The 142,264-nt window shown below is 41.1% G+C and overlaps 8 protein-coding genes and 1 long non-coding RNA gene across 12 annotated transcripts in view; 8 read left to right on the top strand and 1 right to left on the bottom strand.

Annotated features, from left to right (window-relative positions):
- LOC137183262 (netrin-4-like) overlaps positions 1-9,277 on the top strand; it is a 10,718-nt gene extending 1,441 nt beyond the window's left edge. The window contains exons 3-10 of the mRNA XM_067590180.1: positions 3,113-3,385; positions 4,328-4,454; positions 4,688-4,876; positions 5,698-5,905; positions 6,052-6,164; positions 6,298-6,366; positions 7,210-7,383; positions 7,812-9,277. Of these exons, the coding sequence (XP_067446281.1) occupies positions 3,113-3,385; positions 4,328-4,454; positions 4,688-4,876; positions 5,698-5,905; positions 6,052-6,164; positions 6,298-6,366; positions 7,210-7,383; positions 7,812-7,954 (1,296 nt within the window). The 3' untranslated portion in view covers positions 7,955-9,277. The remainder of the gene's footprint in view (positions 1-3,112; positions 3,386-4,327; positions 4,455-4,687; positions 4,877-5,697; positions 5,906-6,051; positions 6,165-6,297; positions 6,367-7,209; positions 7,384-7,811) is intronic.
- Positions 9,278-9,748: 471 nt separating this feature from the next.
- LOC137183264 (methionine aminopeptidase 2-like) lies at positions 9,749-17,574 on the bottom strand. The gene is made up of 11 exons (XM_067590181.1): positions 17,257-17,574; positions 16,372-16,485; positions 16,110-16,172; positions 15,287-15,389; positions 14,829-14,990; positions 14,386-14,567; positions 13,822-13,916; positions 12,043-12,139; positions 11,848-11,951; positions 10,583-10,698; positions 9,749-10,372 (listed from the first exon to the last, which is right to left on the bottom strand). Exons 1-11 carry the CDS (start codon positions 17,429-17,431, stop codon positions 10,120-10,122), a joined length of 1,464 nt encoding a protein of 487 aa, XP_067446282.1. The 5' UTR covers positions 17,432-17,574; the 3' UTR covers positions 9,749-10,119.
- A 131-nt stretch (positions 17,575-17,705) lies between these two features.
- Positions 17,706-27,218, top strand: LOC137183261 (uncharacterized protein C3orf20-like). Of its 2 annotated transcripts, XM_067590179.1 has the most exons (18): positions 17,706-18,258; positions 18,338-18,432; positions 18,519-18,997; positions 19,989-20,045; positions 20,123-20,222; positions 21,116-21,322; positions 21,451-21,600; positions 21,711-21,831; positions 22,429-22,554; positions 22,633-22,752; positions 22,988-23,159; positions 23,445-23,664; positions 24,527-24,607; positions 24,722-25,082; positions 25,448-25,564; positions 26,107-26,249; positions 26,457-26,573; positions 26,718-27,218. In XM_067590179.1, exons 1-18 carry the CDS (start codon positions 18,199-18,201, stop codon positions 26,821-26,823), a joined length of 2,832 nt encoding a protein of 943 aa, XP_067446280.1. In that variant the 5' UTR covers positions 17,706-18,198; the 3' UTR covers positions 26,824-27,218. The 2 variants fall into 2 exon arrangements, 1 of the variants encoding a protein (XP_067446280.1); XR_010928435.1 differs by lacking the exons at positions 26,457-26,573; positions 26,718-27,218 and having other exon boundaries at positions 24,722-25,084; positions 26,107-26,196.
- A 448-nt stretch (positions 27,219-27,666) lies between these two features.
- On the top strand, positions 27,667-43,088 carry LOC137183260 (FYVE, RhoGEF and PH domain-containing protein 6-like). The gene is made up of 21 exons (XM_067590178.1): positions 27,667-28,007; positions 29,054-31,085; positions 33,263-33,404; positions 33,705-33,772; positions 34,287-34,317; positions 37,004-37,155; positions 37,760-37,916; positions 38,059-38,146; positions 38,704-38,754; positions 38,854-38,912; positions 38,998-39,069; positions 39,841-39,909; positions 40,300-40,383; positions 40,490-40,569; positions 40,705-40,807; positions 40,936-41,082; positions 41,310-41,415; positions 41,596-41,690; positions 41,774-41,902; positions 42,001-42,140; positions 42,230-43,088. Exons 1-21 carry the CDS (start codon positions 27,998-28,000, stop codon positions 42,264-42,266), a joined length of 3,852 nt encoding a protein of 1,283 aa, XP_067446279.1. The 5' UTR covers positions 27,667-27,997; the 3' UTR covers positions 42,267-43,088.
- A 1,724-nt stretch (positions 43,089-44,812) lies between these two features.
- On the top strand, positions 44,813-51,724 carry nr2c1 (nuclear receptor subfamily 2, group C, member 1). 2 transcript variants are annotated; one of them, XM_067590175.1, is made up of 14 exons: positions 44,813-44,928; positions 46,424-46,558; positions 47,055-47,288; positions 47,447-47,525; positions 47,624-47,803; positions 47,921-48,071; positions 48,457-48,553; positions 48,847-49,034; positions 49,398-49,551; positions 49,683-49,804; positions 49,945-50,087; positions 50,360-50,497; positions 50,647-50,752; positions 50,846-51,724. In XM_067590175.1, exons 2-14 carry the CDS (start codon positions 46,487-46,489, stop codon positions 51,015-51,017), a joined length of 1,836 nt encoding a protein of 611 aa, XP_067446276.1. In that variant the 5' UTR covers positions 44,813-44,928; positions 46,424-46,486; the 3' UTR covers positions 51,018-51,724. The 2 variants fall into 2 exon arrangements, with proteins under 2 accessions (XP_067446276.1, XP_067446277.1); XM_067590176.1 differs by having other exon boundaries at positions 44,813-45,116.
- Positions 51,725-55,824: 4,100 nt separating this feature from the next.
- On the top strand, positions 55,825-69,776 carry LOC137183258 (transmembrane and coiled-coil domain protein 3-like). Its single transcript, XM_067590174.1, has 4 exons — positions 55,825-56,091; positions 65,534-66,507; positions 66,768-66,903; positions 67,392-69,776. Exons 1-4 carry the CDS (start codon positions 56,026-56,028, stop codon positions 67,695-67,697), a joined length of 1,482 nt encoding a protein of 493 aa, XP_067446275.1. The 5' UTR covers positions 55,825-56,025; the 3' UTR covers positions 67,698-69,776.
- A 6,636-nt stretch (positions 69,777-76,412) lies between these two features.
- Positions 76,413-97,828, top strand: LOC137183256 (coiled-coil domain-containing protein 136-like). Its single transcript, XM_067590173.1, has 10 exons — positions 76,413-76,573; positions 76,830-76,893; positions 84,192-84,509; positions 87,598-87,672; positions 88,903-89,205; positions 90,045-90,162; positions 91,366-91,642; positions 91,780-91,911; positions 93,560-93,672; positions 95,434-97,828. Exons 2-10 carry the CDS (start codon positions 76,842-76,844, stop codon positions 95,444-95,446), a joined length of 1,401 nt encoding a protein of 466 aa, XP_067446274.1. The 5' UTR covers positions 76,413-76,573; positions 76,830-76,841; the 3' UTR covers positions 95,447-97,828.
- A 2,294-nt stretch (positions 97,829-100,122) lies between these two features.
- Positions 100,123-123,221, top strand: LOC137183255 (filamin-C-like). Of its 2 annotated transcripts, XM_067590171.1 has the most exons (47): positions 100,123-100,937; positions 103,292-103,540; positions 105,098-105,195; positions 106,397-106,547; positions 106,821-106,939; positions 107,068-107,145; positions 107,256-107,418; positions 107,597-107,797; positions 107,962-108,078; positions 108,701-108,838; positions 109,012-109,138; positions 109,243-109,379; positions 109,478-109,671; positions 109,779-109,892; positions 110,002-110,145; positions 110,321-110,444; positions 110,744-110,904; positions 111,021-111,111; positions 111,254-111,423; positions 111,533-111,650; positions 111,795-112,057; positions 112,160-112,757; positions 113,145-113,318; positions 114,125-114,287; positions 114,367-114,695; positions 114,790-114,913; positions 115,101-115,257; positions 115,344-115,533; positions 115,652-115,675; positions 115,794-116,035; positions 116,138-116,237; positions 116,355-116,495; positions 116,715-116,843; positions 116,956-117,129; positions 117,222-117,386; positions 117,531-117,734; positions 117,832-117,984; positions 118,068-118,190; positions 118,320-118,568; positions 118,720-118,989; positions 119,110-119,247; positions 119,389-119,504; positions 120,336-120,468; positions 120,573-120,749; positions 120,872-121,090; positions 121,591-121,815; positions 122,497-123,221. In XM_067590171.1, exons 1-47 carry the CDS (start codon positions 100,562-100,564, stop codon positions 122,682-122,684), a joined length of 8,238 nt encoding a protein of 2,745 aa, XP_067446272.1. In that variant the 5' UTR covers positions 100,123-100,561; the 3' UTR covers positions 122,685-123,221. The 2 variants fall into 2 exon arrangements, with proteins under 2 accessions (XP_067446272.1, XP_067446273.1); XM_067590172.1 differs by lacking the exon at positions 107,962-108,078.
- A 6,541-nt stretch (positions 123,222-129,762) lies between these two features.
- On the top strand, positions 129,763-138,653 carry LOC137183254 (uncharacterized). The gene is made up of 2 exons (XR_010928434.1): positions 129,763-130,288; positions 130,964-138,653. It is a non-coding gene; the product is annotated as an uncharacterized lncRNA (long non-coding RNA).
- The last annotated feature ends 3,611 nt before the right edge of the window (positions 138,654-142,264 follow it).

Here is a 142,264-nt window from a genome sequence, read left to right as displayed (position 1 = left end):
TAAAAGAATAAACACCTTCTAACTTTGGAAAATTGACTGCAAAAATTGTGCAAACAGAAAATCTATAGACACTGCACCTGATATGAACCTTTTAAAGGTGCACTCCATCACTTTCCACACATCAAAATTGGTTTACTCATCACACAGTCATACTCAGCCTGTGAAATAAAGCGACAACAGTATTTTCATGTATTTCCAGCCTTGTTTTAAAAATTTGTCTCTCACAAGTGCTGCCACTCTATGAAAGTGAGATACAAAATCACTGGATTACTCCTTTAAACGCATCAGCAAAAAGGAATGAGGAGGATGCTGTAGCCAAGAGAAAGCTTTGAAGGACAGAGGCATATTTTCAATATTGGAGTGTTATTTTATTTCAGAGATCTGAGAGTGACCACATCAAAACATCCTGCCAGACATCCCCCAGCACTTCACAGCAATAACACACGCCATCTGCTTCTCTCTTGTTGTCTATTTATTGGCACGAGTATGCTGTCACTAAGCTGATATCACAGAAACCACTGAACAAACAGTTGACCAAGCTTTGTAAACTGATCTGTTCTGATGGGCTGTGGCAGACCTTTTTTGTTAGGCCAACCTTCTAAGCCACAAACTGCTTTGACACATACATATGGGTAGAATATCAATGTTCACTTTTCCCTCTGATAATCAGCTATGGTTTATTCATGAGCGGGTCGTTCATTCACACATATGGAGAGAGAGAGAGAGAGAGACTCTCACTGGCCAGTTAAGGTTTGTTTTTCCTCCAAAGTGCCTCAGCCCACATTGGGAGGTTCTGGTTGAATGTTTGGATGAATATATGGCTTTGACTGATCTCATAATTGCAGTGTATCTGCAACAAGTATGTGTCTTCAGTGTGTCGGCTCTCTTGTGTAAGCCCCTCACTCTTCATAATCAGTGTCTCTGTTGCACAACAGTCAAAGAAGTCCCCTAAATGTGTGAAATTGTAGGAGGTTTCAGTGATAATGTTACAGACATTATATACTTGTTTAAACCTTGCGCTTTCTGTAATGAGCTAAAGTATGTATATATTCACCACAGCTCAACTTTTTCTTATTGTAAAAGAGAATCATTATATGTGTCAATTATACAGTAAATCTTCTTGTTGTTGACATCTGTACAATACTTACTAAACACATGGTGCCACAGTACATGACGCATTAATATGACACAGTAACAATTCTCACTTATGTAGACTAAAACAGACAACGTAAGACATACTGAGCGTGGATTGTAGACCATAAAGTTAAAATGTAAGGTAAAAACCTTTTTTTGCTTCACAAAAGGTTAAATGTTCTTTTGGCTCTTAAATAAATATCGTGGCAGTATAGTTGTTCACAAATCCATAAATAAAACACTTTACATTACGGCCTGCAATTTACAGCCTAATTACTCTCAATTTGCAGTGTAACTTTCTGCACCAGTACAGTACGTACTAAAGTTGGGGAATAAGGGGGTCAAAATCTGGGAACTTACAAAGAATTTATACTGTAGGTACTTTTTGAATAATGGGTTCCTTTTCTAGAGAACTTATATGATTGTTCCCTTGTACCTACATGTATGTATCAGTACATACTTTACTGGTACACCATAAAAAATTACACTGCAAATAGGGAAAAATTAGGCTGTATGTTGTGGCCTGTAATCTAAAGCGTTATAGGTGTAAAAAATATCAAAAATTTGCTCCAAGCAGAAACTGCAGGAGCTACTTAAGATATGGTGATGCATGTTACTCCTCTTGATGGTATTCCTTGGTAGCAGGGTGGTCAGAACATTCCCATTGTTGGGAACCCTTCTACATCTTCAGCAGGAATCTCAGGGTCACAAGCGTTTCCCCCCTTTAGCCTGTATGCCTTGCCTGAGTGGTTCAGCGAAGACTAAATTAACTTTCACCTGCAGAAGGGTTCCAACTGCAGGCTGTCATCAACCACAACCATCTTGAGCTGGTCTCAGCTGCCATGGCTGTCTCCCCAGTGGCTTTCTTTAGTTGTTGGGTTCCAAACCGATCTTCTGTAAGAAATAGCGCACTGATGTTGCTGGGAAACTGCCGTAGACAACTTCAATGGGGAATAAGGCTGCGTACCATCCTTTGACAAGAGCCTCATTGATCAAATCCTCGTACTTTCTTCAGTTGGTGAGAGACAGCTAGCCTGTCGGTGTGAGGTAACTTCCATCTCTTCTGGAAAGACAAGTCTCTTCATCAGGTCCATTTGCTTCTCCCAGTCAGAAGCCTAATGCAAAATAGAAAGCGGGTTTTTGACAGTTGTTCTTGCCCCAGGAGCCTTATCTCCTTCCGTTTGGAAATTGACAACTGTGTTTGATGGCTTTGACCCTCTGCAGGTCTGTCCTTTTGGCAATTTCTATAAGTACCTTGTTATGCATCCACCATGTGATTCAGGGTGCAAAGGATTTAAGAAAAGGTTTACCCTTATATCTGCAACATTATAATGTTTTAAACCATTTATGAAATGTTATAATACTGCTTACAAATGCTAAATAGGGGCCCTTAAAGTAAAGTGTTACCAGCAGTAAGACACAGAACTGCTATAAGATTTTGATTGAAAATAAAGATAAAATGGTTTGGAATAATGTTTTGTCAAGTTTTTTTTTTGGTATCTAGAATTTATTAACTTCCTGCTTTCAATGGTATTTCCATAAAAATCCTTTCACATGCTTACTGTGTGTCCAACACTTTTTATTTCTGATGTTATGATAAAGAGTAATGAGCATTTTTTTTAACACCTGTGTACAGTTTCATAGACAGACTGAGATTTTATCTGAAAGATCAACATTCAACTAAACTGCACAGTTGAAGAAAGTGAGAGCAAGAACCATTTGTCCACGTTTACATTGGAATGGTTCTAATTTTCCCAGAATAGCAGCTATTTGAAGAGCATGAAAGTCGAAACACATTGATGCCTGTCTTTTATTTGGCAGGCCAAGAAAAAAGAGAAACTGACATAATTTGTGTTTTCGTCATGCTGTCAGTGTCTCTAAAGATCACTTTTTTTTCACCTATTACAGAAACTCTCAAGTGAAACTACACAGGTTTTGAGAGATTTTCTTATATGTTTCCTCTCCTTCAATCTTAAAGGTGATCTATCGAGCCTTATCGCCCTGGCACTCTGTGGATCCCTATGGACCGGCTGCTCAGGACCAGCTCATGATCACCAACTTGAGAGTCCGTCTGCTGCAGCGCCAGCCGTGTCCCTGCCAGGCCAAACATCCAGGTGCTGATGTTCTGCCCACAGACCACTATGCCATCTATGATTTTATTGTCAAAGGCAGTTGCCTTTGCAATGGACATGCTGACCACTGTGTACCAGCAAAGGGCTACAATCCCAGCCAGCAGAGGACCAGTAACATGGTGAGTGATTTGTATTTCGTGAGTGTACAGCTTGCAGATGCACGAAGGAAAACTGCTTGAACAATTTGTACTGTTCTAAAAATTTGTTTTGTCACACTAGATCAATACCTTCTGTTTGTCTCCAGTCTTTTCATGTGCATGTGTTGAGATTGAGAGCAGAGGGTTTGGGTTTGTGTTCCCACCACTCCCTTGTTACTCAGCTGTTTGCTGGTATGTGCTGCTGAAACTGAGGGCTGCAGTGAAGACTGGATATTAGGCCACAGCTTTACCTACCATTACAAGGATTTAAGGATGTGGAAACCTTAATTATGGTATTCAGCCTAATGCTTTAACAACCCATAGTCTCTGTCATGTTATTCTCTTTACTGTAAATGGAGAATAGAAGCACTGGTTTTATTCCAACATGGCCTCAGGGTGGTGTAGACGTGTTACACATGCTATAATACTGTAAGCTGCACAGTGTGTAACCACTGTGATTGTGCATATAGATGTTAGTATGTTGCAATACGTGGAGCACAGTTACACACACATCACATGTAGTAGGTGCAAGGCTCCTGGAAATCAGCTTTGATGAAAAACGTCTGCATACTGACTTCAAACCACAAAATTATTTAAATAGACAAATTATTTGATCCCAGTTTTATCTTTGTCAAGTAACATTGGTTACCACAGTCATATATGTACCACTAGGCTTATGGGCTCTATGATGACAGGTGTTGTAACCATCCAACCCACCCAGGGTGATGTATATCTCAGAACAATTCAAGTCAGTACAGTACAGCACAATACAATATACAATATGTTGCAGTGCTTGCTAACACTTTCTCACTTTTCTCTAAGCAATGTTCCTGAAAAAAATCAGTCAACAATTAAAAGATGCTTACAGATGCAATAAAATGCCAAATAAAGGCCCTTTGTCTTCCTGTTATATTTGCCTGGCAGGTCCATGGCAAGTGTGTTTGCAGACACAACACAGCTGGTGACCACTGCGAGCGCTGTGCACCACTCTACAACGACCAACCCTGGCAGGCTGCCAATGGCATCATAGGGACACCGCATGAGTGCCAGAGTGAGTGATGGGGCAGGAGAGTCAAATGCAGAGTAGGACACACAGCATGTAGCCCTTTCTCTAAAATGAATTTAGTGTCATAAATCACATGTAACCTTTGAGATGCTGATATGTGATGAATAACAGAGCAGTTCCTTTTTTTGTGTGTCAGCTACTAAAAGCTATCATCAGAGCTTTGAATATTCAGATGAGCTGAGGAATACATTTCAACATTTCTTACAATGTCCAAACAGAGTGCAAGTGTAACGGTCATGCCAAGAGCTGTCACTTCAATCGTGGATTGTGGCTCGCATCAGGACGGCGGAGTGGAGGTGTGTGTGACGACTGCCGCCACAACACAGAGGGCCGTTACTGCCAGAACTGTAAGAAGGGCTTCTTCAGAGATCCCAGTCGTCCAAAAACTGCACCCGACTCCTGTAAACGTAAGGCCCTAGATACTGTATTTCCTTTAGAGTGTAGCTTTTACCGTAAACCATAACACTGTCTGGATGAGAGCCAACTGAGAAGTCCAATTAATTCAATTCAATTCAAACTGTAGTTTGGATTCACAAGCATATAACAAGAGAAAAAAAGAGCTGCAGCCTTTGATATTTGAAGGGCAGTAATGCAGACTTTAGTTTGCTTTTGACCCTCCCTATTATGTAAATCAGATTGATCTCTTTGATAAGGGTATTTCCTCTGCACCTCTCTTAGTCACTTTTCTCCCTGTGATGAGATACTTAGATGACTCCTTAGCAGGAATGACGAAGACCTTACTGTGTTGGAATGTGACTGTAATTGCAAACAATGGAGGAATTTCCCATGGTCCATGCGAGCACATTTTTCCCATTCTTGCCCTTTCCCCCCACCAGGCACACTGCAGCATTTTTAAGAACAAACATGCCGTTTTTGGAAACAGATGAAACAAATCTGTAACAAAAATCAATCTGTCATCACAAGGGACCATCCGGCAGTGAGTCTGACAGCGTAGAGAGGGAGTGATTTACTGTTTGTTGTTGCTGCAGCTGCTAAAAACATGTTGAGTACATACTCCTGGCTTGTTTAACTTTCATGCTGCCATGGAAGTTCACTGTGTACACTCCAAATATATTTGTTTGTGCCTCTACAAGTGTATTTGTCCTTTGCGCACATGAATGCTCATAATGTATACTGAGTGCTTGTAGGTCTGTGCCAGGAAAGAAGACGTGTCTTTTGACCTACAGACATGTTAACGCTCTTGTTGTGTCACTCCTCTCCTCCGCAGCCTGTTCTTGCCACCCTGTAGGCTCCGTCCTCTCAAGTGGTAGCTCTCTCTGTAACCCTAGCAGTGGGGAGTGCACTTGTAAGCCTGGTGTAGGAGGCCCCCGCTGTGACGGCTGCATGATGGGATACTGGGGACTTGGTGAATACGGCTGCCGTCCATGTGACTGTACAGGGGACTGTGACCCTTACACCGGTGACTGCATTTCTGGGTGAGAGCCAAGATTTATTACTATATCCATATGTAACTGTACCAGTGATCACCACAGTGATGTATGGTGTAAAGGTAGAGTGCATTCTGGATTGTTAACACTGAGTGGAGCCCTGCCTCTGACTGGTTTTTACCTCTGCGGCACAGCTCAGATGTGGAGGTCTTCTATACAGCCACTGGCCACATGGGACACAGCAGCAATAATAGTGAGACGGCACTCTTTAGGGCAGAGGAGCTTTTCTCTGCACTGCACCACTCTGGTGAGTCACAAGTCATATCACACTTTAATTCACAGCACACTCATCAACCCACATAGATAAAGTGTAGCTGTTTTAATCTAGAAATGTATACATCATGATTGTGTGATTTTTATAAATCTCATTATTTTCCCAGAGAAATGTGAATGTGTGGAAGGGACCCTTGGCAGCCCTAAACTCTTTTGTGCTGCAGAGTATGACTATGGTAAGTGCTATTTCTCATAGGGAATTAAATAGCAGTTAAAAGACAAATAGAACAGAACAAACAGAAAGATAAAAATGGTCACATCGATACAGCAGAGAGTGTCTTTCAAAGTCCACATGCTGAGTCTAATACACAGGCTTTCTGTTAAAAATCTAAAGTCTCAGGCCAAATCAGAAAGAAAGTTTATATGTGACACAGCTTTTGTCAGATCACGGAACAGTGTCTGGAACCCCCTCCTCCCACAGTTTCCTGCAAGGATGTGTGTGACATTTTTATAACTTTACGAAGCTGACAATCCGACTAGCACACCCACTTCACACAGCGATTGGCCGTCTGTGCGGAGGTACAAATATAGGAAGGATTTAAACTTCTTTCTCAATCTCTCTATTTTCATTCTTCACACAACTGCATCCGTCAGAGAGCGCCTGAAAGTGTACACCATTATTCCAATCTCGCATCTCCCTCGGCCTTCAAATGTGGCCGTTCGTAATAGCTATAAAGACTTTTGCCCTCAGATGTGGTATGAACATACGAACTTGCTCACTTCAAACATAACCAAGCCTTAACCCAGATGACATCATTGGGTTTATTTTCTCAAACTTCAGAAAGCTCCCCTTCAGAACCACAGAAGGCATTATAAAATTGTTTCACAGGCTTGGTAGTCATCCTCATGATTAAACTGATTTTAACTTGTAAAATTGGTTCCCATTTAACCTTAAAAATGCATTTAAAAAGGGTCTGTGGTGCAAAATATCAAAAGTCTGAGAAGTGGAAAATCAGCACTGTATTTTGTAGTTGAATTGTAACTGATTTGTTTAATCACTGTTTGTTTTGCTCTCTCAGTGCTGGTAGTGAGGGTGATGTCAGCTCATGATAAAGGCTCCCATGCAGAGGTGGAGGTCAAGGTCAAGAAGGTCTTGCACCAGAACCCTCAGATGAAGATCCATAGAGGAAGTGTCACCCTTTACCCCGAGTCCTGGACCATCAAAGGCTGTACCTGTCCCATCCTCAACCCAGGTCAGCTGCTGCCAGCTCCAATGAGAAACTTTATTGCTCACAATGCAGAAGCTTATAATTAGTCAACTCTTGAGTGGACAATCTGCCAGCTTTGTGCTGAATAGAAGATCTTTGTCGCTGCTCATGGAGGTTTTGAGTGGGCGCCAACATCCTAGCATCACTCATTTAGATTGGACTTTTACAGTATAAAGATTATAACCGCTGCTCTTTTATGAGACCATTTCACTTCTAACATTTCACAATAATAATTTCTGGCAACATTCATCCAAACCAGTCATAGCAGCACAGTAAGAGAGTTATATAATAGTGTCTTTTTACATAAGGTGCTTCCCACAGTGATTTTTCTCCTGTTCTGTGCATTTTAGTAAAATTCCCTTAAAGTTTAAATGCAGTAAAGCTTATACTTTGCTCTCTCTTCTCCTCTCCAGGATCTGAATATATAGTGGCTGGACATGAGGACTGGAAGACTGGCCGACTAATGGTGAACACCAAAAGCCTTGTTAAACCATGGAAGTCGAGCCTGGGACGCAAAATCCTCCACATCCTCAGGAAAGAATGTGGCCACTGGTAGGGCAACGAACTGCAGAAGACAGAGGGATGGAAAGATGGATGATCATCTGTGACATACAGATGATTTGTTGGATGAACAGAGGGGACACTGAATTAGGGATTGCTCGGACACTAAAGTGAATGCAAAACCAGTGCCTACTACACGGATTTCACTGTTTCTTCTGTTTCCACAGTGGAGTCCTCGGCCCCAAAAACTACAAGGCTGTCGTTGTTGTTAACTTGTGGTAGAAATAAGCAGATACTGTAAGCAGATACCCTGCTAGACTACAGTCATTTAAGGATCAAAGAGAGCAAAGCATGCCATAAAGACTTTCATCCAGACAAAGACAAAGTTGATGATTCATTCCTGTGTTACGATACGCCTCACATCATAATTCTTTCCCGGTTATTTATAAGACAATAAGGTATGCAGGTAAATACTCCATTATACTTTATTCCCTGGCCAAAGTTGCTGTCAGTTGATGAGCCAAAACACAGACATGTCCTACTGTATCTATTTCATTGTAAGCTGTTTACTTTGAAGTCTTACAAAGACACAGCCCGAATCATCCTTTTTGTCTCACAGATATTGGTGATAAATCATGAATGAGTCAACATCAGAATGTGTCTGAATGTGTGTGTGTGTGCATATGCTTGATGTCCTTGGCAAGGGAGTCTGGGACTGTGCAGGTCAGAACAAGTAACTCCTCGATGAGGGAAGAGGATGAAAAAAACATTAAAGGAGGCGGCTTAATCTGAACAGCTCTGCTCTGCTCCTGCACACTCGCCCGCCTGCTGTCTGACAAGAGCAGAACTCACTCTGCTCCACCCTCTTTGGTCTGCAGTACACGCAACTGGCTAAAACAGTCGTGATTGAGTTTGCTCTTACAGCTGGTTCAGTTACATGAGTGGATCTTTGTCAGGATCCTTAAGTCAGACTTGATTCTGTGAGGATTTTCTGCTGTCCCGGTAAGACCTTCTGCAGCTCCATATGAGGATGCACTTGATAAGGCCTCTCCGACCCTGTGGGAGCCAGTGTGTGTGTGTGTATGTGTGTGAGAGAAAGCAAGCACACACACTCCTAACACATGTCTCTTTTTGGCCTGTGACTCCTGCTGCCCTAAAATAAATATGTATTAAAAGCCTGGGTATTCATTGACATCACAGTATAGTCCACAGGCTGTTTTTGAGCCAGGTCCAGTTAAGAATAGGCCTGGTCTGCTGTCTCCAAGGAAAAGGATAAACTCTGCGAGGAGACATGATGCATTCCTCAGCCATGACATCACCGCCCATGTCCTTGTCACAAAGACTTTACCAAAATAAGAAAAAATGGGCTGGATTTTTTCTCATGAAGGACAAAATGGTGATTTAAGGTACATTAATGTACTTCTGCCATCAATGTGATATTTGTAATGCTATTTCTGTGTACGATATGTTTTTCTTTTTTTGCATCTAAGCTGTATAAACCACGCGTCAGTGTGCTTATTCTTCATGTTTCTGGGAAAAGTCTTATTTCATTCCATGGTCACATTATGCTGAAACACAAGGCTATGAATAGCCTGTCTCACTGTCTTCACTAGTAGAGCTGGCTGATAGATGTTTGACCCATGTTTTAGTGTCGCCCTCCTTTGGTGAAAACAGAGAAATACACTTTTACATTAGAGTATGCTGAACTGTTAGACCTGTATAAATATGGACACAGCCATCAATGCGAGATTTATAACAATTTATTTATTATAAAACTGCCTAAAATCAAAATAGAGCAAAGAAATATAGAAATATAAATATTTCATAGCAGTTGTTTTTCCTCACAAGGTCTTAACAAGGCAACAAAGCATAGCATTTTTAGGCGAGGTGTTCGCCAAAACCTTTTTTGCATATTCTTTTGCATATATTTCCTTTGCATATTTTCTAAAAGCAGCACATCAAAATATAACTAAAATGACAACACTACATTTCTTAAAGATATGCCCTTTATCTATTGGCTTGACCCTTTGGAAAATAAATAACTAGTAAGCTACTGCCATGACACAAGTCTCTTGCTCTTGCTAAAACGATTACCTAAAGGTACTCAAGCAGTGGAAATTTAGGTTGGAGAAATATTGCATAATTGCTATCAGTCTTAAGAGGTTTGTTGTCTCTGAGCTGTCATGCTCCTGCTGGTTCGACTTGAGTTTTCACGCATGCTTAGTAGTCGTCTCCACGGCTCACTACTTCCTTGTAGGTGGGCCTGAGTAGGATGGTGTGCTCGTACTGGGCGGTGTAGCTGCCCTTGATGTCGCAGAGAGGTGGGTACGGGTCCATGATGCCAAGGTCACACAGATTCTTCAATGCCATCAGGTACTTGCTCTCACCCAAGCGGTCCAGCCAGCGGCGGCAGAATGCCAAGGTGCCAAAGTTTTCATTGATCACATTGAGCAGATGTTTAGCCCTTGGAAGTCTGCGGCATAGTAACAACATACAGTCAAAAGTGAGACAAATTTGACAAACTGAATATGAATCTATGGATGTAAACTAATATGCAGATGCTTTGGTTAGGATGACGGATTGGAAGACAGACAATAAGGAGCAGAACAACCTATAAATAGATTTTTGGAATCAGTATTTTGTATTTTGAACACAGGGATAAGATGATAACAGAAGAGCAGACCTTATTGGCACGTGTCCAACATTGAAGTTTTTCATGTAATGTGAGCACTCCATGTCATCGTGCACTGCACCTCTTCCTGTGCTGCCAAATGTCTCAATGGCATAAGCTTCACCTTCCTGAGAAGCAGTGGAAGAAAAGACAGATTTCAATTTATTTGTTTGCTGGGAAAAAATTACCCTGAAAGTCTTTTATAGATTAGAAAAAGTCTAAATTTATCTCACTGTATCTATGCACATTTATGGAAATGTGAGAAGGGCTGAGTGGGTGTGATGTTACGGAAAAGGACAAAATCACTTCAGGGAAACAGACCGTAAATTTAACAAAAACCTCAAGATGTCAGCGGCTGACATATGCATAAGTGGTCTATTAAAGACAGTGGTGTCGTCTCTGGAGCTGTGCCTCGTGCAGGTTGATTGGCTGAATTTCATTGGCATTTTGTGTCTCTATCAGTGCGTGACTGTTGTCGGAGTCCCTGTGGTATTAGCTGATAACACTGCGACACCCTCTCTCACTGCACCGATAATCAGTCAAAGTGCTAGCGGCCCCGTGGCACGCCCAGCTGCCACTCCACCCGTGCACTCTCTGATCACAAAGAGGGTAATGGCCCTGTTACACCAACACACTTCAGCTAAAAATACAACACGCAAAGCTGCCACATCAGCAGCAGATCCCCAACCCCTCCACACTCCCCATCTGAAGCCATCAGGTAAAAAGCTTGACGCAGCAACTTGCCAATTAAAATGCTCAGTTCTGTCCAAATCCAGTCATGTACTGCAGCTGTGCGGGTGTGAGGCAAGCATGGACCTCAGTGTGGTTTCAGGAAATGGAAGATAGTGCAAAACCATGTTCCTCCTTGGTGAAGCACCAGCCTGTTAATGAACTGTGGATGCCCACAATTCATTGCTCTTACAGTGAAACGAGGGGCTGGAGTTTTAACACGTGTTGCTACTCGATGCGGCTGGTAATTCCATTAAAGTTGTAATTAAAGTGCTGACGAGGGTGACTAAGAAGCTGTTAGAGCAGTGAATTGGAACACTTCTCCACACCCCGTCGTAACCCTAACCAGCCTCATGTTCTTCCAATTACACTTAAGAATTAAAAAGGGTTTATTTATACGCAAGGTCAAGCAGCTAAGAACGGTTTTTATTTCAGACGCTCCAGTAAAAAGAGCTGCAGTGTTGTCTTCTGCTCCAGAATCTAGTAATATTTGGTTCATTTGAAATAACAATTTGAATCAGGTAAGCTGTGTACACTGCTGTACAAACCTCCATCCTCGTGGCCTCTCCGCCTTTTACAATAGGAACTGTCTTTCCTGAGTGTATCCTGTATTGTCCAATAGAGTGGCCATTGAGATTCCTGATTGGCTTCACTATAAAGAGAACAGCACATGGAGCTTTAATAAAAAGGAGGCATTACAGAGCCTGCGCATGAAGAGGAGGTGATAAACTACCTCATATTACCTTGATATGTTTTCCCATCTATCTCCACTTCATAGGACTCCATGACCTCCTGAATGGTCTCGCCAACATCACACAGGCGCACATCAATTCCTGCAAACTGGGACAGAAGACGTGTTTGCATTCCTAGCACACAGACATCCTGGATAGTAAGAAATATTTGGCACTCCCGTTTTGTGCAGCAGTGAAGAAACACGTCACAGTAAGATGCACAAACTCCAGAGTAGTTACCGAGGAATGAACAAGGTATAAATCAGGAGACAACTGCTGATAAATAGTTCCTGAATAGCAATAAATCAATGCCTATATAATAGATGTTGACAGGTTATTTGACAGGTTGATAAGGTAAGATATTTAATGGTTAGTTCCTATACGTAAATCTGTATACCGACCACCTTAATGAATCATTCCTGAACTCAGAATCAGCTGCTAAGAGGCACAAAACCAATAAATAATCAAGTGCAATTTTAGTTTTTTCATTATTTATTGCATTTCCTGTATCTCCTCACAATATTTGTCATTATTGGTTTCACTTCATAGTTACTATGTACATATGCTGTACTATATATAGTACTATATTACTATTATATTTGTTTTTCATGCTCCATATTGTAAACAGTAGATGCTCATAATGTGTATTAGTATGTATATTATTTTTGTTTTTTAAGGTCACTTATCAGTACTTGGGGATCCACTGATATGTAAAGCATATAAACTATCTATGCATCTGTCCCTGTACTTCCTTTTACTGATGAGACACTTCAATAAAGCATATCTTATCTTAATCATTACTTCCTCATTATGCACATATTGTTATGATATGATTTATTTATGGATTACAGACATAAAACTAAATTCATGGGATAAAATGATCAATTTAAAACACTTAGACATTACACCCAAGATGTTATAAGACAAAAAACACAGAAAAAAATCACACATAAAATTAAAAAATACATTTAAATCCAAAAACACATCACTACAATTTAAATAAAAAATAATAAAAACATACAGTTCCAGTAAAACGAGAATGATAAAGTTTGTCCAAACTGACTGGTACTGTACATCAAAACACCTAAGTACAACAAGGACAACTTTAATGGCTGAAGTAAAAATGTCATTGCAAATTTCATTACATGTCTGTGACCCTATTCTATAAATAAATTTCATAAATAAGTCCTAACTTTACTTCTATAAGCCCGTTTCGTTTCCTAACAACTGGATGTGTGACAGAAGGCTGCTCCACAACATGGCAGCAGTGTAAAAAATGAGTTTCTGGCTCCATTTTTTACACAAGGCACTTAATATGAACACATACTGGCCCTGATATTATAGTTACACTGAGTTTGTACCATTGTTATATGTGAACGCAAGTATTGAGGAGCATACTCATTGATAATATTGTACATACAATAAGATGCATGTGCAATATTAGTTACTATATGTGTGTCTCCTCATGTAAAGAAGTACATCATGTTATCATTACTTTCATTTTCGTGTCACATAAAGTGAAGAAAAAAATATCATCCTACATAAGTGACACGTAATACTAAGTTTTGTCTGGGAATCTTTCATTAGTTATTGAATGACACAAGCCAGAGAGAGCTCAAAAACTTTTTAGTCACCATAATATGATTTTAGAGGTTATAGATATAAATATAAATATCATTGTAAATGTGCTCTGAATATGATCATTCTCGTTCCTTGGTAGCTACTCTGGATTTGTGTATCTTAATTTAAAGTACTACCAAATACAAAACATTGGTAGAAGAGCAGTGTTACCTTGATGCCAGTGTTAGTTGCATCTCTCACAGCCTCCAGCAGCCTGTCATACTTTGGATTGAAAGTGACGGTGAAGGCACAGTCGATTATCCGACCTGGAAGACCAAACATCTTAGTTATTCATAACAGGTGTTACAAGGTGATGAAGAAAACTGTCTAAAGTCGGCCTCCATTGCCTTAAAAATGTATTTTATTCTACTTGATCAAGGAGAAAGACATTGGTGACACTTTATGCCTTGTCTTATGGAATTGAGACATCTAATTTTGTGCATTAATACAAAAATCAAAAAGGCTACAAGACCCCAAGTTTTAGAGCAAATGATTCAGTACTTTATCATGTAAATTTCAGCAAATCCCACCACATTAGATGATCATTTTTCAGCCCTATTCAGCATACATTCATTCCAAAAAAGAGGAAGTTTATCAATTTATGAGAACAGTTTATTTATCAGGCATTGAGAATTATAATCTAATAATCATTTTACTGTGTCATAATAAATGCCAAGTGAGAAACAGCACAACACAAATCCAAAAGTACTTAAAAAGTTATTAGTGTGCTCTCACCGTTGATGTGTGTTCCAAAGTCAATTTTGCAGACGTCGTCATAGCGCAGCACGGTGGGGTCTCCTGCGTTTGGGGTGTAGTGAGCAGCGCAGTGGTTGATGGAGCAGCCGGTGGGGAAGGCCAGGCCTGCTTTTAGCCCGTTTTCTTTGATGAGCCTCCTGGAGCAGTCTTCCAGCTTCTCACTGTCAGAAACAGAAAGCACAAAGGGACAATGGATGACAGGAACAATGAGGCTGTTGTCAGGGCAGACAAAGCATCCAGAAAAGGGTGAAACCCCAAAGCGATTCTCCTGCTTTCCCTGATCATTTTGAAAGTTTCTTGGATACTAGGACAAAGATGTGCTGAAACCATATTAATATAAGTCTCCAGACTGAGTATGAGAGGGCATGATTAAAGTCCCATAAAAAAGGGGCTCAAAAACAATCCATCTGTGTATGTCTCACCAAATGTCAATCATAGTCATCCCTGGTTTGATCCAGCTCCTGACGTAGGAGCGGACCTGCCGGTGCGCCTCAGCCGCCTGCCTGAAATCGCTCCACATCTCCTCGTTGGCCATGTCCAACGCCCGCTTCTCCTCGCTGGTGGTCCGCCACGCTGCGCTGCGCCTGGTGGGAGGTAGACCAGGTAGGCATACCACTGAGAAGAGGCACTCATTATTTTTTCATTATAAAAATATTTGCAGAGAAGGTATGTTATCCAGCCACGCTCTTGCAGAAACTCTGCACAAGTGCAGGCGGTGTTGATACATAAACTGAGGTGAAATCTGACACAATTAATCCATCTACTCCTGAAACATTAATATATAAATAAGTACAAAGCAGAGAGACCTAAATAAAAACTAGGCATGTCACACAGTGGAAGACTACTGCTGAGTGTGAGGGACGATGTGGAGGTCACACACCCGTCTTTTGATGGGGGATATTCACACTCCTCTCCCTTTGGAAAGTCTCCGTTGGGATACAGCTCACAAATAGGGACTGAGGGAGGGTCAGTCTGTCCCTTCACTATGGCCCAGATAGAGAGAAGGAGAAGCAGAGGAAAGCAGCAGGAGAGAGCAAAGAAAACACAAGTTATCCTTACCTACATGTTATGACATTGATACTTTATCTTAGCTATAGAATAATTGTACAGTCCCTGGTTTACAGACCAATTAAGCCACCTTTGAGTAAAAGAAAACATGTTGAATTATATTGCAAGAAAGATCTGTGTCAATATGAAAACACTATCAAATAGTGGGTTATATTGATATATATGTAGGATTTTTTAGTGTCACTTACTTTCAGGTCAATGACACCTCTTGCTGCTGTAACACTGACATTAATCGGCTTTCACTGGATTTGTGTAGCATCTTTATGTAGAAAGTGCTGTCATTAATTTTGTCCCGTCTGCTCGACATGTAAAGTCACATTTTGTCCTACACCTCCCGTGTCAGCTCTGCACTGTGTGTAAATCTCTTGACACCAATTAACCAAGTCACATTGTTTTTGTGCACTTGTTGTATTTATCTAATGATTTCAACTCATTCTGGGGCAGTCAATTCAGGATGTAGACAAGGAAAATATTTCGCTGTAACAAGGTTCTTACAGAGTTATTGAAACGCTGTGATGTGAACTGCAGTTTCAATTTAAATTCTGAATCGACCAAATGTAAATTTAATTTTAAGAGCCTTTGACAAAACAGCATCTGTAGAAAGGCCTTTTGCTATGCTGAGAAAAACTGCTTACATCCTTTCTTCTTTTTCTTCTTCTTCTTCTTCTTTCCAGCTGAGTTCTCTCCCTCTTCTCCATCTGTTGAAAGCATCATTAGTTTCAATACAGTTTGTAAAGTGAGAAATATTGACAGGGGCTTGGGCACAACTCCCATTGTGCTACTGAAAATCAGATATCACATTGCAGATATGACCAGCTGGATTTCACTGTGTGCACTGAAAGTTCAGCACAATCACCACTGCAGATGATGATGATGATGATGGTAGTGAGGAGTTACCTTCTTCTCCATCCTCCTCCCTCTCCTTGTCCTCCAGTGTTTGCTGCTCCAACTGTTTTGTCACATCACCAACACCTCCGGCATCTCCATCCCCCTCAGCCTCATTTGTCCCTGCTGCAAAGTCACACACCCTCGTGCATGCATGTGCAGGTGAACACGCACGTGTACACCAGTCAGTGGCGTGCATGCACATGCATGGACACACAGAGACACACACACATACACACACAGAGTGAGTAAATTATTTGTGGTTCAGAGTCGTTTCAAGAAAGTGCATCCACTATGTTCTGAACTTGGCAGGGACTGTGCATAATTTCTTTCTATACCTTGGGAGTCAATATCCTCAAGGGCATATGTACCTTGCAGCATTATGACATTTAGCCCTTCAAAGACAGTGCTGTGTGGACCACTTGACTTAGGCAAGGTTCAACAACTGGGGCATTTTGGGATTTTATATTTTCACAACATGAGGCAGTAAGGCTGCAATTATCAGCATGGGTTTTTTGCATAAGAGTGGTTGTCATCTTATTGCACTAAAACTGTGGATACTTCTATTGCATAATTTCATGCAGCTTAGAGGGATTTATAGGATAGAACATATTTAATCTGGAGTAAAATCAAATTTTATTCCACGCATATTTTCAAATGTCAGCTTTCAATCAGTTTTGATGTTAGATTCTGATATTCAGAGAATGTCCCGTTTCCAGATGAGCGCCCTCAGCTCCAGCAGGAGCCGCTCAGAGTTGGGACAGCTGGACAGGAATACCCTCTGACAGGTTGGCAAGTCTCCTGTCCCGCATATTTGATGCTCTTGCTCCATATCGAGCGGCACTAGAAGAGACAATTTAGCGCAACGATTTCTAACTGCAAAGTGATGCCTCTTACCTGGTGCGGATGCCTTATTCCTCTTCTTCTTTCTTCTCCTTTTCTTTAATGATTCTGAGGTGTCTGCATCTTCTCTTTCCTCGTTCAAGTCGTCCCCATTGAGAAGTTGAGGCTCCACTTCATGCTGTAGCTGTAGCTCCGCCATGATCAGCGACTGAGAGATGAAGTGACGCATAAGCTGCTGGGAGCCTCCAGCGGTCAAAGCAGAAAAGTGTGCTGGGGGCAGCTGAGCCAATAATGAGCTATTAGACTATCTCTGTGCAACAACTTGACCCGAATAGAGGAAGACGATCCTCCCCTGTTCACAGCCTCCGAGCAGAAACAAAAACTTTCATTTATCATCGTTTTTTTTTCTGTGGGGAAATTGCATATTGGGACAAACTGTAATAGGACAGCAACACTATCCCTGTGTATTCTGTATGGAGGTTAAATGCTTGCTTATGTGACCATCGTGTCCTGCTACTGTAGTAAATGTTGCACTGCATGCCAGAAGCATCACTTTCTCTGACCATTCAATCGCTGAATCAAATGTTACCTGGCTGTGCGCACCTGTGACTGCAGCTCCTCAGTAGCCACTTGAGTGTCACTTCTGTATGTCCACATTGGCAAACGTTAGACACCTTATCTGTAATTGTGAGTGATGTTTTGTTGTTTGTATTGTCACTGACAGGCTTTGAATTTGATGCCCGGAGTCGATCATTAATGGTGCGTAACGCGAGTATATGGAGCGGGCGTAGAACAGACAGTGTATCCAAGCAACAAGCCAGCACACTGAGTGGACAGAGGTACATTTACACTAGTGAAAGGTGGATGATTTTAAGGCACTTCAGTTGGGTTGTGTTGCTATTATTTTGCTGCAAGGACGTATAGCCTGCTGTGTTTTTTTTTTGAAAGTGGGGAACCTTTAACAAATTCCTGTGAATTTTTTTTGGGGGGGAAACAATGACTTCATTTGGTGCGCCGACAGAATGCAGCACCGGTCCTTTGTATTTCTTTGACCAGGTGGGCTAATGATTCATTTTGCTGACTGTGGGTTAAAAGCACCTGCAATACATTAACCATTTAATTTACCTCTCCCCAGCCAACAAGACGAAACCGAATTAAAGGGACAAGGAGCAACATTTTGCATTTTAATGTTGCAAATGAGGAAGCGCAGTTGGAACAAACAATACAAAGGTAATTCACCTGCAACACATTCTTTTACACTTTTGTCTCTGATCCATCTGTCAATTCATCTTTCTATTGTTTTTTTTCTAATTTAGTAATCCAGAGAATGACAACAAAGAAGGTAAAAGTGATGAGCTTACACAGGGGCTGCCAGGTGAAACATGTGGGGATGGTAAACCTGATACCTCTTCTGCTGTCAGTGGTGCACTGAACATGAGGGACCACGATCCGATGGACGCATACAAGCGAGCAGCCCCTCAGTTATTAAATGAGTTGGCTCGCATACTTTCCCAACATAAGTGGACCGAGGAGGAGTGTCTTCCACACGGGATTGTAAATATTCTGAATTACTCCTGGCAGGATCTGACTGCAGGGGCGGTGCACTTGAAAAGTCCGGAAAGGACTGACAAACGACGAAAGTCCAGAGGATCCCTGAAGTTGGACGAAACTCCCCGTCAGGTGTCCGCCAATGACAAGAAGGAGACTGGAGAAAGAAACGCATTTGTTGGAGGACATGTTGGTCCCCCTGAGAGAAAAACACGCATGAAAAAGCGCAAATCAAACTACAATAGAGGTAAATGAATCCTTGGGTCACAGGTATGGAAGCCCATTTCTGCCAGGAAAACAAAAAAAAACAAGATGAAACATGCTAGAAATGAATCATTGGTAAATCAAATTTATGAGATACTAGAATGTGTATGTGTAGAATATTTTTATTATGCATAACTTCATCATTTCTTTTTGTTTTTTTCTTATGGAAAATGGTCTCAATATTGGTCTCAATAATCTCAAAAAAACATACCTTATAAAGTGTATAAATTGCCGCCAATGGTTTCATTAATGGTTAATAAATAATATATTAATTCTTTAAACATAAAAAATAAGCCACCGATAAGGGCAAATTTTGCCAGGTTGTGAAAAATTGATTTTGGTTGGTGTATGTCCTCCTCTAGTATAATTTGTCTTCTAGCTCTTTTAATTCATCAGGAAGATCCCACTCAAGGACAGTTTGAGAGCTTATCTTCTGGAAAAGGGCTGCAGAGTATCAGAACTAAAGTCAATGAATTAAAAAGTTATCAACAACTGCAGGCTAGGTGATGAGAAAATGATATGAATGTATAATTGCAGATTTGTAAGGCATTAATAAAAGGTCATGGTATGAATGTTAATAAGTCATCAATACTGGGTTTTTCTTCCACTGCAATAATCAGACAAGTTGTACATTTTAATAAACTGTTGGCTAGATAGAAAATTAGCAGTGAGTATGACTGAATTTTACAGTCCACCATTTTAAATGAAAATGCGTCTCTGTATGACTCAGTTAAGGAAGAAAATGACAATGAAAAGTAATTTTTTGGGACCTTTTAAGACTTGAACTTGAGAGCAGCTAGTGGAAGTGAGAGGATTGGTTTACGGGATAGGAAATGGTAGCTGGTAGCTGCATGGGCACAGATGTACTCAGCCTGTTAATCGGTTACAGAGCTATTGAGTTACATTATTAAGTTGAACTGGTAGTGAGTGATATGTTGACTAAAAGTTCCATATTTCTCCTCACTTCCTAACAGCTCACACTTCCACAACCATCAGTTTCTCCATCTCATCCAGCAGCTGTAAAGATCCAGGTATGGCATGGAGCTAAAGTATTGTCTTAATGATAGCTACTCACTGCTGTTCTTCACTGAATGTGATTTGTGTCCAGGTTGGATCATTCAGCCAAAGCAGCCCTCATGTGACGCACCTCAGAGGATGAATTTGTGTCAGTGGGTGGTCGAGCGACTGCAGGCGGCAAGAAATCCAGTGTACGTTGTTGACCTGTGCTGCTGCATTTATTATAACAGTGTGCCAAATGAGAGGTTACATTCCAAAATGTAATATAATCAGACAGTTGGTCCATAACTTTAGTCCAGATTGAAATATCTCAATAACTAATTGATGGATTGCCATGAAATTTAGGACAGACATTCATGGTCCCCAGAGCATCCTACTGACTTTGGTGATGCCCTGACCTTTTCTTTAGTTCCAACAGCAGGTCCAAGTTTTCACTAATCCAGTGACATATCTCTACATTTACTAGATGGATTGGGACAACATTTGTGTAATCATGTTTCCAGATGATGAATCCTAATGACTTTGATGATCCTCCAACGCCACCATGAGGTTGACGTTTGTGATTTTAAGTTAAATGTCTCAACAACTGTCAGATGAATTGCCTTGAAATTTGGTACAGATATTCATGTCCCCCTCAGGACAAAAAACCTCATCATCACATCAACTTTCTGACCAAATACCAAATACTGCAAGACCCATCAACCTTAACGGTAATTTGTTTTTAGCTAATTGGCAAATGTTATCATGCTAACACACTAAACTAAGATGATAAACATGGTAAACATCATACCTGCTAAACATCAGCACGTTATCAATGTCATCCTGTGCATGTTAGCATGCTGAAAGTATAGCCTCAGTCACTAATGTGGCTGTAAACTTGTTTTAAATGTAATGCCTAATTTAAGTTTATCTCTCAGTTTTGGTGAGTGATGGCTCTCAGTCAGTACACAAGAAATCATTACTGAATTTTACATTTGCAAGTCTCATTTTGCAATGTAACCTCTCAAAAATGCTAACTGATGCTAATTCAGTTGCATGGGAAATCAGTTATTTAAGAATAAAAAATTACTTAATCTTCACACAGAAAACTGGAAACAGCTGAACAGGACCTGAACAAACCACTCATACTCCGTCACTATGGTGACGCAAAGGCAAAACTGAAAGACAAGAGAACGAGGAGTAAACCTGCCACTCTAGTTAACGGGATGCCCCAGATACCAGAGCTGAAGCAGCAGGATCCAGCATGCAAGAAACTACACTACAGAATCAATGACGGTTCTTCATTCATATAGTATCCTTCTCTTATCATGTTTATTCATAACTTCTACTTGTGGTTGTCCAAGAAGCAAATGTAGTGTGGGGCATATGGGAAATGTGTCATTCCAGCTGACTTTTTGACCCTTGAGCCTGCTCTCTCAGCTACCCATCTGGTTATATGGCAGTGTGCCAGAGCCACTCAGGTCTACCCTGCGGAGGCTTATACACCAATGTGTTCAGTAACAGTGAATGTCCCGTTATTCTGGCTACTATCACAGCGTTTGGGCACGGGGCTGTAACGCACCCTCTGAGGTGAATTCATAGCTGATATGTGAGATCTTCTGTATAAATTAAACATTCTGTCTCTAATCGTTTATGTATGACAGCTTTACAATATAATCCTTCCTTGTCTGTTCCTGCAGCTCTGCCATTACAGCATTGTGGGACCAGGATGGTGGATTCATTTGTGACCATTATGGGAGCATAACTAAGGAGTGGAGCTGGCAGGCAGACCGTGCACTGAGAGAGAAGATTGTTATACACGTGAGAGAGCAGCCACACTGCTTTAACATTCGAGAATACTACATTTTTAATATATACACAGCTGGAAATTATGTCCGCTTTCTTTGTGTTATAAATAAATTAAGTCAAAGTTAAGACACAAAAGAAATTCTCTTCACTTGTTTTCGTGCAACGACAGTGTGTCAGTGTCTAAACTGCTGTGCATCAGCTCAGCAACATGTTGCATAGAAAAGAGGCCAGAGGTAATCTCCAGACAAGAAAGATATTCAGTGACAAGCCTAGTCAGTAGGACTAAAGATCCGAGGTTCACCTGTCATGTGAGATGTTTGTAAGATGTACGTATCGAAAATGTCACATTTAGAGGAAACAAAGCAGGAGACGTTGGGTATGACGCATGACCTTCTGATGGATGAACACTAAAAGTCTCTGACAGGACCGAGAGGTTCAACTTTCATCACGGCTGCTGGCTTTGTTTTCGAGTGGGTTCACTACATACAGATCAGATGGCCATGGATGAATTCAGCACAGCTTATGAGTGCTCACGATACTGAAAACTGTTTTTTCAAGATTGTTGCCATTTTATAGTAACATGTAAATTTGTTTTTCTCTCTCCTACAGCTGTCAGATCTGATCACTGTGCAGTTGCTCAGTGGCACTTCTGCCATGCTCAGCTTTAGGTGTGACAATGAAAGTGTTCAACTCCCTCTCTCCGCTCTGTCTAACATGAATCCATCAAAGGAAACGGTGAGAATAAGACTATCTAGTACATGACAAAAACAAGCTAAAAGATTTATGATAAACAATTCTACTCTGCTTTGGCAGACTTGTTTGCAGACAGATGGGAGGTTCACCTCTGATACTGCTCAAGACCTTCTGCAGGCAAGGAAGGTGAAATCCCCTGTTGTGGTCATAGAAAGCAGGAAGAACCTGACACTAACACCTGTAAGAGACTTTCTATGACAATATAATGTTTGAGTGAATTAAAGATAAGGACTTAAATGACACCATACAGTTCTTTTGATAATCAGGTGTTTTGATGTGAAACAGGAAAAACATCTGGAGCCTCTAAAAGTTCTGCAGACGCCTTCGTTGAGTCACTTTTCATAGAGCAGCTTGATAAATGTCTTATGCTGTGCTATATCATATAAGCTACCATGCGTATAATGATGTGTGGCAGGTGTCTGTGTGCTCCTGGGAGGTCCTCCAGATGGACAGAGAGCTGGAGGGGCTGGAAGGGCCGTCAGCACAGTGGAGAAGAGGAGGGCATGCTGGCAGGGAGCTGAAAAGACTTCAGCAGAGGGCAAGAAACATCCTGGATGACTGGTTGGACTATTATCGTGTGGCTGTTGGTACGTACCAGCTCTGATTTGTGAATGCAGCCTTTTGAGCTTTACTGAAATATGTGATCAAACTGATATACTTCATGATGAAATTTGTAGTGCAAATAAAAATAACACTGAGCCAATCTGACCTGCTAAGGTTGTTTCAAGTAGTTGAATGAAGCAAAAAGTTACAGTATCACCTCATCTTGCAAACTCAACATTATTGAATAGTTCTATCAGGATCTTGTTCACGGTCACTCGTGTCACTCAGTGTCTGTGTGCATTTCTGATTGACCTTTTTTTCTCCTTCAGGTATCAAGTGTCCTAACACGAAGCGGATGCCAGATGCCCCACTGAGGACCAGGCTGAGGAGGGAGGTACAGTCAGCTGCTCTGCCCTCTCTGAACCCACCTGAGCGTGCAGATGCTGAGCCAGTCCAGCCAGAGGAGAGCAGGAATGAGTTACAGGAGCTGCACAGACACCTGTCAGCACCAGCAGAGATACCACTGGACTCCTCAGTCAAGCTGCCAAGGTGCACACTGATAAATACTGTAGGACCAGGATGTTTGTGGAAAGTCCTGTGTCATCATGTGAGACCTTTACAGTTAAAACACTGTTTAAAAAGACAAAATCTATTTAACTGTTAGAGGAATAGTTTCACATTTTGGGAAATATGCTTGATTTCTTTCTTTCTAAGACTCTCTAGATGAATTGATACTGTATCTCATATCTGTCTGTCAGATATGAAACTGGAGCCAGTAGACGATTAGTGTAGCTTAAAGACTGGAAATATGGGGGGAAACAACCAGCCTGGCTCTGTCCAGTGGTTAAAAAAATCTGCCTACCAGCAACTCTAAAAGTTTTATGGGGCTTTGTGAAAGAAATAGTTCAGCACATAATCCTGCTGCTGGATTTGTTACCTTTGGATAGAGCCAAACTGTTTCCCCCTGCTAACCGTCTCCTGGCTCCAGGCTCATATTTATCAGACATGAGAGATATGACAGTGGTATCAATTTTCTAACTTTCGACAAGCAACCTAATAAGTACTTTTCCCAAAATGTTGAACTATTCCTTTAAAGTGGTACTTTGCCAGGGATTGGGGACTTTAAACTTGTAACAGAAGCATTATAAACTTTGGGCATGGAGTTTGAAAGACGTGGGCATTTACCAGGCAGAAAGGGTTAAACAAAAGAGTGGCATTATGGGAATTGTAGGATCTAGTGTATTTGTGTATTTATCTACCCTTAAACAGAAACCAGTGATTTTGTCAAAAAAAGGCAGTTTCTTGATCAGTTTCATGTGCTTGTGCTTTTTATTGAGTTTTGTACAGCTGTATGCTGTATTATATAAACCCTAATTAGGGGTAATTTCACTGTTTACCTTTTTGTTGCCAGGACACCTAAAAAGCAAACAAAGGAAGAGTCCCGTGTCACACAGATTGGACCACTTCAAATTCATGGCAACATCAAACTGGAGTAAGATCCACTTGTATCACTGAGAGGCGCCATAACTCATTCAAATGTTGTTTACTGCAGTTCATAAAAGCCCTATTTACAGTGACAGCTTCATAATCCACCTCATCCTCCCAGGTCAGTGATTATTCCAAACAATCCAGAGTTGTCTGGACTATCCGTTGTCACCTGCTGTCCAGCTCAGTCGTCGTTCACCCCCTCCATCCCCCTCACAGTGTGCCCTCCTCTGCTGAGAGCTGCCATACTGGGGGAGGGGGGGCGGAGGCGGTGCTGCTGCAGCACTACAGTGATGCCAGTGGTGACAGACCTGGAGTACGATGCCTTTGTTATGGGCCAGCCTCCACACAGTCAACAGATCCTGGTGGTGTGTGTGACTCCACCACGCCAGCCTATCAACACACACTCAGCGCCTGACCAAGATGCACTGGAGCAACTTTACAGGAGGAGGAACAAGCACAGAACCATGCCCTGCACTCAGGTGTAAATGCTGTCTTACATACAGGCATAGTAGACAAAATAACAAAAACACAAATGCTAAAAGAAGAAATTTTCTGCTATTTTGTTCACACACTGTAACACATGTAATCATATGTATGGTTACCCAGTCTGTGTGTGCATCACTTGTTCTTTGTATCAATGCAGTTAAAAATAACATCCGGATTAATAATGAAGTGGACTAAATGTGCAGGAATTTTCTGGAAACTGATGCACATTTTGCAAGGACAACAAAGCTTTGCAAAGGCTACAAAACAAAGAGCCAGTGAAAGACACCCTACAGTCAGCAGGATATTGTTTGCATTTCTGGTAATTTCTGGTTTCTGTTTTTTTTTTTTTCAAATCCAGTGCCAGATGGACTCATTTCGCCTGGTGAGATATGAGATGTCAACAGGGAAGAGCAGCTGTGGAGTCGAGAACCTCCTGCTGCAGCATCGGCACAATGCTGCTCCTGGGATGATCCTGGTCAGTAAACCCACTGCAGTTTTGGCCAAAGGCTGCATCCTCTGCCCGCTGCATGTTTTCATGGATCCCACTGGGTGGCAGCAGTGCTTGCCTGAAGCACGGGAGGTGATAGCAGTTGGGGGATGGGCTGAGGAGGACTATAGTAAGGTGCTGTCCTTTCCAAGAAACCCAGACATTTATTATAAAGGTACTGTAGGCTGACAGGCAGTGAGGGATGACACTTCTTAATTACAAAAGGGAGCTTTAATTTTAAGCGCTGCCCAAAGTCATGACAGCTGCTCCACTGATTTTTGCAGTAAGATGAAAATCCCTCCTGCAGTCCATAAATCAAACTAAAATTACTAGAATCACAGTGACATGAAACTGTGTTTGCACTTGAAGGCCCAAAGGTGTTACTCAGAGATCAGAGAGCAGCCATTACCGTTGACAGGACACTGTGTACACATACTGTAGGTTCCTCTGTTATGAAATCAATCAGTATGTGAATGTGGTTCCTCAATTTTCCACACATATAATATAAATTCTCCTTGTTAATGTGACAGATGTACATCAGAGGGAAGTTGCTGTTTGTTGGCTACATATTCAGTAGTCAGAGCTGCTCAGTCAGGGACCTTCAAAAGCAAATCTCCAGAACCAGGGGAGACTACAGATTAGGTCTGAGCCTCCCTTCAGACTACAAGTTCAGGTACTACTGCACCATAACCAGTGTGAATCTGATTTACAATAGTAACCACGTGAATTGTGTGAATTGATACAGAATAAAGTTTAAACTGTTGTCAAGGGTCATCGTGGAACTTGTAACTACAAATAAAGCACAGGTTAATTGTTTTACTAAAAAATATTTAATTAAGTTGAACCCTTTGACTCATATTTTTCTGTCCTTTACTTGCAGTGATACAGTGAATAAACCTTCAGCCACAGATTCACACAACTCACAGGATGCAACACTAACCGGAGGTGATGACACAACATTGACTGCTTCAGTGGAAATGGAAAAGGCCAATGATATGTAGGTGAATTAAATACCTGCGAATTTCTTGCTTTGGGTGAATATTGGAAGTGAAAAACACCTTTTACCATCTTTAACACCTTTGACTTCCTGTTTTTAAGATATCTGACTGAATTACCTGTGTGATGTCTTTTTTATGAACAGAAGAAACAATCAAGTGCCTGAGGTATCACACCAACGACAGAGGGACTTTTGTGTCAAACCGAAAAAGACACCTGTATTTCCTCATGTTCCTGTTATCATGCACTGAATATGTTGTCGTGACTGGATTTTATCTGCATCAGTCCACTTGTGTTCATTAAAAAAAAAAACCAAAGTCTCCAAAGTGCATCAAATGTGGGTTAATACTCAGGTTAATGTGCAATAAAATTGCAGACACCTTGTTTGCTTACGCTGCAGGTTGGCACCAGTTATTAGTCCAATAACTGAGATGGAAAATGCTTTTTAACTTCTGGCAGTAGGAAGCACTCTGGGCATCAGGTCAAAAGATCCATCATCAAAGATAATCAGTGACTGCTGATGTTTCGGTGTTCTCTGGACAATGGACTCTTACATGAATAAGAGAAACCCTGGGAAATATCTGTATTAATTGCAATATTTTACAGTAAATATAAGCAGATTTAATAAAAACACTAAACTATCCAATATGTTGTCTTCTTTTTTATGTAATGTACTCACAGCCTTGCCTGTTGATCTGATTAATCTGTCTTCCTTCCTGTCAGCAAGGGTTGTTTCCTGTAAAAAAAAAAACAAAAAAACGACTGACCTGGTGACAAAGTTACAGAATGATGAAAGCTCCACAGATGATGTATTTTGAGTTTTACTTCCTCACTGATACCTCAAATATAGCTTACAAAACATCAGCTGGCTCCCACTCATGTTTCTGGTTCTTAGTAATAAGCTGATAATATTAGAAATGATGATGTATGTGGAAAGATAGTGTGTGGCACTATGGAAAATTCCTGTAAAATAATGAGCAGTCACAAAGTTTTAATGCAGTTAGTTGGAAATGTTGATAATTGGGCGCAGATTGTAGTTTACACAGTGATAACTTAACATCGTATCATAGTATTTAGGATCTTGAACATTAACTTGGTTAATGTAGCACTTATTTAAAAAATACATTTACCTAAGTTTTGTTTTGATTCTGCCTGTTTGTGGCTCTTGAGGACCCCTAGTGGATTGTTTGTGGAAACAAAAAAGGAAGCTAAGTGGTGTATATCGCAGGCAGCCAGTGCGGCTTCAGAGAGAGGATGAGCTGTATGCAGCAGGATCGCAAAGTTTTGCTCCAACAAAAGCGAAGAAAATGTCGATTTTGACTGATAACTTATGTTGAGTCGTCGGTTTGCTGTGAATCTGGACATAAAGGATGGTTTTTTTCCGCTGCACCGATTTATAAAGAGTTGACCAAACAGAGGGAAGCAATGAACTCAGGTAAGCGACTTGACACTCGTTACTAGCAGATTTTTCTTGTTGAGGTTTCACAGCTGACTGTGTTTTCACTACTGACCCAATATCATGAATGCGCCAGTATAGTAGCTTATTTGGGAATCCAGGTAGAAAATCTTAAGTCATTTAACTTGTGTCATTCATTTATAGCAGTGGTTCTCAAACTTTTTCACGTCAAGGACCTCTAAACTGACACAAATTATACCATGGACCCCCATCTGAAAAGATAATTGCTTTTAGATGTGTTATTACAGAAAGCGTAATGAAACCCATGACCGAAGTAGTCATACATTCTGTAATTGTGTTACTCACGGATGAAATTATAGGGAAAATAAATCACTCCCCTTCTTGCTGGGAACCCCTGGAGCCTCTTTAAGGACCCCTGTGGTCCTTGAGGGTAAGTCTCAGAGACTTGTTTATTATTAAACTGTCTTGGAGATTTGTTTACTGTTAAACTGCGGTCACACTTGCTGAAGAGGGAAGTTTGAGATTTGCCAGTGAAAAACAACAACAGTCCTTCCTATCAGCATGTCAGCAAGTTACTTTTTTGTGCACCACAGAAAAATTTAGGGCACTAGTTCAGCCAGATGTACCAGTTAGCGTGACTTTTTTCCAGTCCCTGCACCCCCTCCTCCATTTATCTCCCACTCTTTCATTTCCCATCCCTCCTCCTCTGACTGTTGACACGGCCCATTAGCCGGATTACTGTGCTGTTGTGTGGAGTGGAAAACAAAAGCCATGTGATATTTGAACCCCCCTGAGAGGTGGTTTAGTGCTTGATGGCAGTTTTACACTAAGCTGTCACTAGGTTAGGATCAGTGGTGCCGAGCAGATTTAAAGAGTTAAAGAGTGAACTCCCACCAAGGCAACATCTGTCATATGTCTGAAAATTCACTGACTATGTCATGTGGCTATTTGGAACATACTTTTTATGGTGTCAAATTAGTCTTAAAGCTGACTTTTTTTCCTTTTTAGATCTTTTAGATCTGATCTGAACTTCTACTGCCTGTCTTTTGTTTCTCTCTCCCCAGGCATGCACAAGCCACCCCTGGCCCCTAAACCAAAGTTAGTCCATCCCCAGAGGCCAGGGCTTTCTCCCTCAACCCCCAGAAGAGATGGTCTCTCGCACCCATCACCTGGCACACAGAGGAGGGTTAAACCAGTACTGGCCCCAAAACCCTGCCTCTCCAAACTGGTAGCTGTGGAGTCCAAACCCCTCGCTTCAAAGAGCCTGCACCAAACATCTGTAACAGAAACCCCACGGACCATAGGTCTCCTTAACTCCCAAAATGGAATACAGCAAGAGAACAAAAAGCCAGACTGGGATTATATTATTCCTATTTGTCTGTGTAGCCAGGAGAACTGCCTGTGCATCAGGAACACATCAGCACACATAGACAAAACTGAGAAAGACTTGAAAACGTTGCAAAGGGGTAAAACTGCAGAGAACAGAAAGACTATCCCGACATCTCGAGGCACTCTGGAAAACAGCGGAGAGAAGGTGGACAATGCTAAGTGCCAAGTGACGAATACTGCCTCCACCAATACCCACCTCACGAACCATAAACCCCTCCAACAGACACTTACTTTAGAAAAAAATCTCAACACAGACATAGATACCTCCAGTCATGAGGTAACTGTCAGGCTGTCTCTTCCTTGCCGAACTTGGAGCGATGAGGCAAATGGTAACATAATACCTCTGAGTGCACCTGGGCGAGGACCAGAGGAAGATGCTCTTGGCTCAGAGCAGAAGTCTCGTGTGCTCCAACCCAAACCAGTCCCAGCAGCCTCTAGGAAGCCCGTCCCTGTCCCGATACCACGGAAACCCAGGAAGGCTGTGCTGACCCGTCAGGAAAAGGTGGAGGAGGAGAGGGAAGAGATTTCAAGCCAGGAAGGGAGGGAAATGAATGTCAAAGAGTTGAAGGTGTCAACAGAGGGGAAGGGCAGCTCATCCTCGTCTGTCAGTGTACCTGTTAGTGAAAACAGGCAGCCACTGTTTCTGTCTGCAAGGAAACCCTGCGCCCCGCCAGCCCCTCCGCCCAGGAAAAAGCTGTATCTGTCGGCACCTGAGAGGCCGCCAACCTCTGCTACTCAGACACTGCCAAAGGATGTGGAGGAAGAAGACCTGGGTTGGGACAGCAGCATCTATGAGATGGAGATATCGGTTGACAAGGAGGATGAAGAGGTGGAGAGGGAAGGAAGGGATGATCAGGAGGCAGTTTACAGTGACCTCACACATTGTCTGCCTTCTAGCCGTTCGCTCAGTCAGCCAGAGATCAGACTGCCATCTGTGGCAGCAGAGAATGGGATGGTCAAGGTAGCTCCGAAAAAGCCTCAGAGACACAGCAGCCCGATGGCACGGCTGCAGAAGAAGGAATCTTCTGAGGAGAAAGAAGAGGAGAGATTAGCAGATAATGAGAAAAGACAGGCTCTTCCCATACAGGATTGTGTTTTGAAGGAGAGGGTGAGGAGGGAGCTCCCTTCGCCTCCAGATGACAAACCAAGAAACTTAAAAGCTGGAGCCAGCAAACCTTCTCGTTCCAGCCTGGGCAAACCGAGAGCCAAGTCATTCTCTGGTGCTGACCTGATTCACTCTGAAAGACAGAAGAAGAACTCTTTCCGGAAACTGCTGGACTTGAAGCTCTCGGTGAAGATGTTGCCCAAGCTGATAGTAAAAGGAGTCCAGACATCAGAGCGAAATGCGAATGAAACAGAGCAGTGTGTGGATAGTGATCAAGACAGACCTCCGAGCTTCCTCGAGCATTTCAGGACTGAACGTAAATTCTCCTGCCCGCTGATTGGAGTAGAGCAAAACGTGGACGGAGACGAGTTTTCCCCTGGAATCGAACAAGCTGTCGACTATGAGAACATCCCTCATTATGAGGAGATCCCAGACTATGTGAATGCGCATGTGGGGACGGCAGTGACATCGCCTCAGGCCTCACAGCCATCAGCCTGGGAGAGTTTAATGTATAATGATGAGGGCATTTATGAGGAGCAGGAGCCATATATGTCCCTGGAGAAAAACTCTGGACACCAACTAAGACATGGAGACTTTGACAGGTAGATTATGGTGGCTTCATTACTGTCTCTCTCTGACTCTCTTGTTTCTCTCAGTGCATCATATCATGATCTTACCTTTTAATATGTTGTTGGTGCTTGCACTTGTTTCCTTAATAAGATCGGGAAAACACCAGAGTCTTCTTACAACTATTAATCTGTAAAGTACCTACCTAATTACAGAGAGTGACTGAATCGTTTGTGGAGAAGCATGCAACATTATGTCTTTTGTTGGAGATTCCTGTTAGGGGAGTTCAACTTGTATGCCGGCACGCTTGCCTTCACAGCCTCGCAGGTGTTGATGGATTGTGGGTTGACCTTATAATTTAGGCTGCACATGAGTTTTTTTTAAACAAATAATTTATACTTATTAACAGAGGCAGCTCTGCTTGACAACCTTTGGCCTACAAGGCAAGAGTGTGTGTATGGGTAATTAGTTCAAAAATGTCTTTGTCAAGAAATTTGGAGCCTTGTGTTTGTGTAATGGCGTGTGTCACCAGGACATCGTAGCTCAGCAGTTTATCTTATCTGAGGCTGAGAGGGCACTTAAACAGCAAGTGTTTAAATTTTTTAAGGGTCAGTTTACCCAAATCACAGACAAACATAATTTGTCACTTACCTTTTGTGGTATCTAGCAGTAAGTAGTTTTATTTACTCAGTATGCTGCTAAAAGCATTAAGATTTTTGTTTAAATTTGAGAAGCAGTGTGTCTATTCAGGGGCAATGTCCAGGTTACTCAGAATATTACACTAAGCTCACTGTCAACTGTTTTAATAGGAACTACTTTTTTATCAAAGAAATAGTCGTTATGAAAACTGTTACCAACGAGATATGTTAATTAACCGGTGCAAAACTGGTGTCTACCTGCCCAGGGACTTCAGATGGAAATTAGTGAGTAGCTGGTACAATACATCTCTTCTTTAATGGTCTTTGTACACGGTCCCTTACAAATAAATATAATAAATTAACCTAAGCAGGTTCATTGTTGCTGAATTGACACACTGCTGTTGAATTTTTCTGTGCTCAAAACCTAGAAACAAAAAACCTAAGAAAAAAAGCATGACTAAATACAGTTGCCTTAAGGGTAGTGAGTCAGAATTACATTTTTTACATTTTTATTTTATTTTTTGATTTTAGTGAACAGACTCTTTATATGTTTGGCTACAGCACCTAGTTTGTGCTTAATTAACTCAATTAAACTAGTTGTGTTTGTATATTCTTGGGACTAATATCCTTTTATGCAAACAATCCATATGGTGAGTTATGAATGAGCAGTGAGCAGAAGTCAGTTGGCATTGGGCAAAATAGGATTACAGTTTGTGTAACTGTACACTCTGCCTCGCCGGCTTAGTGTGTCAGTCCTCTTTATTTCACACTGTTCAACAGTCACATGTTAAAAACACGTTAAGCAGCTCACAAACAGAGACCGGTTACAGTTAATAGCAACAGCTCCTGTAAACATGCCACAGTGTGTAAGACCTACAGAGTCTGGCTCATTTGATTTGTTGCTTAGCCTCGGCCTATTTCTTTTGCTGCAGTTTTGTTCAGGGAGGTGCCGTTCTTCCACATGTAGTAATCCCACAGGGAGTTGTGGCATTTTAGATATGTAGTCTCTCTTCGGTGCAGTTTCAATTTGGTCTTTCATAAGTAATAATTTTAGAGCTGCAAGGTAAAATGTACAAAATGTGTGATGATTAATGGTTTGTGTAGTAGTTTGGAGTTTGTTAATGTTGGACACGGATGAATTTAATGACCCAAAGCAGGCAGCAGGACTAAGGCTAGTGTTATATGACAGTGTTGATGGTTATCATTAAATTTTTTTCCGGCTGTGTCAAGCTCCCCCTTTCCTGTGTGTTCTTGCTCATGACTCTCACTTTATCAGATCAGGAAATGTTAGAAGGCTGCTGGACAAAAATACATTCTTATTCACACTATATGCTGACGCCAGTGTTTTTATTCCAAACTCCCATCTCTTTCCCCCCCCTTCTATAAGTTACATCCTCATTTTCTTGCACATTTTACACTAATCATATGCCGTGTGCATGTTTAAAGGTGTGTCATCATGTGCTGCATGAACAGCGTTTTTATCAAATGCCGTCAGCTGCTTCTGTGTGTGCAAAATACTTGTATGGTTTGTCCATGCTCCTCTGATCCTAACATCCTGCCCTTTTTAACCAAAGTTCTGTGGATGAGGAGGTGGCGCCCCTGGATGATGGGCACTCGGATGATGACGTCATGGCTCATACCTCAGATGAGGAGGACGAGGACGATAGCAGCTCCATCTCAAGTAAAGGGGACCCTGAGCAACCAGAGGAGAGTGCGGTGAGGAGAGACACTGTTAAATTTATTACTTAAATCCCTCGATATGTTCAGAAACATTTCCTGGAATCACATAACAGGGTTTGTTCTTTGTGAGGTCTGATGGTTTTGTTTTGGTTCATTGGGGAACAATTTCTCTTCTTCTTTTTGACACTTTGTTCCCTCATTTTTATTGATCGTCATTAAATTAATCATGAAATTCTACATGATTATATTATGCACAGCATGCATCTGCTGTGAGCAGTTTTGTCATGAGCCCTGCTTAGGAAGATTGTAATTCTGTGTTTTTTGTACCTGCGGTAGACGCCGAGTGGACCGAAAAAGAGCAAGATACACCACATCGCCACAGAGATTATGAGCTCTGAGAGTGTGTAAGAGTCTTCGTTTTTTTCTTAAAGCATAGGTTCACAGAAATCTCACTTACATTTAGTGGTATCCATGCAGGTCTGTTTATTTCTGCCTCCACCCCAGTATGTTGGAGATGAATGGGATTTCTTTTGTGGTGCTCACAGCATTTAAAATTTACATTAAAAAAATTCAACAGCAGCTTCTTGTTCTAGAAAGTGTCCCCATTACTCTGGATAATAGTTTTATAGGGACTGTTTCTTTATGAAATGAAAACACACAGCAAGGTATGTGCGTTATCTAAAGGGCAATGTTTTTGGGAAGACATTTAGCTGTTTTTTGGGGGGGGGTTTTTCTTAAATGAAATTTTCAATGCTGTAAGCACACACAAAATTCCACTTACCCTCATTGTACTTGGGTTAAAATGATCAGCATGGCTAAAGTCGAGAGAAAATGTTTTTTTGTATTTTGGGTGAAGTGACTCTTCACTTCCTTTGTTACTTTACTCATCCATCATTTAACCTTTCTTTGTTTTCTTAGGTTTGTTGATGTTCTGAAGTTGCTTCATGTCGTAAGTACCCCCACACATAACCGTTTTAGTGCTACATTTAGATCACACAAAAACAAGCTCCATGTTTTCTTTGAGAGATGCAAGTGTTATTCTCTATGTTTTATCTAGTGCTAGTCTACTGTGTTAGCCCACATTCTCCATATGTGTTTGATTATGCTAGCCACTGGGGCACACCCCATGCAGGATAAAACTATGTGTACACCCTACTCCTCTCAGTCTCACCCGCATGGCTTACATTCCTCACGGTTTTCCCCAGACTTTGAATTGTAGCGATCTAACATTACACTTGTCTGGATGTTTATGGATGGATGGTGTGTTTTGAGAAGTTTAATCTTCAATAGATTGAAGCTATCAAAATTATATGATAATGTGGTTTCTCTGTACTTTGCACAAAACATGGTAAACAACATCAAAAAACAGTTTTTTTTTATCTATTGTCAGACCAGTATTGTTCTAACCAACTTTTAACTATTGCTGTCCATTTCAGTCACTATGATATAAAAAGTAAGGTATATTAATAGTTAAAGGAGCACAATCCCACCTGTTAGTTATTAACTTCTTAGCTCTCTCAGAACAAAAAAAAAACAGTTTATGAAAAAGGACTATAAGTAATTTTATCTCAACTACAAACACTGTCACAGTGGTGGTTTATATTGGCATGAAGGGCAATTAAACATGACTAAGTAATAATAACATGACTACAAGTCTACAATCACGCTAGCAGCTTTCTGAGGCTGTGCTTAGCTTAGCTTGCTAACATGGTCACAGTGACAATGCTAACATGCTGATGTTTAGCAGGTATAATGTTTATCAGGTTCACCATCTTAGTTTAGCATGTGAGGATAGTAACATTGGCTAAATTAGCACAACACAAAGTACAGTTGAGGCTGATGGGAATGTAGTTTTGCAAGTATTTTGTCATAGTCAAAAGTAGTATATAGTATTGGACAAAGTTTTGACCTGTTGATGGCGCAAAATGTCATGGGATCCCCAGAGTTTTTACAATTAACCCTGGGCGGACAATTAATGTCTGTTCAAAATATCATATTCAATAGTCGACCTCATGGTAGCACTAGAAGAGAAGTCAGTTATCCCCAAAATCATTAGGATTCATCCTTAAGGAATCATCGCAATTTTGTGTAAATTAATTTGGTAGATGTTGAGATATTTCTTTGAATAAATGAAAACTGACCTGCTGGTGACACTAGAGGAAAAGTCAGAGGATGACCAAAGCCAACAGGATTCATCCTCTATCAACTATGACTCTAAAAATTTCATGGTAATTCACTCAATAGTTGTTTAGATATTTCAGTCTGAATCAAAGTGGTGGACAGACTAAAATGTAATCACAGCTACAAACACAAACAAGCACAAAGAGGTACAGGGGTCACAAGTTGAAAGTAACCAACAGGGATGATTTGGCATATAAAATATATACAAGATTAAAATTTACTGTAATGCAACCTATGTTTACAGTTAATTTACCTCGAAGTTAAAGTGCTTTACTTGAAATATAAAGTCCTATTTAATGAACTGTTTTCTACCCCTGATTTTTTTCTTACTGCTGTTTTCATAAGAAGATGAGTACAGTCATATGAGCAGGAGGATTATGACGAAGAACATAAAATTAGTATATAGTAGGAGTGAGTCATTAGCGATGACTCAGAGCACAGACAGGAAGTGTTCAGATCTCTGTAGACTGTAGATGAATCAAGTTCAGTAATGAGGAACAGTCATACTAAGTTCAAAAGAATGTAGAGGTGACTTGGTATTTGTCCATTCTCCATCTCCACCAGGCACTCAGCAAGCTTTCCACAAACTGATTAATGATAATACAACATGCCATTTTGTTGTGTGTTTTTATCAGAGTTAGTGGCTGAGCCCTTTTTTTTAGCATAAAGGTTATGCTTTGTCTACCGTCACTGTTAGGTAAAACCCCCATTGTCTCCAAAATGTCAACTTATTGTCAAAAACAGAAGTTTAATAACAATGTTGATGTTTAGCTTGATGAAATGAGGAAAAGAGTTAAAAAAAAAAAAAAAAAATTTCAATACACAAAACATGAAAATCAACCTATCTGAAGATTCACAGCTTCTTGTCGGCCCTGAGGCTAATTGTGTCCACTTAATTCTCATCAAAAGAAGATTCACTTAGTGCTGATTCTATCAGTCTTTTTCTCATCTCATGAAACTCCATATTTTTTCTAATTCCCTGCCAAATCCTTTCCCTGTGACCCACCCCCTCACTGTCAGCTGTCGTAGCAGGAGGAGATCAAACATGTTAACCACAGGAGCTCTCTACTGGGTACTCAGTCTGTAAGCAGTTTTATTTGCCTCGTGCCCCCATAAACCACCAAAAAAGCTCCACATCATCAGAAAAAGAAGCAGAAACATCACCCTCAGGCTCTGATTCATGGTTTACTGGAAATGACCAAAGGTTACACGTGACTTATGCGTAGGTCATATGACAACATTGTTTCTCTTTTTTTTATCTTTTATACATCTGGTTTCTTGACGTAACCAATTTGTTATTTTAAGCTTTTTGGGACCATGTTACACAATATGCAAGATGCAAAGAAAACCAGTTCAGAAAATACTGCACACGCCAGGTTTTTGCTGTCAGTCAGACTTGCTGTCTGTAATATTTGACCATCTCTCTCCAATCTGTCTGACTATCTGGTGCACAGGACTTCCGAGAGGCGGTATCCAAAGCATCTCGTCAGAGTGGGAAACCTGTGATTGAGGAGCGTCTGCTCAACCAGATCCTGTACTACCTCCCCCAGCTCTACGAACTCAATCAAGACCTGCTCCGAGAGCTGCAGTTCAGAGTGGCCAAATGGTAACAGCAAAACCAAGTGTTTTTACATTGATTACAGTCACTGACTTAAACAGAAGTGTATACAGCTGCACTATAAAAGGATGTGGACTCAGCTGTCTCCACACTATTGTATACTGTTAGTATGAGACCTTTTTTTCATGGTTTACTGACAATGATGTTTTAGAAAACAATGGGCTTCCAACTGTGTGGCAGCAGTTTTAACCTGACCAGCCCCCTTGTGCACAAAGTGAGGTCCATAATAAATGATTTTCTGAGTTTTCTCAGACCTCAACCCCACTGGGATGAACTGGACCACCAACTATCCAGCCTTAAAAAATCACTAATGCACTTGTCGCTGAATGTGTGCACATTCCTGTAGCCAGTTTCCAAAATCTTGTAGAATGCTGTTATAACAGTATTTATATAATATTTTTCAAATTAGATGTTCAGGAATCACCTATGGGTGTAATGTTCTGGTGTCTACATAGTTTTGGCCCTCTAACATACTGACACCACAATCCTGAAAACATCTGGTTTACCAGAGGCATTACATGTAGTGTGCACACATCCTCAAGGAGGTGACACAGTTTCTAGTTTATCCCATTTTACTTTCTTTTGTTGACAGGGATGAGAATGCACAGCTAGCAGACATATTCCTGAAGAAAGGGCCCTATCTGAAGATGTACTCTACATACATCCGTGAGTTTGACAAGAATGTGGCTCTTCTGGAAGAGCAGAGTAAGAAGAACCCGGCATTCGGCGCAGTGGTACGGGAGTTTGAGGTAATGAGGCTTGTCCAACCTGTTTTCTCTGTCTGAGGGGGTGTGTTTTTGGGTCAATGAGCATTCAATTGTTTACGCACGTGAAGAAGATGTGTATGTAAGTTTGTTTCTAAAAATGGTGAATGTAAATTCTTTGTCTTAGGCCAGTCCACGCTGCGCCAACTTGGCTCTGAAGCACTACCTACTAAAGCCTGTTCAAAGGATACCTCAGTATCAGCTGCTGCTCACAGGTACATCTGAAGAAGAGTCGTATTCACAACATTAAATTTAGTCACTAAGGGAAATCACCGTCATATTCAACAAAAAAACTCAAGAAGTTTTAGTTCCAAAAGCACCTTCTTAATATAGAAGTGGTGACCTAAACCCACAGAGTTTGACAAAGCTGTTATGTGTCATTACAGGCATCATGCTGCCCTCTGCTGTCCATAACAACAAAAATACATTGGAATTTCTGTCTTGCCTCCTCAATCCTCATATAATAAGATTTTTGAAGTGCAGCCCAAATCAGATTTGGTGATATAACATGAGCTCTAACATGAGTGAGCTTAGCGTTTCATGAATCTAATGGATCAGGGTCGGTCGCTCAGTGCCAAAATGTGAAGAATGTTTCTCACGTCACTCTTGTATAATTGTATTATGTAAGCACCTGCAGACCTTTTATCCTGGATTTTAATTCCAAGAATTTACTACCCAACACTGAGCACTTGTTACACAGTGTGCTAGCAGTTTTCACCTTTTTGATTGGACTGTTGACCCTGACTCTGAAATGTCTGTAATTGTGTTTCAGACTATCTAAAAAACCTGTCTGAAGACTTGGATGATTACAAGGACACACAAGGTAAACCAAGAGTCATTTTACATCTGTATACTGTAATAGAAATATTATGTCACGCATGTATCATGTATGTGACACCTTTATATATGTTGTTCCACTTAGCTGCTCTTGGTATAGTGAAAGAAGTGGCCAATCATGCCAACGACATCATGAAACAAGGGGTAAGAGCCAATTAAGATTTAACAATCAGGCAAATTATTTTAACATGTTGATGTTGCTTCATACATGTGTACTTTTTTCTATCAGGATAACTTCCAGAAGCTGATTCAGGTGCAGTGCAGTCTGAACGGCCACCATGAGATAGTCCAGCCTGGGAGGGTGAGGCCTTTTTAGATGTTGCTTGTTATTATATTGACATTATATTAAAGCCACTATATGAAGATTTTTTAAAATATTTTTGGATATTACCACAAGGCAGTGCCAAAGTAGGATATTTTCATAATCTATACATAATGGCCTTAATTTTACTGAGCATTGCTCTTTGAAATAGAGCTGCAATGATTAGTTGATTTATCTATAAGTCAATAGACTAAAAAATTAATCACCTACAACTATTTTGATAATCAAATGATTTTTTGAGTCATTTTGTTAAGAAAAAATGCTAAAATTTTCTGGTTCCAGCTTCTTAAATGTGAATATTTTCTTGTTTCTTTAGTCCTCTGTGATAGTAAACTGAATATCTTTGGGCTGTGGACAAAACAAGATATTTTAGGTTCCATCTTGGCCTTTGGGAAACATTGATTGACATTTTTCACCATTTTATAGTCCAAACAAATACTCAATTGATCGAGAAAATAATTAACAGATTAACTGATAATGAAAGTCATTGTTAGTTGCAGCCCTACTTTGAAACATAAATTATTTCAACATGTACCTACATTACATTTTATTACATAACATGCAATTTTCAAAATGTAATTCATTTACAGTTATTACCTTTAGCAGGTGTTATATGATGCTTTACTTTAACATTTTATTCTTTTACAATCAGCAAACAGCCATCACGCTCATAAAAATAGTAAAAGGTGAAAGTGAAATAACAAACTTGATTAATGATTAAATTGTTCTTGTGACATTTTTGTGGTCTAGATCTTCCTGAAAGAGGGCATCCTGAAGAAGCTGTCCAGGAAGGTTATGCAGCCCAGAATGTTCTTCCTGGTACAGTACACTGTTAACACTTATTCCTCTTATTTCACACGTTTATAACATGATCATGGTGATACTGTAATGATACTGTGTCATCTGCCTCACTCAAAAGTAGCCACGTTCCCATCTGCAGTTAGTTGAAAATGCTTCTGTCAGGATTTTAACTGTAATAAGATGCCGGCCCGAAGAGAGGGTGAATCTGGCTCCTTTTCTTCCGATTGATTGAGCCTTTGATGACATTACCCAAACTTTGTGATGGCTTGTATCAAAGTAATATGAAGGTGAATCTAACCAAAAAATAGGTTAAAATGTATGTATTTTTACCTTAATCGCTCACTGAGCTCTTCTCTGAGTTTATGAAAAATAAATGAAAGGTATTTATCTTTGTCATTTCGCCTATAGTTTAACGACACGTTGCTGTACACCACTCCTGTTCAGTCAGGCCAGTACAAGTTGAACAACATGCTGTCTCTGGCTGGGATGAAGGTGAGAAGTTGTGTTCTTTTTTTTCTTCTCCATCATTTCACATACATATTATCACAAGGTGGGTTATATACGCTGCCATCACTGCTAATAATGAAAATAATTACAGGTTAGCAAACCAAGCCAAGAGGCCTATCAGAATGAGCTGAACATTGAGAGTGTGGAGCGCTCCTTCATTCTCTCTGCAAGGTAAGGGTCACAGACAAAAGATATCTCTTGGTAATTTAAGAAAAATTAGTTGTTTCATAATTAATTTCATAATAGTCTCACTGTGTTTTGAATACTGTGAAGGAGTGTAGACAAACTTTGTTTCTCTTACTGCAGTTCGGCCACAGAGAGAGATGAATGGCTTGAGGCCATTTCCACAGCAATCAATGACTACACCAGGAAGAAGATCAGTTTTATATCTGGCAAGAGTCTAGAGGAGGTAAGATTGCAACCTCAAAAAGCACAGGTCATAATGTTTCCTGTTTCCTGCATTACACAAACAAGTCTATTTTATAGTGTATGTGTGTGAGCAATGAGAGTCAACACCTGTGTTTTTCTTATATTCAGGTAGAACTGGGGGAAAATGGTGATGGTGCTCCTTTGGGATCCAAAGCCCCTATATGGATCCCTGACCCGCGGACCACCATGTGCATGATCTGCACCTGTGAGTTCACCCTGACATGGAGGCGACACCATTGTCGAGCATGTGGAAAGGTGAGGGGATGAAAAGTGGTCAGATTTGATTCTCTCCTTTTTTTAAAACAAATATAATTTCTGAAACATTGATCATCAAAAAATGAGTTGCAATTGAAGATGGCTTATTAAAAACAGACAAACTATAAGAATAGCTGAGGTTAAAAAACCCCAACTCTAACATTATAGACAGCAAAGCAGATTTAACAGAAACAATTGATTTATTTTATGCTGTATCATCCAACCAGGTGGTGTGCCAGTCTTGTTCCTCAAACAAACACTGCCTTGAATACCTTAAGAACCAGTTGGCACGAGTGTGTGACCAGTGTTTCCTTGTTCTCCTGCAGCAGAAAAGTAAGTCTGTTGGAACTCTTCCTTCCATTGTGTGCAGTCTGATCCAAACATACTTTCGTCCTCACATTTTGATGTCGCCTAAGGCAGGAACATCCGTGTGGATTAGACATAGACGAGCTTTGTGTGATCTGAGTTTTGTGTGTATTAAACTATTGCATGTTACACATTTCTGTTCACCAGGTGAACAAGCCGTGTCAGCAGCTGTTTCCCCTGGCAGCAGAGCTACGTTTGCTTTCTCCAGGAAGCAGAAGAAGATACCTGCCGCCCTCAAAGAGGTGACTGATGCTTTTGTCCTGATCAGGATGCACTGTCGATGACAATGACTAGATATCTGATCAAACGGGTTTTGCTTCTTCAGGTGTCAGCAAACACAGACAACTCCTCCATGAGTGGGTATTTGCAGAGGTCAAAGGGCAATAAGAAGCAGGGGAAGAGGTTGTGGTTTGTGATCAAAGACAAGGTCCTGTACACCTACGCTGCAAGTGAGGTAAGGCCTCCAACCTGTATCACTATAAGCCTGGTCTCATGTTATAATTAGGACATTTATTTTATCTAACATTTGTCTTTTATTTTGTCTTCATGCAGGATGTTGCAGCTTTAGAGAGCCAGCCCCTTTTAGGATTTATGTTGAAAGTAGATTCATCTCAGAAGTTACAGTTCAAGCTTTACCACAAAAACACACTTTACTACATTTTTAAAGCTGATGACATCCAAACCACCCAGAGGTACAATATAAAGAGGCATGCCGCTTATTATTGCATGTGGTGACAGCAGTAATAATGCAAATAATTAATAATGTTTTCTTCTTTAACAGATGGATCGACTCATTCAAAGAATCTACGGTGCTTTAATATCTGTTGATGGTGTGTGAAGTTGTTCAACATGCAACTTTTTTTGTTCTTGTCTGAAAATGTTGTACCTCAGTGCTCTCTGAATTCTGCAGAAAATGTCTGGAGACACCATTAAAATGAAACTGAAATATATTTTATTTTAGTAGTTACCTTTTACAGTGCTTTGAGAGCACTCCTGTGGAGGTGGGAATCTTTTCCACAGGGATTTATGCCACAATCACCTGTAGGTTTTTTAGACTTTCACACTTTGATTTCGTCACAACTTTGTAATTTATTTTTTTTAGTAACTTTAGTAACTGTTTTTCTGTAGCACAGTTTTCATGATAAAGCCTGTTGTCTTTAGATTGGTAATGAATATTGTCATAAAACTTTGATTCACATTTACCAAATATTTTACTTACTTTTTTGAAGTCAAAACAAATAATTTTTAAATGTTTCTATTTTTTTTTTTTTTTGAATAAGTACTTTATTTCACACTCAAACGTTCTGGTTTGTAAAGTTGGCTGTAAAACACACAATATGCACTTTTAATGTTTCTGTTATGAACTTTCACCTCAACATTATTAAGACTTTCTGTAACTTTATGTCATAGATAGCCCGAGAGTCTAAATGGTATATCTGGGGAATATTCACTGATATAACTGTACTGGACCATAACCTGTGTTGCACTTAAGTCACTCAAATGTCTGTAAATAGAGTAGATGATAGCTGTGCATACATCTGTAAATATAGATGATTGTAAATTAAATGTAATTAAAGCAAATTTTCATGAATCTCATTTTCTAAATTCTGTGTTGCTTTAATAAAGACTGTTTTAACATGCTTTTTCGTCATGATCAACTGTACAAAATAGAAACAAGACAATTCGGCTGCATGTTGCTGTTCCACCATTTGTCAACAGTTTAGTTACCAAACGAGGAAATAACTTCTAATTATGTTTGTGCCTCTGTAACTTAAAGCTTTTTTGTGTAGTTCATATTTTACTAAAGTAATTTTTTATTGAATCAGTCCTGAAATTTTTGCACCTTTATTTCCAATTTTATACCTTAAACTGAAGACATTTAAATTAATATCTGTCTTCTGTAAAATATAGTGGCACCAGTACTTATTTCTGGATTAACCTGCTCAGGGGCCCCATAGCAAAAACAAACTGCTGGGCTCCTATTAACCCTGTGTCCTCCCTGCTCTCTGTGCAATATGTAGTTTTTCTATGCTGGAATACGACCTGGCCTCAGGTATGTTGTGTTGTAATTTGATTTAAAAATAAGTGTATGAATATGAATCATGTCAGCCCAAAACAGAAATATTGAGGTCTTGAAACAAGATCAGGTCCCTTTTCATGTCAGTTGATATTGTGCTTTAGTGGTGCATATTCACAAACTTTCTATTAAATTACCACAGACCAGTTGACACAGAGTACACATGGATCCGGCCTTGCCAGTAATTCTAATTGAGCCCAACACAAGTTCTGAACAGCACAATGCATCTCAGAAGTTTTTGACCCCTTTAGAACAAAGCAACTAGAGCTGCAATGATTAGTTCTTAAGTTGTCAATTATTAAATTAATCGCCAACTATTTTGACAATCTATTAATTGTTTGGAATTTTATAAGAAATGTCCAAATTTTCTGATTCCAGCTTCAAAAATTGGAATGTTTTTTGGTGCCTTTTGTCCTCAATGACAGTAAACTCAGTATCTTTGGGTTGTGGACTGTCGGTCAGGACAACACAAGACATTTGAATACGTCACATTGGGCTTTGAGAAACCGTGATCTACATGTTACACCATTTTCTGACAATTTATAGACCAAACAACTAATTGATTAATCGAGAAATTAATTGACAGATTAATCTGTAATGAACATAAGTTATTTGCAGCCCTAAAAGCAATGTGTGACCCCTTGTTAAAGAGCAACTAATGTCTTTGTGTGAACTTGAGTTTTAAGCAGTTCATTTTTTCCTTGAGATTTTTAGAGTCCTAAAATGTTTCCAGTATTTTACAAGAAAAAAAATGAAATTGGAGAAAAGTCAGAAAGAATACCGTTTTGTGTACTTTTTTCTTATTCCTTTATTCATGACCCCTCAGCTGTATCTTGACATATATTGCTGACAGTTCATATTGGTGTTTATGGTTACAAAAGTGGATATAAAGGGGTTTCACCTTTTCAAACTTGCATTAAAGTTGAAAGCATTTGCCAGGACGGATAGCTGGGTTGAATACACGTTGCAGTTTTGCATCTGCCTTAGTGTAAAATACTTGATGAAAACAAAAAGTCAAATTTTCACCGCAAAGTTGCGTTGACTGATGGTTACGTTGCAGCAGCTGGACTAGATGTGACAGTGGCCGGTGAATTCAGCTCATAATCGAAAATACACACAATTATATACTGCGTGATCTTAATGTGCCTACCACAGAAATATCATTAGTTCTGACCCAAAAATCTGAATGAAGCCAAGTGAGACCATTATGACATTTTTGATATTTTCTCTTAACACAAGCCAAAGATGCTGAGCCACGGCTTCCTTACTGCGCATGTGCAAGAGTCGTTTACTGATGGAAAAAAAAGGTCACGAACTCTGACCCTCCTACTAACTGCAGCAAACAGTTAAAATATTAATTTATTGGAGTCAATTCATTACTTGACTTAACATCTTCTTGACAGGTAAGACATATTTACTGAAGTGGACGCATGGGAGCTTGGTGTAGGAGAGAGGACTGAGCAGTAAAGGCAGGAAGAGAGGGAGTGTTCAGTCTACAGCCGGGAAGCTGCCTTTAGCTACCAGCTAGCACACAGCTAACCTAGCTCGTTAGCACTGTCGTCCGGAGCTCAGCGTTTAAACATCACATCTGGCAAGTAACGTTATATAATGATGTCAGTATCACTGGTAGTTTACTAGCTACATACTTACGTGTAGTTATTAGTAGGGATTCGGCCGCCGCTATATTCTTAACCCGCATGCTACTTAGCTACCAAGCTTAGCCGCGCCAGCTAACCATGATAACGTTAGCTGGTGTTAGCTGCTATGCTAGCGGTGGCTAAATAAATCTCCATAAAATAAGAAACTACAACATCGATCCAAGTGTGAATGTAACAGTGGCATGATGTAGTGTTAGATTATCAGCTGTCTTGCTAAATTGTCGATCTAATCGGAGCTCCAGTTGAAGAAAAAATACAATTTTAGCCCATCTGTCAAACACCGAAGTCCCGCCGTTGACTCCGCGTTTCTGCATCATTGGGCCTTGAACCCTATAGCATGCTTTAACCCTTCAATGTTGACCTTTCACCCACAGGAAAAGAAATACCTTTATCTTCCGTATCGATTTTAAATAGCTGGCTGTCAAGAGCTTGTCTGTGTTGCAGCTGTAACCACGCTGCTCATTTGTTGTCATTTTACGGTGATATAAAGCTGTATTTTATAACAAGGCCATCAATAGTGCAGTTTCGAGCTAGCGCCGGCTAGCTCAGGCCACAAGCAAACATTAGTTAATGACACGCAATGTAATACATCAAATGCTTTATTTTCCCGGCGATTCAGTACAAGATAATATCAAGATAATTTCGACTAAGATGGCTATTAATATTGTTTAGTAACATTGGTAGAGGTTTCGCCGGAATTATCATCTACCTAAAGGGAGGGTAAAGAGAAAGGATGAGTTGTAACGTAGCGTGTTTTTAAGTCTTATTTGCTTAGTTGTGGTACAGTATATTTGATTGAAAATAATCACTGTTGTACACACTTGTACACATTAGTATATCTAAACTAAATACTTAACACATTGACTGTTTGCACATATGCTTTTAATAGTTTCTCCTGTCCAGACACCATCAAAAACATGCTGTTGCCACTTTCTTTTGATTACAAGGAACAAGTGGAATGAGCACTGTAGTTTATTTGAGTGGATCCTACATCCCTTGCTCCTGTAAATATTCACTTGTGCAACTAATGTGTTTTAATCTGCAGCTGAAAAAAGTTTGAGGAAATGAAAAAAAATTGAACTATACTTGTGTATTTAAAGATATATATGTCTTTACTAGGAACTTATGGCGTTGGGATGAAAAGTATTGTGATATGGACTTTTATTGGATTTGATGTTCTCACTGACTGACCCCATATGTGGTTTAATACAATGTAAAGTAAAACATGCTTTCTTGACAGGTGTACATGCCTCATGGGGTACTGACGTGAAAAGCAGTGTAAGTAGATGTGTGCAGTATCGGTATGGATGGGCAGACTCAAAGGATTCAACTTGTGTCGGCAGACAGCAACATGGCTTTGGGACACAGAATCCAGGTAATATGACAACCCCCAAACAGTATTTATGATTTGTTAGTGTATAAGTAATTACCCATGCACAATTTGCAGATAATTGTTGCAAGATAAAAAATAGTTGACAGCATAACCCAGTGTTGTCTCTTATTTGTACAACGTCTCATTAGGAAAAGTATCCCTATGGCACGTGCTGTTTTTGTATTTTTTTAGCCATGCTATCGGCATGGCTTTAGCGATGGCAGTTTTTGTTTGCTAGTGAAATATCTCTGCAACTGTAAGTTAGATTGGCATGAAATGTGGTGCAGACATTCATGATGCCCAGACAATGAATCCTGGTGACTTTGGTGATTCCCTGGCTTTTTCTCCAGTGACACCATGGGGTCCATATTTATGGTTTTGAGTAAAATGTCTAGTAGACTCTTTGCCTTGTTATTATTTAATTTGCTTAATTTGTCTACTACTCTGTCTGCATTTACAGTCTGCACTCCCTTATATTTTGATCTTTTATTTCCTATAGATTGTGACTGATCAGCAGACTGGCCAGAAGATCCAGATCGTCACAGCACTTGAGCCATCTTCTCCTGGAAAGCAGCAGTTTATTCTAGCAAATGCTGACTATTCTACTGGTGGGAAGGTGATTCTTGCCAAGCAAGAAGTCTCACCCAACAAGGTCATCCTCGCTACTCCAGACGGTTCTGGGGTTAACCAGCTGTTGTTTGCCTCCCCTGAACTGGCTGGGCAGCAGATTCAGGTATTGCCTGAGGATGTCAATGACTTTTTCCAGCCAGTTTTGATAAACAAGTAACCGAAAGGTCTTGTGACTGAAGCATGGACATGTTTAGTCAATCTTGACTTGTTCCAATGTTTGCCACCTGTTGAATGGTTCTATTGTCTCTGGTTATTTGTCAGTTTGTAACTGAAGGCTCAGACCCGTCTATTGTCAAGCCGGTTGTGGAGTACTGCGTTGTCTGTGGGGATAAGGCTTCAGGTTGGTATTCAGTTTAATTTGCTTTAACTTTATTATTTTTCAGTGACACTCATAAGCAAGCATTCTCCAACATGACCCTGTTTCAATTTCTCTCTCAGGGCGTCATTACGGAGCTGTCAGCTGTGAGGGCTGTAAGGGCTTCTTCAAACGCAGCATTAGGAAGAACCTGGTGTACACATGCAGGGGCTCAGGAGAGTGTGCCATCAACAAGCTTCACCGAAACCGCTGCCAGTACTGTCGACTGCAGCGCTGCATAGCTCTCGGCATGAAACAGGACTGTAAGAGATTAAAATAAACAGGATTGTAAAAGATTGAAATACACAGTATAAACAGTTGTGAATATGCTATTTAGAACCTGCATTGATAAGGTCTGAACACTTTGCTTTGTCTTTTAGCTGTGCAGTGTGAGAGGAAGCCTGTTGAAGTGACCACCAGAGAGAAATCTGTCAACTGTGCAGCCTCCACTGAAAAGATCTACATCCGCAAGAACCTGTGTAGCCCTCTGGCTGCTACACCCACTTTTGTATCTGACAAGGAAACTGCCAGGTACAGCCACTGAACAAAACCTAATAAAATAATGAGTTTATAGATACACCTGTACAGTCTAATGCAACCTTAATTCAGATCCTATTTGTGTGAACTTAATAATTGTTCACCTCTCTGACACAACGTCAACATATGAACATTACTGTATAAGGTGGAGAAAGATGGGATTTTTTTGCAGAATTGGTTTGAACTGAATTAGATTTGACACTTATAACTAATTAACTGGTAAAAATCTGACTAATGACTTTTATTACCTCACATTAAACATGACGCTCAATTGTTCTGTACACTACACATCTGTACATCTAGTGATCTTTATCATATTGCATGGTTCCATATTAGATAATACAATATGATATGTGAGATGTTAAATCTCTAACTACAGGTCTACAAGTTTGCTTGAGTCAAGCATGTTGCTCAACATCCAACAACCCTTCTCCAAGCTGGAAAACACCATCTTGATCCCAACATCTCCTGATAAGGTAACACTGATTACTGACTGTTACATTACAGAACATTTAACAAAAATCTGATATGTAATTTTAACTTTGAATATAAAAGAAACTGAGATAATTGGGATTTACATCAGACATCATACATCAGATTAATAACTCATAATTAACAAAGCAATAATTGCTTGTTAATGAATAATGCAAGTGTCCTAAGATCTGTTTTCTGTGGATAAGCACTAATTTTTGTTAAATGGGTCAGGGCAGCACAAATAAATTCAAGCATTGTGTTTCTGAAGCATGCTTGTAAATTGTCCCCTTTTCAGGAGGATGACCCATCTCAAGGTGACCTTGGTACGCTGGCAAATGTAGTGACGTCCCTCGCTCACCTCAACAAGGCCAGGGAGGCAAGTGACAGCGGCAATGATCTGATGGGAGTTGAAACGCTTAGCAACGGTGACGGCTCGATGACAGACATCCACGGAGATGAGCAAACCCCAAGTGATATCACTCGGTGAGGGAGATGTCATGAGGAATCATGAAGTTTTTGAAACTGACCAGTAGCTGCTTGTGAATAAGATGATAAATGTACTGGAGATCTGCAGGAGCACCAGGAAAGAACCCAGGGGCTGTTTTTCCTGTTTGTCACAAAGCTTTAATAGAATTTCCTGTAGGGCCATGTGGTTTCTGACTATGCACTTAGGGGCTTAATCAAATTGGCCTTGGTCAATCAAAAGTACCATCTTGGACTATGTCAGGGGTGCACTGCAGTGCTTTGAGTTGTATCTATATTTCTATGTGAGCTACACCATATTAAATGTAAATGTGTATATTCATTAATATAAGCATTATGTGTTCATTTTTTGCGTATTGTTAGAGCGTTTGACACTCTGGCCAAAGTCCTGCACTCTGGTGACGGCTCAGCAGGAGAGTCCTTGGAGGCCACAATGCAGCTGATGTCAGGGGACCAGTCGGGTCCCGTGGTGGAGTTGGAGGGACCTCTACTCTCTGACAGCCATATTCCCTTCAAGGTAAATGAACAGCTGCTGACCTTGACCCTCAGGATGAAATCCAACCGAGACCAAAAATCCCTGCTCATGTTTTACTGAATTACACATATTTCCAATTGACACTGTGGTCATGTTTTCTCCATGTCCTACAGCTTATGATGCCTTTGCCTGTGCCAGAGTACCTCAATGTCAACTACATCTGTGAGTCAGCTTCCCGGTTACTTTTTCTCTCTATGCACTGGGCACGCTCCATACCTGCCTTTCAAGCCTTAGGGTAAGCCTTTCTGATAAGATTTTTCATTGATTCATAAATACACTTTTTCCCATATTGCAGCATTGGACCGTGTCATACACGTCAATTAGAAAATGTCAGCTCTCTGCAGTAAATAAAACTAACTTCATTTTATTTTGCAGTGGTCAAGACAATGACATTAACTTGATGAAAGCCTGCTGGAATGAGCTGTTTGCCTTGGGTCTGGCACAGTGTTCCAACGTCATGAATGTTGGTACCATCTTAAGTGCCATTATCAACCATCTGCAGACCAGCTTACAGGAAGGTAGGAGGGCTCTTCTGTTGGCTGCCTGCAAGGTTTAACACTTGAATTCAACAAGCGAAGCCCAAACAAGGTTTTTCAGTGTCATGCTTCTCCACTAAGCAGTTAAACAATTCAGCCATGCAGACCTGGAGTATATTCTAATAAGTCAAGATTTGTAACTTGTCTTTCTAATTTATGTGGCACAATTTTTCTTGAATTTTCTAAAAACTATGTTGTTGTCTGGCCCCTTATGTCCATGTCTTCTCTAAACTTGTTGTTTTTGTGTCCTACAGACAAGTTATCCCCAGAACGAGTAAAACTCGTAATGGAGCACATCTGGAGGATGCAGGAGTTCTGCAACAGCATGACCAAACTGTCCCCGGACGCTTATGAATATGCCTTCCTCAAAGCCATCGTTCTCTTTAGCCCTGGTATGTGAGCAATAGTTGGAGAATTACAAAATAAAAATGATATTTTCAAGTTTTTCTCTTCCTGTTAGGACAGAACCCTTATTGTTTTTGAAATCCTGCGCAAAAGCATAGACTCATGTCTGTCTGTCTGCATGTTGTTTTTGCATCAGATCACCCCGGCATTGATAATACCCCACAAATAGAGCGGTTCCAGGAGAAGGCGTACATGGAGCTGCAGGACTATGTAACTAGGACCTACCCAGAAGACTCCTATCGGTTAGTAGGCTTTACTAGAGTATTTTAAGATATACATATAAAGACATATAAATATGATAATTTTATGTCTCCTTTCCCTCTCATTGCTCTCAGGTTATCCAAGCTGTTGCTGCGTCTTCCTGCCCTCAGGCTGATAAGTGCAGCTGTCACTGAGGAGCTGTTCTTCGCTGGGCTCATTGGCAACGTGCAGATTGACAGCATCATACCGTACATCCTCAAAATGGAGTCGACTGATTATAACAGCCAGGCGGTCTCTGGAGTCTGACACACCGTGCCATTTGTAATAAAAAACATTGGACTGTGAACACTCAACAGCCAATCAGAGCACTCCTTAGACTGGTCACTGAGGGGTCATAACATACTGTATTTATGACACAGCATCCTATGTGAATTCTCTTTTCACTATGACTTTGCTCCTTCTCCTGACTCCTCAGTAACCAGTCAGCAGAGTGTGGCTCACAAAGACAGCGAGTAAAATCAACTCCAGTGGCAAGTGAGCCTGCCAATATCTGCCCATTCAGGAATTAACCCTTGAAACCTGCATAGTAGATTGTGCTTTTTATTGTACATAGTATTTTATGCTTCATCGCCTCCAAGCCTTTCCCTTTTTCTGCAGATCTTGTACTTGAAGGAATCAGGATGGTTTCTTTTTCACTGCTTTCCTACACATGGTCATGCTTTTTTTATTTTCTAAAAATTATGAGGAAAAAAAAACTTGTCATAATGTGAATTGATTTGTGAAATGCTGTTATTGCTAAAGGTTATAACCTTTATTTTGTATTTGTTTGCCAATCCAAAGGATAGGGCCAGCATCACTTGTCTGAAGTAACTGTGTATATAGATTTGTATATAGAATGCACCAAGAAGGCTATAATGGGCAGCACTTGCTTGGTAATGAACTGATCCCATCTTTTGGACAAAGATGGAAAATGGAAAATGGTTAAGCCATTTGAAAATAAAAACTTCTTTCAATCATGTTTCCCTATTATTTACAGATTTTCATTTTGAATGACAATAACATTAAGAATTGGAAATATTCACATCACCAGATTTTTCACTATGCAAATATATAGTCTAGTTTTTCAGGCTCTGCGTCCTACAATTTTGTTCTTGTTCCAGTGTTGTGGACAGCAGCTGTTGACTACAAAATAAGCAACCTAAAATATAATGTCAGACCTCAGCAATCTACATTGTAATAAGCTTTCTGTGTGGATGAAGGGATGGGTGTGTATTTTATGTTGCTGTTTTTGAAGTAGGTGTTAAAAGGCACTCTTCATCAAAAAATAATGGAAGTTTTTATGCCTCCGCACCTGTGACAACCATGGCTGGAGGCGTTATGTTTTTGGGTTGTTTGTCCATCCCATCTGTGTGAATGCAATATCTTAATGATGCTTTGAGGGAATTTCTTCAAATTTGGCACAAAGGATGAACTGATTAGAATTTGGTAATCAGAGGTCAAGGTCTCTGTGATTTCATGTCCATCCCATTCTTGTTAACGAGATATCTCAGGAATGCCTGGATGGGATTTCATTATATCTGGCATAAACGTCCACTTGGACTGAAGGATGAACTGATTAGAATTTGGTGGTCAAAAGTCACTGTGACCTCACAAAATATGTTTTTGGCCGTTACTCAAGAATTCATACACCAATTATGACAGTTTTACACAAATGTCTAATTGGATAAAATGATCAAATGATGACATTTTATATCCAAAAGCTCAAAGGTCACTGTGACCTCATAATGTTCTGCAAAACACTTTTCTGGCTGTTATTCAACGCCATAACTCAGAAACAGACGGGGAGATTGTGACCATATTTCACATTTGGTCAAATACTGAATTGGTGAAACTTATCTTGGGTGCCCACCTTAAAACTGTGGTGATTGTTTAGATCTTCTGTGCTGCCGGGTTGAAGATATGTGTGAAGCATCCAAGTTTTATAATTTGTAGCGTCTTTGCAGCAACATCCATATCTGAAGCATTGTCAACTGTCATGGCTACGAGTTTGTGATCAATCAAAATCAGCTTTATTGGACAAATGTGAACACATACAAGGAAAATACACTTAAATACTTTTCATTAAATTCCTTCAAAGTATTCACAACAAATATGATTCTGGACAGACATGGATGTAAACTGCAACTTGACTGGTTGGCGGAGGCACACAACTGTGAGGTGATAAGTATCAGACATTCAGACAGAGACATCAATAGTGTATTCATAGTAGTAAAAAGGATGAACAGTCTTTAGTTGAGAAACGCACCAAGTGAATCACCAAGTGAACCTTTGTTAGTCTAGAGACTCCATGAATACTCTTTTGATTTTGTCAGTGAGTCAGTCAACATGTTGTTTCTTGCCTCACCAAATACAATTCGACTGTGATTATGTTTACTTGTCCACTTCGTACCTGCTCCAAGAGGCAGGTTTACTGACTTATCTGAATAAATTTACAGCGTAAAACCTGGAACAGCTTTATTAAGTAAACGTATCAATCATGCTTCTTGGAACTTGCACCTGCTTCAATAAACAGCAGATTGTTTACATGCTCCTGTTGAATTAATAATGCAAAATCTGTATCCTAACCCAGTGCCTTATTGTTGTGTTTCGTGTCAAGTGACTTGAAGGTGGAAGATGTTGCAGGGCGTTGTGTGAGGGACTAGACTTTCAGTGTGTGTTATTAGCCAATCAATTTTTCATTAGGTCTCTGCAGAAATGGGTGAACAGAGGACAGTGCCTGTAAGCTTTCTTTTGCTGTAGTTACGCAGTGAATGTCCAGCTAATTAAAGGCACTGATATGAGCATTAAAACTTGATGAGCAGATGAACGATATTGTCTGCTGCTACTTTTAGACTTCCATTGTCCAGTATGTCCAGTAACTTCTTCTTTATGTGACTCACCACAGCCCTATCATATCACTGCATCACTTGACTCACCCTCTTTGAAACAAAGAGCTTAACGCATGTCAGTATATGGTGCATTCACTGTGTCTTATGTCCAAACAAAAGGCCTTTCTTATCACATATCTGTGTACAAACTGCCAAAACAACTTGCAATTGCAAATACTGACTGTCTGTAACTGTAAAGGTTAAGCAATTTGTGATGCAACATGGCTCTTTGTGTTTACGACTGGGTGGATTAGCTCATTCCAAGCTGAATGAATGTGAATGGACTGTTCCCGTGGCCTCTTGGGGCTTTGGGTTTGACTGCTTGAGGGGAATGGGTGGAGGTGTTGCAAAACAAGGTGACAGAGCTGGTTTTAGGAGAAAAGCTAAAATCTCTTACATTGAAGAGCTTTAATAATTCTGAAGATATCATAAAAACAACATCACCATTTTGTTATTAGTCTTATTAGAGAAGGTTATCAAACAAGCAATAAAGTGAGGAAATTAAAATTAAAATGGATTTATTCAGTCTACAAATAATCACACAAACAATTAAGCAATGGAAAAACAAACATGGCATTCCATATATTTTGTGTTTGTGTTACACATTTTCATCACCATATAACTGCAATACATTGATTTTTACATGAGTTTGTTTTTTAAACAGGCAAATTCCTCTCAAGTCATATTTATTTTATCTTATTTTAAACACCTTTTGGATCATTCAGGTATTTATTTACTTATTTCTGATTTTATTCGTGATTTGTATAGTTTAAAATATACTGAGTACCTGTTTTCAGTCTATTTTTAGAGCCTGTATAGCCTTTAATAAACAGTGGATTAGTTGTTTCTTGTTAAGTAGTTCTGTTTAACTCTTTCTTTTAAAATATAAAAATTGGATTTGTCTTTGTTTTATATAGAGGGCTGTAGCTATCATTGACACTGAGTTTAAGCTGAGTTTACATTCTACAGTTGCACTAAAATTACACATGAAGGTTGTTTCTTATATATTTTAAAAACATAAATCCTTGAATTGGACTATTTGTAGGTTAAATTTTTTTTAAAAAAAAAAGGAAATATAATTAAGGGATTATAATTATAACCTGGCAGTTTGGAGAAGCCTTTGAAACTGCACTACAGAAAATATAACAAGATAATTAATAACTGTTAATAATTTAATAAAATTAGAGAAAAACGTTATTATTTATTTATTGATAATCAGACAGGCTTCTTCAAGTAGGAAGTCAAATTTTCAGTGGTCGCAATGGCTGAATTTGGTGACTTCATGACTACATGACTACAGTATCAGTTTCTAAAATCCTGGCACAGTTACACCACTGATACATGTATGTATACACAAATAATATGCTACGGAGGATGATTAGGACCACATGTGAAAAATGTATTTGAGTTCTGAGATTAAAGTCAGAATTCAGACCATATTCTCAGAACTCAAATACATTTTTCACATGTGGTCCTAATCATCTTTCAGTGAGTATAAAGTATATTAAGCCTAATTTAAGACATCCTTTTTTCTTTGACTGGTTCCCAGAATAATTTATCATCTACTCATCACTCCCAAAAATTCCAGATATTCCTTAAAGGATCAGTGTGCAGAATTTAGTGGCATCTAGCGATGAGGTTGCGGATTGCAGACAACTCAATGTATCTCCCCTCCCCTTGCAACATGTAGAACCTACAGTGGCTGTGAAACTCACGAAAAACACAAAAGGCCCTCTTTAGAGCCAGTGTTTGTTTTGTCCGTTCTGGGCTACTGTACAAACATGTCGGCCTCCGTGGAAGAGGACCCGCTCCCTATGTAGGTACAAAGGGCTCATTCTAAGGCAACAAAAACACAACAATTCTTAATTCCAGGTGATTATACGCTAATTAAAACATACTTAAGAATATTATATTCCATTTCTGCCAAGTCTGTTCCACTAGATGCCACGAAATCTTACACACAGGCCCTTTAAATTTGAATATAAGACACTAAAAACTGAGTAAAGGGTAGACAGCATTGTGAGCAGAGGATTATTTTGATGATTTTTAGTAGCTGTCTTTTATCATAGACCTGCACAGCTGCTGATAGGGCAGTTTTATCTGCCACCGACGGACACATATGTGCTGAAAGAGTTAACCCCTCCTCCCTCAGCCTCCCTGCAGAGAGAAATAGGCGGAGTTTGGGTTCACACATAGTTTTTGTAAGAAGAGGGCAGCGAGTGTGTGTGTGTCATAATGTGTGTGTGTCAGGGAGAAAGAGAGAGAGACAGAGAGAGAGAGAGAGAGAGAGAGGGAGCCAGACATGGATACGAGACCAGGCTTGAGTTGTAAACTGCCCCTGAATTGAAGAAGTGCAGCTTCAAATTGACCACAAACACGGGATTATTATGCCCAGCGCCAACGTGTCCGTGCGAAGTTTATCTGAAGTGGAGAAATACCTCAGCAGCCGGATGGTGAGTGGGTCATGTGAGTGTGTTTTGCGGTATTGTGTCATAAAACGGCAGGTCCCGTACTGTACCAGCGTTACATTGTTGTCTGTTGATCTCCACGTCATGTGAAACCAGCAGCAGCTGCGCCGCCTGAAAGCTGCATATTTCTCCTGACAAAGAGCTTCAGTAAGCCTGTGAAACATTTGGGCAAACAACATCGAAACTGTGCGTTTCTGAAAGGAGATGTAGTACTGGTACACAGGTGTCTATAAGTATGTCTATAAACTCAGTACTGTACTGAGTGCCGCAGGCAAAATCCTAGTCTGGACAGTTTTTTTGGGACATATTTCACGATATCCAAGCGGAACAGTTATATGGGATGAATATTATGTTATATTTTGAAACAGAAAGAAAGCTTGGGAAGGTTGAAATACAGTGTTTGAAAGCTTGAAATCTATATAAAAAAGGTTTTGCAAGATTGTAAGCTAAGTTTTCAAGGCTTGGATAATGTTTTGATAGGCTGAAAAAATTCAAATGTCTGCAAACATCATTTTGTATTTGAGTTTTCCTTCTTCACAAATGAAGCATTTTTTTTAAAAAAATTTTGCACTGGTGCACATATAATGGGGAAAAAAGTTTTGAAACATTGAAACTTGGGTTTAAAAGGGTAAATCTTTATTTTGAAACTTTATTGCAGACTGTTATTTCAGAGCTGAGTTTACAACACCCACTTTTCACAGTTCTGCCCGCACAGTTGCAAGCTTGTGAATCACGTGATTTCTGGCAGTGTTGTCTTGCAGCTCTGGTCTGAAATAGTGGTTTGATACCATTGATGTATGAAGAAAACTGGGTACAGCGTTGGAGGCCGGGCTCTGTTCATTCCTTTGAAAGTTGCTCAGTAGCCCATGAAGCCAAAAAAAGCCACTTCCTGCTGTAAAGAAATTTTCCGGATTTCTGCATACTGCGTATTTTAGATGAGCCCAGTGCACTAAAAGAACATGCTCAGTAGAGAGTCCCGCTGGCTGAGCTGGCTAACTTCCAGTTTAGCCCACCAGCTAACTTGAATGGGGATAAAACAAGTAAATTGTGTGGCTCTTCTAGACTTTCCACATGTTATCGGTTTGAATGGATCAAATTCTGAAAGTGAAACAAGTCATTTTGCAGGGGTCGTAACACTCAAAAAAATATATCCACCATTTTACAGCTGCTCCTTTTCCCACGCTTATGTGCAGGAAAAATGCTTTTCGGACCAGTGTGCTTCCCATGATGGATCTGAAAGTTGTAATTACATGGTTTGGCCACTAGGTCAAATTAGCTTCAAAGCCCGGCGCCATCCTGGTGGCTTGATGGATACCTGACCTGAGCCCGATGGACAGGTCCTGACAGGTCGGGCCAGATTTGGACAAGAATTTGGAAATGATGTTTGGGTTTGGGTCAGGTTTGGTCACATCGGTTGGGCTAGCCTACTTGACACGGTGCTAAATTCATTTTAGTGAGAATATGGCGTAAAAATGGGCTACTTCTTGTTCACTGCTGGGGTTTGTTACAGTATTTATGTGACAACACATGAATGCAACACATAGGCTGTAACCATGGTAACAACAATTGCGTGACAGGGTAACACAAACTCAGTGCTTCAGTTTAAATTAACTGTGTCGGGCTTGGGTAGGGTTCAGACATAAATAATAGAACACCTGTCAGGTTCGGGTCGGGTTCGGACAGAAATATGTGGCTCGAGCTGCACTCCAGTCCTGTTCGTGTATCCTGTGCGCATCAGTCATTGGCGGAGCAGTCTGTCAATCCCACTTAACCCGGTAAACACAACATGTGATTGGACGGCACTTCAGCAGAGAGCAAACAATAGGTTAAGAGCAAATGTTTCAAGCTATTTCAAGCTTTCAAAGTTTTTTTTTTTCAGTTTTGAAATATGACATGATATTCATCCAACACAATTGCCCTTCTGTGCAGCGTTAAATTGAAACACACCATTATCTTCATGATTATCTAAAAGTTGTTTCATGTTGTTTCAGCTCTAATCGAAATTAGATGAGCATGCATTTTTGTCTCTTGTTGGGCCAACTCACACTTATTTGGTGTCACTGTTATACAGATATAGACCAGTGACCAAGACAAATAAAAAGCCTGTAATAGAGTCACGTAATAAATACTAAGACTTCTGAATTGAATCTGGTGATATTGATGAGTATTGATTCAACTGTAAGGTGTTTTTCATGCTGTAGTTTGTTGTGGTGTTGTTTTGGATTTGCAGGTATTCCTAATATTTTTCCTCCTCCAACCACTTTACTTTCAATATGGTGCAGCCCAATACAACAACAGTACAAAGTACAGATTGATAATGAGTCACAGAGGTGAGGTCATGTAAAAACAACTAAAGTCTAAACAGAAACTGAAAATCTTAAGTAAGCTATTTACATCCGAGCTGTTTTGTTGCTTTCCATCTTACAGGTGTTTCTGTTTTTCTGGTCACTCAATGACTCAATACCTGACCCAGTTTTCCAAGACTAAATTTAAACGCTTACTTGACTCCACCTTATCTGAGATGTAGTGGAGGTTACACACTTAACCAAACACGGACTGAGAAGGATATACAGTATCATAGCATGCAGTGTTACATTTACTGTACATAAATAAAAAATAATTGTTATTGTTGTTATTTTCTGGGCAAAAAAGCCAAAACATTTCCTGGTACCAGCTTTTCCAGGGTTGGCATTTGCAGGATTTCTTATAATTTCTGTCATATACGATAGTTTACTGAATATCTTTGGGTTTTGGACTGTTTGTTGGACAAAACAAGACATTTGAAGATGTCCCCTTGGGCTTTTAACAATTTTGGGCATTTTATTGACCAAGCGACTAATCAATCAAGCGAATAATTGGCACAATAATCAATAATACTTCGCAATTGCAGCCCTACATAATATATTGAACATAATATTCAAATGCATTGCACATATCCCTTTCAGAATAATGTACCACACAATCGAGTAATAAATAATGTAAATGTAAATAAATGAGTAATTATGTAGTCAAGTCAAGTTGGTCAGTTCGAATTATAAAGCCCAGAAGGACAAATTGGCCTCAAAGGGCTGTAACACCCTTTATCCTTTCAATTCAAAAAAACTAAAAAAAGCTTTAGCTCATTGCAGTTGTAGTCATTGCCCGAACAGATGGTACTAACAATTTCGGGGAAAACCATTCAACTGTCTAATGTTAATGAATGAGATGTTCAGAAATCCCCGCATGTTTGTGACAGATCAGCCCGAGTATGCATTTAAAGCCAGGTGCTTTCACACAGTGACACTGAGGAGAGGAATGCGCTCTCTCGAGTGTGAGTCTTGTGCAACCAGAAAGTCAGTTGAGTATCATGCAGCAGCAAGTTTCTCTTGTATATTTATGAGTCTTCAGACCTACCAGTCAGTCAACTTTAGAAACGATTACAGCGAGGAAAACCTCTTTCAGTGTTCATATGGGGCACCTGACTGTTGTTTTAAGACAAATTTGAAAAATTGTGAACCTATCCTGTAACATTTATATTCACCCACTAATGGCGTCATGCATCTTTAAGGGAACTTCTGCCCTGTGAACAACAATACTAACACTTATAAATTTATGAAATGAAACTTCAATCAAACTTCCCTCTAGAGCAGAGCTTTGATTTGAGGCAGCTTCTCAAGTAAGCAATTAGTCGGTTGTGGTATAACCACCAACGTAATATAGTGGAACAACATATCTCACTATTTTGCTGGTTTATTATCACGGGGCGGCACGATTACGCATTTCCTCCTTTTGTTTTCTGCAAATGGCATTCCAATTTTGTTCCTCAAAAAGTCCTTGTGCAGCAAATGTAGTGGGTTAGAGGCCATAGATGATGCAACACTTCAGTTTGAGTGGCTAGTTTCCGCAACCCTTACTGGATGGTGGCTCTGTAGAGATCTGCGTGTTTGTCCTTACATGAACCCTTACAAAACAAGGCAAACATGTTCGCTGTCACATCAGTATAATTAGCAGCCTTTTAATTATGTTATGTTATGAATCATTAAATGGCAATTTTCTCGTTCTCTCTCTTTTTTGGGGTCTATTATGTTTTTCATGGTTAATGAGCTGCTTGACTCTTTACCTACCCTGCTACATCACCGCCTCTATTCACTCCCTCGCTTTGAATCAGTATGTTGAATATAGCAGCATATTTATCTTAATTGAATCCCATTCAATACTCTCTCAGTCCACGGGGGCAAGAAAACGCTGGGAGTGTTAATGGGCTATTGATTTAGTCTTGGACCAGCTTGTCTATGAGATAATAGCGATTACGTCTTAAGCAATTCATTCCACTGACCTCCCGGGGATTAGTCATTCAGGAAACTTAAGACTTCAAACTCTTTTGCTAGTTTTTCTTTCTGCTTTATGCTGATGAGCTGTACTGTTTGGCCTCTATAGAAAGGCTTTGCAATCAAACTGTGGCCAGCTGTGGGATGCAGTTGAGAAAAGGAGGAGGAGATGTTGGGTCAGCTTTCTGACCACAATCAAAGATGTGCTCCCTGTCGCTCTCTCTCTTTCTCTCTCTCTCTCTCTCTCTGATTTTCTTCCCGTTTCCCTGTGTGAGCCCTGAGCGGGAGAGTGTCTGTATCCATGAGGATCAGTTGGAGGGAATACCAATAAGCACTGCAGGCTTCTTCCCCTCTGTGGTTCTGTTCTCTGCTGAAGGGACGGTTTTGTTCCATCTCAATGAGTGTGCCAGCAATGTTGCCCTGTGTGTGTTTATTTGGGGGTGCACAGAGGCAAAAACACGCCCCACCCCCCACAACAGACACACACACACATAGCCTCATCGTTTTGATCCGATTTCTTCAGATCACTGCAGACACCTGTGCTTGTATTTGCATATGTCTCTGCCCCTGTTTTCGACCTGACCCTACATCATGAACTGATGTTAATCAGCAGATTACAGCTGCATTTGTGTGCACTTACAAACATTACCTCCTCGCAACGGGGACAGTGCCTTCCTGTTTGCGTAAGTAAATGTCTTTGGTTTTTGTAATGTCCCCCTAATAGGGTGGGACAGTGAGTTTTTGTGCTTCCTGCTAATCTGAACCAATATTTATTCCACTAATACTGCTCAGTATTTAGTTCACACCCTGTGCACACACACAATTTTAAATAATTTGTGTGGTTTTTTTTTTCACCTCACTCCAGTTCAGGACATTCATGCTGAATTGCTGCTTTGCCTGTTTTCTTTTGGTGCTGCAGTGGGCATATAAGCGAAGGGTCTTTTTTTGCATGGAAAAAGTGAATCACTAACTAACATCATTGATCCAAGAATGAGCACACTGCAGTGCAAGATGAGCAGCATCTGCAGTTTCTGTCGGCTCCCCTAACTTTGCCTCTAAAATGTAGCTACAATTTTGGACGGATTTCTCAAACATAACAAACACAGAGCTCTCCCTTGTTGGGTTAAGATTGAGGCTAATGCCGTTGGATCTTGATATTATGCTGTCTCGGCAGGGTCAGATCATATTAAATGGGTCACGGTGTTGGACAGACGCTGTGTGCTATGTAGGGCGGCGTGGGAGACAGGGGGCTCTTACAGCGATGAGGTGTGAGGGAGGCACTCTTGGGCCACAAAGGCGTCCTGTAGATCCTGTCAGTGGAGATGACAATGTGTGCCGAACTGTGTTTGGGAGCATCCTCCCTTTGTTCTTTTCTTATCCTCTTATCTGTTTCAGTTTCACTAGCACGCTCAGTTTTGTCTCCGACTTTCTGTCTGTCTCCCTTCTTCTGCTCTACTGACACACTAACATCAATGAGTGAGTCAAACAACAGTGGGCGTATGACTGCGTGATATCCTGGCTTGTTAATTTCCAAGATAACAGTTTGAGTAGTTAAATGTGAGAAGACTCTCAAGAGGGTTTTCTCACATTGATAGACCAGATTTTTATTTTATGGTTAGACAGATATGGGCCACACACAGCCAGACTTTTAAATCCCAAAGTATTACAGCGAGTGAACACAGTTAGCAGTGCTCAAGGACACCCAGACAGGTCACCTGGCTGTTGATGGAAACACCATCTCATCAAACTCTCGCCTGGTCTGGCTTTTCAGTTAGAAACAGTCCACCTAACCGTCAGACTTTCCTGCTGCCATCTGCTGTGTTGTAGCCGCCTTTTTAGTTACTTGATTTTCACTCCCTTTGACATCTCCAGTATCCCCAAAGACCTTCAATCCTTGCCCTGTTTCACCCCACCTACCTCAACAACCCCTGGAGAGTGCCCACTTAAGTGTTTGGGAGAAATGGAGTGAAAAGTAGGGCAGCTCCTTAGCAGATTTTCATCATCATGAGGCTAATTCATTTAGTGGAGCCACTCATCCAGAGAGACCCTCAGATTGTTCCAGCAGTTAATCAGCGTGGGTAGAAATCTTGAGTAGCAGCAGCGGTGGAAACAGGCTTATTAAAATTGAAATGGTCCAATTTTTTGGAGAATTTCTTATCAGGGAATAGCCAGATTTCATACTTGTTTTTGGGGTTCTATAGAGTGTGTAAGACATCTGTGTCGTGTTATAGTGTTATTTGAGCTGCTCTCATGAATCAGGGCCCATCCTTCCAAAAGACGTCTTGTTTTCAGACGAGGAAGTTTACGCCTTTTTCCAGCTGTGTAATACAATTCTTGGCTGGACATCTACTACTCCAGGTGCATCAGTGTGAATATGGAAGTTACATCGATACTCTTTCAAACATCCCCCACTCCTGTGAAGGTCTTGTTTTTGCTGCAGGCCTCAACAGAGATGGATCAATAGAAGCAAAATCAGTATTTGATCTATTTTACGCTCATCTGTATCTGTGATATCACAGCACCTTGAAGCAATAAACTTAAACACCACTGTGCTCCATGTTTGACCTCTAATGCTTCAGAGGAGAATACTGAGCATTTCAAAGTTGAGGCCGGTGGTGGGAGAGTGCCTGAGGAGCTAGCTTAGTTCCAGTACTTCAGAAATAGCATGCAGTCTTGCTGAACAGGCAGCTCTTTGTGCTTGTTGTTTGAAAACTAAAAAGACTGAGTAATATGAGCAACCTACACTCCAGCCTGCCCTATGCTTCCTCTTGAACAATGAGGATATTAGTCTCTTTTGTATGACAAACAGGTTTGACAAAGGAGCAGCTTATGTCTGATCTCGATTGTCTTGACAAAAGATATTGCCGACACTCTGGAAGGAGCAGGGTTGCGATTGGGCGCAGGGCTCCTCAGCTTATACGTCAGGCCAGTGAATCCATATGCAGCAGCTTGGCCGTTAGAGCGCAGTCCTGGACAGAGCAGAGGTAGGACATGACAAAGTGCGCTTTTTTCTCTGCAGAGAAAGAGTCCTTGTTCAAGAAGGACAGATGCCAGAGAGGGGGAGAGAGTGGGATGAGGACAGAGGCTGAAATACCCCAGGCATGCTTGTAGAAAGAAGCGTGGAGTTATCTGGTTACATGCAACACATAACTAAGCATATATTATGTATGTAAAGCATAATTATAGTCACATGGGGATTAGACGCCACAGTTTTTCTTCACAGTACGGAGCAGTTTCTGTGGTGCACATTATGGTGAAACCAGGTTGTAGTCACACTGTAAATGGAGATGTCAGAGATTATACGCCAAGTTCTTGCTCACCGTGTCACCCTCAAAAACAAGTTTTGCTGGTTGATTGAGTGTAAGGTTATAGTATTGACAGCAAGTAAATGGGAAGGTTTATGTGTAATGGATTACTTAAACTCAATTGAACTGAGAGAGCAATATTCCTGATGAATGTGTGCCTTTTTTGTTTCAGTCAGAGCATCTGCTAAGTTGCTTAGTGTGTGTTTTGTCTGGCCACATTTAATCACCTATTGGTAAACCCTCTCTCGTGTTCCACCTGACAGTCATGTGTCACAGAGTGTCATTGTGTGGTGAGCTCTAGATGTATTAGTCAGTTTTAAAGGTACTTAGCTTGCAATATGTAACCACTCTCTGGTGTTGTGGCAATGCTAAGCAGCCACTGAGCGCTTAAGTCTTCTTGAGTTAGTCATGATCAGTTTATTTTGCTTGAAACTAGCAGTGTTACGTTTGTTAAGGATTAGTGCAGCTTTGTACAGCCCTCAGTGCTTGTTGTACAACACTTTGTATTAGGCTTTATCAGCTTACACCTCCTGTCATTATACGGGTGTGCTGTGATCAACTTGCAAGATTCCGTGGCTTGTTGGGTCACTGTTAGATACAGCGCCCTATCACATGAAGTGACACTTTGATTCTAAAAATGCTGATCGAAAATTAATTAAATCATGTCTTAGGTGCTTTTCTCAGTTTCCTCTTCAGGTTTCGAGTCAATTATACATATTCAGTTTCGCTTCCTCAAATCTTCAGCAGAGAAGAAGTTCTGTGCTCGACAGTGAGCTATTGACACATCAGACAAAAACTGACCGTAATGTTGAGCTTTTATGAGGAAAATGGTAATTTACTGTAAAACAGGGGACAGTGTCTGGCAAAGGGATTTCCTGAGCCTTGTGGCCTTGTGTGACATCATCACTGACCTACATTAGATGTGCACGCTCCATTTATTTCACACACATTAATAGCTGTTATCTGAATTTTGTCATCTGTGTGCTATACTGTAGATAAACAGGATTATATTCTGGCTGATAAAACCTAACAGATGTGCCAAATGAGAGCATTGCACACACACCCAGATGGTCTCACAGTGTCAATAACAGAAAAGCAGAATAGAGCAGAGGCTGGAACTCATTACAAGGAGATACAGTATATGAAGAGCAAATTAGGCATAAATAAAAATGAAAGCAAATATATATTTTTTCACAATCTGCATATTAGGTCATCACCTAACATTTTACTCAGCAGCCGCTTTTTAGATACATGAGGAAGCACTGATACCAGTAGACACAACTATGGTCCAAGGGGGGCTTAACAACACCAGTGGATCAAGTTAAAAAAAAAAAAAAAAACTCAATTTTAACCCAATTATCAAAACTAATGGTTTGAAAATGAAAGCAAACTGTTTGTTGTAAATGTCCATGGTACTGCAGAGTTACTTACTTTGCCCAAATGTCTGTAGTTGTGCAAATATGCAGTTTTGCAGTGCAATTGTTGATTGGAATGGAGAGTTAAGGGTTCTCACTTTCATTTTACCTTCAATGAAGTGGTTTAGATTGGCCATCCTGTTTTTCTATAAAGAAACTAGTGAATAAAATACTGTATTAGCCTTGAGAAATGATATTCAAAACAAGAAAATTAGGCCCAGTGTGAAAAAGGATCAAAATTCCCTTTTAAGCTCATATTTGTAATGCATGGATTTGGCATTGTAGGTGATTTTTTTTCTTTTCTGGATGACCAGTTCTGCTGATCAGACAAATAAAAGATAATCCTTGCAAAAGCTCCATATTGAATGGTCTATCTGATCTGTGTTTATCTTCCTTGTAGGACCGGAGTACCGAGGGCATTGGTGTGTCGATGCGCCGGGGTTCTTCAGAGAACAATCTGGATCTGGACCTGAGTGATGGAGGTCCTGGTCCTACTCCGGGCTTCGAGGTCCAGCGTAGCCGTTCTTGCTTGGACAACCTCCAGCAGAAGATACTGAAAGTCACAGAGCAGCTGAAGATTGAGCAAACTGCGCGGGACGAGAATGTAGCAGAGTACCTGAAGCTGGTGAACAGTGCGGACAAGCAGCAGGTGGGGCGCATCAAGCAGGTGTTTGAGAAGAAGAACCAGAAGTCAGCTCAAAACATCGCCCAAATGCAGAAGAAGTTGGAGCAGTATCATCGTAAGATGAAAGACAGTGAAATCCATCACAGCCCATCCCCTCACTCGTCCCATAGCAAACACAGCACCATACCCAGGGAGTCGCCCAGAGAGCTGCTGAGGGATATGACGGGCAGTGGCCGACATCCAACCATGGACAAGATCAAGACTATTGGACCAGGTGTTTCCCTCTCCCCTCCTTTCTTCTTCAGCAAGCCCAGAGAGTTCGCCAACCTCATCAGGAACAAGTTCGGCAGTGCTGACAACATCGCCCACCTCAAGACCACTCTGGACCCTTCCTCTCCTCTGCCGACTGACAGTGCAGGAAAGGGGCTGAGTAGCAGTACCTCCATGGTGGGCAAACCCAAGTATCCAAGTGATGATGAGTGCTCCTCAGGGAGTGCTTCAATTTCAGCAGACAGTAATGGGAACCCAGTGGGGGGTGGAGTGTCAGCAGGGCAGGTGCAGACTCAGGGCCAGGGCCAAGGTAAGCAGGCAGGGGGAGACGGCCAGAGCAGACTGGCTTTGAGCCTGGAGGAGGTGAGAGAGATCAAAGATGCCCAGAGCCAGCTGGAGGAGGATATGGAGGAGATGAAGGCTCAGTTCAAGAGAGACTATGGCATCATCAGCCAATCACTGCAGGAGGAGCGATACAGGTCTGTTTACAGTCTGGTTTAGAAAACATAATTTTGCTTTGTCCTCACACAATAAAGCACTGATTTCTAACATTAATATGGATTACTATTCATCTAAAATATTAAGACAACCACATTACTTACAGAGAATTAAGAGGAAAATGGTAGATGGCATGTAATTCATCACATTAGTTTCTGCCGCAGCACTTCGTCATGAACAGTACTTTCAAATCCGCCTATAAATAACAATGGCTAACTAATATTTCTGCATCGCCGGCCAGGTATGAACGTTTGGAAGACCAACTGAACGACCTGACGGAGCTTCACCAAAATGAGATGACTAATCTGAAGCAGGAACTGGCCAGCATCGAGGAGAGAGTAGCCTACCAGGCTCAAGAAAGGGCCAGGGACATACAGGTATATAGTGAATATATTATGTAGTGATGCGAGGGTTGAGTTGTACACTTTGGTTTGGCCTTGTGGTTTACATGTTGCGTCATTTGGTTGGGGTCATAAAAATGGTGGCATAACAGCATTTGGTTAAGATAGATGTGAGTAAATTTAAATGCATTATTTTAGATTTTAAAACATTTTAAGTTATTGGAAGCTAACTTTTTGTTTGACTTGCTTTAAAAGGCCAATTGATGAGAGCATTCACATACAGACACATTAATCATCTACCTGTAGAATCACACTGACTAGGAAATAAAGGCCTCTAAATGAAAGTCTGTTCTCGTTTGACATTTATAACCATACAAATTCTTCTCTGTCCTCACATTTCTCAACTGATACATAATTAATCTTTCGGGCGAGTGTGGGTAATTGAGGATTAAAAAGTCAGCAAGTTGACCTTTAGGCACTTGGGAATCATTAAGACCCAGAAAATCTCTCCTCATCTTTTCCAGGAAGCCCTTGAGTCGTGTCAGACGCGAGTGTCCAAGCTGGAACTCCAACAGCAGCAACAGCAGCAGACGGTCCAGCTCGAGACCCACGACGCTCGAGTCTTGCTGGGGAAGAGCATCAACATAATGTTGGCCATCATCACCGTCATCCTGGTGTGCGTCTCTACCGCTGCCAAGTTTGCTGCTCCACTGATGAGGAGCCGGTACCATGTGGTGGCTACCTTCTTGGGAGTTTGCTTTTTGACCATATTCTGGAAGAACTGGGACCGTTTACAATATGCCATAGACAGAGTGCTGGTGCCTGCCTGAGGGTACAGAGCAGTACACACTGAAAACAACATTAACATGGACGCTGGCAGTTGTCAGGATAGGACTGTCCCAGAGGATTGGTTGTACAATCGTCTGAAGACACGATTACCATGCATTTACAGAGGTCAATGTTTTTTTTTTAGAGTCAGACTGAAATGAAATTTTTTGATGATTTTTTTTTTCTCTTGTCTTGAACTTGAATGTGTGTAGCTAACAATTTCATTTAACCTTAAAAATAATATTTACATAACAGTATCTTTTTGTTACTTTGTCCCCAATGATTGCTATGAAATCATCACACGACATGAATAGTTAATGTACCCTTCTTAACGAGAAAGAGGAAGGGTGAAAAGAAGTGCATTTTCACTGTCGACAACATGGGACTCAGCCTTTTCCACAGCTTTCGGGAAAATAATCCGTTGATGAAGTAAAATTTGGCGTTTCCTCATTTTGCTTCAGCCTGACTTTAACATCTCTCAAACTGTTGCGAGCATGCATACGCAAACAAAACCTCAAACTTGGTATCTTGTTGGCCACAGCTATGAAGTGCTAATGTCAGCCTTTAAGGAATAGTTTGACATTTTGGGAAATACACCTATTTGCTTAATTGCTAACAGTTAGATGAAAATATCAATTCAGCTCTTACGTCTTTATGGTAAATATGAAGCCTACTGCCAGCAGCCAGTTAGCATATCTTATCATGAAGACTGGGAAGAGCCTGACTCTGTCCAAACCTCTGAAGTTCATTAATTAACATGTTTTTTCTTGCTTGTTTATTCTGTAGAAAAACCAAAGTGTATTAACTCCCTTGTAAATCCACAACCTGTCTTTTTTTTTTTTTTAGAGCTTTAGAGGTGCTTGTGGGCAAATTTTGTTTACCTTTTAACAGAACCAAGCTAGCTGTTTCTTCCTGTTCCCATTCTATATGCTAAGCTAAGCTAACAGGCTGCTGGCAGAAGCTTCATCTTATATCATATTATATCAATCTTCTCATGTAATTCTCAGCAAGAAAGCAAATAAGTGTATTTCCAAAAAAACTCTTGTTCCAAACTCTTCCTTTTTAAATGAAGAATCTACAGACTAGAGCACAGAGGCATCCTGTTTTTTTATGTTTAGTTTCTTTATTCCTTATGCCTTGTCTGCCCTGTGTGGTCAGTCATCTCTTAAAGTTGCTTTGTTTACTGTTCCTGATGTTTAAAGTGCAATATATTTGATTTCTAAGAGCACTGTTTTTAAAATGATTCTTTTAGGAGTGAGCGTTTTGTGTCAGTGTTTTTGGAGGAGTGACAGGGTGTTGGTGCTGGGGGGCGGGTAAGGAAGTGTCATTAATGTTGGCATGAGAGATCCATAACCACTGAAGCCACTGCTGGGCTCTGATAAGACCAGCTGTCTCCTCTCTCAAGGGCCAAAAATCAATCCGACTGCATTACCGTGCTGGTAGTGTGGTAATATCAACACGAGCCACTCTCCAGAGCAGGCACACATGCGCACACGCCGAAAAAACACAAAAACAGAGTCAGTAACTTGGCTCTAGTCATGTCTTACGGGGTTTTCCCAGTTTGATGTTTGCGTTTTACTAATAATGTGATTGAGAGGCGATGGTTTATACTGTGATACAAGGCCTTTTTCTGAGGAAAAATGCAATTCCTTTTATTTTTTATTTTTAGGAAGCAACAAACAGCCTTCAGTACTCCTATGAAGACAGGAGCACATGACAGGCTCTAAATGATGAACTACGAGCCTATTTTTTGGACTGACTAATGTGTTATTTTATGTTTGTCTTGCGAACAATGCCCGTGAGCATATCATGTGAAGATATGGACCACTTTTAATGTTTGTCTGCCATAATAACATGTTTGTGTTGATGTTTGTTGTCGTCTGTCTGTTGTTCTACTGACTATCATATTTTTTTTGTCCCTGGTTTGACATATTTGAGGAAGTTTTACCTTCAGAACTACAAATCTGGTTTACATTCTCTTTTCACCTCTGATGCACTATGTGATCAATCAGTTATACTTTCATGCATTATGTGCCTTTGTCTGACAATTTCTGTTAAATTAAACAAATCTTTTTAATCAACTTGTGACTCATGCTTGGACTTGGAGGGAATTGAGTAGATGGGAGATTTGTTAACTCACTGAAAGTTCTTGTTTTAAAAAAAATAACCTACTTACATTCACGGATGTACCAGCACACTCTTCATTAAAAAAAACTTTAAGGCATTATTCTCTCCATTTCCCTTTGGGCCCTCTGCACCATAAATAGATCCATAGACATACATGATAATAATAATAATGATGATGATAATAATAATAACAATAATAATAAGAATGCTTCTAATAAATTACACTCTTGAATACAGCATTTTTCTCATCACTCCCTCACCACCACTAGGGGGTGCAGGTGCTGCACTCATGCCATGACAAAGATCAAGAAAACATATTGGGATGCTGCAGCATCTTACTCAATCCTTGTGTTATCTACCAGATGTTATGTATGTTTTATATCTAAATGATTCATTCCCACTGTGTCATAATCAATACAACCACTTCCTTCAAACACTAAGACTACTACATGACAAAAGACAGAGAAGCAAATTAATAATCAGAATCACTGTGGAAGAGTAGCGCCCTCTGCTGTTGTATGGAATTAAGCTTTTCTCTATATTTCCATACATTACTTGAATACATAGTCCCATTGCAGCATTTTTTCTGTGCATTTCAGGAAAACGTCAAATCTGGGTCATATACTTCATACTGTAAACATGAATGTTTTCTGAAGACTGATCTATGCCTGTAACTGTGTGATGCAGCTCACATCCTGGTAGAGATGGACTCCCAGGATGCTGACCAGATGTATTCAGTTCAATTAAATTTGCTCAGCCATGCCGGCACAGTATGTGGCAGTGCAGTTCCAACAATATCAAACAGCCACAGTAATCAATAATGACACATCATGTAGCTATAATACATGTGAAGTGTCACCTTCAACATGCCACATATAGTCAACAATACAAGGGCATCAACATTACTGTCGCAAGTCACTGTAGGGAGGCAGTGGATGCACATGAGCACACATATACACACAGAAAATGGAGCTCATGCACGGTTAAACTCAGCCGCACTGCAATATGGGTCACCTGGCACAGCGGTGTGCATGGTTTAGGCTGCGTGACTAGTGCCTGTCTGCATGCCAAGCAGAGGCACAAACGCACAGTAAGATACAGGGACAGTGATGGGGATGATAGACAGATAGCTTAACTGGGGATCTCTGGCACTCACACGCTGTTCCTGTACTTTATGTGAGCTTAAATTTAAGAGTTGTGCGCACATTATTTCGATGTGTGTGTAGGAGGACCCGGTTTCATGCATTTGTGGAGCAACTAGGGCCTCTGGGGGAGAAAGAAATACTCAGATTGGTGTGAGGCAGAGACTGACTAACACACACATACACACAGCCACCCACACACACACACACACACACATAGGCTTAAAAATGGGGATTATGAGCTATATTTGTAGGTGTGAACAGAGAGCAATATTTTCTTTCCCAATCTCTCTCTCCTCTGTATTATGTGATCTAAAAAGTGAGTGCTTCCCTTTGATGTGAGCTCCGATCCTGTGTTTTCCATTGCGCTCTCCCTTGTGGCTCCTGGAGCTCGCTGGCCTATTCACTGGGCTCCATAATGAGCTGCTAATTATCCCAGGACCTCATCAAGTCTCTTTGGGCCTGCAGCTAAGCCTCCTCCTCACACAGGTTGGCATGGTGACCGTAGGGGATGGGACCTGCATGGAGGAGGCCACCAAAAGGACCGCCGCAGCTTCACTTCTGCTCTCTTTTGATGAGGGGGAGTGAGAGGGACACTTTTTTTCACTCCCAGAAAGACAAAGGAGAGTGGGAAGTGTGTAGATAGAATTAGCTTTAAGCATTGCATGGTCTACATATTGTGATCTTATTTTGTATGTGTATACAATTATAAATATAGGTGTGTGTGTTTATGTGTTTCAGTCACTCAGACTTCATGACCTTATATTATGGGAAAGTTCTGACCTCTCTGGCGACTTCCACACTGATTTAGACTCCTCTGGCAGAACTGGACCCTTCCCATTTCCTGTTTATGATGTCATAACAACAGGCCATGTTCCCTTCCTCTGCTTTAGCACTATAACATAAAAATGTACTCTGCATTCAGCAAAGAGCCAATAGCCTTATACCTCAGCAGGCACAAGATCTGCAGCTCTGTGACGCTGCAGTATCTGTGACCAGAATTAGAACTTCCAGTGACGAACACAGGAACGGCCAGTAGAAAATTTCAGATTTATGGATACATTTATCATCAAGGTCTTCACATAAATCACCTCTTAAAATGCCCTAATTCAAAGGCACCTCCAATTTCCTTTAGTTGCTAAGCAACCACAGAGCGCCACAGAGATGGTTGGAGTTAAAGGCTGGCAGCTCGGTGGTGTAAAGCGGATTGTGGGGTGAATCACTATCTTTTATAGCTCTGAGGTTCTATTACATGGCCAGCTGACAATGACAATGATACACTGTCACCGGAGAGTAATTATACAGCCTGTTGATCCACAAGCAAATTATGGTAACTGAATGGCTGTAGTGGGGCTTGTGCTATTTGACCAGTGCAAATTGACCAATATAATCACTGGAGCTGATTTTTAAGATATTTAACAACCACTGGCACTTTTACTAAGATGCTGACATTTTTGTTATTGGAGAAACAACAGTACAAACATGATGTTGAATAACATCTTCATTTGACTCTGTCCATCAATGTCTATAAGGTGTATTTAAAGTCTACATGCCATATGTGATGTGTAATATTGGTTGGTTGGTTTATTGCTCTTTGTATGTTGTGTATGTTAACACCTACAAGTGACCATTTAGTGCGCACTGCAAACAACATTTGAAAACATTATGTCTTACCTACATATCCAACAACCAGTGTTACAGGTTTGCTCACAATTTATTTTAGGAATATGCATCATTTTCACCTATGAATTAAATTCTTAAAACTGCATTGAAGTAGTTAAAGACAGTCCCAGCATGAATTCATGATACAGGACTTGTCATGAAGCATTATCGTTTCCGTTGATATACAGTATAGTGGGCCTTTTTCACAGCAGACATTATGACACCGGTGTGTAATAACATTAACGATGGCTCTGTATTAAAGTGTCCCAGTGAGCCAGCCTGCACAGTACCAGGACAACAAGTTTTATAGAATTCAGCCACCATTAATTATATTATTTGAACCTGTACTTTTTATTTTTTCTGTTGTGACGTTAAGCCTGTTGTGGTTAAGTGATGCATATTCCACAATCTGGAGAATAAATCTTTTAAGTAATTAAATCACTGTATACCAAATGACACACGGGGAATGACAGGCTACAGCTCTCAGGCCTCTGGGGCCTAGGGGCATTTGCCCACTTTCACTTTGTTCAGTTTGTAATCCAGCCTTGATCCAGCCTCCATTATGTCAGCTTTGATGTCGTTTGCCTGCTTTTTGTCTTCCTTGTTTGTTTGTTTTAATTCTTAACATCATCCTGTCTAGGAACAAAAAATTGTCTTTTGGCTAAATCTGTCACATGATGGTAAGCCTGTATTAACTGATTGTTTGGCCACTTGGGTGCAGCTGTAAGCTGTAAACTGTAAATGCAACACTGACATACTGTCACCTTTACCTGAGTTAGCAAACAGTTGGATATTTACACATCCAACAGACACAGAGCAACAGATTCATTTGAAGAAGTGTTTCTGGCCACCTGATGAATGTTACTCTGCTTTTAGCTCTATTTTGTTCTCCACCAACTCCTGAGCAAACTATTCAGCTCAGTAGCTGCTAAATACTTGACTATGTTAACAAGCTAGTTGCTAACTTTGTCTGTCTGTTGTTTGATGCGAGTAGTGTACAGTGGCTTTATCAGAGCTTTTTGGCTTAAACAGCTGCTTGCTACATCTGGATGAGAGCTGTGAGAGTAAACCAAAGCAGTAAAATTTCAGGCCGTGAAACCAAAACCATCAGCGGAAAGACACTAAAATGCTCCTTCAAGCTGTGGTGAACTGCAGAGTGAGGTGATAATTCTCTGTGGGTCTGTCACTATGAATAACCCCTTTCACATACACATAGTCATTTGATCCACTAAAAATATTCATTGTAGGAGCTTTAATTAATGTGTTCTTTGTGTGCTAAATAAACAAATAAGCAGTGTAATAATCAGACATTGCATGAATTCCACCCATAATCACACGAATGGTGCACATTTTTCTGCAAATCATTTTTAAACGCTGCCATTCAAACTATCATCCCACTCAAGATAACATGAATGGAGGATGTTGAATGTTAAACTATAAGATACGGATTGCAAATACTAACTGTTGGTCCTTTGTGTGTTTATGTATGAATGTGACCGTTTGTGTTACATGCCAATTACAGGCTAACATTCCTGAGGTCTATGCTGTGTCTGTGGGCGCCATGCGTATGACTTTTTGAATCTGGACAAAACAAAGACCGCAGTATGATTCCCTGCGTATGACCCCACGCTCTGTGGGACTGATCTCTGTTACAGAACAAACAGCTCATCTCTAACACTGCTGCTGGGCGCTCAGACCTTGGTCAAATGGCACTGGTAGGTATTTTTTTGTGGTTTTATTTTCCTTTTTTTATCATTGCTTTACTTAACTTCAGTACGGGTGGGGTTTTCCACTGAGAAAAAATGGAATGATTGTCAAAAAGTGTTGCTCTTAACAGCACAGCGTTCAACAATAAACTCAGTGTATTTTGGCAAATAGCTTTACAGCTGCGTCTATGTGAGATGTCCCAAGACAGTTACATCCCACCCATCTGTTTCAGCAAGCAGTTTTAAACAAGCGCTGAGAATGATTTTAGTGTTTGACCAAGGTTTGATCGTATCTGCATTCACTCTGTGCCCAGTCTGCTCTGCAACCAGACTCCTGCCACACTAGAGTGACACGGGTGGATTGAAGCCAGACATTGTCAGCTCATTATCAACACCTTGTCAGCCAACTCTCCCCACAGCTCTCACTGCTCTGTGTGTGTCTCCGTGTGAGTCTGTTACTGTGTTTGGTGAAGAGTTTGTGGGATGACTTCAAACTGAAAGACGCCTCCATGCTCACTCTCGATGTCTGGGGATTACAGCTGCCTGAGGAAGTGAAGGAAACGCTTATAACCAGGCATCAATCTTTTCAATCTGGTACCTTTTATCCCTTGTTACTTGTTGCTTGTTTCTGACAAATCACTCGCTTTTTATCTCAGGCACAAACAAGCACACGTTGAACCTCAGACACCACATTCTGCTTTCTATTTATGTTACACAAACTTCTGCTTTTGATTTATTTTTTTATTTTTACATTTCCTCTTTCGGATGTTGCCAGGTTCCATACTACTACATGTGTGACTATATGGTCTGTGTACGTGTATGTCTACAAAGCATTTCCTGCTCTCTGACAGCGCTGTGATAGGAATATCCTCTTACTGGGCCAGCGAACGGTTAAGGCCTGGCCCTCCTTTCCTCTCTCTCTACGCTGACATATTTTCAGTTTCACGACACACCTCACATTTCTGGTTTCTTACGTGCTTCAGAGAGGTGGCCAGATGTGATAGCGGCTGAAATGGTGGGAGGGAAACAGAGAAAGAGAGAGAGAGAAAGAGGTGAGAAAAAGACACACACAGAGAGAAAGAGTTTGTGTGTATATGTAGAGAGTAGTTATGAAAATAGGGGGTGGGGGAGTGTTTCAGATGCTGTTCATAGCATAAGAGTTACTGTTCATTAGCAGTAAACAGAGAGAGAAAGAGTCAGCATGGGGAGGGGAGGAAATGAACAATGGAGGGGAAATGATCAGTAATCTGCAGTGCTAGCTGTCAGCCTCCACTGCAACAGCTTGTCTGGATCTCATTATAGGTAAATTCATTTAGCTTAGGGGCTCAATGTTCACAAGTGTGTGAGGAAGCATGTGCATGTGTTCAGGAAAGCACAGATGAATGGTGAACACCGCAAGAAGCAAAGATGTTGTTTATCGCCTATGTTTTGGTCATGTGGTCTTCTAAACTCGTTTTAGAAATCTGTTATCTGACATTTTGTGCCTCTGTACCCATCAGGATAGATGGCTTTTTAATTAGGAACTACTTGACAAGACGGTTGGAATTCACCCCACAAACATATACAGATTTAGCAGTATTGGCAGACAAATGCATTGACATTCACTGGAGATCTGCTGTTTTGCTAGCATTTTCACATCGGTGGATTGAGCTCTTACATTATGCTTACTTATTATAATATCGAACTATACAACTACAAAAAAAGGGGAGAAATGATCTAAATTTTAATATTTAGACTTGATGATGATTATTCTTTCCTCTTTTTTGATCTATATATTTATACTGTAGTATGTTGTTTTTCAGTTCCACTCTGTACATGGCAGTTCATTTTATGTGTGCTTTTGTTTGGACGGCTCACTGTAGATGTAATTCCCTCAGAAGTTTAATGATGGGTAGATATTAAGTATAATATTGTTTGTATGCATGACAAGAAGTGGGAAAAAACAGGAAAAGAATAAGAAGATGCACTGAAACGAGGGAAGAAGTTGAAGGAAGGGTGCAAAAATAGTAAACAGTGTAAACTAAGCAGGGAGGGAGAGAGAGAGAGAGAGAGTGTGTGTATGTGTGAGAGAGGAAGAGAGGAAGGGAGAGAGGGAGGAGGTCTGTGCAGGGAGACGGAGCTTGCCGTCTGGAAAACAGCATCTTTCCCTCCACTCTGCTCCTCCCCTCTTCCCTCTCGGCATCTCTCCCACGCTCCGGAGCTCAGCCTTCAGCTCCCCGGATCCTCCCAAATTCTCCCGAGGTACAGCCTGTTTGTCTGTGTGTGTGTGTGTGTGTGTGTGTGTGTGTGTATGCACTGAAGCCTGTGTGTGTGTGTGTGTGTTTGTGCGAGTACTTGACGCTGTGCTCAGTACTTTCCGTGTGTTTGTCCCTCTCTCTCTCTCTCTCTCTCCCTCCCTCTCTCCCTCTCTCTCTCTCCCTGCAGCTGAGGTGGGCGTGTGGAGCCTCTGACCCTCTCTCGCCCACTCTCTTTCTCTGTCTCTCCCTCTTTGCTGCAGCTACAGGGGGCTATGGATGGACTGCGTTTACCTCCACTCATCGAGGAGGCTTTGGACTCTACAGGTCTGTGCAGCTGTTTTGTCAGTGTGTGTTTATCTGCGACGCTGCTTCTGTGCAGTCGGATGCCGTGCGGCTATTTTTAGCCCACACTACAGATCAGATATGAAAAGGTAGAGGGGTCGATGTTTATCTCTGCTGAGAACGAGTGTTTACTCCCAAAGTGAGGGATGGGGTGGTGACCTGAGGAGGCGGAGGAGGAGAGAGGTGGTCAGGTGGTAGGAGGAGGGGAGATTATTATGGGAGCTTGTCTTTATTAGGAGCTGTAGTATAGCTGACAGACAGACTGACGAGTGGGCATTGCTGTCAGCTATGGCATCTGTGGACATTTGATGGAGGCTACACACTGCCAGGTAATGGATGGCTGGCAGCCAGAGGCAGGAAATAATATTTTCATTAGTGCAGGCTGTGTTAGATATCTGATGTTCTGCATATGTTATTCTGAGGCTGATTGAAAATTGATGCAATGTGGAGTCATGCAGTGTTGGATGTTATTTTAGTTCAGCTATGATTTTTTTTTATTTTTATACTTTGTGGTTGGATTGTTTTCAGCTCACAAATGAATTCTTGTGGAATATTCACTTTGCATATCATGGTTGTGTTGAACTGTTGAGCTGTTGCAGCAAAACAAGCTGTTAATCTTTTTTGGTAACTTCATACCACTGATAGTTGCAGACATTTGGCATCTTTGCATCTTCATTTTTTTCCCTCACTGTACTGTGTAAATTTGTGCAACGATTCAGTCAAGAATGTGCGGAATGTTATTTTGTGTCTGTGTGACAAAACGAGGAAGAAGCTTTAACTGTATGTTTTCTGTGTGTTTTGAATGGGTGTACAGACAGAGAAGCTCTGTGTGGGACACTGTTAGGAGGATGTTTATCGGTGCGGTGGGGCTCAGTGAAAACTACAGGTCAACAGCCTTTTGACCAGCGGCCAGATTGCCAGGATCTGACTTCCTTTTCCTGTGTGGTACTGTCCTAAAATTAAACTTTCAATAACATACCCCTTGCTTTGCAAAGTTAGCGGCAGAATTAATAAACCACTTTGTTCTAAATGTTCAGTGACTAATATCCTTTATTACATTTACTACCCCAAAGCCTCAGCACTGACCATCATAACATGGATGCTGTCTCAGGAGAAAAGCCTCCTTCCTAACAAGCTTATTCCTGTTTTTATATCCCTGCTTTTAAAGCAGGAAATTCAGCGTCTAGTGATGGCAAGTGTCTGGCTTAATGTAGCGTGAATCCTGACTGATTGACCATAATAAGGATAGACATGCGTTAAACCAAAAGTGGATTGAGCGACGGCTCGTATTAACTCTCGTTTTTTTTAAAAATTGCACACACTGGATTAAATTGCATTTATTCTGTCCTGGCTGAGGTCAATTCTGGCTAAACTTGATTCTTAGAAAAAGGTGACTTTATTCAGGATGGTGGTTATTTTCTAGGCTTTTATTTTCAACACTTTCTCAGTCTTTCTCGGGGGGGATTTTATGCTACGCTTGAAGAACAGTGACTAAAATTACTTGCCACATCTACCAACTTGGGAATACAGATACACTTACATAAACACACCTTCCCACTGTTCAATACAACACCATCGAAGGCTGATTTGACATTTGAATGCTGTCTGTGGATCTTATAACCTTCGGCCACCATATTGTTCCTCCTACATTCACGAGTCGACCATCTCTCTCCATGCTTCTCTCTGCTTTCCCACTCAGTTTCTCTTCCCCCTCTTCCAGTCGCAATCCTCTGCTCTCTTCAGCACCCACACACACTCCAACACAAACACACACACACACACACACGTGCATGCGCATGTATAGACAAGGAAACCTTTGCACCTGCCAGTGCCTCAGCCCACACAGAATTTTCTCTCCTGTCCTCTCCTCCTTTCCCTCCACTCCAGTGTTGTGCCCTCACACTGTGAAATTCACATCAGCAGTGATACTCCCCGAGGGTGCACAAACAGGATTTCTCTCAGCTCACTGGAACTAATAAACAGCAAAGTTGCTGCCTTAGACAAACTTTGTAGATTTGGGGAACTGCAGAAATCTCTGAGAAAAACAACAATGTGAGATTCTCATACCAGTGTTTAACATGGCCAGTCATGGGGCTAAATGAAAACAAATCTTGCATGCTTTTCCAGCCTCGGGCGTCTCAGCTCTTTCTCTTTTAGTGCTGAAGCTCTACAGTGTGACATGTTTCCCTGTACCACTCTATCCCCATTTGTGCCCCACCGGACTTCAGTGCTTCATTTTAAAACAGGCTTTCAAGGCACTCTGCAGGTCTCTGACAAAATTGAGCGTGCCATATGTTTTTTTTCCTCTTGGTTGCATAATGGAAAAATTCTTCAAACTTAAAATGAGTAGAGAAACTTTGTGAACTCATTGGTCTTCTTGCAGCTTATTCTATGGATTTTTCCTAACTTGTAGAACTGTTCAGCATTGTCAACCTATCATTAGCGCACCCTTTCTCTCCCTCTATGTCCTTATCCTTGTTGGATTTGGCAGCTACATGGTTAGCTGTGGTATCCCCTCTTTCCTCTGTGATTTAAGTGATGTGAAACCTTCCAGAGAGATTTGCTTTCAGGTGGGAGGCACTGATTTGTGATCAAATGGATTATCACTGCATCACTTGTTTTTATGCTTTGTTCTTTGTCGCTATTCATATCCCTTAATAGAATAGCTATACAACAGACACATGCATGCACGCACACTGCACTGCCACACACGTTCCCATAAAAAAACCTATTACCTGAATCAATCACCTACAGTATGTACCCAATGACACAGTTTTTGTGCATGATCATCTAATGAGGCCAAATTATTGCACAATCTGCATCTCTATTTCATTGACCCACTTCCTCTTATTTCCCTTTGAAAGCGCAAACATGGATTTTCCATTTAAACAACAGAGCGGCTCATTAAGTCAGTCCAACTCTTTGGTACTTGTGGTTCCTGTTTCTTTTCTTGTCTTCTCCTGCTGCTGTTGTTCCTCATGCTCCCTAGAGTTGTCAGGCTCAAAGTACAAAGAGAGAAGATAAATTCACATAACCTCATGAGACCTTCCTGTAGCTCACTGCTCATCTCAAGCTGTTGGGTATCAAATCTCATATGATAGTGATGTCATTATGTGGGCTTTATGAGGGGGCATCTGATAAGATTGCTCGGGTTTCTCTGTGGGGAAAAGCAAATGACAGACAGAAAGGTTTCTGTGATAGGCAAAGCCGTGGACAACAACAAAACCTTACTGCCAAGGTGACTTTCCATATGGTGAACACCTGGGGTGTTGGTGTGCAGAGGTCACCATGGAGATGAACTAGCGTATGGCTTCATCTGACTCCTCCTTAGTTTTTACAAGGAAGGGAGCAGCAGAAATAGCTTGAGTGCCCTCTGGCCATATCATAACTCCTTCTCCTTTCTTGCATCTCTGTTATTGTCTTCTCCTCCTTTCCTCTTTTGCTCTCAAACAGTCTCTCCATCTTTTTTTCAACTCCCCCCTCCCAACCGGCCCTGCTCTTTATGATGTGTTGCTGAGGAAGTGTGCAAGTGCAGGGGAAAAGCTACAACATCAGTACTGGGCTGGCTTCAAAGCTGGAGTAGGAGGGGGTGGTGTGCATTATGCACGGCCTCCTACACACCCGCAGAGATCCATGGCATACATATATACACTGAACAAATGCAGTTTAAACGTGGCAGACGCGTGTGATAATATATATTTATATAGGCTCACTAAGAGTGGGGATCAAGGATACACAAGCCTGCATGCCCACATAGTGTATATAGACTGTATATACACACACAGGTACAAGTAGCATAGACAGGTATTCACACACAGTACACCCATATGCACACGTTGATACACACACATAAGACAGACAAACACATGCTGCACACAAACCACTATCACCACCGCTGCCAATGTCACCACCTGTCTGCTCGATCTTGTTTTCATGCACAGTTCAGCACAAGGCATACATCACACTACAGCTGTAGACAGCCTCCAGCTCCTGTTTCAGTCAGCTGTCATTTCCTTTCACAGCTGATTTGACTTCAGATGTTCCTCTCAATACAGTAAAATCAGATATTTTTAACAGCAGTCACAGGGAGACAATAGTAGAAAAGTTGACATGTGGAAAGCCTTGTATCACATTTTAATCATATAGCAACATGAAAAATGTAGACTAAAATTGGAAATGAAAGACTTTAAAGCAAAATGACTATTCTTTATGCAGTGATGTCTTGCTCAGTACACTGCTATCTACTGTATTACGTTGTGAGATTGAGTTTCGGTTTTTGCTGCATATTTTATATACAGAACTACAACTCTAACCGCAGAGTCACACTGGTTGTTTTATGGAGAAAGAGACTTCCCTGTGGTGCCACGCTGAAGCAAGTCTATGCCCTACATCCAGGCCTCTCCCAGCACACTTCTGTTTGCTAAAATCCTCACTCTGCACCTCAGTCTTGCAAAGTGCAAGTTTCATTACACTCCTCGCTCCATCACCAAACATCGAAACACCAAATGAAAACCAAATTGAAAGCAAAACAAAGGGCTTGTGTCTCAACACTAATGTTTAAATTTAATCTCAGACAGTTCTTCCGAGATACTGACAAAGAACACTCGGCCTGCTTGTTGACTCTTTTCTAGAGTGGCACAATGTTTGCACTGACATACTCAATGTGTTTTGCTGCAATGTGATTACGAAGGAATGTGCTGTGGCTAGATAAAGCCATCCTCTCCCTGGAGCTGTAACACTGCTCCTGAGATGACTCGGATGCCCGTCCCTACTCTTGTATGCAAGCAGTGACCATGTCTAATGCAATCCCGGCATGACTAAAGACCAGCACTGTGGCAAGTATGCAGTGGAGTGATCGCAGGTGTCACTGCAGCTGATTCTGCTGCACAATGTGTTTGACATTCACTCACAAGGTGAGGTGATAAAGCTTCTTTAAAGAGGGAAATGATTAACAAGCTGTCGGGAAAAGCAAAGGAGACTTAAGGGAACATTGGAGCAGTGTTAGGGGGGTTTGTATATTTCATGGGTGAGGATGAGATATACAGCCAAAGGGAGTTAAAGAGTTTTCTTCCAAACTACATCTGTCCAGTATTAGAGGATTTTCAAAACAGTGTCTCTTTGGCATGGAGCAAATGTCCCGCAGCAGTACATCAAGTGTGCAAAAAGTTTTGTACAATACTTAATTCTTGTCGTGTTTTCATTGCGATCTGACTGTTAGTTACTGATCCGTTGTAGTTTGTGTCCATCGGGCACAGTCCGCATTGTGCATTTACAAAAACAAAGAACTAAAACGCAGCACAAATCCACTTCAGCCAAAGCTTTCCGAGTTATTGCACCCTGAGCTAGTCATCCTGAAGGATTTGGATGAGAGTGATATCCAGTGGGAAGCCTTTTGTCTCTTGATGGCCTTTAGCTGCCGCTGGCTATACAAGCATCTCCGGCTCTCTCCCTGCCACACAGCTCCAGCTCTCTTCTTTATGACTAACTCATTACTCTAGCATCAAAGTTTAATGACAAAATAGCCCAGTGCTCATGAAACCTCTCACACGCCTCTCAGGGGACGCATTATTTAAATTAACATTATTATGCGACAGGAAGGAATAAAGCTCCAGCCTGCTGCTATTGTCACATTGATAATAATAATAATAAACTTCATTTATATAGCACCTTTCATGCAGAGAATGCAGCTCAAAGTGCTTTACAATAAATAAATTACACGCATCGAGTGCTTCACATAAACATAGACAAAATGAACAGAAAAACAGGGATAGAATGCTATAATTAATGTGACATAAGATAGCATGAAAATATGTTGCGTGTGCTTAACTGTGATGGAAATAGTTACATCTAGCAAAGGGGGAACAACAAGGAAGAGAAATAATTACCACAAGAAATGGAAGCATCCCCAGAGACAAGATTACACCGGTGAGCATCACTCTTAATTAGATAGATCTTTAGTTAATGCTTTACTCTGTCCCCTGCCGCACCTTTTTTCTCTTGTCACATCACTCTGTTCTCATCTCTCAGCAAACACCATTACCCTCAACCCATCTTCACTCTCCTTTCTGAGTACAAACAGCAATTTTGAGCCACTCGGAGACCACTTCAACATGAATGTCTGATGCTACATATCAATTTATTTCTGAGATGGACTTGACCCTGAGGGGCATGTTATTGAGAAATAGTGTGAAGTGACAGCAGGCCAGTGTGTGTGATGTAAGCAGCATTTCTCGGGATGACACAGTAACTGAGGTGATCTTTTACCTTTTTTTACTGCTCCTGAGAACAAACCAACACTTTCTCCATTTAGCTCTGGTCTTTGTTGCCTTAAAGCAAATCTCATCTGACTCCAGTCAAATTGATCTACTGCCATGTTGTTGTGCTTCTAGTTTTGGCCTGCATTTGTCTTCACAGTTCCAGCAGGCAACAGCTGTAGCTCATGTCAAGTTAAGTTTATTTGTATAGCCTTAAATCGTATACAGTGTGTCATTAGGCTTTACAGGCCTGCATTTTCAACAACACTCATCCCAGCCCAAGCTGTCTGTAAACAAGAAATGAGACAAGAAAAACCTCCATAAAAAGCAAAGAAATGGCAGACAATGTGAGACAATGTAATACAAGGGAGACAAATGTTTGTCACATCTTTCTTACTATGACTGGTAGCATGTGTTGTTATGGACTTTGAGGTGCATTGCTGGGTGGTGAGTCATAGTGATTGCTTCAGCATACAGGCCCACTTCCCCCCCTTCTTTCTCTGCATTGTGTCAGCTAACTCACTCCACCTACTGGTTAGAAATTCAAATCCACAGCACGGAGAGATGAATGTTAAACAAAGTCTTCAAATTCTCCATCAGTTGGCTTCAACGTGTGAAACATATTAATGCTGTCTCACTTAACATCTACATAGCATTTAAACATTTTGACATGTTTTTGGCAAATAATCAGATGCATTTTTTCCCCCAAGTGAATGGTTTTCATATGTCTTTTCTATCAGAATCTCATCAAAAGGTTGTCAATTGTTTTGTACATTTAAAGTGAGTAGTGTGTTAAATTATGGTAGATGAGTGAAATAGAGGCTGGTGTGAAATGGACTCAATGCCACTTTAATCACAAGATGGTGCTGTTGATTCAAAATAAAAAGCAATCTGTGGCGAGTTTAAATCATGACTGAATAGAGGTGATGACAGAGGGCTTTGTCACCTGTAAATCTCCCTTTCTGTCTCCCTCTCTCTCTCTCAACCGGGCATCCCTTTCTAATTTTGCTGTCATCTTTCCATCAGATGACCCTTGCGATCTGAAAACAGAAAGCAGCCCTACCATGGACAACGAGATAACAGCGAAGGAGAGAGGCGTCCTGGAAGAGAACAACGAGAAGGAGGAGATGGACCAGGAGAGAGCTCAAGAGGAGGAGGAGGGGGAAGAGAAGCTGAAGGAAGAAGGCGATGAGGGGGAGGAGAAGAGGAGGAAGGAGCAGGAGCCGCTGACAGAGGAGCAGGAGCTGGAGGAGCTGAGGGCCCAGGTGCTGCAGCTGCTGCTGGAGCTGGAAGATGCCAGAGAGACCTCCAACAAACACCAGGAGAGCTTCCACGAGCTGCAAGGTGAGACCTCCAACCTTGGATATGAATGTCACTGCTGACAATGTTGTCTTATGCTATTCTTTTATTTTCTGATGCCTTGAATGATTTATCTTCCTTTATCCAAATCTTTTATCCAATATTTACAGACATCTGACCTGAAATCAAGATCTAATCATATGCAACCTAAAGCAAACATCTTCCACCATCCAACCACTTGCTCAAAATACCCTGGGCAAATTTTCTGGTTTCTAAATGGATTTTGTGGCATTGGTCCATTAAGACTATTAGTCATGATAATATTTTACTCACCGCCTCCACTATAGAGATACGTGTAAAACAGATTCTGGCAAGAACTACAGTGATCGGGGCAAGGAAATGGCACAGAAATAATCTCTAATACTTAATTTGGAGACTGAAAGTAGATTCCTGGAAATCCCTGTAGTTGTTTAGGCACAATTAGCTATAATTGGAGTCTTTATTGTGGCAGTCAATAAAAGTCAATGCAATCTGTGCAGTGTGGAGCATCTTGTTATGCGTGTGCAGACACCAATCATCGAAAGTGAGCCACAAACTGGTGTGTGTGTGTGTGCATTAATACAGCAGGTAAGTTAGCAGCAAGTTGATCAAGGAATGGATACACCATACCTGTTTCAATTTGTAACACAATATAATTTCCAATATAATTTCACTAATCAGCTTATTTATTTAACATGAAGCTGGAGCCATTCTGTGTGTAAGCATTGCTCACAAATTGCTTTTGTGAAATGGGCCCTAGTTCACCTCAACTATTTGACTTTTCCCAAATCTCTAAAATGGAGGTGGTGAGTAAAATGGTATCTAGTAGGGGTGTTCCCGAATACAAACACGTTATTCAGCAAAGCACAAATAGTATTTTTTTTTTAAAATGAATATTTGTTTCATACAAATATTTTAAAAATTATTTGTTTTCAGGTCTCAACTATGGGAGTCACATCCACCTGCTACATGATGCACATTTCTTAATTTGGACATCGCTCCCGAATGAAATCACTCAATAAATGAAAAGTGCAAAGCAATAATCACCTTTGAAGCTCCTCCCTACATGTTACACAGTGTTCTGTCTCTGTGTTATGGGTGTATAAATAGGTAGAGGTCTGTCTGTGATGAGGCAGTGAGTAAAGTTTTAGCTCAGTAGTCAGTGCAGTCGTTTATGATCTGGGAGACTCCAGTTCTAGACCTGGTGTGGGGACCTCCTTCGTAAGGTAGTTTATTCATGAACACTTATTGTAACACTTTAATTTTCTAAAATTAAAAGCGTAATAAAAACAAAAACAGGATTTTTAAGCCCCTTTCCACTTTTATTTAAATACAAATACAGATACAAATACAAATACTGGGCCCTCTGCACATCCCTAGTATGTAGACTAACAAACAAAGTGTATAAAAATATGAGAATAATATTTATTGGCAAATAATGGAATTTCCTTTAAGCTCAAATTAATTATCAATAAACAAAATAAACTTTAAAAACTTTACAACCCAGATAGACACATCTACAGCCCCGCTGCAATCTGCTGTCTCCTCTTTCTATGAATCCACTTAATTTATGTTGTAAGACGTCATGAATACGGACTCCTGTTTGAAAGCTATTAATAACTCATCAGCCACTATTATAACAGTTCAGTCAGATAAACATTTCCACCTCGCATCTAAGTGACCGTACCCATACAGCTTAACTTTCATTCTGAGACGTCTCCTGTTTATCACAATTCGCTTGAGCACGTAGAAGTATAAATGTTTATATACGGTCACTGACACCATCAATTGCTCACAGCCGCCAAATGGAGCATCACATCATACCTTAGAAATGATGAGCTTAGCGTTCAGGGACACTAGCAGTTGAGTAAGACCTTGGGTATGGAGCTGCAGTGAGCTCAGTGTGTGCATTTATGAGTGTGTGTATATGAGTGTGTGTACTAAAAGACATGGCGTTGTGAGCTCAGTTGTTTGTCTGGCAGCGATGGAGGCATTCTTCAGACAACTGCATGAGGGAAGCTTCCAGACTGGGTGTCCTAGACCACAACGAGAAGTCACTATTGGTCCACTCCCACTGGACACAGTCAGCTGTTCAGTCTGTTGGCAGCTGTAGATGATTATTATTACAAACTGCCAATCATGCCACACTCACCAGTTATATACTGCTGGTAAGGTCTGAGCCAGCGAGAATAGTCTAGAAAAATCTGGAGAAAGAAAATGAGAAATAGTTTGAATGACATTATGGCCCATACAAGAAGAATCTGAAACCGAAGAAACATTATGGTTTTGTTTGATCTGGGTTTGAGATATCCATCTTTGAGATTTCTGCCTGTCAGTGTCTCTTTCACTCTAGATAATTCAGTTTTTACTTGGACTACTTTCCACTGAAGAAGTAGTCCATCTGAAAACTGCTGACAGTGTTATTTGTATTATGGGAAGCTGATTAAAGATGTCGATGTAGAATTTTTAAATGTATTTTTTATGCTTTGAACACCAAAAGAAAATGTGGATTCATTTCCATTTTATTGGGCTGGAGCAGACATCTCAGAGATGGATATAAAACCAAACCTATCAGAACAAAACCACTGAAGTAAGAAATAAGAAAATATGTATTTTTTCATTTGTATGAATTGATCCTTGAGTGTGCAGGCTCAAGTGATCTCCTCTGTAACCAAGCTAGAGAAACTGCGCAAATAATACTACACAAATTACTTTGCATAAAACATAACAATAGGGACCAAAAGGAAGTAGAAAATCAAAAGCTGTGAAAAAGTAGCCAAAATTGTCTGCAGTGCTTTAGATTTATAAAAAAAAGACTGTCTATTAAAATGGGAATTTACAGTAGGAATTATGGTAATGAAATATACAGATAAATCTAATACTACTGAAGGTCTTGCTTACAATGTATTTAACACACAAACACAGACAGACACACAAAAATGCTTGTGTCATTCAGTCATGCTTCAAGGTTGAACAGCTTATCAAGTTGTCATCTTTCTATCAGCCTGCTGAACTGACATTTTCCTCTTATCTCTCTACCCACTCTCCCCACCTCTCCTCTCTCCTCCTCCTCCTCTCCTCACCTCCTCACCAGGTCTGCTGGAGGATGAGCGTCTGGCCAGTGCCCATCAGGCGGAAGCCTTCACGCGCCAGATCCAGAATATACAAGGTATCAACATAATAAAACCGTCAGCAGTAAGGCTCTGTTCCCTGATAAAACTGGACAACGATGATTAGCATTTCATCTGGTTTAACAGCAATGGCAAGAGGCTCGAAATATCAGGATCAATCAAACATATTTGCGTGATATATTTTCTTATGTTCTCAGTAAATAGGGTCCCTGCTGATTTTTCCCTCTGAGCTGCGGTGAGGAGCAATTTATTAGCATTAATGAGCAAGTCCTCCTTGTATGTCACTGTATGGATTTCTATTGTCGTACAAGCTCTGTACTGAATAGTCTCCGAGAGAAAAAGCTGCATATATTGAGATGTAATTGACTAGAATGTGATACTTGCAGTCGGTTAGCGTATTGATTGGGCAGCATTGTCTTTTTTGTGAGCAATTTTTTTGATTAAATTTTGGTGGATATAAAACCATTTGGGAAACCATACGCATAGAGAAATAATAAAGGTCAAATTAGATATTTGTTCAATTTTATGGAGGTGAAAACACACCTCAGTACAAATACAAAGCCTCTACAAAACATGGATAATGGTTCTGAGCACAGGGAGGAGAAAAATAATAGGGAAAAAAGACAAAAGAGCTAAGAATGATGAAAACAAGAAAAAAGGGAGTTTATACAAACATGAAAAATTATATAAAATACAGGAATTCTTTGACCCGTAATGCTTCCCAACCCCTCCCGAAAACAGAAGAAAAAAGGAGTAGGGGTGTTGCAATTTAAGGCTGCAAGATGTTTTTCAGTCAGAGAGTCAGAGAATGCCAAAATGATTTCATGACATCTGCACTTAGGCAAGAATTATGTCTGAACTGTTAAAATAGAAAGTAATGGCAATAAAAACAGTAATAACTTATTTCATGTCTCTTATCGATGATGTTATCGCTCAAAGTGGAAAAGATTTTCTTTTCTTGAAAATGCTAAACTAATAATCTGAACCTGGCCCTGAAGAAAAAACATGTCTATTACCATCAGTTACATCAGCTCCTCTTTCAAACTCTACCCACACACACACACACATACACACACACACACAGGCACACACAAGAACACACCGCCCACACACACAAACATATGCAGGCCCACTGTTGCAAAACCACAGGTGAGATCATACACACACACACACACACACACACACGCATATATATTGCAGCCTCACCCACACATTCAACATAAAGAAAACCTTACATCCTCCTCTTCCTCCTCCTCCTCTCCCCACAGCCCAGCTGCGCTCTGTGCAGGAGGAGATGGACAGCCTGGAGGAGGAGAAGGAGAGTGAGCTGGCCGAGGCCCAGGAGGAGTTGCGTGCCGCTCAGGAGGAAGTACTCCTGCTCCAACAGGCCGCGGAGGAGGCAGCGGCAGAGAGGGAGAATGACATCGCCTCCCTTCAGGAGGAGCTGTGTCGCCGGCGGGCTGAGCTGCAGCGCCTCAGCGAGGAGACCCAGGAGTACGAGCTGGAGATCACCACGCTGAGGGCCGAGATCAGCATGAAGAGCCAGCGCAGGGAGGCCGAGAGGAGAGAGGGTGAGGGGCATGGAGGGCGGAGATCAGTGTAGAAATAGAAAAGAAAATATGAAGACGGATGTTACAGAACAACCTAACAAAAGCGAAGGATGAGAGACAGAATAGATCAGTCAGCGAACTGCAAACATACTTCCTCCTCCTTTGTTTTACTTACAGCACATCAAAGTTAAAACACAATAAGTCTTGGTTTTACACTTCATCTTCACACCTTGTGTAAATAGCAATAAGTGAGAAGAGCACAGCAAGAACACAAAGACATACTGTCTCAGTTTGTACTATGGAGTTCATGCAGTTTACCACACAAACAGAATTAGCCCACGATCAGTCTTTGTGACTGAAAACACAGCAGCGTGATGTTATGGATGTTCTTACTGCACGGTCACATCATGTTAGCATCTAGAAGTCAAGCACATAAATCATTTGTGGGTTTTAATAAATATTACAGATTACAAATGAGATTCCTGAGTGTGACAGGGGGAGTGGTGTATGTGTGTGTGTGTGTGTGTGTGTGTGTGCGTGTGTGCGTGGATGTGTGTGTGTATTTAGCATACCCGGGACATGAAGTCATGAGGAGGAGGAACACACAATTCCAAGACATGATATCACCGTTGGGCTCTGCAGCTGAGTCTAGGGAGGGACTGAGGGAGGGGAGAACACAGAGTCTTCATATATTTCATTATTGTTCACTTTCATGACCCAAAATGTATTTTATATGTAAGTGTAATTCGACTCACACTCATTTTAATGTCCTCTATTAGTGCTGTTAGAGTGCTGAAGCCTTAAACAGTCAGATGATGAGCTACACTTCATCACATCTTTGTCCTTCCTTCTTCTGTCAGGTGACATCGACCTGCTGAAGGAGGAGTGCCGTATGCTGAAGGAGGAGTGTCAGACCCTGAAGGAGGACAACAGACGTCTCTCCGAGAGGCTGCAGCTGCTTCAGAGACAGAGGACATGGTGAGAGGTCAATGGCTGCTCACTCATCAGCTGCGCTTACTGGATCAGCTGGAGGGGATACCCTCTGGAATAATAACCCTCGTCACAGTCATTCACATCATGTCGCATTTAGAAAACACTGGCCACCTGTTTAATCACTGCAGTAAAACTGTAATATCATATGAGGGATTACACATGAGTGCTGAAACCATTATATGATTAATTGATTAGTAAATCGCCAGAAAAATGGGATTGAAGGTTAATTCCAGACCTTGGAACCAGTAGTTGACAAAATAAGGTCCATTTAGCAGTTGTTCTGAAGTTTTCTAACACATCACACAGTCTTCCTCAGCAGGATGGAGAACTGGGCAAACTTCATTCGCTGAGGAAGACTGTGTGACACCTTCAAAAACAAGCACATTTCCTTTTAATAGAGCACTTTTCAAAACAGAAGTTACAATGTGCTTCACAGGAAGGAGAGAGGGGATCGAGGGAGATAGAAGAGACAAAGAAGACAATATATAAAACATGTATAACTCACAAAGTAAAAGGTATAAAATCAAGAAAAACCCAAAGAAGAAAAATCGGTTTTAAGATGCTTCTTAAAAACTGTGCATTGATTTGGCTTCTCTGAGACTCCGCTGCGGGCTGTTTCAGAGTCGAGAAAAACCACCATTAGCATGATCACTTGTGGTTATATTGTTGTTTCAATAACAACAACTTTCATCATTGATTAATTTACTTTCATATATTTATCAAGACACTATGCCAATTCTCTCGATCCTGCTTTTTAAATATGAGGATTTGCTGCTTTTCTGTCATTTTTGAATTTTATATGTTTGGGTTTTGTTGGGAGGACAAAACAAGCCATTACATTGGGCTCTGGGAAATTGTGATTTCATTTGGACATTTTCCACTATTTTGTAAAATGAAAATAATCCTCAATTGCAGCCATAATAACGTCTCCATCAGTTATCAGACAGACAGACAGTTATTTGTGTACACTGTATGTAACAACACAATGCAAATAATGTTAGATAGCTCACTGGTTATCACATAAAATGGCATGGCAACCAATTCCAGTTTTCATAAAGCCCCTCTGGCCTTTGATCATGGAAATTATCAGCACATTTGGAGCCCATTTCTGAGCTTTCAGACATTACAGATGAAACTACCCACAGTGCATCGTATTCTTCACCAGTACTCCTTTCGTCCACCTCGCAGCTCCAGCGTCTACCTGTCACTGAAAGAGGAAGATGTAGTGGAGGGCACAGAGGGGAAGGACATGGAGACCGGCCCCGATGAGGTCATGACAGAGAGCTACATGACCATGGCCCAGTCCGAGAACTGTCGCTTGGTGGATGCCTCCATACAGAAGAATATTTCATTTGATGGGAAGCCTATGACACCAACCAGCTGGAACGGAGGCGTCGGGGAGATCTTCTCCCTGAGGGACCAGCTCAAACAGGCGGAGGAGAAGGCCTCACAGGTTCAGAGAGAGGTAAAATATTGTATTATTAGAACATTTTTGTATAGGTTTTGGTTACATTTAATTCCATCAAACACAATGAATCTTGTTATCAATCACTGCAATAAGTCAAATACTGTAAGTGAGTGTTTGACCTCTGTGTCCTCCAGTGTGACGGTCTGAAGATGGAGCTGCAGGAGCTGCAGGTACTGTATGACAGCAGTCAGAGGGAGAGAGCAGAGCTGGAGGAGGAGCTGCAGCGCTGCAAGGCGGAGCTGGAGAAGCTGTCTGGGGGGGCTCAGGTGAGGGATCAGAGGCCTGGAAGTAGGATGAAGTAATTTTAATGATATATATATAACTTTGAGAGATAAATTACGACAATCTTTAGGACCTTTAAATTGTGTAGTTACCTTTAAATTCTAGACTGGAGGTTCCTAAAATATCTGTGCTGAAGGTTGTGTTATTTCTATTCTTTATTTTTACATTAATGTGAACTTTCTCAATATAGTTTGGAGAATTTCCAGCTCTGATTTCTACTTGATTAAAAGCTTTTTCTTTGCACCCACACTGTCAACTAACACATAACACCTCACATCACACCTATTGTATTCTCTGTCTGTTGAGCCCACTTTTTGTGTGTCTCATACTGTAGCAATTATGTTTTGATATGAACTGACTTGGCCTGTCAGCCCATATCAGTATTTATTTTGTGCTTTGGGCTGGGGAACTTCTCCCCCCACTGTGTCTGTGTCCTAATCTCTTTGTGACAGCAATGCTTTAATACTGTTGTTGGACAAAAACACACAATCTGCAAAAAGGCATTCAGGCATCAAGGAAAGAATGTCTGAAGTCTATGTAGTCTTTACATATTGTTCAATAGAAACAAAGTAATTGAAGTACATTTGCAGCGTACCATCATGTTTTAGAATTATAAGAGCTTTTTTCTTCCCTTTAGGCTGGTTTCTGTTCATTTTAGCGAGTGAGACTTGTCTGAAATAAGTAATTCATACAATTAACATCATGCTCGCTTTTAATTTTACATAATACAAGTTGAAAGCATGAATTATTTTTAAGGAGTTCGAGTTGACTATTGAACAGCAATGGTTTTACTGCACAAAGTTTCATATTCACTGCCATTTTCATGATGTCTATATTTCCTTATAGCGTTTAGGGTTTTACTTTCTGATAACAAAGTTTACTGTATGGCATTTGAATGCACCATTCAAGTACATTAGGACACTTATGCTCATTGTGATTACCTACAGTATCTCAAGTAAGTATCAAAACTCTGTAAATTGATTTTGGAAACCAATATCTGCCTGTAAGGGAAGAAAAAATGCATTCAAACATCAAAACGACAGTGGTATCTTTTGGAAAATGGTTTGCAGCAAAGTTGTACACACGTGTTTTGTCTACAACAGCCGTGATGAGATGTCTCTGCGTTGTGTCAAACTGTCTACCCGTACCTGTCTCTGATGCTGTCCTTGTTCTCTGAATGTCCATGACCTCTCAGCCTGTATGATGACAAATTTTGCAAACATAATTACAAATGATCTATAAAACGAGGATAGAGAGACAAAAACACCACTGACTGCTCGTCACAACATTCATGCTTTATGTCTTTCTTTTTCTGTCACCATAACATCACACACAGCCAGTAAACCACACACAGGATTGCTCACATACACTCACATTGAGTTGATGTGCATGTCACCATAGAGTTATGCCTTTTGTGAACAGAAAATGGAAATCACTCCATCACAACCCCTCCCCTTTTCTCACAGCCATAGACCATGTCATGCTTTTAAGTTATTGATGTAGTGTTGGTGGTCCATTTGTGTTGTTGTCACACCTACATCTATCTGTGTGTTTATTATTTGGATCAATCCATCCGTTCATTCATTCCCTTCATCCCCATGGTCCTTGTGTTTGTTTTTATTCCCTCCTCAGAGATTCATCCATCCGTCTGAGCACCCTGTTCTCTCCATCCCCTTCATAGGAATGATTGTAATAGTGGCTGTGGTCTGGTGCTGGTTGTCGGAGCTGGCGTCCCAGAGAGTAAGGTATGGGAGGAGCTTATCTCTACTTGAACCGTAATTCTACACAAAGATGAAAGGGTTTAGTTCAACCAAAAAAGACAAAAAATATATTCTTCACTTACTTCTAGTGGTACAAGGCCATGCAGATAACGCAGTTTGGGGTTTTATTTGCCCCAAGTTTTAAGATATCCGTCTGTAAGATGATATTCTGCTCAGAACCTAAACAGAAGTGAAAAGGAATTTGTTCCACAGATACTGTTAAGATGCTGTCAGCAGTTTCATAGGGACTGTTTATTTACTGAAAAGTTGTTCAGTCAGAGACATTGACCATTTATAGCAAGTGGTGATACAGTTCAGTTGGCAGAAAAGCACCCGAGCAGCGATGATGATTCCTCTGCAAGAACTAATCGCCTTTTAATAAACACATAAATGGAAATCTTTCTTAAATCAAAAGTGTCAAAAGGAGGAGGCAGAGGGAGCTGCAGCAGCAAACAGCGTTGGCAGTAACTAATCAATAGATCAATAGTGAGAGGTTGTAATGGCCTTGCTGAACACCTGCATGAATATGATTGGGCTTTACTATTCAGCTTGTAGCCAAACAGGTGATGTATGAGACAGTGATGGTGAAGCATGAATGCAACAGCTGATAACAATCAGATAATGTAAGCACGACTTCAGTGCTCTGTTGACAGTGTATTCTGCGGATTATCCAGGGACACCGTTTCTGGGGAGACACGTTATTTTTCACAGAAACACAAAACTTCACTCACCTCCATTATCTAAAGCTGAGCAAATAAAACAAAAATGATCTGTATGGCTGGATACCACTTGAGGTAAGTTAGAAAATATGTGTTATTTGGATGAAATGACCCTTTAAAATAGATTGTTGCTCAGGATTCATTAAGATTGGCGGTTATGATGGGAGGGTCTAAAATGAAGAAATTTTGGTAGGTGGACATGGGACGGGTGGGCAGTTTGGCAAATCATAACAAAATAATTTGAACATGGCAATGAATTACATAATTTAAAGGAATTTTTGGACATTTTGGTAAATGTGCTGATTCACTTCCTTGTTAATAGTTACCCATGATAAGAAGACTGATACCGCTCTCGTATCTGTGCGTCAAGTACGGAGCTAGAGCCAGGAAGATATTAGCTAAGCTTGGCCTTGCAGGGCAAACAGCTAGCAAAGTTCAGAAGTGTCCAAATTAAAAAATACACTTACTAGCACATCTGAAGCACACTTATTAACATGTTGTTTGTTTAATCCATACACAGATTAGAATATAAAAACAACAATTTGTGGTTTTAGGGGGAGTTATGTGCTGTCACTATTTATTGGCCAAGCACTGTAACTTTTCTTTTTTTTTTTGTTTTCATTGTGAGGATGCCAACCAACCAGCAGGCACACTGAACCAAAACACTGGACAGACAGATAAACAGCACATACTGTAACTCCCCCAAAACAATAAATTGTTGCTTTGTCATTCTATTTGTGAATGGTATAAATAAACACAATACAATGTGTTAATTATAGTGAGCTTGGTGAGCTAGCCGCTTCCCTCTGCTTCAGTTTTTATGCTAAGCTAAGCTAACTGCCTATTTACGTACAGATATATGGGTGGTAACAATCTTCTTATGTCACTCTCTGTTAGAAAGCAAACAAACATATTTCCTAAAATGTCAAACTACATTCCTTTAGAGGTCCAAAATGGTTTATCGGTTAATGGAAAAGTGGTAGCCGATACTGACACTTAACACTACTCTTTTCCTGTCTTCCCTCAGGGGAGTGAGATAGGTTGGAACTCCATTTTGACTGTCACTGCAGCCACAGCAGTGCTACTAATGATGACTAGCTTGTTGAGAGCTCTCGTCCGATGCTGATTGGATGGGTAACAACTGCACAGGGACAGACGTCTGCTTCAGACCAGCCCTCGTTCTCTCTCCTGCCATGTCTATAGACTGAACTGGAATTCTCTAAATGTGATTGAACTGACAACTGTCTAGTAGATGATGTATGGGAAAAAAAATTAGTCTCTCATGAGAAGGTACTACATGCACACAGACTGAGACTGCTCAGTCTCATTTGAGATTGCAGACGGCTGTGACGATGAGTTGCCCTGCAGAGCTCCACACGAGGACTGATCTCACTCCACTAAATGTATGCTAGTGCTGTGTCATTCCTTCTCTGTCTGTGAATATTATTTCTCTCTCCTTTAGCTAACAATGTGATAAAATGAAGGTTTTGATTGTTAATGTGCACAAAAATGTTTTCAATTTATTTAACCATTATTTATTTATTTGTTTGTTTGAATATTGTTCATACTTGTCTCTGATAATAATGACAAACATGGAGTCTGCATTAAATGCACTGAAATCCCTGAAATGTATATAATTATGCCCTTAAAACACTTACAGAAAGAGCAGTTTGCATTTTTTGTTCATGAGCTGTTAACTATTACTTGTTGCTCAACCCCCCCCCCAAATATTAACACTGTTAATCTGCCCTTCTCAATAGTACAATATTAGTTATTTCTATTTCAAACACCTGATATCCTCAAAAAAGGAGCACAGGTTTTAGCTAGTTAAGCATCTGTCCATCCAAGCTCAGTTTGTAAGGATAATGTTAAACCCAACATCTCCCACAGTGTCTTTTCAGTTATGTGCTTTGCTCCAGGCTCTGTCACTTCCGCCTGCCTCTCGCCATTGTCTTGTGTCTGACTTTGAAATCAGACAACTCCCACCTTCCCCTTTAATCATCAGTTAACCAACATGCCAGAAAGTCAACGCCGTATTTCTGATTCATCTTGCCTGCTCTCAGTTCACTTTGAAACCTTACACCCACAGCTGCATTGTTATACTTACAGTATGGTAGTTTTTTAATGTGCTAGTAGAGATATCTCTGCAACTTTGGGAGCAAATTCTGGGATAATCCAGCATTGTTGTTGTGAGGCACCGACTATCAAAGCTTTTCTTACTTTTGACTCTTGATATTTCTGTCCAGCTTGTTTTTCAGAGTGTATTCTTTTTAAGAATTATGATGATTGCAGGTTGTTCCAGGTACACGATGTGAGAATGTTGACTGTCAGCATTCACTTGTTTACTGGCAGCACACTAAATGTAAAAAGATTTGACAAATGCTGCTTTCGGCAACACCTAAATGAAACCATCGATGCAGCTGAAGTGAACGATCAGGGTTAGTCGTCTGCTGAGGGCATTTTAGACATTGATATGGTTAAAAAATATGTAAATAGGACAGTGTCACAAATGATTTTGTCTAAGCATTAGTTACAAAAAAATAGATATGTATATGTGGAAGGACTCTGATTATTGTTTACATTTGTGAAATGTTTTTTTTTTTGTGAAAATCTTTTAGAACTGAATAAGCATGCTAGAAAACATATAGAAGCACAATATATAATTTATGTTACGTTATACTGATTCTGTTACTTTGTATTTCATGTAAATAGATGTGACATAAAGTACTATGGGAGAGATATTTCTTAAATCCATTTGTACTAGCTTTGTAGAAAGTTTATTCTATTTTGAAAGAGCATCGTATATTTGATAGCCAGATTATATGCTATATGTAAATGTTTATTTATGGTGACGTTATTCAGAAGAACTGCAAGCATTGCTAATAATTTTCAGTACCTCTATGTTCAAAGGTTGTGTAGTCATTGCATGCCTTTAGATTACATTTGACCTTAGTTGCCAGAACGAGCAATATCACTTTTGACATTCCCTTAAATTTCAGAACTGTAATGAAATCTGATTCTGAACATTTGCCATTAAACAAACCTTGATAAGCAATTTTTGACCAATGTTATTTCTGCATATGAAAAAAAATTTAGTGAGGAAATAATGTGCCGCTGGACTGCAAATGTTGTCACTGTCTATTTAAAATGATCAGTTTGCAATACAAATTTAATTTCCATTGACTGCAATAGCACATATGAATGTTGTCTGATTCAGGAAATTATTTATCATTATTTCTGAGCTTATTTCATGAACAGTAACTTTACCACAGTCTCACAAGCTTCAATATTGCACTGTGTTTCTCAGCTTGCTGCTTTACATATTGATATTGTTGTTTTCAGCATAGTTGTGGCTATTTTGTTACATGGAGGTCTATTTTGTACTGTAAATGACTTGAGAAAATAAATATACCCACCCCACATGATGTCTGAGTGCTTTCTTTTCTGGGTAGTTGGCCTCACCGGCTATCATGGTCCCAGGGTTTAGGGTATCATAAAATCCCATTCATGAAATCACCAGTGGACAACCTGAGCGAGAACTGTCTCTCTGCTGGCTTCGCATTACAAGGGTTGTATGTGTATTAATAACCTTCACTCCAGAGATGTGACATAAGCTCACAGACACGGACTCTTTACAGATGGCAGGAACTGGTGTGTCAACGTTGTAGATGAGGGCTTCTCAAATACACTCATTAGTACATTGCCAAGACTCACGGATAGTACGTTTTAAGCGCAGCTAATCATCTAAAAGTAGCCTTGATGTGACGTTCTATGAGGAACTTGTCATGGGGTATAGTTAGCATAAACCTCTATCTAGGGTTGAAGTTAAATTAATTTCCTGAACCTGCACGTATTCCCTTTGGATTCTGAATCAGGTTTCTGTCTCATTCAATTTCAGAGTTATGGCTAAAGAAATGAAAAGTATCTTCATGGCAGAAATGTCAGATTCAAATCACCTGTGAAACCTAATCAACTGGCCCTTGGCCCCGGGCCTATCTATCCAGCAAATCCCCATCCCCCCATGCCCCAAATCCCTTCTTAAATATTTAATATATTCAACTGACAGGCTAACGGGGAAAAAGCTAATTAAAAAAGGTGTGAAGCTGACTGTGAGAGCAGACAAGGGTGTTCTCTGGGGATATATTGTTGAGTGAACCATGTCCAGGTCAACAGATGTAGTTCCATGATTTGGTTTTTGCTTTAGTTATTCACACATACTTCATGTTTCCTATCAAGGGTAGGTAATATGAACATAACACATTATAATATATACCAAATATGTATTAAAAATCACATATTAAAATGTTGAACTCGTTAACCTCACTGTCAAATATTTTGTACTCCTAAAAAAATCTGTTATATAGGGGAAAATATACACTTTCATGTATTATGTAGCACCCTAAGGGAACCATGATGTGTCAATATGAGTTTTGTGATGATATACAATGATTTTATAGAGAGAGACAATTAAAATAATATTCAATTCTTACCATCCTTACTTCCTGCTGACTGATTGACTAAGGATTATTACAGTTTTATTCCCTTTTTAAATGACTATTATTATATGAGAATAATATCCTGCAATACCAAAGTCAAACTCTCCAGATCGTTCTGTAGGAAATAGCTAAAAAAAACAGACAGACAAAGTCCTTTGAGTGTCATATTTCATGCTGTGAGATCAACATGGTGTGACCCCTGGCTCTGTCCAGACCGAGAGTATCCTGAGAATGCTTTCTGCATGTGTCACAGTTATTCTTACCTCTCACTATTTCATCGAGGATGCTGCTGGCTGCTCTGCCGTGTCACTGACTGCTGAGTCACAACACCACGACAGTCCCTGAACCTGCAGCAAACACAATATTCACTGTCACTGACTCATTTTCATATATAGATTATTGATTTTTATATGTGCTGACAACTGGCTGAGTGTATTTTATGGTTTAAAGACTCATCTTCAATTAATGAAAGTGTCACTTACCAAAGTTGTAGATGACACTCAAGAAGTTAATTTCTGTCCTTTCTTTTTTCTGGGAAAAAAGATTCTCTTATGTGGCCTGAAAAGACATTTAAAATAAAGAGGCTGAGTTTAGGGAATTGAAATGGATTAACTGAAGAAATTCTCTACAATATGCTTAATATGTCATTACTTGATGGTTCAGAAAATAATACTTGCTGTACATCAAAATCTAAGCACACTGCCTCCCTTCAATACCAAGCATCAATCTATAAAACCTCTTGAGCTTGTATTGACCTTTGCTTGTCTACATGGAAATGTATTTCACCCAGGGGTGGCAGATTATTGTGAAACACACGTAATGCAGTTGCTTCATCTTCACCAGTGTGACCTCATCCTTTAAAATATTTCCCTCCCAAGGCCTCAGTGAGACAATTTTGTCCTACTTTTTTGACAATTATCCTCTGTAAAATGATAAATTTGGTGAAGAGTGAGGAACTCCGTCCTCTCCTCACTTTCTTTTCTTAGCTCAATTGTTCAGCCATTTGGACCCTGAGCATGACACACACACACACACTCACAACAATCGGTAAGTCCCAGCCCCCAGCTGCCCAAATAGGAGCGCCTAAAAATAAGGAGCATGCCGCAACTGTTGCGCTGCCTGGGGTCTGACCAATCACTGCCCCATCCTCCCCGTAAACCGACCCCGACTCCTGTTATCCTTATGGATCACCAAATAGACTATGATCACAGAGGCTGAGTGACGTGGCCCGGGTCCTTTATATACCCATCTCTTTCCGCTCTCAGCATTCAAGTTAAACACGCTTATAGACAACTTCAACAGTGCTGCTCCAGCTCACCTGCCACGAAACTCCAAACTTTCAAACAGCGACATCCTTCTGAGGGTCATACTAGAGAGGAACGGCTTGTCAAGAGGGTGCCAATTAAAAAAAAGCGGACGATCAGCTGCCTTGCACGTTGTACATCGGATCATTTAATCCATCACTGTCCTGACATAAGTGGTTTCTTCGCAAGTACTTTCGAAAAATCTCCAGGCTGCTTTTAAAACTCCTCCAAGTTTGAACTTTCCTCCGCGAGAGCGCGCTTGCCATCGACCTGCTAAAGTTTTCAGCGCTGCCGAGCGCACAATTCAACACATAAGTGTCACCGAGGTATAAAAGTGGACACGGAAAAGGCCACCATGATGAGCAATAACTACAGCGAGGACCAGCTGCCTCCACAGTATTACCAGGGCACTGACTTTGGGGAAGAGGAGGACGACGAGATGCCAGCCACGGAAAAGGACTTGGCCGAAGACGCGCCATGGAAGAAGATCCAGCAGAACACCTTCACCAGGTGGTGCAACGAGCATCTCAAGTGCGTCAACAAGACCATCACCGATCTGCAGAGGGATTTTAGTGATGGGCTAAAGCTCATTTCACTCCTGGAGGTTTTGAGCCAGAAGAAAATGTACAGAAAGCACCACACCAGACCCAACTTCCGTCAGATGAAACTGGAAAATGTTTCTGTGGCACTAGAGTTCCTGGACAGAGAACGTATCAAGCTGGTTTCAATCGGTAAGTCGCAACAGTTCAGTTGTAAGATGCAAGCATGGTTAAATTAAACAAGTAATAAGATAATTAATTCATAATAGTTGACAGTGTGTGTTGATCCACATATAATGATTAACAGGTGCCATGCTTTAATATTTAAGATTTGAGATATGACAATAACATCATTTCATACCTTTTATGGGTTTTTTTAGACTGTCATATCTTCACAAACACATACACATACTGTAGCTGCCCTGTTGATATGTTATCAATCCAGGTGACAGCCAGCAGCGAGATATGGCTTTCACAAGCCTCTGGGAATCTGCATTGAGCCAGGGGTCAACAGCTCATTGGAAAGTTGCTGCAGAGGTGCCACTGAGGTCATTAATTTGTGTCAGGACCAATAAGACCTAGTGTCTCTATAGTGTGCTTTAGTATAGCTTACTCCAACTGTTTTTTAAGCTAAGGGCTGGAAATTCACTAGGACTGTGCTAATGAGAATGACACAGTTTATACATGTGGACAGGGGTCACACACACGCAGGCGCAAACTCTTGTCAGGTCAGGGGTCAGAGTGACCTGCTGGGGCTCTTTGTTGACAGCCAAGTTGCTGTCTGGGGATTGGTCTATCTACAATAGCTGAGCTCAGAGTCACAAGAAAGGGGTCAACATGTCTAAATAATGCCGCCCCCCCCTCCCTCCACCAGAGTGAACTGAGTGCCTTAAAACTTTTTAATAACTGAGGAGAAACTAGTACCCTAATATGAAAAGCACAGAAGTGGTAAGATGAAGAATTATGGCTTAATTATACACCTGTAGACAACCCCATAATTCACACAGGAGAATAGTTATTAAATGTTTGACAGAGTATTTTTCTGTTTTGGTGACTAATGATCCTGCCACACACTTGAGTGAAATTCCCGGCATGACTGAGGCTTTGGCCGGTGGGCTGTGAAGGCCATAGTGTATCTGTGTGGACATGAGTGTGTTTGTTTGAGTGTGTGTGTATGGGATGACACTGAGGGAAACTCTCAATGGCAAACTCAATCCTCAGGAGTCCTGCTGATCACAGGAGGGCAAAGGTCGCAATCACAGATCTTACCTCAAGGGCGGCAGACTGTGTGTCCTCGGGATAGTGTGTCTTAATATGTAAATGTGTGTCTGGCACAGTTATCCCAGCCGTGCGGAGACACTCTAGGTCAGACTGCTTTGACAGAAACAGGGCGTGATAACAGAAGTCCTGGCATTTTACGTTCTAGCACCTTCTCCCTCAATGCAGCTCTGGTGGGTGAATACAGCCCTCTTAAGATAATGACTCAGTCTCATTACAGTGACCCAGTGATAATAAAAAAGTCACCACAAGCTTAGTTGCACATGTGTCACACTGTGTAACTGGAGACCATCTGATGGATGTTTCTTTGACCACACATTTGCCTTTAAAGCTGGACACGGTGGGATCAAAACCACACTGTGCCATTTTGTGCCACCTGTCTTTGCCAGTCAAATGGTGACTTGTCAAAAGTTACCCTCTGATAGGAGCTACAGATCTATGAAAACATAAATAATCTCAATAAAATAGTATTGTGATAAACAACTGACATCAATGTTCCTCCCCTATTAAAGTCTTACTGAATTAACTGGAATGTAACACACCGGATTAGCTGATGAAACATTAAAGTCTAGCACTCCTCAGAGGTTATCTGGCTTAAATGGCTGAATTTCTAAATGAGAGTGGGTTTAAATGGCTTATTTGAAAACTTTTCCTCTGAGAACTTCAGGAAATGAGATGCATGCACGCTGTCAATGAATCTAATCTCCATCTATTTGATTTATCACATTCTGGCACTACAAGTTTTGGAGGTAATTGAAATCCAAGTGATATTTATGCAGAGAGGGATCCACTTCCACATATCCTCAGCTGTCACTGTCTTCAGAGTACCATTGTGACTGGATGACAGATTGTCAGGGGTCCTCAGCCAGACAGCTGTCTAGGAGAAAGGGGCTCGGGGGAAGCAGTGAGGAGCATTAGATTCCTGTCTCCTCAGCAGTCAATCATCATTGTTTATATTTCTACTCAGAATAGGCTGGTCAACTCTGCAGAGCAGCAAGGAAGGACTTTTTTGATATAATACACTTCTGCATCAATCTTAGTTCTCCATTTCTTATTTCTTAGCTTTGGAGTGTGATCAGGGACAGCAATATACATAATTTAAACCATTTCACTAGTAGGTTGCACAAATCACAGAAGGATCCATAAACAATTACCTATGAAATACAGCTGGAAGATACAGGATACTTCCAAACACTGTATGACATTATGTGAACTTCTGTAAATTGTAAATCCTCATGAACTTTGTTGTCTCTACTGTCCAACTACAGATAGCAAAGCCATTGTGGATGGAAATCTAAAGCTGATTCTGGGTCTTATCTGGACTCTCATCCTCCACTACTCTATCTCCATGCCCATGTGGGATGATGAGGATGATGAGGAGACTAAGAAGCTGACACCCAAACAGCGCCTGCTTGGTTGGATACAGAACAAGGTGCCACAGCTGCCCATCAACAACTTCAACCGGGACTGGAGGGATGGCAAAGCCCTGGGAGCTCTGGTGGACAACTGTGCCCCAGGTAAGAAGCTTGTAGAGGCATCAGCTGAGCCTACAGGCCGGGCAGTGTAAGAGCTGAGTCAGAATACGTGCAATGCCTGTTGAGAGGCTTGTTGTATATGGAAGTTTTCCTTGGTTGCTATGGGGGTAGGGGTCAAGCATGTGTCAGTCAGTGTATTTGAAACAGTATCAACTTCTCAAGAGAATTTGTCTCCTTTGCTCCTCATCTCCTCTCACATACTGAAACACACATTCACACACACACACACACACATCCAGATTCAGATTCAGACGTCAGCCAGTGTAATCTGTCTCTGGAGACCAGGTAGTGTCAGTGGGTTGTAGAGGGGCTACGGATGGCTGAAAGGACGTCCCTGCCAGCTGTCCCACAATGACTGAAGCTTTCATTCTCACTGTTTCGGGCCCTGAGGCCCAAGCCTGGCTTTAGTGTTTATAGCCTCGCAGCTACACAACACCCCCAAATTTGGGCACCATTCCTCCTCTTCTGTCAAGGGGGATGCTTGGCTATGCATCAAAATACGGAGTGATCTGTCACAGGGAGGTGCCTAAGCCACAGATCCACGGACTACAAGGCCGCAATTTGAGTCACTGCCAGTTTAAGCTTCCAGTACCGAACATTAGAGAATCCTCTCTTAGCTGTGCTTCGCTGAGTGAAAGGTGGAGGAGTAGCCAGAGGAGCTTAGAACGCCGTGTTTAACTGTGTTTATATGAGCCATGGATCTGAGGAGACGCATCTTTCAAACACTGTGCTTCAGCACTGACCATACAAGGTTCTGTTGTTTCATCAGCTAGTACCAAACAGCAGAGTAACTGATGAAACTAGCTCTGCTCTGAAACTCAGATGCTTTGCTTTTGATTCAGACACAAATGTGCAAAACAAGTTAAATTGGCCAGATTTGGAAGAAACCAATGTTCTAAATAAAAGGCACATATCTGGTACAATCTCTGTTAGTATATCAAGTATGTTCTTATACAACTATTTATGTATGTACTATGCATCTACTAGCTGTGGTTTTACTCCAAAGCTGACGTCACTTTGAAGAGCAGTGATTTCCCAGAGTAGCATGCTGTAAGGCCCACCCAGTTGACATCTTTATAAAGGCAAATCTTTATTTCTATACTGTCACTGTACACTCCTTCCTAGCCAATGCAAGTAAACTCAACACTCTTAATACTGTGGTCCTGTGTCTATATTAATTAGATAATAGTATTCTGTGATGTGCCTGTATGGGCCTTTGAGTGAGTGGCTCACTCCATTGCCAGCACTAATCCAATTTAGGCATTAGCAGCACGGACGAGGCTAGCTTTAGCCCCATTGAAAGTGCCAGAGTGTCTGTCGAGGTTGTTTCTTTTGAACAGTCAAGAGAGACCGTAATAGTCACACATACTGAATTCACAGGAGCGAAGCAGTGTGGGTAAGGTCATGTGATGTTGTAGTTGGAGGTGTTCTAGAGATAGTAGTGACAGCCCAAGTGGACTTATTATCGCAACCACATTGTAACTGAACTTGTGCTAGTCTGTGTAGAATTTTCTAATCGTCCTGTTTGCATTCTGTTAGGTTTGTGTCCTGATTGGGCGGACTGGGACCCAAACAAGCCTGTGCAGAATGCCAGAGAAGCTATGCAACAGGCTGACGACTGGTTGGGTGTGCCTCAGGTAAGATGCATGATAGATGTCAGTAAAAAAGTGCCTTTTTTTGCTTTAATTAAGCTGTGTGACAGGTGGGTGGGACTGGTCTCTTCGGATGATACAACAAGAAAAGGGAATGTCTTTCCTGTGTTTTCTAATTGGTAACATAGTTTATACTCAGCGGATAGACATTCAGTAAGCACCAATCATCTCCAAGCAGTTTAAAGCAAGTACCAAGACACATTTTCAAATGCAAACATGCCTTACTACATGCACATACGCCTGTGAGGCAACGCTGAACTGAAAAAAAGGAAAGACTGTGTACGGAGCCCAGTGTTTTTCCAGGGACATCATGCTGGAGGGTGTCATGAAATATTAATTACCCAGCTCACTTCTAATATTTCCATTTACTTTATTGTAGCTCTCAGTAACTGAGTGTGTAGGAGTTTTATTTGGTAGATTCGTGGATTTGTGGAGGTGTGAGATTTCTTAACACCTTCCGAGCCCGCCACTGAAACAGAGGTGTAAATATGCCAACGCTCAACAGAATAACAATGTGAACAGAGCAAGAGTGCAATATTTCTAGTCCCATTTGTAAGACTCAGAGTCTCCTTATTGTAATGTGCACTATGCAGGTTGTTTACTTGTTTGTCTAAGACACAGAGCTAGCTATTCTCCATGAGGCTTAGCATTGGCGAGATAGCCGGGGGTGTATGTCATGGCTCTGCAGACCTGGGGGCTGGATTCCAGTGTGGTGGTGTTAAGGAGATGTGGGAGAGGTCTGGCTCAGGATAAATCCCCCCTGGCTGGCTTATTGAGGGCAACAATCCTTAACCCTGCTGTCCTGGGGTTAAATATAACTAGCGTGGCGCATGGCTTTGTGCCACTGTGTGATAGACAGGCAAACAAGTGCTGGAAAGGAGAGAGGAGTCAGAGGTGGAGGGAATAAATAAATTTAATCCTTGTTAAATCCCATTGCACTATGCTTAACATGGGAAAGTTGAATAAAGACTTAACTATACAACTGTTAAAAATGACACTTTGACAATTAGACATTAGACATTAGCGTTTTATGAATATGATTGTTGCAGAAAGTTGCACAAAAACTAACCTTTAATCTTTGTGTTTACTATATTTTCAATTCAAACCCAGACAGATGTTCATTCAGAAACCTCAGCCATGTTGGATGACTAAGCCTTGTTATACTGGTTGTCTGACTCCACTTTAGGTGATTGCACCTGAGGAGATTGTGGACCCAGATGTGGATGAGCACTCAGTGATGACCTACCTGTCTCAGTTCCCGAAGGCAAAGCTGAAGCCTGGAGCTCCTCTCAAGCCCAAACAGCTTTTCCCAGACAAAGCCAAAGCCTATGGACCTGGTGGGTAGCCCAACAGTGTCAATGCACCTGCACGGTTCACAACAGTTCATATTAACTGTATGAATGCATAATCAATATCGTTCGCCCTCATGGGATTTAATGCAAAAGCAGTGACACACATAACTTTATGGGGAGCTTTGTGCCTTGTAGATGTCTTGGTACTGTCAAACAACTTTATTATACATAATCTGTGTGTCACTTTCTGGCCTGTTGCTCATAATGTGGTATTGCCCTAAACACACCTCAACCCATGTCTCTGTATTTATATTACAGGTATTGAGCCTCATGGCAATAAGGTGCTGCAACCAGCTGTATTCACTGTGGATACTCAGGAAGCCGGCAGTGGTGAGGTCCTGGTCTATGTGGAGGATCCTGAGGGACACAAAGAGGAGGCAAGTTATAACTGAAAGAAGAGAACTAGCCAACTCAGATAAATCCTAGTACTAAATGTAGAAATGTTTAAGTTTAGCATCTTATCTTTGATCCAACCCTCTCTTTACTTTGCCTTCTTATTTTCCAGGCTAAAGTTAAACCCAACAAAGACCCAAAAAGAACCTACACTGTTACCTACGTTCCTAAAGTTGAAGGAGTCCACAAAGTAAGCCCAAACAGCCTTATTGCATTATTGATATACATTATGTCTGTACATGAACACGGACAAACTCTATTTAAACATGTTTTAAATATGTCTCTTTCTTTTACTAACAGGTCAAAGTGCTATTTGCTGGTCAGGACATTGACAAAAGCCCCTATACAGTGAATGTGGCCAAGGATATGGGTGACCCCAGCAAAGTCCATGCCAGAGGACCAGGTCTGGATCCTACAGGGAATGTGGCCAACAAAGACACCTACTTTGACATCTACACAGCTGGTAAGAGCGGAAAATACAACCACTCTACATACTGACATGTAGACATTTGACCCACAGGAATGTGATCTGATGAAAGGCTTGCATCCAAAAGAATCACCGCCACTTCCTCAGAGAGCCTAAAGCTACAACTGCGGCTACTTTGTCCTGTGATAACTTATGTTTTTTCTGTCAAACTCAGGTGCTGGTAATGGCGACATCAGTGTGATTATCGTTGATCCTCAGGGCAAAAAGGACACAGTGGAGCTCACCCTGGTGAATAAGGGTGACAGTGTTTTCCGTTGCACCTATCATCCCATGCTGGAGGGGCCTCACACCATCCATGTGCTGTTTGCGGGCCAGGAGATCCCCAAGAGCCCTTTCACTGTCAACATCGCAGAGGGTGAGCCATCTGTCTGTGTTGTAAATTACTGTCAGACAAATCAGATTTCTTAGCATGCTGTTAGTGTCAGGGTGACCTATCCATCACAATCCACAGTCATCTTTATTTTCCCTGGGAACAACCACCCAGTACAGACCATAACCCTTCCTATTTGTCATTTCTAGCTTTACCCGTTGCTCCTCCCATGGCAGCTCCACTGCAGATAGTCCCTCAGTCAGTGCGCACTCCTGCTGGAGCGAAGGGTGGAAAGGGGGCTCCCCCCCCAAAACCTGGCCGCCCAAGTTAGTATGGTCTGCTGGGAGGAGCTGGTGCCTTTTGCTCAGGCGGAGCCCCCAAACTCCTCTCTATGTTGCGCCCTGTACATGCCTTTCTGTGCTTCCTTTCTAAGATTAGGGTGCCCGGGCTACATGCCATGCTTGGTCGCCTGTGCCATCTTCATGCGGCCTGCAGCTTGATGGTTCAATTTCAGAGAGAGATGAAATGCAATGTTGTTCAGACTGTCCCAGTTTGCATTTCCTGTCTATTTTGTTCAACTCAGTTAAATATCTTTGCTTGTGCCGTTGACATGTTTGTTTTTATTGCATCTACATTTGCATCAGCCAGCATTCAGTTTAAGCCTGCAATCAACATTTCTGAGTGACTGACTGAAATGTTGCCAGATGCTCCCTCGATGCTCTCAAATGTGTCAATATCCCATTCAATATACTCTGTACTTTGTGTTATATGTGCTGCAAATAGCTTCACTCTCATTTACAGGTTCTGCCTGTCAACTTTTAAGGAATCCCATTTGAATTGGATGTTTTAATGTCTGCTACTAACATTGCTGTCAACTGCTGGCTTCTCTTAGTTGCCTTTTGCTGTGCTAAATATTCTCCCTTTCACATTTGTTGGTATTCCTTTCAGCCATGAACCCAAATGCCTGCAGAGCTACAGGCAGAGGCCTTCAGCCTAAAGGCGTGAGAGTGAAGGAGGTTGCAGACTTCAAAGTTTTCACCAAGGGAGCTGGCAGCGGAGCACTGAACGTCTCAGTCAAAGGACCAAGTGAGTCAGACAGCTCTCTCTTCTCTGCAGCACTTCTCACTCCTCCTCTTACATTTTTGGAATTATAGATCGGAAGAGTTGCATTCAGATAGGCATATGACAAAGCACCAAACAAAATGCATAAAATGTCTGTTCAACTTGATAAGAATCCATATTTATTTATTAATCCTCAGCTGGAGCAGAGGAGCAAGTGAAAGTGCGAGATGCAGGAAATGGTGTGTATGAATGTGAATATTACCCCCTGAAGCCTGGCAAATACACAGTCAGCATCACCTGGGGAGGCCAGCCCATCCCACGCAGGTAGAGTCCTATTGCTGCCTTCAGATATTCATTAACAATGCACATTCACTTTTACGATAGGTAATATTGTGTGTTATGTACTTTGGTATTATTGTTTGCTGCAGCCCCTTTGAAGTGGAGGTGAGTGATGAGGCAGGTTTTCAGAAGGTGAGGGCCTGGGGTCCTGGTCTGAAGACAGGCATGGTTGGAAAATCGGCTGACTTTGTAGTAGAAGCCATCGGCACCGACGTTGGAACTCTGGGTAAGTCATGGACCAGTTATGTGCACTCAGGAAACGAAAAGTGAAATCTTTTTACTTTAAATCTGAAATCTGAATATATCAATATCCCCTTTGCTCAGGCTTCTCCATTGAAGGCCCATCTCAGGCTAAAATTGAGTGTGATGATAAGGGTGATGGCTCCTGTGATGTACGCTATTGGCCCACTGAGCCTGGCGACTACGCTGTCCATGTCATTTGTGATGACGAGGACATCAAGGACAGCCCCTTCATGGCCCACATCCTCCCCGCAGCCAATGACGTCTTCCCTGAGAAGGTAATTCCCACTAATAACAGAATTACACATATATATAAGAATAAAGCATCATGATGCTCTGTTTTTACTATTTTCTTAATAAAATACATTAAAATGTGTTTTTGCAGGTGAAAGCTTATGGTCCAGGTCTGCAGCCAACTGGCGTCACTGTGAACAAACCAACTGAATTCACCATCGATGCCCGGATGGCTGGGAATGGTCAACTCAAGATCTATGCACAGGTATGGAGAGCACCAATTTGTGAAACCTTCATTTTTTATTCATAGGAACACATCATTTATATTGCATGTGAGTGCAGACCAGAGCTGACATGCTTTTGTATCCACTAAGGACGCTGAAGGATGCACCATCAACATCAAGATCACTGACAAGGGAGACGGCACATTTCTGTGTGTGTACACTCCTGTCAAGCCCATTAAACACACCATCATTATCACCTGGGGTGAGGTCAACGTGCCCAATAGCCCCTTTAGGGTAAGACACATGCAGATGTACACACACACACACACATGCACAGAAAATATGTCCATTTAGTCGCTTTCAGAATTAAATCTAATGATACTTCATCAAATATAGACAAAGCATGAAGACTGCAGCAGTTACACTTGAACAAATTGCTTCTGCCTCAAGTACATTGTGAATTCATTAGGTGCTGGTTGGAGAGGGTTCTCATCCAGACAAAGTCAAGGTCTATGGGCCTGGAGTGGAGAAGACGGGGCTCAAGGCTAACGAGCCAACATACTTCACTGTGGACTGCAGTGAAGCTGGCCAAGGTGAGCATGTATGAGGAGATGATGTGGGTGGTTACACTTGAGCACACTTGAACAATCGAGAGTTCAGTTGATGCTTAATGAAATTAACGCTATATTATGTGAATGTTGAAAAATATAAAGCACAGAAGAACAGTAGTAAAGTAAGTAAATCTGTGCAGTCGGGCTGCCAAAGCTGAGCTAAGTTATTTGAAATGTATAAAATGTGCTTAAAAGAGAGCTCAAGGCAGTGCTTCTATTTATTCTGATCATCTACTTTTGAATGACCTTTGTGAACTATGCTCATTGCTATGCACCATTAGGGGACATCAGTATTGGAATCAAGTGCGCCCCAGGGGTGGTTGGCCCTGCTGAGGCAGACATCGACTTTGACATCATCAAAAATGACAATGACACCTTCACTGTCAAGTACACTCCCCCTGGTGCAGGACGCTATACCATCATGGTGCTGTTTGCTGACCAGGTAAGAATACAGTTTCCAGTGCAAGAAGGACTGATACGTTATGTTACATCACTTCTGGAATGATTTTTTTTTGTTTTCATCATTAATGAATTTTTTTTTATGATTGGCTTTGTCAGGAAATTCCCATCAGTCCATTCAAAGTCAAAGTGGATCCTTCCCATGATGCTGGCAAGGTGAGAGCAGAGGGCCCTGGACTCAACAAGACAGGTGAGATTCTTTAAGAACCAGAATTGGTTGGACACTAAATTTATAGATATTTGTATTTGTAACAAACACCCACTTCAATACTTAATGTCATAAAAATGATTTGACTAGGATTGGTAGCGCTGACAAAAGATGTGTGTTTCAGGAGTGGAGGTGGGCACTCCAACCCACTTCACCATCTACACAAAGGGAGCAGGCAAGGCCAAGCCTGAGGTGCATTTCGCAGCATCAGGCCCGGGAGAGGCAGTTCGTGACTTTGAGATCATCGATAACCACGATTACTCCTACACTGTCAAGTATACCGCTCTTCAACAGGTATAGTAGGCCTCTGTTTGAAGTCCATTAACATTAGAATAGGATGCAGAAATTATTCACAATAACACCCCCAAATCAATTTATATTCATTCCTCTTGTGTTTTTTCAGGGTAACATGGTGATTTCAGTGACTCATGGTGGAGATCCCATTCCCAAGAGTCCCTTCCACATCACAGTGGCACCACCTCTGGATCTTGCAAAGGTGAAAGTGGAGGGATTAGACACCAGTAAGTTAAAAACATTGTACTAAATTATTGCGTTTATTATATAAAGTTGTTTGGGAAATGTTGTGGTAATGATTATAACTAATGCATGAAATGAAAACTGAAAAATGCAACAGTTTAAATGTTTCATGTGAATTTTTCTTGCAGAAGTTGAGGTTGGAAAGGATCAGGAGTTCACAGTTAACACAAAGGGCGCTGGTGGGCAGGGTGATGTAGGTGTAAAAATGACCTCACCCTCTGGCAGACCAATCCCATGCAAGCTGGAATCAGACAAAGCCAAAGGCACTCACAGTGTGAAGTATATTCCCCCAGAGGAGGGGCAGTACAAGGTTGATGTCAGCTATGATGGCAACCCAGTGATGGGAAGCCCCTTTGGGGTGGAGGCAGTGATGCCTGCTGATCCTTCAAAGGTAAAAGTTCATGAAACTTCATGTAGTACTTCATTTTCTACATATCTGTTTGGTTATTATTAAGTTATAAGTTATTAAGTTAACCTGACTGTTGCATCACAGGTTCGAGCCTTTGGCCCAGGCCTGAAGGGAGGCATTGTGGGTAAACCAGCTCCGTTCACTATTGACACAAAGGGAGCTGGTGCAGGTGGGTTGGGCCTGACTGTAGAGGGTCCCTGCGAGGCGAAGATTGAGTGCCAGGACAATGGTGACGGCACATGCTCAGTGTCCTACCTGCCCACAGAGGCTGGAGAGTATGCCATCAACATCCTGTTTGCAGAAAAGCACATCCCCGGCTCTCCCTTCAAGGCTGCAGTGCGCCCAGCTTTCGACCCCAGCAAGGTGACGGCTAGCGGCCCTGGTTTAGAGAAGGCCAAGGCAGGCGAACCAGCAACCTTCACTGTGGACTGCACCCAAGCAGGCGACGCTGAGCTCACCATCGAGATTGTGTCAGAGACCGGTGCTAAGGCTGAAGTGCACATCCAGAAAACTGCAGAGGGAACCTTCTCTGTTACGTACATCCCACCTTTCCATGGCACACATACCATTACCATCAAGTATGGTGGCCATATGATTCCCCAGTTTCCAAAGGTCCTGCAGGTGGATCCGTCTTTGGACACCAGTGGAGTACACGTCTATGGGCCAGGAGTGGAGCCCAGAGGTAACAGAACACAAGACAAATAACCTATCCTTAAAATTAGTTAGCACATTATATTATTTTTTTTAAATGAATCTACAGAATGCACGAGCGCTAGGATTAGTTAGTGAAATGATCGCTTTTTGTTTTTCATCATTGTAATTTAAATATATATGGGTTTTGAAATATTTTTCAGACAAATTGATCTATTTTAAGACATCACTTTTTGCTCTTGAAAATTATAATGGACATTTGGACCATTTTCATTACTCAATTTCTAGTTGAAGCACTGTTTTGTACTATTTAAAGTAGTTAATAAATAGCTCATGATCAGTTTTACAGATTAATAATATCAAGACTTAAGTGATTCTTTTTGGCAACAAATCATTTCGAGGCCTTTTCTGTTTCCAGGGGTCCTTAGAGAAGTCACAACCCACTTCATTGTTGATGCCCGCGCCCTCAAAAAAGTTGGAGGAAATCATGTGAAGGTTCACATTATCAACCCCTCCGGCAGCAACACGGAGAACTTCATCACTGACAAGGGAGATGGCACCTACAGAGTGGAATACACAGCATTCGAAGATGGTAGGAGCACAGACAAAAGGATTACATTATTTCATTAAACACTATTAATTAATGCACTTAAAGGATCAAGGGGTGGAGAGACATTAAGTGATGAAACAGAGATCTGTATCAAAATAGTGTAACATTTACAAACCTCACCTGCTGCAGATAAAAAGAGGTTTTGTACATAGACAGGCTGTCTGAAAGAGCACATACAGGCAGACGGAGAAATCACTAACATGTGCTTGTGTTGGGCGCCATTTGGGAATAAAGCAGAAGAGTGGGAAAAGTCAGAGTGAGAGAGAGAAGGAGAGAGGTATAAATACAGAATGATGCAGTGGAGCAATGATGTGAGGGGCAGAGAGCAGAGAGGCAGACAGGCTCTGATTTATAAATAGTGTGTTCTGGAACAGAAGCTCTTAACCAGGCAGGTATGTGTGCTGAAGACTGGCTGCGCAGAGCAATACAGCGAGGGAATGACAGGGGATATTAATAGAGACCACAAAGCAAAGAGATCACAGAGCATTTCTCCACCACCAGACATGCTCTAATATCATAGCAGTGGGGCTGGGAATCTGGCATATAGGCCTACTGAGAAGGCTCTGTCAGAAAAATGTTGTAACAGAATAATGAATAGGGAACAGATGTAATGCCTTGTACATTCACCAGAGCGTCTGCACTCTAGATGGCGTCTTTTATAAATAAACAGATGTTTATCTCCCTAAAAGGGAATTTGTCTGGCCCATAATTAAAAGCAAGTGGCAATGACAGAAATATTTGCTTGCTTTGCAAGAACTCAGGCAACTGATGTACCTGTTTGTGTGCAGGAATGCACCTTATTGAGGTGATGTATGATGACGTGCCTGTACCCAAGAGCCCCTTCAGAGTGTCAGTGGTGGAGGGATGTGATCCGACCCGGGTCCGTGCCTATGGACCGGGTCTGGAGGGAGGAATAACCAACAAGTCTAACTGCTTCACTGTGGAGACCAGGTACTGTTGGATCACACAGTTACACAGTATGTGCACGTTTAGGTTGACAAGCTATATACTAACTTGTCTTGTTTCTCAGGGGTGCTGGCACAGGAGGCCTTGGCCTGACCATCGAGGGAGCCTCAGAGGCAAAAATATCCTGCAAAGACAATAAAGATGGTAGCTGCAGTGTGGAGTATGTCCCCTTCACTCCTGGAGACTACGATGTCAACATTAACTATGGGGGTCACCCAATCCCTGGCAGTCCATTCCGTGTGCCAGTGAAGGACCCAGTGGACCCCAGCAAGGTGAAGTGCTCTGGTCCCGGCCTGGGCACTGGAGTGAGGGCACATGTGCCTCAAACCTTCACAGTGGACTGTACGAAGGCTGGACAGGCCCCACTGGATGTCAAACTCTATGGCCCAACAGGTAAGGACACAAGCACAACTACACAAAGCTCACTCTAAACAGTCAATCAGGTAGTTGGTGAGATGTCATTATTCCCATAATGTTTTATTTCCAGGTACTGTGGAGCCAGTTGGTGTTAAAAACAATGGTGATGGAACCCACACAGTTCACTACACTCCAGCCCAGGATGGACCTTACACTGTAGCTGTCAAATATGCAGATCAGGAAGTCCCACACAGGTAAAATATGAATATAGAAACCCAGAAAGCATGGCAGTATATGCAGATATTTCTTGATTAAAGTTCTGCTCTGTCTGGCTAAATGTGAGAAAGGAAAGTGTAGATCAGCAATATTCCTTCTCCAGTTCCTGTCTTTTGCAGGCTTGGGTTTAGTAATTATTCTTGATATTCTCTCCTTCATCCGCAGTCCATTCAAGGTAATGTCTCAGCCTGGGCATGACGCCAGTAAGGTACGCGCCAGTGGGCCTGGTCTAGACACCAAAGGTGTGTCTGCCAGCCTGCCTGTTGAGTTCACCATTGATGCCCGTGATGCTGGAGAGGGACTGCTCACTGTTCAGATTCTGGTCAGTTAAGTTACAGTTACTCATATATTTACAGCATTTCAACCATAAGTCGCTATCTGAGATAACATGATATCCTCTACTGACAGGACCCAGAGGGCAAGCCAAAGAATGCAACCATTCAAGACAACAGGGACGGCACCTACACTGTTTCCTATGTACCTGACTCTACAGGCCCCTACACTATCACCATTAAATATGGAGGAGATGAAATTCCTTACTCTCCATACCGCATCCAGTCCCTGCCAACAGGAGATGCCAGCAAATGTCGAGTCACAGGTAAGGAAGCCACTGTGGACTCAAAATAGTTTTAATAAATCTAAATATTGTTATAGATTGTAGTTGTATCATCTTTTATATGTACTGTATATTAATATCATGCTCTTTTTCTTTCCAGTGTCTATTGGAGGACATGGCGTGTGTAAGTAGCCAAGACTTCACTTTTATTTCTGTTATATTTCTAGAAAATCTTCCAAGAATCACTGCATTTATGTAGCACTTATTACTCTTTGCCCTTCTTCCTCCTCTGGACTTAACAGCGAGCCTTCAGAAGCTGCAGACCTCCGAGGATACAGTCATCACTGTGGATGCCAAGGCTGCTGGAAAAGGCAAGGTGACCTGTAAGGTGCTGACTCCACAGGGGATGGAGGTGGACATGGATGTGGTGGAGAATCATGATGGGACCTTTGACATCTACTACACAGCCCCTGAACCTGGGAAATATGTTATTACCATCAGATTTGGGGGGCAGAACATCCCTAAGAGCCCCTTCCATGTGATGGTGAGTAGATGAGTATAACATCAAGGTGTACACACCTCTATGTGTGTTATATTTGTTGTGACAGCTAGTTCCATGAAACCAACTATTTTTCTGCTTTGACAGGCCACAAATGAGCCAGTTGCTTCCCCCGATACTGTGGATCCTCTCTTCCGTCCTGTTAACTTCCTCGTCCCCTTCATGCCACAGCAAGGAGAAATCACAGGTGTGACAAACACCATTCATACAGAAACAAAAGCACGGGCACACACACCTCTCAACAAAACCTCAAGAACCTGTTTTTTGGGTCACTTATATTTAACCACACTGTTGTCATTTCTAGGTGAGGTGCGGATGCCTTCAGGCAAGACTGCTCGCCCACATATCACTGACAACAAGGATGGCACCATCACAATCAAGTACCAGCCCACGGAGAGAGGCCTGCATGAGATGGACATCAAATATGAAGGCAACCACATTCCAGGTCAGCAACACACCACTTTATACGGATGGGGAATTGTTGAAAAACATGTCGTCACCTGAAATATTCCTAGATGTTAGTGATGCGGTCTGAAAAATGGTTACCATTCTCTGTCAATTTTACCCACTATTCTTTAAAAATAACCGTAAATGACTGAATCAAAATTACATATACATGTAGTTCTGAGTCTCATTACTGTTTGCCAATGATTATCTCCTACAGGAAGCCCACTGCAGTTCTTTGTGGATGCTGTGAACAGTGGACTGGTGACTGCTTATGGTCCAGGTCTGAGTTACGGCATGGTGAACAAGGCTGCCACTTTCACTGTTGTCACCAAGAACGCAGGAGAAGGTACAATAGCTCACATTTTTTCAGGGATATTTGCAGCTGCACAGTGGATTTGTTGCAATACAGTTAATCTTTGCAGAAAAGTAAGAAGCTTGGCCTTTTTTCTCCTTCTCAGGCGGTCTATCACTGGCAGTGGAGGGTCCATCTAAGGCAGAGATCACCTGTAAGGACAACAAAGATGGTACCTGCACTGTGTCCTACCTGCCCACAGCTCCTGGAGACTACAACGTCATTGTGAAGTTTGACAACAAGCACATTCCTGGCAGTCCCTTTACTGCTAAGATCACTGGTGAGGAAATCAATCACTTCTCCCATAGACTGACACCATAAATCAGGTTTTAAGGGTTAACAAACATCTAAACCACCTTTTTCAATGTTAAGGGGATGACGCCATAACCAGGACATCCCAGCTGAATGTTGGTACAGCGGCCGATGTGTCCTTGAAGATTGCAGAGACTGATCTGAGCTCTCTGACTGCCAGTATCAGAGCTCCATCAGGCAATGAAGAACCCTGCCTGCTCAAGAGACTGCCCAACAGACACATTGGTGAGATTTTACTCTCCAAGAAAAGAAAAAAACCCACAGGAATTCAGTAATGAAGACATTGTTGGATTCATCTAATGCATTTCAATGTTATTTTCTGTGCTTGGTTCTTTTTCTTGAGTATTTTTCCCTCTTATTTTTTCTCAGGTATCTCTTTCACCCCTAAGGAGGTTGGTGAGCATGAAGTGAGTGTGAGGAAGAATGGCGTGCACGTGGCAAACAGTCCTTTCAAAATAATGGTTGGCCAGTCAGAGATTGGTGAGGCCAGCAGAGTCAAGGCGTTCGGTAAAGGCCTGGTGGAGGCACGCACTTTTGAAATGGCTGAATTCTTTGTGGATACAAGGAATGCAGGTAAGCTGTGGAAAAATGTTTCACGATTCATGGCTAGAACAGTTGAAAAAGCTACAAATATTTTTCCAACTTTTATCTGCTTCTCTCTTCCCTTTAGGTTATGGAGGTCTAGCATTGTCAATTGAGGGTCCGAGCAAAGTGGATATCAACTGTGAAGATGTGGAGGATGGGACGTGCAGAGTGACCTACTGTCCAACAGAACCCGGAAGTTACACTGTTAACATCAAGTTTGCTGAAAAGCACATCCCAGGTTAGAATCTTTTGCTTGGAAAATGTTTGAAGCCTTAAAATAAATTATTTTATGTTAACTGTATATGCATTGGTGCCCTGCAGGAAGTCCTTTCACAGTGAAGGTGACCGGAGAAGGAAGGATCAAAGAGAGCATTACCAGGAAGAGGCAGGCATCTTCTATTGCTTCAGTGGGCAGCACATGTGGCCTTAACCTTAAGATCCCAGGTGAGTAGTAGCCAGTCAGAAGTAGTAACAGGATGGTCAACCATCTTTGCTTACCTGTAACGTTAAAAAAAATGAATTGAGACCCAGACAGACCTGTAATCTCACTTGTATTCTCCTTCCTCTCTGTAGGAAACTGGTTTCAGATGGTTTCTGCTCAGGAGAGGCTGACCAGGACATTCACCCGCAGCAGCCACACCTACACCCGCACTGAGCGCACAGAGATCAGCAAAACCCGTGGTGGAGAGACAAAGAGGGAGGTACGAGTGGAGGAGAGCACCCAGGTGGGTGGAGGAGGAAGCCCCTTCAGAGACGTTTTTGGAGACTTTCTGGGTAGAGAGAGCCTCAGCAACTTCGCCGGCATCACTGCCAGACCTGAAGGTAAACAACCCTTTTAAACTGTAAAAACCTGTACATTTAAAGCTTACAGTGTCATTGCAGTATTTTTTTGTTTTAACCAACAATATCTGCTATGTATCTTGCAAAAATGTCTTAATTGTATCTAACCTGCTGTGCCGCTCTGCCTCACCAGTTGAGAGTGGCTCTCAGGCCATGACAGCTCAGGTGACCAGCCCCAGTGGGAAAACGGTGGATGCTGACATAGTGGATGGAGGAAGCAGCACCTACAGTGTGCGCTTCATCCCCCATGAAATTGGACCCCACACTGTCAACGTCAAGTACAGAGGTCAACATGTACCTGGAAGTCCCTTCCAGTTTACTGTGGGGCCCATGGGAGAGGGAGGAGCACACAAGGTCCGTGCAGGAGGTCCTGGCCTGGAGAGAGGCGTGGCTGGAGCACCAAGTAAGTTCACCCTGTGGACATATGATCACGTAAATACTTAAAAAAGTGTTTCATGAAATGTCGATTCTCGAGATGAACCCTCTGTAACCTTCTTGCTAATCTTTGTTTCACCTTCTCTAGCTGAATTTAGTATCTGGACCAGAGAGGCAGGTGCTGGTGGTCTGTCCATTGCTGTAGAGGGGCCAAGCAAGGCTGAAATCTCCTTTGAGGACAGGAAGGATGGTTCCTGTGGTGTCTCCTACGTAGTGAAAGAACCAGGTAAAACTTTTCCTCATTTGTATGTTTTGGCAGAGTGTGTGCAGTTTATTTGTCTCTTATCTGTTCAATGTTTTTGTGATTCTTCCACACTTCTTACAGTTCATTTTATGGTGAAATTAAATAACATGTCTGCTTATCCAGGTGACTATGAGGTGTCAATCAAGTTCAACAACGAGCACATCCCTGACAGCCCATTCATCGTTCCGATTGCTACACTGTCAGACGAGGCCCGCAGGCTCACTGTCACAAGCCTTCAGGTAAGATAAGACACACACATGCAGAGAGTTGACAAAAAACACATAAATTTGTCACACCTAAGAAAATGGGCTATGAAAATAGCCTAAGAACCTAAGAAACAACACATTCACAGCCACAAAGTATCAGAGTTAAATAATAATCTTCATGTAACATACTGTATGAGTGGTTGTAGATGGTTCTCTCTAATATCACTTTGCCCTTGAAGTGTAATTGAATGCCAGTGTTGGAGCAGTGTCCAGAACTATAATACTGTGATGCTGGCCAGTGATGAAGGGCTGGATTAACTGTCCCTTGCTAATGTGGGGCAACACAAGCTGTGCTATGTGTGGGCTGTGTCAGTTACTCTATGTGATTGTGTTTCTGTCTGAGAGGAAGAAAGAGAGAAAAGAGTGAGCAGAAGATAAAGACTTTAAAAGATACCTTTGACAGCTCACAATATTGGCATCCTCACTTCACAGATGCTTGTTTTATTTGCTTTCACAGTTTCCATTACAACTGCCAACAATGCTTAAAACATGCATTTTTAGTTAAATGAAACACCACTTCAGGGTGCTTTTCTACCAATTGAAGCCAGGTGAAGTGCAATATCAGACCAACATTTCAAATGTCACGCTATCTCTTATGTCTGGTAGGACTGCTCATCCGCCTGTAGGGCAAAAACACTAAACGCCTCGCTATAAACTCTGACCTTTTCTGCCTCTCACACCCAACCGCTCAGTCTATTCTCGTTCAGGCATGATGAGTCACACACTTTGTGTCCCTCGAGGTGCAGTCACACACACACAATGCACGTACTCACACATATTCATATGTTTCCCTGTCTTTTTTAGGAAAAGGATTTGAAGGTAAACCAAGAAGCCTCCTTCATGGTGCAGCGAAATGGGGCTCGAGGTGTGGTAGATGCCAAAGTCCACACTCCAGCAGGCTCTTCTGAGGAATGCTATGTCACTGAGCTGGACAGCGGTATGCACCAACCTCAACTTTGTAGCACAAAGTGGAATTCAGAAGTAATATTCAGAAATTTAGAAAATAACAAAAGAAAGTAACATATCTATGTATATTTTCAGACAAGAGTGCAATTCGCTTCATTCCACGGGAGAATGGAGTTCACTCCATAGATGTCAAGTTCAATGGATGCCACATTCCTGGAAGCCCCTTTAATGTGAGAGTTGGAGACCCAGGGCTGATTGGAGACCCAGGCATGGTGACTGCACACGGCCCTGGACTGCAAGGAGGAATCACAGGTACATATCACCCCACTGAATATTATTATTACTGTTTTCCTTCTGTTTTTTAACTTGAATTCAGTATTCACATGTATGGGGTGTCCTTTCATCATCTCTATCCATTTCTGCATTTCTTCCAGGTGTAGCCTCAGAGTTTGTGGTCAACACCTGTAACGCAGGCTCTGGTACCTTATCAGTCAACATCGACGGGCCATCCAAGGTCAAGATGGATTGCTGCGAGTGTCCCGAAGGCTACAAAATCATCTACACACCCATGGCACCCGGCAACTATCTCATCACCATCAAATATGGCGGGCCACAGCACATCGTGGGCAGCCCTTTCAAAGCTAAAGTGACAGGTCTGCTTGACAGTCATTCTCCCATCTGATCTGTGTATCTTAGATCACAAGTGTCTCGATTATGAAACAAATGTTCCTCAGAAAAAAAATGTGGAAGTCAAGAAAATGTTATGTCACTCTCACTCATGCTGCTCAGTGTACATCTTACATAAAACTGTCTTTCTCTGGCAGTACAGTAATATATTCACATCACCACTTGCTGCATACAAATGCCTTTTTTTTATTAACGTAACATAAAAATACTTTCAAGATTGAAAAGAACTCCCATGAGTCCTGGAAGTTCACTTTATTTGAAAGTAGCATGAAATATGTTTGCATTTGAGCTCAGGCACTAGTCCACTTCCTTGCACTTTTTCGAGGAGTGAAACTCTCCCCACAAGCAGCAGCATCTTTGCCTCTCTCATATCTTTGTCAATACTGAGTGTGTTATGTAATGTCTGAAATGAGCCATGATGACATTAGATAACCTTCCTCTCCTCCTGTCTCTCTCTCTGCTGCAGGCACCCGGCTGTCAGGGGGACACAGCCTCCATGAGACATCTTCTGTCTTGGTTGAAACGGTTACCAAATCCTCCAAAGTGGGCGGTGCATACAGCTCGTCCTCCTCCTCTACCACCTCGACCAAACTGACATCCGATGCCAGCAAGGTGGTTTGTCGTGGAACGGGGCTGTCCAAGGCTTTGGTTGGACAGAAAAACAATTTTACAGTTGACTGCGGCAAAGCAGGTGAGACCATACGGAGCAGGTTACATTCATATGGTGAATATAACATGTACGAGTAAAAGCATAAATCACACACACATAGTTTCTACAGACACTGTAGTTAAAGCACTATTACATTGATATGTTTGATTTTTTGCTTGGGGGCAGTGGAACATGCTGTAAATACAACATTGACATATTATCACCTTATAAAGTTTTTGTGGCAAATGCGTTCGCATTATAGCTATCCAGCAGCCACTGAGAAAATGTAGCATTAACTTGAGGTATTTCTGGCCATCTGGCAGATGTGAGTCTAATATTCTCCTTTTAGTTCTATTTGGACTCCACAAACTACTGAGGGAAATATCAGGCAATTTGCATGCTAAATACTCCACTGTGTTGACCAGCTAATCACTAACTAATGCCAAACATTAAGTAACCATTAAAGTTGCCACCTGCATAACCAAAACAATGAGCTAAAAGATGCAAAAAGGTTTTGCAGAGCTGAGGTGAACCAGAGGTGAAAATTCTTTGTGGGTTTGTCACTATGACTGACCCCTATCACATCACATGTAGTCCTTTAATCCTTTGTTAACTTTAATGCGAACATTTTGATTAGTGCAGCTTTAAGCCTACACAGCCACACACCTGTACAACCTTTGTACACCATAATCATCAAATCCCCCTCTCACTGCTCTCGTCCAGGTACCAACATGCTGATGGTGGGCGTGCACGGACCACAAACTCCCTGCGAGGAGGTGTATGTGAAGCACATGGGTAACAAGCTCTATAACGTCACCTACACCGTCAAGGACAAGGGCAGCTACACTGTCATTGTTAAATGGGGAGATGACAATGTCCCCGGGAGCCCCTACAAAGTGGTTGTACCCTAAAATAAACTGCACCACTGTCCCATTCTCCTCCACTGACCCACCACCTTTTTCTCATCATGTTCACGCGTCAACCAAACTCCCCTGTCCTTCCTTTTTGCCGCTGCTCTTCGCTCTTCAATGGATATACTCAACATGCACTAAAACCTGCAAAGACATTTGCTTTCAGTTTTCTTGATGACTGACGTCTTCATGACAGAATATGTATTGTGCCAAAGTTTTGTATTAACTCCAGAAATGACATTTACAAGAATGCATTCACTTTCAAAGTGATGTAAAGGCAACAGCGTGGTTTACGAGTCTTTGAGTGATGATGGTTAAATGTTTTGCTCAGTAAAATTTCCCTTCTCCTCTCTGTTGTGTAGTAGTCAAACGGTGTAATATGTGAATGTTAGACATTGGAGTAATCAACAGTATTAAACAGTGTTAAAGTGTGATACAACATGGTTTTGTATGGAATGAGAAACTGACTTTTTTGTTATATTAACCTATTTTTGGTAAGTCTTTGCAGACCTAATAAAGATTTTATTGCTAACTTTCCAGATGAAAGTGATTGAATTTTTTCTGTGATAGATTTCTCGCAGTGCTGGCAGAATCGTGACTAGTTCAGCAGCAGGCATTTCTTACTTTTTAGATTTTTATAGTTTCATCATGCTGCTATTTATCGACCACTGCTGGGTCTTCCATTTGAGCAGCATCACAGATGGTCTCAGCTGAGTATCTGATCAGTATCAAATAGTAAGTTAGATTTCAAGGCTTGCAATAGTTTGGTTTAAAGGTTCAGATTTTGAATCTCCTATTGCCCTTTATTGAAATATATAAGACATTTACATTTGACATCAATTTAACATTACTGCATTGATAAAATAGTCTAGGATACTCTCTGTGTTCTCATTTACATCCTGTACTTGTCTAGATGCAATCACAAGATGGCAGCATAGTCAAGCTCTCCTCTATATCTATGTCTCAAGCAAATATACCAGAACAAAATCTCCATTGTTCCCAGTGAAGATTAACTACACCATCCTCAACACAAGGGAGCCTGTGGAGCGTAGAATCCAGAGGCATCAACTTCCATTGTATGTGTAATTAATCCTGTTGGGTCATAGATGGAACACAAGTGGTTTCCGTTGTGGCATCCTTATGGGGGGGCGGGCAGACCCTGCTGAGGCACAAATCAACCAGAAAGAGGGGATGTTCGGCCTTTTGCTTGTGTGTGTTCTCCTGCACACACAAACGGTCCCATAGTGAGTCAACCACCCTGCCTCCACACACTGACACACACTACCAGCACCAATACCATTCTTCACAGAGAGGAGCCTATAATTAGGTGCTAATTTTCTCTGGTTCCACTGTGACACGATGCTGGGGGCCATGGCGAGGCAAGACAGAGAGAGCGGGTGCATTTGATGAACAGTGGCGAGAGCTTGACTTCAGACCATCTGGCCAAGTGGCTGGTGCTGCCCGCTGCTGCCCATGCTGACGTTGGGACCAGGGCAAGGCCCACCCACGTCAGTCTGTCCTCCCCGTCCTGCTCCTCCAGACCGGGACCCAGGCGTCTGTCCACCACAACATGTTTATCCCGAGTGGCTGCCAAGTGAATCACAACTGTGTTCAGGATACAGCTCCTCTCAGTGCAGACAGCAGCGATCAAGCAAGCAGAGAGAAAGAGAGAGAGGAAGGATAGAGAAGGGAGCGGGGGCAAAGAGAGGAGAAGAGAGTGTAGGAGGAAGAGAGGGAGAAAGATGGATTAGAGGAAGAGAATGGGATTAAAAGAATCCAGATGGAAGAATGGGAGACAGACAGGCACACAAACACACACAAAAACACAGAGAGAGACAATCAAAAGTACATTTGAAACAACGTTAAAATCACACAATGCATATGAATCAGCGGCTGCTCTGAATTCATTTGGAACATGCTAATGCAGTGTATATCTTAAGCTTCAAAGCAATCATAAATGGTGGACTTGGTGAAACGGGTGATGAGTTATTAATTCTCTTCTAAAGGGGATCAATGGAGGGGTGGGGGGTTGCCACGGAGATGCCTCTGTCTCTCTTACATCTCTCTCATCCCCATCCTCACTCACTGCCTCTCTTTCTCTCTCTTACACACACACACACAGAGGAATCTGGATTATGTTAAGAGTAAAATTGTGTAGAGGCATGCCCCCAAAAGCTTTTGAAGTTGGTGCTCGCAGGGCAAAAATCTCATTCTCTGGCGTGCCCCATATCATGCTGACTCCTGCTCTGTTCTCTCTCTCTCACTCTCCATCTATTCTGTTCCAGCCTCCCCCCACCTCCCTCCCTTACCCCAATTTAATTTTTCCCCCCTCTCTCTCTAAATTCCAATCAATCTAAGCCTCTGCAGATCCAGTGGTTTATTTCTCTTCTTACTTCTTCTGTCACCACAATCCTTATCCCTGCTGCATGCTTCTACCTTTGACCTTTATTTATCAATGCAGCCAGTCTCTTCGACTCAGATGGAAATCCCTACAGATTTGGGTCAGAAGACATTGACATCTCTTGAAGCAGACAAAAACAACAACAACAAAAACTTCCATGGCTGAATGAACAGACAAACAAATAGCTAAACGAATGTTTGCACAAACAAATGGCCACCCGGCTGGATTAATGAATGGACATGTAGAGAGAGTGGAAGGAGGGATTGTTGTAAGAATTCATCCATTCGTGCTCCATCCAAGCCCCTAGGCCCTGGTATGTAATTGCTTCATGCATAGTTGATACACTGCATAATCAACCAAATACACTAGAATTTGCCTGTGTTTATGTAGAAGAATGCACTTGCATTTGCAGGCCACTGGTGAAGTTTAGATTGCATGGGAGGTGTATGATAATGGAAAAGCCCATCCATTCATATCTGAGTGCTCATCTCTCTCCTTTAGAGTGAGCAGATACACATGGGACTGGTCATAGGTATGCTGTCCTGTGGTTGACTCAGGACCATGTTGTGTTTTATTCATATAGAACAAAGATGAAATATTCATATCGGTGTGTTGTTTCTATGTTTTCTTCCGTGTCTTTTACCTCCCTTGTACATACACTCCTGATTAAAAATCAGATGGACTATGGCCGCAAATTGGTTCCCTTTGCGTAGGAGCGTAAAAAACAATGCAAATGGATGAAAGGAGTTCCCACTGGGTGTCAGCAGATTGTGTTCATGCAGCATGCAAATGCATGAAGCATGAAGCCAGTCCAACCTATCTCAACCCAGTACAGGCAAACTGAGCATGCTGCACTATAGAGACGGATGGATTTCTGTTGATGGAAGCCTCGAACGAGAGATGCATGCCAAAGACCACCCCAAGATAGTGTTTTCACACAGACGCCAAAAAGCAAGCAAACACGAACAAGATCACACACATTTTCTCCCATAGACACATACACACATAAGCTTGACTGGCCATTCATGCTTAGAGGCACACACCGAGGCAGCATCACACACATGAAAAGAAACAGCATGATGGAAATGGTTTGGCTTCATGAGGTGAATGAACAGCAACAGCCCGGGGCAGGAAATATGACAGGGAAGGAAAGCCTTTTATTGTCAGTTTTAAATAACCGCCTAAATGCTATAAAAAACTGGATGGCAGATGATTTCTCACAGCTAAATGCAGACAAAACAGAAATCCTTATCGCTGCCCTTCCGAGTCTTGTCCCTAAGATAAGGGATGATCTTGGGTCTCTTACCTCGCCAGTTAAATCCTCCATAGGAAATCTAGGTGTCACTCTGGACCAGGCTCTGACTCTGGATCAACATGTCTATTGCTGAGTTGCTCTTGTTTTTTCCAGCTGAGAAACATTGCAAAGCTCAGGTCCATTGTGTCTCAAGCAGAGATGGAAATGTGGAGTACAAGTGGTCCAAAATGCTGCTGCTAAACTCTTGACTAGGTTCTCCAAAAGGTCTTATGTGACATTGATTCTGATTGCTCTTCACTGGCTCCCCATCAAATTCAGAATCCAACTCAAAGTTCTTGTGATCACCTATGGAGCTCTGCATGGTTAGGCACCTGCCTAGGGCTGCAGTAGATCTACAGAAATCTACTGCAGCCCTACTGTAAGTCACCAGCAAGTCTCCAAGGTTCTTTTATCAGGGTTTATTGGTTGTTCCTCGATATAGGCTTAAAACAAAAAGGAGACTGTGCTTTTGAGGTTGTGGCTCCTAAATTTTGGAACTCTTTCCCTTTGAACTTATGATCTGTGGACTCTGTGGACATCTTTAAAAAGGAGCTCAAGACCCATTTGTTTAGACTTGCCTTAATGTAAATTTTCTATTTTCTGTTTAATTTTGTTTTTACTATGTTTTATGTCTGTATGTATGTTTATGCTTTATTTCTTCTGTGAAACACTTTGTGATGTCTCTGCTCTCCAATGGTGCTATATAAATAAATGTACTCACTTACCTTTCCTTTTGCATGTTTTAGTTTCAGTTTTATTTCTGTGTCATACCAAACATATGGCCCATCCCACTTGGGATTACAAGACACCACTATTTTATATAACATACACCTTCCGGTATTGCATATACAAAGCATGTGGAAAAAGGAAGAGAAAAGAAACACAAACAAAATAAAAGCAAAACAAAAATCCCCAATGAGCTGTTCACATAAAGAGCTGGTACATATCTACAGATAATCTCGATAAAGAGCTTTTTTCCTCCTCTCCAGGCTTTCTCCAGATAACTGGCTCATGCATTTGTTTCATATGTGAACAGCTAACTTAGTCTTTGTGCATCATCCATATGGGTCATTTCATGTCAAATCAGATAAAGTTGTTGCAGCACCATCTCAGATTTTGTTCAAACCTTGTCAATATCATGAATGGATCCCAAAATCAAGGCAATATTTCTGTTCAAATTCTATGTTTTCATATTTTTTCAGTGTTTGATATTATTTCATTTTTATAGCCTCAAAAATGCCTTATCTGGGAAGCCATGTTTGGGCATTAATATCTTGATAGTATTGTTCCCAGCCCCACCAAACTTTGTAGGATGGAAGACAAACATGTTTGTCAAAACCATTAAAAGCTTGTACGGCATGCCATCTTATTTTCATAAGGTCCTAGATTTGGGAAAAAAAGTGCAAAATTCTTAAACAAAAGTGATGTTGAGGGTATTACAAACCCACATTTTTGCACCAATATGATATCAATGATTACTTTTTCTGCAAATACAATTTTTCATTAATTTTGTGCCAATATTTGAGGTCTCTGCCACCGATGGACATGAAGATATTATGAATAGAACAAGGTGTGGTGGCATATTTTGGTCATTTTCATAGGACCACAATGATATGTGGGGTAACTAGTAGGAACATAAAAATGAACATAGAAATTGCTTGATGTACGGTTGTTAAGGGTACAAAGTGCCAATGTCCTTCCGTTTTTCCTTCATACAAAAATAGACACAGATTTGAGAGAAATTTTACCTCTGGCAGAAAAACATCTATTTCAGGAATACATTTTTTTGCCTCAGTATCTCCATGTTATTGAATTCCTGTCTCATAGGAATTGTAAGAAATGAAGGCTAAACATGTTTTCAGTATGTTTGTTGGAATAGAGGACATTTGAAATGGGAATTGTGTCTCCAGTAAGGTCTTGGATACTGAAAATAAGTGAAATATTTTGATAAAACCTCTGGTATGAGGAGGAATAAGTGGTACCTAAATGGCCCTCTCAAGCTCCAGTGGGAGTATCTAAATGTGTTTACACATAAAAGGTTGGATGTGTTTATACATGTCATTTTACAGTGTGCATTGTTAGAAAGCTATATGCCCTGATAGTAAAGAATATAGCTTGCATTAAAGACCTATAGTAAAATGAGCCTACAGAAAACATGTGTTTCTTTCCTCCAATCATTATTTCAGAGGCTGGGACATATAAGTACCCTTACATACATATGTATCTATGAAGGGAACATGGAAGGACACTGGCACTTTGTACACTAAATGACCATACATCAAGCTATTTCCACATATATTTTCATGTTCCTACTAGCACATACCATTTTGGTCCTATGAAAATGACCAAAATATGCTACCACATCTTGTTTTATTCATAATATTTTGATGTCCATTAGTGGTAGAGACCTCAAATATTGACACAAAATTAATAAAAGACTGTATTTGAAGAAAAAATGATTGATACCATATATGTGCAATAAAATGGGTTCATAATACCCTCAATATCATCATCATCTCGTTTAGGAATTTTGCACTTTTTTCAAATCTAGGGTCTTATAGAAAATCAATAGCCATGCAGTACAAACTTTTAATGGTTCAGTTATACTGAGAACATGTTTGTCTTCCATCCTACAAAGTTTGGTGAGGCTAGGAATAATACAAGATATTAATGCCCAAACATGGCTTCCCAGATAAGGCATTTTTGAGAGTGTAAAAATAAAAAAATATCAAGGGCCAAAAAAAAAAATAAAAACATTGGAACTGAACAAAAATGTTTTATAGATCTTAGTTTTGGGACCCAAACATCATATAGACAAACTTTGAACAAAATCTGAGACAGTGCTGCAACCGCTTTCCGGGATTCTGTCTGATTTGACATGTGTAACCCAGGTTAAATAATCTTTGCATATAAAATTAACCTGAATAAGGAAAAGTGTTACATAGAAAATTGTTCAATCATACTAAATAATGTACAGAAAATAACCTGTCAGAATTAAAAAGAATAGAAGATAAAGATATGTGATAGATGCACAGTAAGGAAAAATAAACGGACAACTTGATCTGAAAAGATAAAAATTTATTTTCCTTTATTAGTGTTTGATTTCAGATGATTCTAAACATTTTACATGTGAATTTGAGAGGCTAGCTCTGTCAGCCAATCAGGTATCAGTTACATCGATGCTGACAAAACCATGGATGTATAAAGATAACTGGATACAGGAAGAGCGCCAGGCTTTGAAGCTAATTTGACATAGTGGCCAAACCGTGTAATTACAATGTCACGTGATGCACACTGGCCCAAAAAGACTTTTTCCCATAGACTTACATTGTGAAAGAGACGTCTGTAAATCAGCGGATAAATTTTTCTGAGCGTCACAAAGACCCGCAAAATGACTTGTCTCTCTATCAGAATTACATCCATTCGGTCCGATCACATTTAAAAAGCCTAGAAGAGCCGCGTGATTGAATTGTTTTATCCCCATTCAAATTAGCCAGAGGGCTAAACCGGAAGTAGCCGACTCGGCCAGCGAAAGTCACTAGTGCGCATGCTCTATGGGCCGCACAATGCAGAAGATCCGGGTACTTTCATACCAGGAAGTCGATTTTTTTGGCTTCATGCGCCACTGAGCAACTTTCATAGGAATGAACGGGGCCCCGCCTCCGACGCTGTATCCAGTTCTCTTTTTTTCTTTCTCTGTATCCATGGACAAAACCTATGCCAGAGTTTCACTTCCTGTTTTGAGTCACAGCAAGGAAGAGGGTATCCACCGTGACGAGCGCTAACCATTAATCTTGGATAAAAGCCTAAAAAGGAAGTTGATTAAAGTCAGCTAAATCACCCCCGAGTACTGTGTGAGTATGACCAGAGAGTCTTGTCGTCGCTGGTTACTGAGAAATAACCGCATTGGTGAGATATCTTTTTTTGACTGTTGTGGCGCTAGCCGCTAATGCTAGCAAATACAAGGGCAAATGCCATTTGCTTGTGCTAAAAGTGTTAGCTATGCTATTTCGAAATGGAAATATAATTTTGTACAGTGAAATACATAAACTTAGCTGATGTATTCAATGTTAGCTCATCTGTTATACACTAAATGTTTATTGGTGTTTTTTTAAGCAGATCTGTCCTCCACTTAATGTTTATTTGCGTTGTTTTTAGCACCTTAACCTGTGCCTTTTAACCACACTGAGCTGCACCTTTGCTAGTTGTTGACATGTTTTGTGCAGGTGACTATAGGCCGCCATTGCATGGTGCAGGGCACAAAAGCACATGTTTTTTAGTGTTGGTGTAGACATTTTATGCCAATTGCCATGTGAAGGAGGGAGTGTTTTGGTATTCTTTCTAATTGTGAGTTAAGAGGTTATTTTAGTAACCACAGTTCTATGAGAACACGGGAACTTGAGACTACTATGTTGTTTATGATGGGATTTTACAATTACTAATATTTCACTAGTTCTGATGTTATCCTTTAAGTAATATAGAGTATAATGAAAGAATTTGATGAGATGTATTCTAGCTTTTATTTTATGGTCCACTATTTCAGATTAGAAGCTTGAATGTGAGTTCTGGCCTTGCCTACTACAGGTCAGGTTTTTGGACGTACCTGGAGTTTGAGCCTGGAAACTGTTGGATGTTTGATGGCGAGCTATAACCCAATGGAGTGGAACTCGAGACTCAATTGCATGCAGAAGATTGAAATCCCGGACTCAAGGACTTTGTCTCTTTACATACAACTAGCGCATTCTACAATGCGGTAGGACGAAAATTTGCCTCTTCCGAAGTGGTACAAATAGAACTATTAGTTAGTTCTGGATGATAAGTGTGGGACAGGAGGACTGAGTTCACATCAGTGACTAAAGTGACTGAAAGGGAATAGGATCTGATTGAATCCTGAATCTAAAGACTTATTGGCCAATTTGAATTTTGTTTTTGCTTTTCAATTACTAATTGTGTTTTTCATATACATTTTTCTTTTTCTACTTTTCTTCACTATTTTCCATAAAAAGGAAGAGTTGTTCTTCCAAAAGGGAGATATTGTGTCTGAGTGTTGATTCTGGTGTATTGTTTGGTCTATTCTGGCTCTGTAGGCAATCCCAGTAGCTTCTGACTTTCTAGCTATAGTAAATATCACAACTAGTATATTCCCTGCAACCACGACCATATTTCATAACTTTTAGTAAAAAGGGTTACACATGCAATGACCCGTATTTACAAAATCAATATGTATCTTACTAAACAAAGAATTACACAGTTCACAATAAAAATGGCAGTAGAAAACAAAATGGAACTAATTTTCTATATAATTTAGACACATTGGACAAATCCACTTTTCTTCTTCTAGATTAACAAATTGTCCAGTTTCAACAGTCAGAGGTAAAATACCAGATCTCAGCTGGGCACATAGAGATCTTTGCTTTTTAGACAAATTATATACAACATAATTCTCTGTACCACATTCAGTTTTTATCATTGTAAAAACATGCAGTTTTAGTTTAGTCTATATATTGGCAGCCCATTGCCCTTTGCAAACACATAATCTCTAAACAGACTTATGTGCACACATCTTTAGACCACAAACCAATAATTTGTTTATCCCAGACAAACATTTGTCTCATCAAACTACTTTCTTCCATATCAAGTAACTGATTCCATAACAGCTCTAAACAACATCCAAAGAGCCTCACATGATCCTATCCCATGTTCCCACCATAGCCAACTTTGGTGCATATTTGTGCACACCCAGAAAATATCTCAGAGCACTGTTTTGCACTGATTCACACATAAAGATATTTCTTAGGCCCCTAACTCTGGCAGTATCATCAAGTACAGGACACACACAGGCTTGATGATTCAGCAAGAACCTTTACACTTTTTATGAATCAATCAATCAATATAGAAACTGAGATATTTATGAGTCTGCATAATTCAGCTGATGTGACCCAACTTTAAACTGGTAAGTACTGCGGTTAAATGAGGATTTTCTAAAGTGAAATATTTCAGTTTTCTTTTTGTTAATAAAGTCTCCATTTTTTACACCTCTTATTAGTGTAGGAGAGCATCTGCTGCATTTATATCTTTGGATGGTGATAGTAAAACTATGTTGTCTGCACATAGAGGAGTACTTAACACTTCCCTTCCACACATTTGCCCACAATTTAAATATTTAATTTCTTAAGCCGAATCATTTATAAAATTTGCAAACAATGTGGGGGACAAAGCACCACCTTGTTTCAACCTTGATGAGGTTGGGAACCAGTTTGTGTGAAACTCATTCAACCTTACACACACTACGCTATGGGCTCGCTGTAGAGAGCTTTTAGAGCCCTGTAAAATTTTCCATTTACCCTGTACTCAAAAGGCTAAAAGATCCCAATTGATCATATCAAAAGCCTTCTGAAAGTCAATAAAGCCTGTTGACTTGTTTTCACATATTCTATTTGTTATAATTATAGACAATACAAAGATATAATCAAGATATCGCCTTGACTTATGAAACCTATTTTGCTCTTCCACAAGTAGCCATTCTTTCTCTAGATGCAACATGAGCCTTTCATTAAGTATAGTTGAATACAGCTTGTAAACTGTGCTCATTAGGCTGATCCCTCGGGTCCTCATTTTGAGATTTTGGTACTGGATTTTTATTAGATTTAAGCCACATAGATGGTATTTTGCCAGATTCAAAACATGTTTTAAATAATTTGTTCAAAATAAAAAATATTTGAATTTAATATCTCATTTGGTATATTTTAAACTCCAGTATCTTTCTCCAATTTTGCATAATTGATAGCCATTTGAACTTTATTATGAATAAGATCCTTATTAAGGTCCTCATTTACACAATATTCCTCTTTTAATATTTGTCTCTCTATTACATTTTCCTTCAAACATACAGGAAGTCTTTATAATACATATCAAAATCTAAAGTCTCACTGGAGAAGAGACTTTAAAGTCTCTCTCCCACCTATTAATTACCTCAGACAACCCAATTACATGATTGCCATCCCAGTTTTCTTCAAGTTTAACACCTGTCCTCTTTGGAAATGTCTTGAAATCTGTATCTTATAAATCATTATATTATTACAAATAATTACCTTATAAATTTGCATCTTTTATCAAACCTGCACTGACTATTCTTGAAGGCCTCTAAGAATTTCTTTCTTTCCATGTGATTACTTGAGCAACTCAGACACATATTTTCAACTTTATGCATAGACTGCCAGAATTCTTATTCCAACAAGGTTTCTTATTAAATAACTTCCTTTTAGGATAATGGTTATCTCCAGCTTTATTATCAACCTCTATTTCTACTTGAATCAATTTGCAAAAACTACCATACCAGTTATCTAGATTTTCTTGTTCTCTAAAACTGAATTGTTAATCATTCTTCATTCTCAAAAAAATTGATTGCTGTAAACCAGAAGATAAGAAGTTAGCTGGTAAAGTCCTGCTGACTATCTTTTTTTGTGGGAGAAATTAGGAGACTCTCCTGAAGAACTGCATAATAATGAGCCTCAGTCTTTATTAAAAAAATTAACAACAATAAAGAATGATCTGGAATTCTACATCTTTCTCCAATTAATCAATTCTCCACACAGTTTGCAAATTTAATTAATTGATTTGGGGCTAATACTTCAAAGGAGTCACAAGTTTGTCTGCAGTCATATGGTACAAGTAAAGAGTCAACCACAGCTTTACCCTTGACAGATACAGATGTATAATTAGCATTCAGAGGGCATATCCTTCCATTAACAATTCATAACTTTGATTCTTTTAAAAAATTCAATCATTGATTCTCCATGCTTGTTTACAGAAACATCCAAGGAGGCTCTAGGGGGCATCTCATCCACTTCTATCGTCATCAAAAGCACCTTTCTGCTGTTGATACCTCCATAAACAAAAATTGCCTTAACTCCTGAACATAAATAAACTTGACTTGAAAGAAGATTCAAGAAAAACGAGGCATCCTTTCCCCATACTGACATTACAGGTGGCAGGTAGCAGGTGAAAACAACCAATGTATATCTGACTTTAAATGCAGAAATTTCAAACATATCATCCACCTGTTTATCTATAACGTTGATTCTCTACAGCTTCAACAGATCATTCTTAACACAAAAGCCAACCCCCCTGAGCCTTTTACTCTATTATAACCAAACCATGTAACCTTCCAGGTCGATTACTTCATCATCAGACAGATGCGTCTTGTTCAGCAAAATTATGTCAAGTTTCAAAGTATCGATTGTTGTATTGATCATATTCCTTTAGTTTCTGCTTCCCTCTCAATAAGGCAACTTTATCTCAGACTGAGGCCAGCTGGATCCTGACTGGGCCCGGACCACAACCTCATGGCTCCAGCCTCTCCACTGCAGCCAGGCTGGGCATGGGGTTGAAAGGCAGGCCAAAAACCATTTTGGTGGTTTCTGGATTGAAGTCTGTTGTAGTTTTTTTTCCTGATGTTTTGCTCCATCTGCTCAATGCGAGCCGTCAATATTCCAATTTAAACATCCAAACTGTTCTGCATCTCCTTTTTTTTTTATTCTCGATTTCCATTTTAAGAACATCTTGATTCTGTTGAAACTGTCAAATTTAGCTACTGTCAATGTTTTTGTCCAAGGATAAATGTAACTTCTAATCTTTTCATCAAGCATCCTCTCCAGGATATCATTCATTCCAGCAATGTGCTTATTTAATTTTCTTAATTCTGACTCTCATTTGATTCCACGTTTTTTGTTAGTGTTGCTTGGCAGGGTCTCCCCACTTTTCTCATTCATTGTGGCTTTGTAATTGCAGATTCTTCAACAAATGAATTGTGCAGGATAAAATTTTCCTTCTGGGAACTAATTTAATTGTATGAAAAAGGTGTGTTCACACTCCTTTTGTGGAGCAGCAGGGACATGTCAGCTGCAAAGTCCCCATGTCTCCATCTCTAATTGGAGCATATCCCTCTGCCCTGTACCTATCACACTATGGGAGAGGCAGGATGCTGTGCTAATGGATAGCCCCCCTGTGGAGTGCTTGTCCTTGATGTGCTGGGTTGACGGTGGCCCATGCTGAGGGTAGACTGCAGATTAGAGGCAAATCAGAAGATTTGTTTGTCCTCTCCAAGCAGGGCGGGACATTCAAGGAGAGAGACCAGCCATGGCTGTGATGGAGTGGGTTGGACCTGTGCGACAGATGTGTGTTAGTATGACTGATGTGTTCTGGGTGAGCAGGCTGCGCTGGGTCAGCGACACCTGGAGAACGAACATAAGCCTGTCCAAGAAATGCCTGGGCATACTGATGCTGTGTTTGTTTCAATCAGAGTCCACATGGCAAAACGCTGAGCCAAAGGTAACTTTTTGTGATAACACCTTCGGTGAAGATTTAGGAGAAGATAACGATGTTGTAATTACCTGTGCTAAATTGGAACTGTGGATGCTCAATGAGCTATAAACAAGGTTACTCTGGTCCCCTTGGGGTAATTGTTTCAAAAGCCTGCAACAGTCTGGTCCAGTGATGGCGAAATTGGAAGGGGTGGTATCCTGTAATTTCTCAGACCACTGAAGCATGTCCTGTGTGTGGGCTGAAACTCAGGCTGATTTGAAATGGAAGCATAACTTTTTGTTCCCTCTTACTGTAAGAGTCAAAGTCATTGGTCTCAATCAGCTTTTAACCTAGATATGATAGGGGCCTGTGGGTCATTGGGCACCACCTGCACCGCTTTTTACATTTCAGTGAATATGCCAATTCTTTATTACAGAATATTTTTTCAGTCATGACCAGAGTGCTTCTATGAAAATCGTGTTGTATTAGGATTTGTGCACAGGTGGTTAAATCTACGTTCCACCTGGTATAAATACCTCGGATGAACAGAAATACATCCTATTTGATGCTCCTTGCAGATGGGCCGTCTGTTAATATTAGCATAATGGAATTCAGAGCACACCCACAGAAATTCACTAATTCATCACAGCATTGGGCCAAGCTAAATAATGCTGTGGCCCTTGAGCTTTGAAAGGGCGACGTGTTTCCAAATATTAAAGCAGATTGACTGTTTACAACCAAAACAAGTGCTGGACTTAATTGTTGAATCTTAATACAAGCAGGCACAGCATTGCATGGTGAGATGTCATGTCTGCCATGCAGGCGCGACCATAGGAAAGCTGCGGACTGATTGGTTATCCCTCTGATCCTGCTAGCTTACTCCTCAGCCCACATCACACCATGTAACTGAAATTCACAGCCATGGCCTTGCTGCTGTGATCTCTCTCTCTGATTAATCCTTCTCTGCATTTTGTCTTTTGTATCTGGTGGAGTAGCAGAGCTCACTTTAATGCATGCATGTCTGGAAGAGTCACTGCTAGTTTTATCAAAGTTTGATTATAATACAGTCACCCTCTTTTGAATGTACCCACTGAACACTGTGCTGTCTCTAAGACTGAAAGATGAGAGGAATCACAATAAACATGCTGCAGCAAATTGATGCAGGGAATGTAATTTTTGACTGCTGTATGAGAAAATGGAGTGGAATGTATCATTGCTGTGTGAGCAAAGTCACAAGATGTACATAGATTAAAACACCCACACAGATGGACACACACACATACATGTTTTTTTTTTTCATCAGGATTGCTACAAAATGCATGCGTTGCAGGCACTCTGTCTTCTCTGCCTGCTCCCAGCCATGATTAATAATGTGTTGCTTACATTATTTAGAACCTTTAAACTGCATGCCTCTTTATTAGCATGCATATTACATTATCATATAGTTTCAGGCCACATTAGTGTCATGTAGGCCCATCATGGTTCCACATGAATTTAATTAAGCATGTTGTCTTTAGTGTGTGGGAGATTGCTGCAGGCTGCTCATGAGGACATCATGTCCAGGAATGTCATTAACGTTTTATATGCATTGGACATCCCACATCACCATCAGATACATACAGTAGAGCTGTCATCACTCAAGGGTGAAAAGATAAAGATGAAAGCATGGAAAGATCGACTTATTGGAAAGTTCGGAGGACAACCCGGCTGGCAGAAATGATCATGATAGTGATTATTACAAGATATCAATCCATGAACATTTAATGAAAGCCAGCTCTGTTCCATATCCAGGGTACTGTTATAACTCTATTAAATATCACATGGTGACATTTACATAAAGGATATAAGACGACTCTGTGCCTATGGAAAACATTAAATGTAATTTCAATGACTATATGAATTACAGGGATTTTTCCATATAGAATTCCTGATTTTGACAGGTGTACTCCAGCACCTAGTGATTCATGGTTGGGTGTGGTTACAGGTGCAACAGAGCATACTTCTGACCACATCCAACCACACCGATTGGTGATGCCTGGTGTGGTCAGAGGTGAAACAGCCAGGGCGGTCAAACACTGCTGTTCAGCCTGGTGTAGGGCCTCCATCCCATCCAAGATGGTGACTGAGACTGCATGTTCTTTGTTCTGCAAGTTGAACTCAGTCCCCCAGAATCCTTCACGTTTCCCACAATCCTCCAGGTATTTCACACCTGGATGTTAACTCCACCCATGGATCCAATGTCCAGTTAGCATTGGTCACTGTGACCTATGACATCATTGTATCAATAAAAGCGGTGAACACACATTCCTCTCTCTCTCTGGGCTGCAAAGGTACAAAGATCTCTTTGTATTTCTTACCTTTACCAGTTGACCACATTGGATACACAGAGACGTGCTCCTGTCTAGCTGATGAGCCAGGACAAACAGGATCACACACTCCACCACACTGCTGGATCTGCTCAAGGCCATTAAGTGAAAAGGATGGACACACACATTTGGTCGCTTACTAAGACAATCATCACGTAAGACTGACAGGCAAAGTTAGCTACAAGATTGTGTCTTATTTAGATGCTAAATGCTTGTGTTTTGACTGTATGCTTTGTAGGAACCCCTGTTTGCTAATCCAATCTTTTTTTACTGGTTAGTTACAAGTTAGACTTGCATGTGTTTCTAAAGTTCTGAAACAGTTATTTGACTTCAGTTAATTGTGTTAAGTTATGAGCAGTTCTTGGTTTCATTTAAATACTGCTAAACACTATTTATACCCAAATATTTATTCATCATTCATTTCTTATAGGATACTTTAGTATCCATTTGCCCATGAACAAAACTTTTGACACTTTTGCATGTTTAGCTGACCTGCTGTACATTCACTAAAAGACTAACTGTTATTCTAGATATTAATTAACTGAAAGTGTAACAACTGAACAGTTTCTCAATTATCCCTATAAATAAAGACATATTACAAAGTTCTTTCAAGGATCCTTCCAATAAATTCACAGTTACATGCCAGATCCTTTCTAGGAAATTATGTGACCCCATAAAATGAAGTGTTACCAAATTAATAATGGATCAGATGAGCACATGTCATGTGAAAGGTGTCCCACAGAGAATTATCACCCGATTCTACAGTTCTCCTGAGCTCCACATAAAGTTTTAGTGTCGTTAAGCTCATTCTTTTGGTTTTACAGCACAATACTAGATTACTACTTCCTGCTACATGCCCAGCCCAAGTTCACAAAGTAGCGGGTGAACAGAGTGGAGCAGCTAAAGACATTTTCCAGGTGGTCTGAAACATGTCTTCAAATGATTGGTAATGTTTATCTGTGTCTTCTGAATGTGTAAATAGGCAACAGTTTGCTAACACGTTCGTCATATCAACTTTAAAACATGATGTCAGTGTTTTGTTAACAGCTTGTTCCGTTGCCTCCAAGTGGCCTAAAGTCAATAAATACTGCCTCAAGTATCAGTAATAATTCAGTTTCAGAATGGAGATAAGATGTTGTCATATTTTGTCTTAGCAATGCCACTGTTTATCCTTTCATAGTAGCCGACTTTGTAAGCCATAATAACATGGATTATTTGGTAATATGATGTGGATCAACCTTGAAATTCATTTACAGCATCAGAAGCCTCATTGCCATGTGCATATATTGACCCTCTCTCTATAACCAGTATTTAAAGGAACTGTTTTTTTTTTTTTACTTGACAGAGGAGGGGTTAGGGAGAGCTTACAATTACGCTATTATTCCCATTGTGTCCTGTTAGGCTAAATACTTCAAATCCAGCAGAAAAGACATGAATTAATCTGGTTCATTTGAATGGGATAATAAACCCTGTGTAATAAGCATTATATGGAAGTGAGTGGCAGCTTGTCTCTTGGCCTCTAGGTGTGTGTTAGAGAGAGAAAGAAAGCGAGGAGCAACATATGTGCTTTTGTGTTGATGTGTATGCCCATGTGTGCGTGTGTTCTGTTTATGTGTTTATGGATTTGTGACTCCAATGGGGGGTGGGGTGTGAAGTTGGGATGGGGGGTGGGGGGGGATACAATTTTGTCTGTTGTGATCCAGTCCCAGCTGTGTCTCATTAACTGCTGTCATTTTAATCCTCTTAGTCAAATCCCATAATTTTGTCCATCAACAAAAACATAAGCAACAGGGCAATGATTAAGCTACCCAGTTTCAGCCATTCACAATGGAAGAAGTCTAGATGGAGTCAACACTAGTTCAGTCACATCCACCCTGGTGTTATGTAAAACAATCGGGAGGCCTTTGCTTTAAATTTTCATAGACTACTTGGTGCAAAGCTACTGTTAATCTGGTTTGGACTCTGCAGAATTCTGGGAGCTGAAAGGATTTGTTGTTTATAGCTTTACTCTGTTCATCTGCGGATTCTCTAGGGAGGATGAGCAGTTCGGTTACATTACGTATACTCTGGATTCCTGCAGTCAAATTCTAGTTTACCCATGTGAATTTATTTGAAAATGTATGACTGATTCAGTCTCTGCCTCCCTGTGGCCCGACAGTCCTCTCCCCTCTGTGATGAAAGCTATTTTCTTCTCTTTCCCCACACTGACAGCTGGTGTGTGCTCTTCACCAGCAACACTTCAGCTCCGACCAGCTCTATGTATAGATCGCCGTCATTGAAAAAACCTGTTTCTGTGGCTCTTGCTGCTATGAATATATGTGCGACATTCTGCCGTGCTTTATTTCCACTGCTATTGCCTCTTTCTCTCTAAATGAGTTCAATAATGCTGCAATGCGCAAGCTCTTCAGGGTACATAAAATCCAACTTCTTTCGTGATGAGAAACTGGACATGATTGTCCAAATGTCAAGCTGTCCCCCGAGAGGCATTGTAATGTACACAGAGCTTGTGGTTGGTTTTAATTGTGACATTTATGAGATGTGGGAGAGCAACATTTGTGCTCCCCTTCTCCTGTGCCAAAGCTACCCAGAGGATTCTTTTTTTTCCAGGAGATTGAATCGTCCATTAATTGTGGGTACAACTGGTGAATCCATCTGTCAGGTAGTATTTTCCCAAGCTGCAAATTAGTTTCCCTGGAAGCTGTTAGACTAGCTACGAGAGGGTTGCAGTATGTCTCTGCCCAGTGTATGGTAATACCACATTGTGTTCCCATAGCTTCCCATGATGCCTATAAAGTTCAAATCAACACATTGCAATTACCATCTATTCCTCAGTGTACAGCCGCCCGTAGTGGCTGCTTCCACCAGGAGAGTTAGGACAAGCTTCACTGCTTTATTCTCCCGTATGTCATCCTGGGCTGAAAAAGAAGATTAAATTGGTTCTGCTCAACTATTTGCTGTCAGCTAAAAGTAGATGGTTCAGCCTCAGAGAAAAAGGTATCCTGCAAATCTGCGACCAAACACTCACTCAAACAGAAAATGGAGGTGTGCACGCACAAATGCACGCTGATGCAGTTGCACACGCACTGCCTCGCACTCGTACACAAATAAACCAAAGAAATTCAATGGCAGATTCAGAAATGCACAAAAAAAGCATTCATGGAGAGATGCTTGCACATACTCATACACAAACATGAAAACACACACTCAGTAAACAGGCGCACAGTAAAACACACGGACCACACAGTTAAACATTAGTGGCATGTCAGAAGTCTGTCATCTCTTGTTTGGAAGATGTGAAGGCGTAGGCCGGATTTGTGACCTTTGTTGTGACTGTGAGGCGTGTTTCTCCCTCTTTGGAGAAGATGATTAATTTCTGTTATTTACATTACTGCCCTGAAGGCTCCTCAATAGGCCTCACACATTTGTCATTTCCACTGCACTGTTTTTCAAATGGAAATGAAATAGATTGTGCAGCCTCCTGGGTCTGCCTCGCCAAGACTCTTTTAAACAGAGAAGGCGCTGGAAAAAACTGTATTTGCTAATAATAAAACAGCCGTGTCAACATGGCGCTGCAGCAGTCACACAGTGCAAAGTCTTTTGGCTCCAGTAAACAATAATATAATCTTGAGGGCTATGAGGTGCTACGCGCTCACCATTCTCACACAGCTCTTGCTTAATTAGAGCTGTGATTGGATAGGCACAGTCCACAAACCAGCCATAACACTGGTTCAATCCAGCTATGGATCTGCACTGCTTTTTTAACACTGGTTTATAGCCTTCAGGAACCATGACATCCCCAGATGTCTGTCTGTGTATACGCACACACATACAGCAAGCACATACACATCTTAGTGAAACACCTAGTGAATTTATGTTCACCCTGTTCTCACTTCCTCTTCTTCGTCTCTTCCAACAGTTCAGGGCTTATTTCTTTCACCTCCTGGGAGTGTGGTGATGGAGTAAAAAGTGAGAGGAAGAAACAGGGAGTTAAAGGGAAAGTGAGAAAGACTTGAAGGAGTCCTGAGAGCGTCGTTGCTTTATGGAAAATGCTGCTGCTAATCCTCTGAGTGTCACTGCACTCGTATCCTAAATAAGAACCTTATTTGTACGGTAAGTACAGACACTTCCCAAGATGTGACTATCTCTGTCCCTCCCTCCCTCCCTCCCTCCGCTCATGCAGCGTTGGAAGAGCAAAAAAAACAAAAAAAAAAAACAA

This window comes from Thunnus thynnus, chromosome 5 (assembly GCF_963924715.1).
Source record: "Thunnus thynnus chromosome 5, fThuThy2.1, whole genome shotgun sequence".
Lineage (NCBI taxonomy): Eukaryota > Metazoa > Chordata > Actinopteri > Scombriformes > Scombridae > Thunnus > Thunnus thynnus.
Note: the sequence above shows the minus strand (reverse complement) of the source record. Positions and strands in the feature narration are given on the sequence as shown.

Bases quoted from the DNA above. Each gene is read 5' to 3' on its own strand.
- LOC137183264 (XM_067590181.1), bottom strand. From the start codon at position 17,431: ATGCGTCACTTCATCTCTCAGTCGCTGATCATGGCGGAGCTACAGCTA. The intron at 16,486-17,256 runs GTAAGAGGCATC...GTGACTTTGCAG, and splicing joins GAATAAGGCATCCGCACCAG to CAGGGACAAATGAGGCTGAG. The intron at 12,140-13,821 runs GTAACACTGCTC...CTTCTGTCCCAG, and splicing joins CAACTAACACTGGCATCAAG to TTTGCAGGAATTGATGTGCG.
- LOC137183261 (XM_067590179.1), top strand. From the start codon at position 18,199: ATGACTTCATTTGGTGCGCCGACAGAATGCAGCACCGGTCCTTTGTAT. The intron at 18,259-18,337 runs GTGGGCTAATGA...ACCTCTCCCCAG, and splicing joins CTTTGTATTTCTTTGACCAG to CCAACAAGACGAAACCGAAT. The intron at 26,250-26,456 runs GTACTACTGCAC...CTTTACTTGCAG, and splicing joins CCTTCAGACTACAAGTTCAG to TGATACAGTGAATAAACCTT.
- LOC137183260 (XM_067590178.1), top strand. The intron at 39,070-39,840 runs GTGAGGCCTTTT...TTTGTGGTCTAG, and splicing joins AGATAGTCCAGCCTGGGAGG to ATCTTCCTGAAAGAGGGCAT. The intron at 41,416-41,595 runs GTAAGTCTGTTG...TCTGTTCACCAG, and splicing joins TGTTCTCCTGCAGCAGAAAA to GTGAACAAGCCGTGTCAGCA.
- nr2c1 (XM_067590175.1), top strand. From the start codon at position 46,487: ATGGATGGGCAGACTCAAAGGATTCAACTTGTGTCGGCAGACAGCAAC. The intron at 46,559-47,054 runs GTAATATGACAA...TATTTCCTATAG, and splicing joins CTTTGGGACACAGAATCCAG to ATTGTGACTGATCAGCAGAC. The intron at 49,805-49,944 runs GTAAGCCTTTCT...TTTATTTTGCAG, and splicing joins CCTGCCTTTCAAGCCTTAGG to TGGTCAAGACAATGACATTA.
- LOC137183258 (XM_067590174.1), top strand. From the start codon at position 56,026: ATGCCCAGCGCCAACGTGTCCGTGCGAAGTTTATCTGAAGTGGAGAAA. The intron at 56,092-65,533 runs GTGAGTGGGTCA...TCTTCCTTGTAG, and splicing joins AATACCTCAGCAGCCGGATG to GACCGGAGTACCGAGGGCAT. The intron at 66,508-66,767 runs GTCTGTTTACAG...ATCGCCGGCCAG, and splicing joins CTGCAGGAGGAGCGATACAG to GTATGAACGTTTGGAAGACC.
- LOC137183256 (XM_067590173.1), top strand. From the start codon at position 76,842: ATGGATGGACTGCGTTTACCTCCACTCATCGAGGAGGCTTTGGACTCT. The intron at 84,510-87,597 runs GTGAGACCTCCA...CCTCCTCACCAG, and splicing joins GAGCTTCCACGAGCTGCAAG to GTCTGCTGGAGGATGAGCGT. The intron at 89,206-90,044 runs GTGAGGGGCATG...TTCTTCTGTCAG, and splicing joins GGAGGCCGAGAGGAGAGAGG to GTGACATCGACCTGCTGAAG.
- LOC137183255 (XM_067590171.1), top strand. From the start codon at position 100,562: ATGATGAGCAATAACTACAGCGAGGACCAGCTGCCTCCACAGTATTAC. The intron at 100,938-103,291 runs GTAAGTCGCAAC...GTCCAACTACAG, and splicing joins TATCAAGCTGGTTTCAATCG to ATAGCAAAGCCATTGTGGAT. The intron at 112,058-112,159 runs GTAAAAGTTCAT...GTTGCATCACAG, and splicing joins TGCCTGCTGATCCTTCAAAG to GTTCGAGCCTTTGGCCCAGG.